Source organism: Macrotis lagotis, chromosome 1 (genome assembly GCF_037893015.1).
Source record: "Macrotis lagotis isolate mMagLag1 chromosome 1, bilby.v1.9.chrom.fasta, whole genome shotgun sequence".
In the NCBI taxonomy this organism is placed as follows: domain Eukaryota; kingdom Metazoa; phylum Chordata; class Mammalia; order Peramelemorphia; family Peramelidae; genus Macrotis; species Macrotis lagotis.
In genome coordinates, this window is record NC_133658.1 from 298,312,795 (window position 1) to 298,434,690 (window position 121,896).

The window sequence follows — 121,896 nt, forward strand, 5'->3', positions numbered from 1 at the left end:
GAGTCAGAAAATTAACTCAGAGAGAGAAAGGAAAAAAAGAATGACTAAGAAAGATGGAATTGATAGATAATGTCAATGAATATCTGGATCAGGTGATAAATTTGGATAATATAAACCTTAAATTATGAATAATTAAATCACTAGGGTATTATTCTGTGCTTATGGCTAGGCCATGATATATAATACTACTGAAGCTAATTTGCAGATTTAGTATTATACCAAATTACCAAAAGCACACTTCAAAAGAACTAGACAAAATTATATCATTTCATTGGAGGAACAAAAAAATCTAGACTATCAAGAGAATGAAAAGGGTGGGAATTAGGAAGGAATAATTCTTCCAGGCTTCAATCTATATTATATAATACTAATCATCAAAACTATTTGGTAATAGTTTTAAAATAGAAAAACAAGTAAATGGATTCCTCAGAAATAATTGACTTTAGTACAGTAGATAAGAGAATTAGCTCTGGAGTCAGGAGGACCTGAATTCAAATTTGACCTTAGACCTTTGATACTTACTAGTTTTATGACTCTGTGCCAGTCAATTAACCCTCAAACCTTACAAAATAAACAAAAAAAGAAATAATTTACTTTAATAGCCCAGAGTATGAAAAATCTCAAAATATAAATCATCCAAGAAAGAACTCTGTTTGACAAAAACTTCTGAGAAAATTAGAAAGAAATATGGCAGAAATTAGTTGTAGACCAAAAAATTTATAATGTATATCACAATAAATTTAAAATAAATACATCTTAAATATTAAAGATTGTTTAAAAAATAGAATTGAAAGGGATAATTTATGCCTATCATCTGGGTCAGTTATGCCTTTCATAGAAGTGGATTCTTAAGCAAGGAATAGTCAACTTATATGAAATTGAAACGTTTTATATAAACAAAATTAATGCAACTAAGACAAGAAAGGAAATGGTTGGCTAGGGAAAAAAAAATCTCTGTATAAGACATCTCAGGTAAGGATTTAACATCCAAGATATGTAGACAACTAAAGGGAATAAATAAGATCAAAAGTCATTTTCCATTAGATAAGTGGAAAAGATATGGAGAGATTTTAAAAGAAGACTTTCAAATTATTAGCAACCATGTGAAAGAATTCTCCAAATCATTAATAAGAAAAATACATATTCAAAACAACCCTGAGATTATTTTACCTCACATCCAACAAATTGGGAAAGATGACATAAAGTGGAAATAGTTCATATTAAAGGGGTGGTGAAAAGATGGTAATGCATTATTGCTGGGATGGTAAACTGTTCTTGTAATTTATGGCAGCTGGTTCTCTGTCCTAGAGTCAGGTTAACTCTATCTCCCCCAAACAGAGCTCCAGGGGATTAGGCTGATTCTTCTCTAGGGTCATTGGCTTATTTCCCCCCCTGCTTGGGGCCCAGTTACCCAGTGCCCCAGTGTCCCGGTTCCATTTAATTATTTAATATCAATTAAATTTTTACAAAGGTTTATTTATCTCAAGATGGGGTGGCTAGGTGGTTGAATGGATAGAGCATGGCCCTGGAGTCAGAACTACCTGAGTTCAAATCCCTCAGACACTTAATAATTACCTAGCTGTGTGGCCTTGGGCAAGCCACTTAACCCCATTTGCCTTGCAAAACCAAAAAAAAAATATATGGGGCAGCTAGGTAGCACAATAGATAGAGCACCAGCCCTGGAATCAGGAGGACTTGAGTTCATACACTTCATACTTATTAGCTGTGTGACCCAGGACAAGTCCCATTAACCCCATTGCCTCACCCCCCCAAAAAAATAAAAAATATATAGCAAGAACAAACATACTTTCCCCCCATGCATCTGAGATATACTCTCCCTTATATCACTATAGGTCTCTAGGAGACTAGAGTCATATTTAGTTCAGGTTCAACATAATATTAATCCCACCAAGTTCATGTCCATATGTAGCATGGCTTCTGGGTAAGCTTTCTACTAGACTAGGATCTCAAAAGTCACTGCCAAAGTTCATTCTTTGCTCCTCAGAGCATCAATGCTGACTCTAGGACCCAGACTTTGGAACACAGGGATGCCAGGGTGCCCTCCTGATTAACTTTTAAACTCACTATGTCTTGAGACTCTACTCCTTTCACTTAGAAAAAGAACTGAACAAATAAAAAGGCCAAAGATTAAGGTCAGTTTCTTGGGGCCATATAACCTCAGAGGGGAGGCCATAAGGCCCTTCCCCCTTCCACATGGTGTCTCACTGTACACTATGACCAAACAGTCACCCAAGCTCCTAGACTTGAATGAAGCAAAAAAAAGTGGCCAAATCTGAGTTGAGCCTTTGTGAAAGTGTTGTCAGTTCTGGCTTTTGTAGCCTTATGTAGTTGGCCAACTAGCACTAATTAAAGAAAATCTGTATCTACTCCACACTCTTTCCAAGGTGCTGACTGCTTTTACATATTAATAACAATGATAATGATAATAATAATAATAATAGCATTTATTTACTGTTTTAAAATGTGCAAAGTACTTTACAAATATTATCTCATTTGAGTCCTGCAACAACTTTGGGAGGAAGTTGATACAATGATCCCTATTTTATAGATGAGGAAATGAAAATAACTAGAAGTTATATGACTTTTCTAAGGTTACACAGCTAACAAGTATCTGTGACTAGATTTGAACTTAGGTCTTCCTGTCTCCAGGTGCTTATCTCTATCCACTGTGCTATCTAGCTGCATCATTTTCATGATCCTCCCAAGAGTTAATTCCATAGTAGCCTCCACATGGAGTCACTGCATCAGCTCAGCAAGTTGAAGGAGTCTGTGCATGCATCAGGTTCATTCTATATATTTTTAACCAGTCTGGAAAGCAATTTGGAATTCTGTAAATAAAATGAGATTCCACTGCTAGATATATGCCCAAGGAGATCAATGACAAAAAGAAAGGACCCACAAATTTAAAGAATTTACAACAGAATCTTTTTGTTGAAGCAAAGAACTAGAAACAAAGTTGGAGCCTTTCAATTAGGACATGACTAAATTGTCACACAGGAATATATTTGGATATTGCACTATAAATCACAATGGTGGTGATAACTATAGAGAAACATGCAAAGACTTCAGCAATGAGGATCTGGTACATGCCCATAATGCCTCAGATGTCTCACATGGAGGATACTAGGGAGAAGATGGCATCTCTCTACATGGAGATATATATCTAGGGAGTTGCTTCTTGGAGAATCATGATGATGTTGTGAGGGAAGAGACTTGGAGAGTAAAGCATGCTTAGAATTTCATAATCAGTTGCATTTTACTAATGACAAAAAGAAGAGAAGACTCTTTGGCATTTGAGAAAGTCCAGTCAGTTTTAATTACATCCTCTTGACTATAACTTCTCCTGGACATATGCAAAGACCTATTATGATAATTAAATGAGGTAAGATATATAAAGTGCTTTCTTTACTCATCTTAAACCTTGACATAGATGCTAATTTTCATATGTTAATTAGTTGTGTTAAACTTTTTTTCTTTATTAAAAATGAATCCCCTCTAGAGGGGATGTGGGAAAGGAATATATTGGAAGATATAGGTGAAGTAAAAAATAAAAGATGTCTACTAGTCTATTTCCAAAGATGATTAGAGAAAAAGGAAAAGAACTTAAATTTCTAAAATGTTTATAGCAGCTTTCTTTGTGGTGGCGAAGAAATAAAAATTACAGAGGTGCCTATCAATTGGGAATGGACAAACAAGTTGTGGTATATAATTACAATGAAATACTACTCTTTTATTGGAAATGCTGAGTTCAGTGGTCTTAGAAACTTGCAAGGAAAAACTTGCACAAATTAATGAACAAAATGAGAACTAAGAGAACATTAAATATAGTAAGAACAATATTGTTTTGAGAATGACATTAAGCAAATGTCATTTTGACTATTATAAATATCCAAATTAATTCTAAATAACATATGAAGATACTAACTGCATACAGAGAAAGAACTGATAAATATATTTGTACAGAATAATTTTACATACCTACATATGTAATACATATATACATACATATGTATGTATGTATATGTGTGTGTATGTATATACCCCTATTTGTGTCTTATGGCAGTCATCTCTAGACCAGGGGAGAGGGAAAGAAAAAATGAAATTTACATAATAACTTTATTATACATTTAAAAGAAATAGCAAGATGTACATAACAGATTTGTATGTTTCATATGTAATCATATTTATATTAAACTATTTTATGAAAATGTTTTATTCTATAAATTAGAAACAAAATAAATATATTTTAAAAATTAGGTGCTGAAAGACAGTTCTAAAAAAGAAAAGATGTCAAAAAGTTTTGCTTAATAAAGTCTGCATTATATGAAAGAATTACTTCCATGGGTAGTTATTGACTTTAGTCAGCATTATGAACAAAGTTCCTGGACCAGACTCACCAAAACTGGATTTCACCAATGAGTTGAGCTGTAATGGTACCTGGGACTGTGGCAAATCATCAACAAGCATTTATTAGGTGACTCCTATGTGCCAGACTTTGCTAAGTGCTGGGTATATTAAAAGGGGGGGGGGGGGCAGGGGACAGAGTGGGAGTAGGGTGGGGATAGGGTGGAGGTAAGGTGGGGATAGGGTGGGGGTAGGGTAGAAGTAGGGTGAGGGATGATATCTGCCCTTACAATATAAAGTGTGTATGTGGGGGGAGGTGTGAAAGGGGGAAAAGAAACAACATAAATGACTATATACAAACAAGATATATACAGGATAAACTAAAGGAGAGTACTAACATTAAGGAGGCCCAAAAGAGGCTGCAAGGGGATAATGTAGATAGAGGAATCAGAAACACCTGAGTTCAAACACTACCTCAGACACTTATTGGCTATATAAACCTGGATAAGTAATGCAATTTCTGTCTGCCTTGGTTTTCTCCACACTTACTCCAGAGTTACTGTAAAAATCAAATAAGATTCTAAAATATTAAAGATAGTAATGATGAGATAGTGGAATTTAAAAGACGGAAAGGTTTCTTTCAGGAGGTGAAATTTTAACTGAGAATTGAAGGAAGCCAGGGAAGTAAGAGACTGGGGAAGGAGAACATTCCAGACATGAGGAACCACCAGTAAAAATGCTAAGAGTTGGGAAATGGAATGTTGTGTGCAAGATTCAGCAAGGATCTGCAAGGAGGTCAGTGTTATTGGATTGTAGAATATGTAAGGAATAAGGTGAAAAATGTTGGAAAGGTAAGAAGGGACCAGATTATGAAGGGTTTTAAATGTCAAATAAAGGAATTTCTATTTGGTCCAGGGAACATTTGGGAATAACTGAAATTTATTGAATAAAAGGAGTGATATGGTCAGACAAAAACTTTAGGAAAACCATTTTGATAGCTGGGTGGACAATAGACTGGAGTGGATAGAGACTTGAAGCAGGAAGCCTACCAGCAATTTATTGTAATAATTCATATATGTGATAATGAGGTCCTGCACCAGAAAGATGGCAATGTCAGAGGAAAGAAGGAGCCATGGACCAGACATGTATCCAAAGGTAGACTCAATAGGGTCTGGCAATATTTTGAATATGAGTGGTAAGAGTAAAAAGACCTAGATGATAGATGATACTTGCATGACTGGGAAGATGATAGTATACCCAAAAGAACTAAGGAAATTCATAAGACTGTATGGTTTAAAGGAAAGATAAAGAGTTCAGTTTTAGATAATGTGAATTTAAAATGTCTTTGAGATGTTCAGGTCAAGAAGTCTAAAAAGAAAATAAGAGATACAAGCCTGAAAAGCAGGAGAGATGCTGACTGGGCAAGCTGATATGAGAATCACCTTCATAAAGATGATAGTTGAATCCATAGGAACTAAGAGAAATGATAGAGGGAGAATAGAAGAGATCCCAGGTTGGCAAGCACAGACTAGATGAAGTTCTAGCAAAAATGACTGAGGTATTGTCAGACAGATAGTAGGAGAACAAGAAGAAATCAATGTCACTGAGAGACAGAAAAGAAAAGAGGATGATCAACATTGTCAAAGATGGCAAAGATGTCAAGAAGGATGAAGACTGAAAAGATCATTCCATCAGTTGATTAAGAAATCACTGGTAGGGGCAGCTAGGTGGCACAGTGGATAGAACATGGGCCCTGGAGTCAGGAGTACCTGAAAAAAATCCAGCCTCAGACATTTAATAATTACCTAGCTGTGTGGCCTTGGGCAAGCCACTTTACCCCATTGCCTTGCAAAAAAAAAAAAAGAAAAAAAAAAAAGAAATCATTGGTAGCCCTGGAAAGAGCAATTCAAGTTGAATGATGAGGTCAGAAGCCAGACTGTTGAGACTTAAGGAAAAATTAAAAGGAAAGGAAGTAGAGAAAGTATTGTAGACATCCTTCTCCAATATTTTAGTCACAAAAGAGTGAAGAGATATGAAATGATATCTGAAGGCTAGATCAAGTGAGGGTTTTTTAAGGATGGGGATGTTTGTAGGCAGTATGAAGCTGACAGTAATCAGAGAGAGAAGATAAGTGAAAGAACCAGAATGTTAGAGCACTCTGCTAGACTTATCAGGATAGAATAGGATCCCTTGTTCATGTAGAGTTTTCTTTGGCAAAAAGGGTCATTTTATCAAGTGAGAGAGGTGTAAAGGAGAACTGTATCACAAAAGACATCAGAATGTGATGTAAGATGAAGAGAAGGGAAGAAAAGGGAACTCTTTGTAAATGACCTCATTTTTTTTTAAAGTAGGGGTGAGGGGGAGTCATAGGAGATTTTAGAAGGATAAAAAGGTTTAGAGAAATCACTATGGTGAGTGGGATAGTTAAATTGATTGAGAAAGTATAAAAGATTGCCCTGCCTTGATGACGTCTCAGTTGAAATTAGGTTAACACAAATTTGTTATCGATTCAGCAGAGTTTCAAGCTGTTATCTAATGTCATTCAACAGCATGCAAATAAGAGCAAAATCGGTGAGTGTTGGGAGTGCTCCAAGATTAGAGCTCAGCATGGCAATATAAGGGGGCAAGGGACTCAAAAGAAGAGTATAAAGTTGAAATGGTTCTCCAAGAGATCAAATTGAAGAAAAAAGGAGAGTATATCCTTTGCAAGGATAATGGTCAAGGAAAGAACTAAAGATTGAAGGGATTTGGAGATCACAATAAGGACAAAGACCAAAGTTAAGGGTTATAAGGCAAAGGGAATGGCAGAATGATAAGACATGGTGATAAGATAAAGGAATTTCAGAATTCATGAACATAAAAATGGAATGCATGTGGGTAATGGAAAGATCGAGAACATAACCATCTCTGAGTGTAACTGAGCTAAGATGGAGGAATAGGTCATGTGAAATGAGTAAGTTTTAGGAACTAGAAAATTAGAGTATTTGAAAATATGTTGGCATGCATGTTGAAGTTTACCAGTTTGAGGACAGAATCTGGGGAGGAAAGCCATTGAAGAATGGAAAACTACTAGAGGTTGCTAGATAGTAAAAGAATGTTGATTGGATGATAAATAAATGCAACAAATATGAATTTCAAGGGAACAGAAGTTACTAAATATAGAGATAAAGAGAAAGCCTGGAAGTGGCGATGGGGATCCACGAGTATTTTGACTCTACCTCTTGACCTATGAGTCATAGGTATGAGTGAGTGTGACTAGTATAAAAGAGGTGGATAGGGATGCTCGGTTATGACAAAGGAGACAGGTTTAAGTGAGTTTAAGAAGTGAGAAAAGAAAAAGAAATTGGTTTGAAATAAAAGTCAATTTGTAATTTATGGAGCAGGTATTCCAGAGAGCCCAGGTGAAGAGATAATGTGTGCAACATGATGGCAGGGAGGGCCAAACTAAGGATAGGAATAGAAAGTAAGCAGTGGGGGGGATGAGGAATGGGATTCAGAATCACTGGATGGAGAAGCTATGCTGGGGTGGGAGTATGCTAATCATTGAGGAATAAATTCAGGCAAGGCATGCTTGTCCATAGGGGAGCAGGCAGCCTATGTGAATACTGAGCAAGTTGGAAGATGAGATGTTAGTAGAGAGCAAGCCCCTAGGCTGGATCTTCTTGTAATATGTTTATAGGTAGGGACTCATCCACCGTTGCATTGACCTCAGAGCAGAGTTGTGTCAGAGCTCAGGTAGTGATATATAGATTGAGAAAGAATGAAATGGGAGAAGGGGAATCAGGGTTAGAGTTAACTACAGTAGGAATGGAGCAGTATGCCAGAGGACAGATAATATGTCTGGTCTGAGACAAGCAAATAGCTTGAAATTGGAGTTCTTCCTTCACTGTTGATACCCCCTTCCTCCCACTCTTTGCCCTTGCTCTTTCACCTCCCTTTCTCCCCCACACTTTTCCTCACTTTGGTCTTTGACTTGTTTCTCCTCTTCAGAGGTCTTTTTCTACCCTGGTCCTATAGCTGTCTTTTGCCCATGAAACTTTATCAGTATAGTTAGCAGAAAAATGTGCACTGAGGCCTCAGAGGGGTCCATTAAGGAGAAGGGAGGGAATATAAAGGTCTGGAATAGGTGTCCTGAAAAGGAATATGGTTAATGCCTTAAAAAGTGTCTAAAGGGTGCTGAATGAAAATTGCTTGTATCCTAATTTTGTTTCTGAGGTTATCATAGATAATCTCATAGTTTATCAGAATTAGAAGAGCTAGTCTAATCCCCACAGTTTTAGAAATCAAGACCCAGAAAAACTTGTCAAAGGTCACATAGTAAAATAGTCTTTGGTTATTGGGTACTTATTACCAATGATGGGGTAGCACAATCTCCCCAAAGTAACCTCTCCCCTGCCTGTTTTTGTTTGTCATTTTTAAAAATAAATCACATATGGTACATAAGGAGATGAGGGAAATTGTTATATTGCATATATATTGTTCTATTGTATATGTGTAGCTGCTGATTTGTTTCTTGGATTCAGTTCTGTCCCATGGAGAATTGTGACTCAGACTTGGGAATGCAGGTTTTGGAAAGAAAACAGAAATTTATTAAAGGAAATTACAGCAGATTAAGAAAAGGATAGAAAGTTAGAAAGAATTTAAAGAGAAGACCATGTGGATTGCTGATTGAATTGGCCAGGCCAGCTGGCCAGACTGATCAGGATCCAGCAGGAGACTGAAAGGTCAAAAAGGGACCCAGCTCCCCCTCAGATCTCCTTAAATTCTCTCCCATAGTCCATGGGAGGAGGCAGTGACCTGGGAATGACCCAAGTCCCTCATTGGAGATTTTTCCTCTTGGAGAGGGGGTCTCTTTTGGGTGGTCTTCCAGGTCCTGTGCTCTCTGTCTGCCCCACCAAAAGAGAATGTAATCCAAATCAGGTTGAAGGTCAGGCCCTCAGGTATGGCCTAAATTAGATGATAAAGGAAAATTCTCTTTACAATGTAAACAAAAGATTTACAAAATTTGTCTCCAACTGATCTCAACACTCCCATGCCCAGTTTTCTCTGCATCATATTCAAATATAGGTGTACCAGAGGCAAACCATGCCACTCTAATTTAAGGACCCTAACTCTTTCCCTCATAGGCCTCAATATCCTCTTAAACCTGAGATAAGAGAGGGATTACAGCCTTTAATTAACAGATTTCTGCAATATGACCTTCTGGTGCCCTGTCATTCTCTTTATAATATTGGAATTAATTCTAACATTTGGAATTAACAAGTCTAATGGAGAATCTTGCTTAATACAAGATTTGAGTTATAAATGAAGCAGTAATCCCAATATACCCCATTGTTGCAAATCCTTACACAATTTTCACTAAAATACCAGGCAATATTCAGTGGTTTTCTACCTTAGATCTTAAAGATGCTTTCTTTTGTATCCCCCTTCACAAAGATTCCCAAAATATGTTTGCTTTTGAGTGAACATCTCCTGGGAGATTACTTCCACAATAACTGATGTGAACTGTACTACCACAAGGATTCAGGGACAGTCCCATCTTTTTGGTCAAGCATTAGGAAAAGATCTAAGAAACTTAAAGATAGATGACAGCACCATAATCCAGTATGTTGATATTTTGATCTGTAGTCCAACTTGAGAATCTGCTTTGAAAGCTGCTTCCACAGACTAAATTCTCTAGGATCAAGAAGATAAAGTCTCCATGAACAAAGTTCAAATAGCCTCTCAAACTGTTAAATATCTGGGCCATGAGTTCATCCCAAACTCTCCTTCTCTCACCACAGAGAGAAAACAAACCATTCTATCCCCCAGTCACTAAGAAGCAAATGTTTGCTTCTGTGGGTATCTGTGGGTTTTGTAGAATCTGGATGCCAAATTTTGGGGGAATAGCTAAGCCTCTTTATAATGCAATAGAGAGCCCTGACAATCTGCCCTTAGATTGGGATCCAGCTCAAGTAAAAGCTTTTGAGACCTTAAAATGTAAACTGACCTCTTCTCTAGCATTAGCATTGCCAAACATAGATGAGAAGAGAGGTGAGGTCCTAGGAATCCTCACTCAGACAATGGGCCCAGATTTGAGACCTGTGGCTTATTTCTCAAAGCAGATTGATCAGGTAGCTCTGGAATGGCCAGCATGTTTTCAAACAATTGCAGCCACAGGCCTTCTGATAGAAGAGGCTACCAGATTCAGTCTAGGCCAACCTCTGGAGGTCTTTACAACCCACAGAGTACAGTGTATCTTTGAGGCAAAAGGCCATCAATGGCTCTCAGGTGGTAGGCTCACTAAATACCAGCCCCTTCTATTACACACAGCTGATCTAACTCTCAGGGTCTACCACAGCCTCAATCCGGCAACTCTGCTCCCTGAAACTCTATCAACTGGTGGTGTGAGGAGACCTTAGACTCGGTATATTCCAGTCAACCTGATTTAAAGGACATCCCCCTTACTAACCCAGAAATAGAATGGTACACAGATGAGTCAAGTTTTATTTTAAAGGGAGAGAAAATCAGGATATGCTGTTGTCAGACTTCATGATATTATAGAAGCTAAACCTCTCCCACCTGGGTCTTTTGCTCAGAAAGCTGAGTTGATTGCACTCACTAGAGCTCTAGAATTAGGGAAATACAAAAGGGTAAAAACATTTTACTGATTCAAAATATGCCTTTCCAATATTACATGCACATGCAGCTTTTTGGAAAGAAAGGGGTTATCTCACAACAAAAAACTCCCCTATTAAGAACAGTCAGGAAATCCTAAATCTTCTACAAGCTGTTCAAAAACTCCAAGAGGTAGCAGTCATATTTTGCAAAGGTCTTCAGAAAGATGACTCAGATATCATTGTGGGGAATAAGCTGGCTGATGCAGTGGCCGAGTGAGTAACCTGTCAGTCTATGACATTGGCTCCTTTAATTCCACAGTTACCTGAATCCTTCTCCCTTCCTATAGCCCTCAGGAACAAGCTTTAGCCAAGGACAGGGGTTATACCCCCCCCATAGTAACAAGCACCCTCAGAAGGGAGTCAGTGGAAACTCCTCTTTGGATTACACCAGGCCACTCACTTGGGAAGAGATGCCCTTTATTCTCTAATAATATCTGTTTTTACAGGCCACAAGTTAAGGGAGACTGTCAGCCAAGTCTGCAGAGCCTGCTCCATTTGTGCTCAAGTGAACCCCAAGGGTGGGATTAAGCCTACACTTTTAAAACCTGTACAAAGGAGAGGTACCTATCCTGGGGAAGACTGGCTAATCGACATCATCCATATGCCCCCCCCCCTTGTTGAGGCATTAAGTTCCTCCTTGTCTTGGTAGACACCTTCACGTCCTGGGTGGAGGCATGGCCTTGTAGAACTGAGAGAGCTCACAAAGTCTCCAAAGTCCTTTTGAAGGAGATAATTCCATGCTTCAGCCTGTCCTGCTCTTTGCAGTGAAAATGGCTCTGCTTTTGTCTCTGATGACACAGGGAGTAGCTAGAGCCTCAACCATCACATACTTTCTTCATTCAGCTTGGTGTCCTCAAGAATCAGGAAAGGTAGAAAAGATGAATGGCATTCTTAAATGCACCTTAGCTAAACTGTGCCAAGAGACCAAGGGAGACTGGGTAACTCTTCTTCTAATAGGATTGTTGAGAGTTCGTATTGCTCCGCAGGAATACTAAGTTTAGCCCTTTTGAGCTGTTATATGGCAGACCATTCCTGACACCAGATATTCTTGTGGACCCAGAGCAACACCTAGTTACACAGTTTGCCACACAGCTAGGTACTGTTAGAACAGCTCTGAGTATGCTAATAAGCATCTGCCCAAAGCTGAAGATAATGGCTCTAAGGAAGTCTCTTCTGTAAGTCCAGGGGATATAGTATATTTAAAGTCCTGGAAGGATCAGGGAACAGATCCACTAGGGGATGAAATGGAAGGGACCATATCGAGTTATTTTCACTACCCCAACAGCAGTGAAATTGGAAGGTCTACCCTAGCTGGACTCACCTTTCTAGGATTAAACCTGTCCCTCCCCCAGCTTCTCCTCCAGGTGACACCACAAACTCTTTTGAGTCACTGGAAGACTTGAAGTACCTGTTTAAGAAGATATCCTAAAGAACCTTGGAGATAAGTGTCTATGGATACTTTGCATTCCGTATAACTGAGCATATTTATTCTCATCCTCACTGTCCTTAAATCAAACACATTATGTTATCACTAATTATCTTTTGTCTTTTTGCTCCCATCTCTCTGGGCTTAGGGTTAAGTCAGATTCTTTGTAACTGGAACTCAAATGCTCTGATTAAAATTGGAAACTCTATAGGACAGGGAGATTGCTGGGTATGTGACCATCATCCACAACAAACACACTCAGTAACTCCTTTTGCTCTCCCCTTATCCTCAGAAAAACCTGCATGGCAGTTCATTTATCAGAGATCAGCTCCAGATCTCCCTGGTATAATTAATGCCCATCTTCTCTTAAATCTAACAGCCCAAGACCCTTGTTTCTGGGCTGGAGAAGAAATGGGAGATTCTATCTCTTCTTCAAGGGAAATGCTCGGTCTCCTAAATGGAACTTGCATTAGAAAGACCTTTATCCTTCCCCAGCATTCACTAAAACACCCTCTAGGCCGTACACTTCCTATCCCTTGACTTTATAATGCTACTGAGCATATGCCTGTACCACTCCCAGGTGCCTGTAACACAACCCTCCCATAATCAGTCAGGATAAGGGTTCTGCTGAATCAGACAACAGGTTCTCTTTGTGCCCCTGCAGGAACTATCTGCCTTTGTGGCTGGATTGATCTTAAGACTTTACATCCCTTGCAGATTGTGCTCAGCTCTCACCTCCTCTCCCCTTACTGGCCTCTGGGTCAGTGTACACTTGGTGGTATTTACAACAACACTAGAAATATACATCCCGGTGCCAAATGTACTGTCCAAGGGAACTGAGTATCTGCTCCCCTGGTATGGCCATTTAAAACATGAGGCCATACTTTCTAATCTAACACGTACTATCTCACAAATTGCTAATGAGACACCCCAGGCCCTCTCTGATAGTCTCAACTCTTTAGCCAATGAGGTTCTAGATAATCATATTGCTCTTGATTATCTCCTTGCAACTTCAGTTGGTGTTTGTGCTATAGCCAACACATCTTGCTGCATGTATGCTAACAATTCCTATAACGTGGAACTCCATACCAAGAAAATACTGCAAGAGGCATCTTGGATGCAAGATCTCCATTCCACCTTGAGCTCCCCTTCCTCCAGATCTTCTTGAGGCTCCTGGTTACTCTCCTTGCTGAGTCCCTTGATTGTTCTACTGCTTCTTTTTGGCCCTTGCCTACTTAAACTCCTTGTCAAATTTGTCTCCTCTAGGATTCAAGCAACAGGCCTACATCTAGTGACCTCCGTTGAACATCAGCCTCTATCTGATCCTGATTGCCCATACCCCTTGGATGCCACTTCAATCAAGTTTCATCTGCAGAATATTCCTCTCCAAATGGGCCCCTAATAGGTTAGGATAGGTTAGGTAGGGAGACTGCTACTCCTTCTCAGCTTTGAAGAAGTTCTAGAAGATGAACCTTCATCCCAATTCCCCAGAAGAATCTGGGTCCTTAAGAATTTGATGGGGGAATATGATGCAAAGAAAACTGGGCATGGGAGTGTTGAGATCAGTTGGAGACAAATTTTGTAAATCTTTTGTTCACAATAGTAAAGAGAATCTTCCTTTATCATCTAATTTAGGCCACACCTGAGGGCCTGACCTTCAACCTGATTTGGGTTGCATTCTCTTTTGGTGGGGCAGACAGAGAGCACAGGACCTGGAAGACCACCCAAAAGAGACCCCTCCCCAAGAGGAAAAAATCTCCAGTGAGGGACTTGGGTCATTCCCAGGTCACCACCCCCTCCTATGGACTCTGGGAGAGAATTTAAGGTGATCCGAGGGGCAGGTGGGTCCCTTTTTGACCTTTCAATCTCCTGCTGGATCCTGTTCAGTCTGGCCATCTGGACTGGCCAATTCAATCAGCCCACATGGTCTTCTCTTTAAACTCTTTCTAACTTTCTATCCTTTCTTAATTTGCTGTAACTTCCTTTAATAAATCTCTTTTCTTTTTTCTTTTTTAGGTTTTTTCAAGGCAAATGGGGTTAAGTGGCTTGCCCAAGGCCACACAGCTAGGTAATTATTAAGTGTCTGAGGTCGGATTTGAACCCAGGTACTCCTGACTCCAGGGCCGGTGCTCTATCCACTGCCACCTAGCTGCCCCTCATAAATCTCTATTTTCTTTCCAAAAGCTGCATTCCTGAATCTGAGTCACAATTCTTCATGGGGCAGAACTGAACCCAAGAAACGAATCAGTGGCTACATGTTATTCTATATAGTTACATTATTCTATTGTATATCTGGTTAATATAATGACAGAAATTGTTAATGTCAATTTTTATATTACCTGTCAATCCTCTTAAAAGATGCTAGTGGGGCGGCTAGGTAGCGCAGTGGATAGAGCACCGGCCCTGGAGTCAGGAGTACCTGGGTTCAAATCCAGTCTCAGACACTTAATAATTACCTAGCTGTGTGGCCTTGGGCAAGCCACTTAACCCCATTTGCCTTGCAAAAAAAAACAAAAACCTAAAAAAAAGATGCTAATAATGTCAGAATTCCAGTAACTTCCTTGCATTCCTACTTTTAAGATGTTTTCAATTAGGTTATTCCTACTTTTAAGATGTTTTCAATTAGGTTGAATTGAACTACACATTAAATCCTACCCTGGGATCTTTCCTTGTAATCAAAACCAGCTTGAGTTAGTCCAGTTTCCAAAGTAATTCCTAATGACCTTGCCCCACCTTCCATTGGGATTCATGGTATTCTGGGCAAAATCATCAGAATGGAGTGGCTCTTGTTTGTATTGTCTAGGGTGGCTGGCATTGCATAACCAGGTCTTACTACCTAATGTGATTCCTTCCCCCTTTGTCCTAAAAGCATAAACCTGGTAGTTAGGTAGCAAGGAGTACCTGAGTTCAAATCTAACCGGACATACGATTCTTTAGTTACTTGTCCATGAGCAAGTCACTTAATCTTGTTGCCTTGCCAAAAAAATAAAAGTATAACAACCTTTTCTGTGAGTCTGCTGGTGGGACATCCCATAGGATGGCATGTTTGCTACCCTATTATCTCTTAAAATTTACTCTTCCACTCATGCCTTTGATTTATGTCATGACTTGACAGAGGCTACAAGCCAGATTTGGTCCTTGGGTTGTATTTTGTTGACCCCCCTGGGCTATCTCTAAATTCTCTTAATCCCATTTTTACAGAGAAAGACATCAAGGTCAAGGATTTACAAAGACATAGATCATTTCAGGGTATTATTTTACTGTTCTAACCTAGGACCCAAAGTCCATTTGGTATGATATAATCTCTTCACTGGTTTTCTCCTAATGTGTAGCACCCAGAATTGGTACCACATTATTGGATGTGTGGTCTGGAAAGATCAGAAGACAGCAAGACTATCTATCTCTCCTCTCATTCTCTGGAAACTACCTCTCTTAATACAATGGGAAAGGGCAGTTAGGTGACGAAGTGGATAGAGTACCAGCCTTGGAGTTAGAAGGACCTGAGTTCAAATGTGACCACAGACACTTAGCAATTGCCTAGCTGTGTGACCTTGAGTAAGTCACTCTTAACCTCATTGTCTTAAATAAATAAAAGTTTTCAAAAATACAATATAAAAATAACCAGAACCTTTTTGGCCACATATCCCATTATTGACTCATGTCAAAATAAATTCAATATGCATTACTAAACAGTTATGAAGTGTTAGGCACTGTATTAATTAAGCCTGCAATCTATTGAATTTTCATTTTTTATAAAATTATTTTTAAACCCAAAATAAAGGGGGCAACTAGGTGGTACAGTAAACAGAGAACCAGCCCTGGAATCAGAAAGACCTGAGTTCAAATCCAACCTTAGACTTTTGATATTTTGATACTTACCAGCTTATGTAACCCTGGGCAAGTCACTTGGCCTCACAAAATCAAAACAAACATGAAGAATTTGAATCTACTCCTTTTAAATTTCATCTTATGAGATTTGGTACTTTACTCTATTAAGATCTGTTTGGATCTAGATAATATTTTCTAACAAATACCATCCCTCCCAGCTTCTTGTGATCTGCAAAGATGACAAGTGCCCTCTCTGCTTTTATCCAAGTCACAAACAAGAACAGCATAGGGCCTTGATATTACACTAATTTCTTCCCAGTATTTCCCCCTGAACTCTTCTCCCTGAAACTCTTACCCATTACTGGTTCTCATATCTTATTTTTGTGTTGCCGTCTCTCACTGACCAACGTATTGTTGACACTCAGTGTGTGACATCTTTTTGCCTTTCCTTGGATTTTTCTTTAGAGGTATGTCTATTTTCTAGGAGTTTATTGGCATTTACAGTCTTGTGGTTTTTTTTAAAGATTTCTCCCTGATCTTAGATTAGACCAACACCTATACCAAGGTAAGATCCAAAAGGATACAAGATTTAGACATAAAAAACAATATTATAGCAAACTAGAAGATCAAGGAGTATTTTACCTGTCAGATCTATGGAAAGGGAAACAGGTTATGACCAAGGAAGCGACAGAGAACATCATTCACTAGATAATTCTCTAGATAATTTTGATTATATTAAATTAAAAAGGGTTTACACAGATAAAACCACTGGAACAAAAATCAAAACAAATGTAAATTGGGAAACAATTTTGGCAACTAGTATTTCTGGCAAAGGACTCATTTCTAAAATATACAGAGAACTGAGTCAAATTTTCAAAAATACAAGCCATTCCCCAATTGACAAATGGTCAAAGGATATGCAAAGGCAATTTACAGCTGAGGAAATCAAAGCAATCCATAGTCTTATGAAAAATTGCTCCAAATCATTACTTATTAGAGAAATGCAAATTAAAGCATCTCTGAGATACCACCTCATACCTCTCAGACTGGCCAATATGACCAGAAAGGACAATGATCAATGTTGGAAGGGATGTGGAAAATCTGGGACACTCTTTAGTTACTACATTGTTGGTGGAGCTGTGAACTCATCCAACCTTTCTAGAGAACAATTTGGGATTATGCCCAAAGGGCAACAAAAAATGTGCATACCCTTTGACCCAGCAATACCACTACTAGGTCTATACCCTGAAGAGATCATGGAAAAAGGTAAAAATATCACTTGTACAAAAATATTTATAGCAGCTCTGTGATGGAAAAGAATTGGAAATTAAGTGAATGTCCTTCAATTGGAGAATGGCTTAACAAACTGTGGTATATGTATGTCATGGAACACAATTATTCTATTAGAAACCAGGAGGGATGGGAATTCAGGAAAGCCTGGAAGGATTTACATGATGCTGAGTGAGATGAGCAGAACCAGAAAAACATTGTGTACCCTAACAGCAACATGGGGGTGATGATCAACTTTGATGGACTTGCTCATTCCATCAGTGCAACAATCAGACACAATTTTGGGCTATCTGCAATGGAGGATACCATCTGTATCCAGAGAAAGAATTATGGACTTTGAACAAAGACCAAAGACTATTACTGTCAAATTAGAAAAAAAAAATGTATTATTACTTTATTTTTCTTCCTTAAGGATATAATTTCTCTTTCATCACATTCAACTGAGATCAATGTATAACATGAAACCAATGTAAAGACTAACAGAATGCCTTCTGTGGGGGGATGGGAGGAGGGAAGCAAGAATGGGGGGAAAATTGTAAAACTCAAAATAAATAAAATCTTTCTTAAAAGAAAATTTAAAAAAAAAGATTTCTCCCTGCTTCCTTTTACTCCCTGATACCTTTTCATTATGTAAGATTCTTTTTTCTCATTTCTTCTTTTCTTCCCTGTTAATTTTCCTAGGAGGATTTCCTTTTTCTTTCTAAATTTTTCTTCCTTCCTTCCTCTTTTCTTTCTTATTTCCTTTTTTTCTTCTCTTTCTGTCTTAACATTCTCTTTTAATATTGAGACTAAGAGAGATAAACTGACTAGTTCAACACTGGGACCCTGATATTCTGTCTCCAGTATTCTTTCAACTACATTTGAATGTCTCTCAAATCTATCAGTGGTACAATATAGGCCACTGAGCCTGGAGTCAGGAAGACCTGAATTCAAATATGGCTTCATACATTTCCTAATTGTGTCATTTAACCTCTGTCTATCTCAGTTTCCTCATCTGTGAAATAGGAGGTAATAATAGCAGTTACCTCCCAAGATAGTTATTATTGTGAGAATCAAATGACAATACTTATAAAACCTTTAGGGGGTGGCTAGGTGACACAGTAGATTGAGCACCTGCCCTGGAGTACCTGAATTCAAATATGACCTCAGACACTTAATAATTATCTAGCTGTGTGACCTTGGGCAAGCCACTTGACTCCATTGCCTTGCAAAAAAACACCAAAACCTAAAACCTTTAGCACAGTGCCTGGAAACCTATTAGGTACTCAATATATTTTTCTTCCCTTCTCTTCTTCTATGTATCTGTCTGTCTGAGATAGCTATATCTTCCTTCCTTCATATATACATATATGTATATATGGAGAGAAAGAGAGCTGTAAATAAAGAACACCAATGGTTGTCCTTTGTAATCAAAGACAACCATGTCATCATATACATGACATGATGACATGACTCGCACAGTTTTGTTTATTAGAGTGAGGGAGTGTTGCAAAGACATCCTTCTCACTTGTCTTTTCCAGAACCATTCCACCCCATGACCTGATTTAATAGGACTATTGAAGATGGTCTGGCTGCTGTGAGAATCTCTTAACTTTTGAATTCTCTTCCTCCCAGATCAGCTAGGCACAATGGCATACCATCAACACCAGGCAAGCACCACCATGTGGTTTCTGGTGATGGAATGTGACATCCTGGTATATCTAAGTCTGTCTCTTGATGGACAATTGTCAATTATGGTCTTTCCTCACAGACCTCAAAACAGTAGGGTAATGCCATCTTGCTCCTTCTGGATCTATGCTGCTCTGCTCTGTTTATTCATTCCCCAGAGTCAAGCTCAGTGAAGCTCAATGCCATGCTTTCCAAAGCATGAACTTCACTCTCCAGATAAATCTGGTGAGGCAGAGCCTCACCTCACCTCACCTCACCTCTGATTGCAAAGAGTGGGATGCATACACCTACTGCCCCTCACAGAGCAGACCTATTCCAGGATGGTCTCATCTTTCATAAAATAAAGAGAACTATTTTCCAGACTTCCACTGATTCTCTGGGAACCAGTATCATTAGGGCACTGGTCTTTGTCACTTTCATGTGTTCTCTCTTCACTAAGCCAGACTAGAGTCAAGCTCAATAGGGAGTTCTTTCTCTGCTGATTCTGCCAAGTATTCCACCCCATAATCCAATCAAAGTCTTTCTTAACTCTTTCCCTCACACATAAAAGCTCTTGAATAGAATCAAAGGAGTTGAGGATCTTAAAGATCACCAGATCCAAAGTGCTTTCCCTAGCTTTCTTTTAAGCCCTGGGAATACAAATACAAAGGGAAAAATAGTCAATTCCTACCCTCAAGGAGCTTACATTCTAATGAGGAAGACAACACATAAAAGAAAACTGAAAAGGAAGAGTGGAGGAAAGAAATTACTTGCCACAGGATGTCCAGAGACATGTAGTCTGTTAGAAATGAAAAGATGGCTGGTCTGGAAGCCCTCCTAAAATGGAAGTTCTGGGAGGAGCTGTCCTTCATATCAGAGATTTAGAATAGTATAATGACATTGACATCTTTCCTGTATTTCATTCATTTTTTAAAAAAATGAGGTTTTCAAGGTTAGTAAACTAAAGCAGAAGTCTCCAAGGTGGGAGTCCCTGCTTCCCAAGGGCTATGTAATCAAAAAAAAGATTGGAGGATTAGAAGATGGATTGCATCTCATTCTCCTCAGTATAGCTAATCATGAAGCTTGTCCCCAACTAAGTGTTACCAACCTTTCACCAATTATCAGCCTATTCTTCTCACTGGATTATGACAGGTGCCCCACCATTGGTTCTATCATAATTATGGCAGCTAGGAAGGCATAGTGAATAGAATACCAGTCCTGAGGTCAGAAGGACTTGAGTTCAAATTTGGCCTCAGACATTTGACATTTACTAGCTGTGTGATCTTGGGCAAGTCACTTAACCCTGATTGTCTCACATCCAGGGCCATCTTCAGTTGTCCTGACTCATATCTAGCCCCTAGACCCAAATGACTCTGGAGGAGAAAGTGAGGCTATTGACTAAACCCAGCATCCTCAAACCACTTGCTAGACATGGCATTACCTCCCTGATCTCATAATCTTCTTCAAGAACAAAGGACAAACATCATCATCATCATTTTGAATCCCCAACCCTTCCCTCATCCCTTTTGTTTGTGGGTAGCACAGGGGTAATTATGCAGGATGAGAAGGTACAGATGGGTTGCTATTTCCATTGTAGATCTCATCATGTTATCTTTCTGCCAACTCACCCCTCTTCTGAATTTTCCTTTTCCTGATGAAGGAATCATAATTTCTCCGCTCACCTAGATTCATAATCTAGTGTAATCCTTATCTCCTCACTTTCACTTAATCAATAAATCCAAGCAGTTACATTCAACAACATTCTTCACATCATCTATTTTCTCCCCCCCTTTTTAAATTTGTATATCCACAACTACTCTAATCACCTCTTACCTGGACTATTACAATAACCTAAATGATTTCTTTGCCTGCCTCCATTGCAGTGCACACCCAACCACATAATACATACACACACACACACACACACACACACACACACACACACACACACATACACACACACTCACAAAGCACATCCCTTCCAGATCAACTCAATAAACTCCAATAGCTTGTCAATGGTTCATCAAAGATAAACTTTTGACATTTAAAATCCTTCACAATCTAGCCCTCCAGCTTTATGGTACATTAGATCCCTTCCACTGATCCAGAAAATTGGGATTCTTGCTGTTTCTCCCACTCAAACAAAAATACAGCTAAAAGATCCAGACATGAATAGGAAATTAAGATATAATACCATCACTTAGTCATACCAAAAGATATGGATTCATATTCATAATTTTCTACTGATTTGGAATCAGAGGCATTTCAACTTTGTGTGTTGTTTTTGCATTGTCTGGTGAATAAATACACACAGAAAAAAACATGACTATATGCTATCGATTGATTCTTGCACTATGAATCTTTACTTTAAAATGGTTTATTCTTAGGGGCAGCTAGGTGGTGTGGTGGGTAGAACACCAGCCCTAGAATCAGGAGGATCTGAGTTCAAATTTGACCCCAGATGCTTAACTAATACCTATCTGTGTGACCAAAAATAGTTTATTCTTATTTTGAATTAACATTTATTTTATTCATCTGTCCAATCTACTAGACCCATCCATTATGCAAATAAAACAATTAGAAAGCCATGATTGCTTTATTTAAAGACTTTATTTTGAATAAATGCATAGCTGTATACTTCAGCAAAATAAATTCTCACATTAGCCATGTTCAAAAAATATATGACACTGTATTTAAATTCATTGTCTATCAGGAAGTGAGTGACAAATTTCATCTTCCTTCTTTTGGACTTAGGATCAACATTCTAAAAACTTTCTAAGTTGATTTTCTCTATAATGTTTTATCATTGTATAAATTGTTCTCTTTCTGCTCATTCAGTTCTATATTGTTTCATACAATTCTTCTCAGTTTTCTCTCGAATTATCCACTCCATCACTTTTTTTTTAGAGGCATTTAATGACTTGCCCAGGGTCTTATAGCTAGTAAATAGCTGAGACTAGATTTGAACCCAGATCCTCCTGACTCCAGGACTTGTGCTCTATCCACTGCATTTTAACTGTCATAACTTCTTATGACATAATAATATTCCCTTACAGTCATATAACACATCTTATTTAGACAAAGATACAGGTTTCAAAACTCTTTTGAATTACTGGGTGGGACTTCCCTTGTTTCCTGTGACAAATAAGAGGGAATGTCCAGGGGAGTATTTCCTCTACTGAAGAAAATATTCAAGAGCTTTTTTAAAAAGTATTATTTATTTCTTTTTAACATTCTTTTCTTTTTTTATCAAATGCTTTCCCAAATCCCTTATCTGCTCAAGAGAGAGAGAATAGACTAAATTTAGATTGTAGGAGGAGGGGGAAAGACATCAGGAAATATCAGGGCTATCAGAAAAACCTACCAATCAGTGATCAGAGATAAGCAAATAAATAACAATAACAAGGAAAGTTATTTGAATGTGATCTAACATAGGGTCGAAAGGAAAAGGATCAAAAAGGGAAAGGATGAATATTTTGAGTTGAAATTCAAATCATAGGTAGCTTAGAAATCTAGTCTAAGGAACATCTTACTGGGACCTTTTAGAACCCAAGCTTCCTGATGGTGTCCAGGCTTGCTTCCACTCTAACACCCTTTTTATGTGGAACTGAAAGTCAGTTTTAGAAACTAGTTTCCCTTTTATGGATGTGATCACTGTATTCTTAAATGCCTGAGTAACATCCCCTTCCCCTATTCCTTTTATGGAACTCAGTTTGGACTTAAGAAGTTGTCAGAGAACTGAAGAATAAAGTCAAGAGGAAAAGAAACCGGTTAACTGTAATAATAATAATCCTTGTGTACTATAAATACAAGTAAGCCCCATCCCCTTCATTCATAGGGACATAAGACCAAGAAGAGATGTGCTTCACTATACAAGTGTAGCACCCTCCTCTGGGCTCACTCTCTCAACTCACAAAATTGTTAACATATTAGGTTTCCAGAAGAGGTAGACTACTGCTAGTCTCAGAGTTCTAGGGGTGTAATCTGTGGGCTTGGCCAACAAGTGAGCACTTACTTGTGCACGCCTCTTAACAGTTAACTAGTATACATCTGTAAGGATGATCACACTTAAAAATAATTTCCTTTATCTGGTAAAAAAATTCTTGCATAAATCAAGCAATCAAAACCCAGGATAAACAGGCCCAATGTGAATATATAGATATATTTCCTTGAATAAATCAAATCCATTGTGTCATACCTCAGGAAATTAGCTTAAAAAAGAAAAAAAATCTGTGATTGATAAATATAGAAGAACTGATAAATAAAAGTATATATAGAATAATTTTACATATGTATACCTACTTATGTCTAATGATAGCCATCTCTAGTGAGGAGAGGGAAGGAAGGGAAAAAAGAAAAATTTATGTGATAACTTCACTATATATTTAGATTTGCAGTTTTCAAGTGTGATAATCTTTTTTATTATACTATGTTGTAGAATTGCTTGTTTTATTCCATAAATTAAATATATAAAATTTTTGAAAAGAAAAAGAGTCTATTTCAAAGACAGAGATTCTGAGGCTCTGGAGTCAAGGTAGTAGAGCTAGACCTATCTAGTTTCTGAGGATCAAAGTTTGAAAACCTAAGGGAGGGCAGGGAAGAGAGTTATTTGCTCTATTGATCTGATTAAAAGATATGAGCTAAGGGAGATTTTGTGAGAAGTCTGGCTCTTTCCCCAGCTTCCCTTCTGGTGTCTATCTATCCACAGACACTAATACATAGTCTGTTGCTACATTATTGGAACATTTCCAAAAAAGTGAATTTTGATTTGACCACAAGGAAATCAGAGTTTAACTGGAGACAAAAATAAAAATAAAGTTAGGCAGATAGCAATTGTGACTGACTGAGTTTATAAAATATACTCCCTATAGCTGAAGAGGAGGGAAGCATATGAATCTTAGGGATCATTATATCATCCCCTAGGCTTGAAACAAATTAAATGTTGAAACAGGATGTCACAAATTGATGACTCATCTAGGATAACTTTTTTAATTCTCTCTGGGAGTTTAAACATTGTGCTAGTTTTAAATTTTCTTTTAGATTCCTTCTGGGCAGGATTTCTTGCACTGTTGTTCAAGCATTATTTTTAAACATTTTTTATTATAAAAATCTTAATGTAAATCTATGAATACCAGTTGATTTGTAAATATCTTAATTGTGGTTGAAACTGTTATTACTGTTTCTAATTTGTTAGAGTTAGTAAAATTGTTGAGTCAATTGTGGTATCACTTGGTGGCCTACTTCTATACCAATACATACACACACACACACACACACACACACACACACACCACACACACACATATATATATACATGTATATATGTCTGTATTTATCTATGTATATACATATATATAATTAGTTTTCTCTTATGAATATCAAAATCTATAGGTTAATGGCATTTTAAAACATCATTCTTAAATTCTCACAATGTTTTCCATAATGCTAAGATTACTTAACCATCACCAAGTGATTCTACATTAACTAGATGATGTAATTCCATATATCTGAATGCATGTATATATGCCTGTATAGGTATATGTTGAGACAGAAAAATGGAGAGAATACAACTAGTGTTTAATGAGGAAAGGAGCTAGAGGCTTCATAAAGATCAGAATCCAAAAAATGAGAGGACTGTAGAAAAGCATATCTGGAAGGAAAGTATGGAACATCAAGAACCAAAATTATGCTCTCTGAATCATATGAATATGTAAAGATTTTTAGATAGGATACAATATCTGGAAATTGATACATGTCCTTCATTAAAGGGGAGGAATTATGTAGTATACATGAAATATTAATAAATGAAAATTATGACTCAGCATAGCAATAGAGATTTGGGTTGAAAATAGGTTTAAAGTTTCATCTATACAAAATATTACAGGACACCAAAGCATCTTAGAACACTTGGTTAATCTGGAGTTAGTATGATATAATTTCAAATCCAACCTGAGACACTAGTTATGTAATTCTGGCTAAATCACTTAACTCTGTCTACCTCAGTTTCTTTAACTGTAAAATGATAATATTAGCACCTACCTTGCAAGATTATTATGGAGATCAAATGATATAACATAAAATGCTCCTCTTAATAATAGACATTTGTTCATTTCTCCTTCCTTTACAAAAAGACCCTCTCTGGCAGAAATATTGAGTCTTTATTTTATACCAAGGACATTTCCCTTAGAAAAGAAGATAACTTTCTCCAAATCAAATAGCCGCTTGACTTTGAAAAGAACACCCAAAACTAAGTCCATCATGGTTAATGGAGTCACCTCACCAGGTGAGGTTTATGGTTGAAATGATTACTACTGTTTCTAATTTATATTGTTAGAATTAATCAAATTATTTGGCCAATTGTGATACTGATTGGTGGTGAGCAGAGAACCTAGCATTTCCCCTGGAGATAGATTGCAAACTATATACATTGTTATAGACAACAAAAACGATCCAAATCTAGGAACATTCCAGTAAAATCTCTACCAACATTTACCCCCACTAAAGATTCTGTAGAAAACTGAACTTGATAAGCAACAGAATTGTTACAGAGATTGGGAAGATGGACCTCTGGCAATGACAAGATGAGAAGCCTTAAAGAACCTGCTTTTGAGATTCTTGGAAATTTAAAGAAGCAATGCCCTGGCTTCATAGCTTTAGAATGCATTTGTTGTTGTGCTTGTGCCATTTTCAGCTGTGTTTGACTCTTCATGATTCCTTTTGAAATTTTCTTGGCAAAGGTATTGGAGTGGTTTGTCATTTCCTTCTCTAGCTCATTTTATAGATGAGAAAACTGGGGCAAACAGGGTTAAGTGACTTGTCCAGGGTCAACAGCTAGTGTCTAAAGCCATATTTGAACTAAGGAAGATGAGTCTTCCTTATTCCAAGACCAGCTCTCTATCCACTGTGCTACCTAACTTCCCTACGCCTAATCTTGAGTTCTCTAAGCTTTTCAACTACAAAAGCAATCAACAGCATTCAGCTGCCTCAATTCCCATCTTTTTCAAATACTGTTCCATGTATGCTCACATTAATACAAAAATATTAATGTAAATAACAATATGCAGTATGAAAGTCACATGGATTATTATATTTTGCTTTTGCAATACAATAGCATAGCAACAGATATGAATTCAAATAATGAAAATAGTATCAATGACTTTTAATGTATATAATATAAATACCTTAATCATTCATTTAGTAGCAAACTTTTAAGAGATATAACATATCATTAAGTTCAGCAACTGTATAACAATATTTTCATCTTAACATTGCTAGGAATAAAACCAAGCTAGTTTGGATAAATTTATTACACCTCCAGAAAATGAAAATATAGTTAAAATTTAAATTTAAGAAAAATGCCAGGATATAATCAGGAAGAAACAAAATTATCTATACCTCAAAAAAAGTCTGCTCATCATGAAAAGGGAGGAAATGTGTTTTCCAGAATGGAAAGCCAAAAATCTCCTGAGAAACAGACTGAGAAAAAATTTTCCTCAGAGAGGGGATCCTTGCTTGAATTATCTCTATCCCACCTTATACACACACACCTAAATATTGCTCATATTAAGGAAATGATTTTGTCCTTAGATTCAAGATACTTCCCTGGTACATATTATACCTTAAAGAAGAAAAATTCCAAGCTTATATCCAAACTCTTGACCTCTTCTTACCAAATGTCAGTCATATAAAAGATCATGACAAATAATGAATAGTAAATAAATCCATTTATTCAATCAGATAACACAAAAAATTCCATTTAACATAGATTAGAATATACCAGGTACAATACCAAGTGTAAATGACCTCTCCTGTGATGAGAGATGAGAGAGACAGAGACAGATATAGACTCAGAAAGAAAAACAGAATGTCCCTGATCTCACTCAAAGGGAAATACCCTTAAGTCCCTAGGTAGACAAGCTAGAAATCAAGGGTAAATCTGTGTTTTTGGCTTTTCCCCACATGTCTATGTTCTCTTTCTATACCAATTTATCCCAGCAGTCAGTTTGAAACCAATGTCCTTTCTTTTTTTTTTTCTTTTTCTTTTTGCAAGGCAAATAGGATAAAGTGGCTTGCCCAAGGCCACACAGCTAGGTAATTATTAAGTATCTGAGACTGGATTTGAACCCAGGTACTCCTGACTCCAAGGCCGGTGCTTTATCCACAGCACCACTTAGCTGCCCTGCCCAATGTCCTTAAAGAAGGAAGTATAAAGGTTTCTCCCTTCACCAATATTTCATGCCAATTCTAACCATTCTGGCAGGCATTCTCCCCACCAATTCAGAAAGACTTGTGAAAATAATTCAACATTTAATTGCAGATTACACAGAAAAGTATAAAAAAATTTTTTACCTAAATAATGTACAAAGTTAAATAAGCAGAGCCAAGAAAAAGATATTATGCAATGATGACAATGAAAATAGAAATACAAAATAATTTTTAAGTATTCCAACAAGGGATATTAGAAGAATCTTCCCCAAGCTCCTTCACAGAGATTGAAAGTCCACAGGTGTGAAACATTTAACATATTTTCAGATTACTTTTTCAATGTACTGGTTGGTTTGCTGATTTTATTTTATTTTCTTCCCCTGCTTTTTTCTTTAAAAAAGATTCTGGAATGGCTCTCAGAAAGGGGTGGGGGTAGGGGTAGGGAAGGACACTAGAAGAAATTTAGGTCACATAAAAACAAAAAATATAAAAATTTATTTTTTCGAAAAGGGAATAAAGCTAGGTTACTATTTCCAAGCAACTAAATGACCTCACACAAACATATATGATTTTGTTCATGCAGAAGCAGAGAGACGAAACACAAAATAGTCTTAAAATCAATAACATTTTTCATAAGAGTGTAGTCAGAGACATGTAAGCAAGTTCTCAGACTTGGTCAACTGCCTTACATAGATTTTAGCTGCCTTTTGATTGGAAACATGTCAGTTTGAAGGGCTCATAAGTATCCAAGAAAATGATAAGCATAAGCAAAGGCCTGAATGAAAAGCTAAGTTCTTCAAATTTAAGTTAATAATCACTGAGAAAGTCAAATCCTATGTGTAAGAAACAATTCACTGAGATATTTTGATCTTTGCTAAGTTGGATACTATTTACCAAAGATGGGTGACAGATAGTATTTACTTCTAATTCAGAATCCCTTATTGTTTAAGGAAAACCAGTGGATGCAGATTTCCTGACCAGAAGGTCATGCAACCCTGAAGTAATGATAATATCTAAGCAAGGAATAAAAACAGGAGTGTGTCAAATTTTTCAGTGTGAATATCTACACCTCAATAATCAGCAAATACTACAAAGCAGGGCTTAATATATTTTGTTGATCCTCTAAACTGTAGAAAATGATGGAGAGATTTTTGTAATGCAGATTAAATTAACTTTTAATTAATTATTTATTTTTCTCAATTACATGTAAACAAAAATTTTTAACATTTTTAAAAATTAAAAATTTATAAATTTAACATCTTTAACAATTTAAAAAATTTAAAAATTCTAAATTCTATCCCTCCTTTTCCCCCTCCTTGAAAAAAGCAAGCCCTTTGATATGTGTATAATCATGCAAAACTTTTCCATATTTATTAGAACATAAATGTTTAATAAACTGCTCCTTGGAAAAAAAAAAAGCCAACCAGTATGCATGACATTACTTTTAAATTTCATTTGCATGGTAGAAGCATACTCTTTTTAAAGCTTTCTTTAATATTCTTGGGGTTTTTTTGGTCTGTGATTCCTTTTGCAATCTGGCAAATACATTCAAAGAGCTCCAAGATGAATGATGGCATTGGCTTCATATCCCAGCTAGTGATATTTAGGCATGAGCGTTGCCTACCTATGAATCTGTGGAGTCTGTGAAGATAGAGAGGCTGCAGAATTCTATAAACAATACTTCTCTGTATAAGAGAGAAGCAATAGGAAGTGTATCCCCTGTATCCCCCTCCCCACAAAATCAGCTCAAAAGAGTGCTGTCAAAAATAACAGTTTGAGACTAATTTATTATCAAACAATCTCCAGTATGAAGGCTGAGTATTGCTGAGAGATATCTTGGTATTTATGGGACACATAAGTTAACAGATGGGTTTTCTTTTTAATCTTTAAAAGGAGAAGACTAGGCAACTTGACTGTTTGCAAAATAGTCCTGGAAATGAGGTGACTGTAGTTTGGGAGGATCTAGGAAGATGTACCTCTGGGCTGACTGTCCCTCTTCTCTCTTGAGATAGAGATTCATTTTCCCAAAAAGTAGACAAAGCTATCAAGTGACCTGATTGAGCCCTGCTTTCAAGATACAGTTCCTTGGTCACCTAGAGCATAAAAAGTCCCATTCACATGTAATCAGAGTCTCTTAGATTTAGTGGGTTTCTGAAGACTTCACAAGTCATCATGCCCCTTCACCATATCCTATCCTAATGACCACATTCATTTCCATATGGGAAGATGTGGGCCTCAAGCAGAGAAGCTAAATGCCATTATGTCCATGTTGCTAAATTAGGGCAAAGTAAAGCTTTTGTTAATTATGCAGACTTGCAGTTGCCTCATTTCATCCATACATGGAACATGAACAGAGAACACAAGTATTAGCACCATCTTCAACATTATAGTAGACAGACATAAGACAAGATGGCTTTATGGTTTATATCATGACTGATATCAAGAAAAAGTTTGCAAATATCTAGAATAATGTGATTGAAAGTGGGGTACTGAATAACTCCAGGTTACAAGAATCATCCTGATTACATTTGGCAAAATATATTCTATGGTACAGGGAGCAGTCTTGTTCAGTGGGTCCTGGAAAAAGTTGCTTGGGAGAGTAATGCTCAAGTTGAACTTCTAGGATCAGTAACATTTATCAGCTAGAAACAGAGCCCTTGGTTTTCAGGGACTCTATAATGAAAGCTGAGGGGCAACCAAAAGGGCGAGTGACTGTGGAAGTCGGAGTGGAGAACACTGCTCAATTGTCTCCCACCAGAAATTTGGGTTCCTGATGAATGGAGCAATAAGACAGAAGAAGAGGTTTAGAAACTTCCATCAATGGTAAGAAAGAGCTAGTCTGGACTATCACTGCTTCCTGAGATGCATGACTCCCTACCCAGAGAGAGAGCCAGTAGTAGATAGAAATTATCCACCAAGGAGTTGGGATGATTGGTTGTAGAAGGTCAAATGCAAACCCAATGAGTTACTGGAACAATGGGTACCAAGGGCACAATCTACTGAAGGCAATGCTGAACTGTTCTCTGCTAGGAAAACTCTGAATTCTTTAATCGCATTTTAGAGTCAACCAAACATGTTAGCACCTCCAGCCTGAGTTTTTGTTTTATTTAATTCTTTTCATTTCCATTTAATTATTATTTTATTTATAAATATTTATTTATTTCTTTTTAGGTGGCTTGAGTTGGGAAATTATTTGTATCTAGCCTTGTTAAAATAAATTCTTGTTGTAGTCCTTTTTACTACCTGCAAGAAACAGAATAACCTTCCTAAAAGGAAATGGGCAATTTGGATTTATGTGCCCCAGCTCTCCAGATAGAACTTTCTTATCTTATAGCCAACCTGTCTCAAGCAATTAGAGTCTGCCTCCTGGGTGGAGTACGACTTAAATAACTTCAAATTTTATGGGTCCCCTCTGCCATACAATCATATAGGTGTGTGCTGAGTGATTATTGTCTTTGAACAAGAGATTGGGAGAGTAAATTGACTTGAGTAAATATTGCTATAAGTACAAAAAGGAACTCTAAAAATAGGAGTCACTCACAGAGCCAAACTCCCAGCTCCATGGGCAGAGGGCAATAACAACATCTACTAGAGGGAATTTGGGGTGTGGTCCCTGAAACATGAGACTGATAAAACATGTGATAGCCAGTCCATAGGACCTGTTAGTAAATAATATAGGAAAAGTCCGTGCCAAGGTACTAGAGGCCCTTCAGCCCCACTTAAGCCTGAGGTATTTAGATGGATGACTATCTGGTGGGGGGGTAGGGCTGATGGGGTGGGGGTTACCAAGAGCAAAACTTGGAGGTAAGGAAGATAATGGGCTTAGTGTCTATATGCATGGGTCCTGCCAAGGCACTAACTGGGCTCCACTCAGCTTTCATCATTAGCCCCACTAACCTGGGAAAGTCAAGACCTCCTCCCAATAAAATGAAACTGTATGACCTTGGGCTAATCACAGAATCCCAACTCTCAGAGCAGAAATGGACATCCAAGGTCATTCAGGACAACCTTAAACTATGCAGGATGTATTCCCCCATGAATGCCCCATTCAGGGACTAGTCTGCCCTGGTTCCACTTTTCCTTCCCCTGACTCATAGCAACAGGGTAGTGCAATGAAGAGAGGACTGGACTAAGGCAGACTCAAATTCAAATCCAACATCAGACACTTGCTAAGAGACTTGTAGACAATTCACTTAATTTCTGTCTGCCTCAGTTTCCTCAAATGTAGAATGGGGGTAATACTAACACCTACCTCCCAGGATAGTTGTGAGAATAAAATGGAATAATATTTGTAAATCACTAAGCACAGTGCCTGGCCTATAACAGGTGCTTCCATCTTTCCTTCCCCCTTCCCTCCCTTCCTTTCTTACTTCCTCCTTTTTCCTTCCTTCCTTCCTTTCTTCCTTTCTCTTTTCTGCCTTCTTTCCTTCCTTCCTTCCTTCCTCAAAGTATCCAAAAATTCCTGATAACAGGAGTCAGAACAGAAGGCCTATGAAGGGCCATAGCTTTTCCCTCATCTAAACAGAAGCCTGTAGCAGTTCCAATCTGGGTACCACCCATCTGGATCCCCATTCCTCCCCAGCCCCCACTTTGCTCAGAAAAGGGAGAGATCAGTATGAGCTACAAGTAGATGAAGAATATTTCCTAGGGGAGGTCAGATACCTTAAAAATCCCTTGACAGACTTTTCTTGGGTGTCCTTTCCCCTCCTCATCTCACTTCAAAGAACCCCTCCTTCCTCCGCCACCTACTCCTCCAACTTGACTCAACTTAAAAAGCACCCAGCACCTGCCTCCAGCATCCACCCCCGAGTTTCCCCTCACAACGGATTCCCATGGAAACCAAAGGAAGGGAAAGATAATTTCCTCCAAAGCTCAGCTTAAATGCCACCTCCTACAGGAGGCCTTTCATGATCCACCCTCCCCCAGCTGCTAGTGCCTTCCCTTTTCCACCCCCACCAATCATCCAGCATTTATTTTAGATTTCTTTTAATGCACTTATATAGGTACAGGTCATTCTCCCTTTATAGAATGTAGCCTCTTTGAGAGAAAGGATCAGTCATTATTGTCAGGGTCCCAGATACCCAGCCTGGCAAATTGCTTAAGAGCTGGAACTAAGTTTTTGCCTTTCTGATTTCAGGAGAGCTTAACCCAGTCTGGACCAAGATAAGCTGCATAGTAATGGCTTACTAAATATTTATTAATTAACCAGATGACTGATTGATTGTTAAGTTCTCTAGGTCTCTTCCTCTGCCTCTCACCATATAAACAGGGCTCTACATCCTATAGGTGGGGCTTATCCTCAGGCAGGGTATTTGTTCTCCAGGGGCAAAGGTTGTTGTTCCTTATTCAGTTCCTTATCCTGAACCCAAGTACAAAAATCAGAACTATTTTCCCTCTGAGCACTGAGGATCATCTCTTTGGACTGAATAGCTCGCTGTCTTGGGTCACCCAAGGGAAGGGATGGACCCTCACTGGAGACCCAATCCCAGGAAGCTAGCTCAGAAGCAGAGGGCCAAGGGCTCAGGTCAAGCAGTGGAAGGGGTGCTGAATTTGGAATGGAGGACCTGAGTCTCAGTCCTGGACCAGTTACTTACCACTTGGATGACCTTGGACACAACTGCTCAGAGTCAAATTCCTCATCTGTAAAATGGGATTGTTTGACTAGAACAGGAGTTCTAAATTTTATTTATGTCATGGACCCTTTTGTCTGGTTAAGCCTATGGACCCCTTTTCAGAAAGATGTTATAAAATGCATAAAATAAAATTTGTATAATTATAAAGGAAACAAATTTTACTGAAATATAATTATCTAACTTTTTTTTAAAGACAAGTTCTGAGAATTTAGGTGAAGAAGCCCTGGACTGTATGACCTATAAATTTCCTTCTAATCTATGATCCTAACTCCTAGAGAGGGCCATAGGAAGGGATCACCTACCAGCTAATCCCAGGCCTCCTGTTTCAGAAATCTACCCTTTATATTAGACTTTTCTCTTACTACTTCTTTCTTAAAATCATAGAAATCACACTCCCTATAGAAGAATAGTCTCTGTCTCTGGTATTATCCATATCTCCTCTCACAACCAAACATACTGGGCCTGGAGGAGGAGCCAATATACCCCTTTCTCATTGTTACTTCCAGTCCTTTATCATTCACCCAACAACTTCTCTCTATTCCTTTGAGGCTCTTTCCAAATGGATCATAGGACATTCATAAACTACTCAAAGGATTTAGAGCTAACAAGGATCTTAGGAATCATGTAGTCCAACTCTAATCATTTATAGATAAAAAAAATTAAAACCCAAAGGGGTAGAAGTTTGGCCCAAGGTCTTACAACGAGTAGCCAAACAAGGTCTTCTAAATCCAGGAATCTTTGTTTTATACTGAGATGTCTCTCTAAGTCACAGGACAGGTTTAAAGCAGGACTTTTGACATCTTTGTGCTAGGGAGCAAGGATGTCATTTTGTCAACATCTTTGACCATTAAGCACAATGGGGTAGCAAACTTTACTTCCCTGATTATGTATTATAATCTAGCAAGTTTCTTCCCTTACACTTTCCCTCTGTAGTTGAGAGCATACAAAAGACACAAAAAGGGCCATTCCCAGGGATTTTCCCAATATTACTCAAGGAACATTGTAGGCTGTCAGGGGAATTTTTCTCTCTGATCTCAATAAACTTCCTAAGCTTTGTTTTGAACCTGGCACTGATTCCTGACCATGTTATTCTACATTCTGTAGATTCAATACTGCATTTCCCCAGCACTTTCACTTTGGCTCCCAATTTAATCTCATTCTGAATTCTGTCTTTTACAAGGGCTTGATTCCTTTAATACTTTCTCCATACACGGAACCCCCTTGAGAGTCTTAAAAAAGGAGAAAAGACAGCCCATTCTCACGCCTCTGAAAAAGGTCATCTGTTGAGAGCTGACAGAATCTCTCTACCTTTTCCTTACCAAATTATTTTTTCAGAGTGGGGTCAAAAGAGGGACTGGACCTTAAAAGCAAAACCCTCCCACAATAAAATTGAGAACGAGATTTAATATGCCATGGTTTCCCCTTACCTTTTCATTCACCATACTATCCAAAGTGACCCCATGACCAGTGCACTCCTGCTGTCCCAGACTCCTGTATTCTAGAGGGAAACTTCTGACTGTGACAGTAAAGTCTTCCTTATTTTCTGAAAGTAAGGGAGAAGGAATGAGGAGAATAATACATTTTTTTAAAAAGACAGAGAGGTGGCAGCTAGGTGGCACAGTGAATAGAGCACTAGCCCTGGAGTCAGGAGTATCCAAGTTCAAATCTGATCTCAGACACTTGATCATTACCTAGCTGTGTGGCCTTGGGCAAGCCACTTAACCCCATTGACTTGCAAAAAAAACTGATAGAGAGGTAGTCTGCTTAACCCAAAGGTATGGATGAGTTATGGTGGTGGAATTTCAGATCCTGGATGAAGGAGACACTTCTTTCTTCAATAAAGTCCTTTCACAATCCTCTCTTGCCTACATGGGTTGGTAGTAAGAATAGTTTTCCCAACCTTAAAGTAGGCTGAATAGTTGCAAGTCAGTGGGACAGTGTCCAGGAACATTGACATGCTATGTGGAGAGGGGTCAGAAATGCAAGTGTTCAGGTGGACAGTGGGAGTTATTTGTAAGTGGAGGATGTTCCTACTCTAGACTTACCATAAACTGGAGACTTGCCTTGCTTATTGATTTGTTTAGGAACTAATCTGATTAGGGGAGCTGGAGATTGAGAGGATATCTGGCAATTGGGAAATGGCTGAACAAATTGTGGTATGTGTGCTTCAATTGAAATGCTGTTCTGTTCAGATATTCAGAAATAATGAACATGATACTCTCAGTAAAAAACTTACACGAGCAAATGCAATGAGAAATGTACCTTATACAAAGTAACAGCAGCAATATTGCAGAATGATGACCTGTTAATGACCTACCTTTTCCTCAGCAAGCTGATTTCCAATGGAACTCCAAAGGACTTTGTATAGACTTAAGCATACTCTTTTTTTTGGGGGGGGGGGGATTAGATTATAGCTGCACATCTTTAACCTATACCAAGTAACTTGCTTTGTCAATGAGGAGGAGTGGGGTGAGAGGAAGGGAGAGAATTTGGTTTTGGAAGTGAATGTCGAAAACTTGTTTTTGCATGTAGCTGGGGGGGAGTTTTAAAATTAAAATAAATAGATGAGAAATTGATCTGATTGAACAGAACTTGCCCAACTGTGCCTCTAAGTGCCTTAAGGCACTGCTGGTACACCTGGTGAATTCATCTTCTCTCTTCTGTTTTTTTCTTTCCCTTGTTTCATTATTACTGCCTGACAAACTGTCATTGCTTGCTCTGGGGGGAATTTCTGTTTAAGAGTTGTTTCCCAAAAAGCCATTCCCCAATTGACAAATGGTCAAAGGATATGCAAAGGCAATTTACAGATGAGGAAATCAAAGCAATCCATAGCCATATGAAAAATTGCTCTAAATCACTAATTATTAGAGAAATGCAAATTAAAGCTTCTCTGAGGTACCACCTCACACCTCTCAGACTGGCGAATATGACCAGAAAGGAAAATGATCATTGTTGGAAGGGTTGTGGGAAATCTGGGACACTATTATGTTGTTGGTGGAGCTGTGAACTCATCCAACCTTTCTGGAGAGAAATTTGGAACTACGCCCAAAGGGCAACAAAAATGAGCATACCTTACTGGGTCTTTACCCTGAAGAGATGATGAAAAAGGGTAAAAACATCACTTGTACAAAAATATTCATAGCAGCCCTGTTTGTGGTGGCAAAGAATTGGAAATCAAGTAAATGTCCTTCAATTGGGGAATGGCTTAGCAAACTGTGGTATATGTATGTCATGGAACATTATTGTTCTGTTAGAAACCAGGAGGGATGAGAATTCAGGGAAACCTGGAGGCATTTGCATGAACTGATGATGAAAGAGATGAGCAGAACCAGAAAAACAGCAACATGGGGGAGATGATCAACCTTGAAGGACTTGCTCATTCCATTAGTGCAACAATTGGGGACAGTTTGGGGCTGTCTGCAATGGAGAATACCATCTCTATCCAGATAAAGAGCTGTGGAGTTTGAAGTTCAAGGACTATTCCCTTTAATTTAGGGGAAAAAACCCCAGATATCTTATGGTCTGATCTTGTTATCTCTTAGACTTTTTGTCTCTTCCTCAAGGATATGATTTCTCTCTCATCACATTCAATTTGGATCAAGGTACAACATGGAAACAAAGTAAAGACTGACAGATTGCTTTCTGGGGGGGGTAAGGGAGGGAAGTAAGATGGGGAAAAATTGTAAAACTCAAATAATATCTTTAATTAAAAAAAAGAGAGAAAAAAAGAGTTGTTTCCTTGGTGTTTCAATGATGAATTTTGTCTTTAGATAAAGCTAATTTTATCTGTTTCCGAGTATGTATTTGTTAGTACATACAGAGAAGAGGGTGAAATGCAGTAACTGGATGGAATTCTATAGAACTACTAACAGGTGAATTTATGCCCAGTGATTAGAAAAGTTTTATCTTTCATCAGTAATCATAATTAATAAGCTCCCTGAAATAGCAGGAGGATATTTATGTAACCCTCAAAGTACCCTTATTAGTCTAGACTAGGAAAAAAGAAAAATGAATTTTTGTTGAAGTTTCTAGCGACTCCTAGGGGCTACAATTGGGAGTTTCAACCTAAGGGGGCAGAAATCAGAACCTTTTCCCTGATGGGAAGGTACACATTCAGTTTAATTTTTGTTTTATATTTTTTCCAAACTTTGTTTTCAAATTGAATTGACCAATTCCATTCCTTCATTCCTTATGACTATTAATGTTTGCTAAATGATCATATTAAAGCAAAAATATTAGCTGCTATGTAAGTGCTTCACATGATGTAACTATATTTGGATGTTGCCTGGTTGAACTGAATTGTTTGACTGGTTTAGGATCTGTTCTTTATTAACTAAATTATTATTATTAACTAAATACTGGCATTAGAAATTGAAATCATGAATTTATGAACATATTCTTGGAGCAAACTATCACCTTGCTAATGTTAACATTCATAATGGATTAATAATAGTCAGAATAAGGGGGCAGCTAGGTGGTACAGTAGATAGCACTCCAGCCCTGGAGCCAGTAGGAGCTAAGCTCAAACCCAGTCTCAGTTGTGTGACTCAAACCCCTTTGTCTTAAATTTTTTTTAAAATAGTTGGAATAGACCTCAAGTATAAGACTTTTTAAAATAATAAGTGTTTGGGTTTTTTAATTATCTATTTTGCAATCAGTAAAATCCACCTCTTATGCTTTTCCCTATCTTCCCTGCTCCCAAATTTGAGAACTACAGAAAAAAGAAAAGCCATTACAAATATATTTGACGAATACAAATTTCCACATTGTCCATAAACAAAAATATGTCTCCTCCTGTACTGTGAGTCCTTCACTTCTCTATCAATCTTCCAGAATAATGGTTATCAACAGAGAGGGATATCAGTTCACTGCAATGTGTTTATGTATTACTAGACCCAGCTGAACAGCAGACAAAGCATGAATAGGAAATAAAGTCTGAGGGGAAGCTAGGTGGCATAGTGGATAAAGCACCAACCCTGGAGTCAGGAGTACCTGGGTTCAAATCCGGTCTCAGACACTTAATAATTACCTAGCTGTGTGGCCTTGGGCAAGCCACTCAACCCCGTTTGCCTTGCAAAGACCTAAGAAAAAAATAAATTAAAAAAAAAGTCTGGATATTAGTTTATGATCCAAATAATGGAATGAATTTGTAACATAATAAAGGAAGATGATGACATAGTACAAAGTGTGAGGTCCAAGCTTGCCACTACATTTGGGTTGACATCTATATAAGTAATTGAAGCCAAGATGTTTGCCATCAGAAGAAGACCAGACACAGAAGTGATACCAAATCTATATGCTCTCTATCATTGGTGAAAGCTCTATCTATGCTGAATAAAAACAACTGTTATCTCCCCTCAAAGAGACAGCATTGTGGCTGCGGGGACAAAATCCAAAGCTAGTTCTGCTTAGTCAGAGAGAGAATTCAACAAAATTTCAAGAGGGGGTCTTTTTATGGAACTCCAAACCTGCCCCAAGTCCAGTTACTGGGGCAGAGATGGAAAAAAAGATACCCAACATAATCTCTAATAGAATTCAGAACTAAGGAGGCAAGAGAAGAGATAAAGAGCTGAAGATAGATAAATTAGATAGAGATAGATTAGAAGACAAAGTGATGGAGTCAAAAAAAAAAGTTCCAAAGATTCCACACCAGAACATTTGAGGGATCTAAAGTAGAGAAACTTTCTCATATCTAGAACATTTAAATTATTTGGTTTTATGGCACCCAAATAATCAGCAAAGATAGTACTTCGAGAGACTGGCAGCATCCAGCAATGGGCCATCATCCCAATTTGGGGGACACAAATTTAGTAAGTGAGAATGTATAGCATGGGAAAGGATAATTTCTCCAGCTACCAAAAAATATAAGTAGGTTGAACCAAGTGGCCAAAAGTCTGATCACCAAACAATTTGATGGAATAATAGAAAAGACCAGAGGAAAAGGCTTCAATTCAAGAATATCTATTTGTACATGCGCCAAGGAAACCAAAGAAAGGGTGAGGGGAGTAGGGAGAAATAGCCAAGAAGATATTTGTTCACATGTGTGTCCATCAGCTTTGTTGCTTTTAAGATGATTTTATGCTTCCTGTCTTTTTGGTTCTGTGCCATCAGATGAACAATGTAACTTTAAGGATCAGTTTTGGGAAAAGGAAATCTGACCAGGGCAGGAAGTCACAAGTTCCATTCCTGATGAGGATGACCTTATCTGCAATACCTCACGAGCCTTTTCTATCTGATGGCACAGAAACACAATGACAGGAAACAAAGTCATCTTAGAAAGCATCAGAGGGCAGCTAGGTGGTGCAGTGGATAGAGCACCAGTCCTGGAGTCAGGAGGACCTGAGTTCAAATCCAACCTCAAACATATAATAATTACCTAGCTGTGTGGCCTTAGGCCAGTTAACCCCATAGGGCTAAATGACTTCATTGGCATATTGTCTATTTTATCATATCTGATGTCAGGCAGATCAATGTTATAATATAGCAATTACCTAGAACTAGAGCTTTAGATGGCTTGAGCACTAAGGAGAACCAAGAGCGTGCCAGGCTGTAATTTGGTATAAGAGATGGGGGGGGGGATCACAATTCAGGTGTTGTTCATGTAGCTAAGGACAGTGTTGAACAGATTTTGAGATAACATATATACATATATACATATATATATATATATACACACACACACAATATATATATATTATTTTAATAAAATCAACTTTTTGCAATGGAATCCATTTAGTTATTCATTGTTTAAAATAACTGAATATCTCATTCTAGCTAGGAGGTTGCCCATCATCTCCATACTTCTCACATAACAACTGGCTAGAGATTGCCACAGAGAATCTTCCTAATGTTACATTACATAGGTGCTTTTCCTTCAAAGCAAATAAGTAGTTTAGTCCCAGTTTACATATATAGCTAGACATTTCTATACATAAACTTAACTACTAGCCATTTTCAAAAGTACAAATTATTACTTTCAGAATTCTTAAAAAACCATTAGAACATCTTAGATAACCTTAAATTTCTAACATGTGTTATTGATTCCAATGCAATTAAACAATAGTAAAACCAGCCAGGCACTCGAGTCAATTAACTTTTTTTTTCTTACAAAATAATATTTCCATTATGTTATGCAGGAATTCACAGATGTATCCCAGAAGGGGGCCATAATTTGTAGTTGAATACATTACAGTATTCAACTAGTTTACATGTTCACAAGAGAACCAAACACTGTTCATATTTCTTTGAAGTTATAAGAGAATGGTCACATAACTGATAAATACATGTATACATATATTCCATTCCATAAACATGTGATGATAGATGAGACAAAGATTACAAATTTTCTTCCTTTACCAAAAGACAATTATCAATATTGATTTAACATTAAAACAGATCAGATTACAAAATTTAGTACAATATTTCTCTTTCCCAAAAGAAATCAGTAATTGGATGATTCAATATTCCCAAATTCCTTCCCTGTTTGCAAAGCCTCTTGGAGGCAGGGAGTCTGCATTTACTAAACTTTAAAGTCTCCATTAACCTAAGTTGAATACAGCCTTCAGTCAGAGTTAGGTTATCAAAAACTTAGCTCACATCGGAAATCATTTCAAACTTTCAAATGGTGTAAACAGATAGGCTCAGATCCCAACTTCATTAATTATTTAAAATTAGACTCTTTCAAGCAATTCAAACCCAAACTAAAAGGAGTAACATTTAACTCGGGTAACTGTAACTATTTTAGATCTGAATTACACACACACACACACACACACACACACACACACACACACACACAGGCACAAAAAACAGAAACAACTCTTTTGTATAAAGATTTCAAATTTACCAAAGTGAGATGATACCCTGGCCAGTACCAATTCTCAGAATATAAACATTTTCCCACCTTCCAGGCCAGTAGAGATGTGAAAAAGTCCCCCTGATGTTTAAAAACGCACATACACACATATATTTATACATATTTTTTGAATTTAGCAATTAGGACCAGTCAAAAAAATAACTTTTAGAATCACATCAGAATTTCTTCAAGAACCTCTTATATATTAAGATTTTGAAAATAGCCAACCAATAGTTAAAATTGAATGCATTCTTAAGTTGTTAAGTTGTCCAAGAGTTGTTAGCACAGGCTTAATTTAAAAATGAAATCTGAATTTCTTAGTGCCAGAATTGACCCCAAGCTTCCCAATAAATCTGCTCATTTTCTCCTTCCCGCTCCCAAGGGTGGGGCTTTTTCAGCCCCCCTAAATGGGGCTTGGAATTGATAAACACGTGTAGCCTAAGTAAAAACGTGGTCATTGCCCAACCCCCCCCCCCAAACCAAGAAGAAGACATGGGAATACCCCATTTTAAACAATGGGACCAAAACAAGTTTTTTTTTTGGGGGGGGGGGTCTTACCCTTCCTGCAGTGAAATATGCATTCCAGCCACATTCCAGCTGAGACATAGGTTTGAATTTCGAAATTCTAAAAAGGAAGATCTCCCTTCTCCCTCCCCCATCCCTCTACAGAGGGTGGGGGTGATGGAGAACGAGAGACAACATTTTAGGTTTTTGCAAGGCAATGGGGTTAAGTGACTTGCCCAAGGCCACACAGCTAGGTCATTATTAAGTGTCTGAGGCCGGTGCTTTATCCACTATGCCACCTAGCTGCCCCTTGAGAGAACATTTTAAAGAGAGATAAAGAGAGTACTACCCCAGGGTAATTTCTAGGAGCTCTAGTGTTTTGTCTTTGTCAAATCTAATTCCTTCCAAAGAGCAACCACACAACTGGGGGAGGAATATTGGTACTGGATTTTCACCATATTTTAATCCTCATCAATTTATAGGTAGACAAACATGTCAATTGGACATCCTTAACAACCCTCACTTACAGTGGAGTATAAACCAAACTTGGGCTCAGCTTAGCTGACAACCCACAAACTCAGTTTTTTTCTGGAAAATGGAAGGCTAGAGGTTCAATAATTTTCCTACTTTTCTAAAAATATAGGACCTAAAAAAAGGGGGGAGTGCTCACCTATGTAGCTCCATCCAATTTCCCAGTTTGGGCAGAATCTCCTAGCTGGCTTGCTATATATGTAGCTGATGGCTAGTTGGGTTCAGTTCTGCCTATGAAGAATCATTATTCAGACTTGGAAAAGCATGGCTGAAATAAAACAAAAATTTATTTAAAAGGTTACAAGACATAGGAAGGGCTAGAGAGAGAGAGAGAGATAGGAGAGAGATAAAAGAACAGCCAAGCAGTGTTGGCTGGGCCATGGTCAGAGAAGACTGTGGCCTTGAACCAGGGTCCAACACCCAGGTTTTTATGTCTTGCCTCTCATCCAGAGGGCAAAAGGTGAACTCCCTTTCCCTATACTGGACTGGAATTAGGTGGAGGGTAAAGCCTAAGGAGATTGGGATACAAATCAAGAATAGGTGGGGATTTCCACCCAAAGCAGCTCTTTAAGATTCCAGTTATTTCTGTTACAATAATTCTCTACTTCAAATCAATTTACATCTCCACCCAAATTCTTTCTCTTACATTCACAATTCTCCTCATCCAACATCAATATCACCTAGAATTTAGACTTGTACTCCTTATAAATAAAGCAAAGCACTACCAACTTACATGACCTATTTGGAAATTCTAATTATTAACAAATGTTGACCTCTACAAAGGTCGCTGTGTGTGCTAATATCCAGAAGGGAAGATTCACACTTTCCCGAGGTCCTGCCATAACTGGTAAGGCACGGATCCTGGGTTTAGGAAGAGCCTTCCCTCTAGAAGGAGTCACCCCTCCGGGCATGTTCTCCTGGACATACCTCCTAGTGGGTGTGTCTAACATACAGTCCCCATCCTAGGGGACTGTATTAAAACACCCTTTTCAAAACTGTGTTTTTGAGAGCCTGGTTCTCTAGTTAGACTAATTACACATGCCTGTGTAATCTGGGAATTTAGAGAAACATTAATAAATCTTTATCTTAGCCTAATTGTTTTTCTCTTTCTTAATTATTAGCACAAACTCTGAGGGTTAACAGATTTAATCTAGTAACTATTTTTAAGGTCAAAACTCAGGATCTTTCCTTATTTTTGGAGGAACCCTTCCTCACAAACTTGTTGTTTGTCTGCATTGACTTCCTAACCCTGGAAGGAAAGAGCAATAACATGATCTTATGTGAGATATTCCTCAGGATATGGACCTCCCATCAGTATTCATTTGGATCAGTGTAAAAACTTTGAAAGTATTCTGCTTAGGAAGATGGTTTGGGTCAGCATTAGGAAGTCTAGAACCACACCCTAATATCCTTAAGGGGGATCCACAACCTGAATGTTTCAACTGCCCAGAAATCATGCCAGAGACAGTGAGATCAGAACAAAAAACTGAGTGGAGTCAGCTTGTGACTTTATTTTTAAATATTGTACACTTCCTCCAGGAATGACTCCCTAGTTTTTCTACCCTACCTGTAAAGGCTTAGGTATATCAAGCTCAGTTCATGGAATCTGTCTTTGTTCCCATTCCCAGAGCCATGAATTGCCTGAGTCTGACAGGACACTTTCATTCCCAGCCTCTGACTATTTTGTGAAAGACCTAAATTCTCCCCTCTAAGATTCCTAAGTTTTCTTTATGGACTTTCCATAGTTATGTAAAACAACCTATTTAATGAAACCAAAGAATGTCCCAACCCCCTAGCACCTGCAAGCCCCTTTCCCTCCACCTAACTTCTCCCACCTAGCTTGGCCACACCTTCTGCCTTAGGATCTATATAAACCCTGTTCCCAGCAGCTCCTGAGGTATCCAAGTGCAGTTTACCTTCCATGATTAAAGTCCTCAATTTTGCTATTTTTCTCTTGAATTGAAGCTGACAGGTATAAACCAAGCCTGCCTATCAACTTGGGTTTGGGAGTGTGAAAATGAAGAGATTGTTGTATACCCACAACAGTTTTTCAGCTGAGAACTTACTCCCTCCCATCCAGGGCCATCTCCAGTCATCCCAATCTCTATCTGGGCTACTGGATCCAGATGTCTCTGGAGAAGAAAATGAGACTGGTGACTCAGTACAGCAATTCCATCACTCAAACCCAATTTACTTGCTTGCCAAGGCATCCCCTCCCTAAAGTCATGGCCTTCTCTTAAGGACAACACAAAAGAATGACAAAAGAAATAGGCATCAGTGCAATGGCCTTGTTCATTTTCAAGACTGAACAAGATGAGAGTCCTGCTGAAAAGCCTTAATGTTATTGGACATACAAATCAGCAAAACAAATGAAAACTTCCTTATCTTGTTATGGAGAGGCTGGACAACCAGATATTGGGTAGGGGGAGGGAGAATGGAATTGTAGTCACTGGCTACTTGAGTTTGGCTCTGCCTGTGAAGGCAAGAGTGGAAAGAAAATTAAAATTTATTAAAAGAAAGTATTAACACATAAGAAAATGGTAGGTAAAGAGAGACAGAGACAAAAGAGGAGTCAAGCAGAGTTGACTGGGCCAGAAAATCAAAGGTGGATTCCCTTCTCCTTTACTGGGCAGGGAATTAGATAAAGGGTTGAAACCTAAGGAGGTCCGGATACAAATACTACTTTAAATAATGAATCCCTGGTAATTGATTTACATAAGTCTTTAAGATTACAAATTTTGTTTCTGTTAACATTCATAGTTCTCTACATCTTGTCAACTGACATCTCAAGAGTAGGAAACCTCCACCCAATTTAACAAGATTTTGCTTCTGCCACATTTGCAATTCTCTACATCTTTTCCCTACATCAGAATCATATAAAGACAATTCTCCAAAATTATTTTTTGTCTACTGGTGAATTAATTTGAGTTTTTGATTGAGGCTAATGGCACTGCCTTAGTGAAAGAGACTTCAAGGTCAATGCTTCTTTCTCTAAACCTATATCCTCTCTCCACGTTGATAATCAAAGTCTATACTTTGTTCCTAAGGTTGCCTCCAGCACCATGGGGAGATAGGTGAAAGAAATTTGTGTGCTTTTCTGTCCTTGGGGGGCGAGGACAAGTGCTGTCTTAACATATGAAATGATTAGGAGATAGTATGCAGACAGAACAGGGTAGAGCACTGGTCTCAGAGTCTTATAAAACCTAGATGTTTTTAATCTTGGATGCACAAACTCCAAGTGGTCTGTGGATAAAATTCATTGGGTCATAAAACTAGATGAGGAAAGAAATGCATCTTTATTTCAAGAAAATCAGTTTCATTTGTAATCCCATGTATTTTATTTTGTTAAATGAAATGCTCCAGAGACTTCACCAGACTGCAAAAGGTGCAGAGACACAAAAAAAGGTGAAACACTCCTTTTGTAAGAAGGCATTATTAAAGATTTGTTTTAGGGAGCAGTTAGGTGGTCCAGTGGATAGAGCACCAGCCCTAGAGTCAGGAGGACCTGAGTTCAAATCCAACCTCAGACACTGAATAGTTTCCTGGCTGTGTGGCCTTGGGCAAGCCACTTATAACCCCATAAATAAATTTTAAAAAAAATTTCACTTTGGAGTTTCTGAAGCTGATGAAAGAGCCTCCTCCCGGAACCAGCCCGAGCCTGAAATTGCTGAACTCTCCAGCTTTCCCACCCGGGAACGCCGCAAATCCGGACGTGGACTGTTTGCTTTGTGGACTGCCAGAGGTGATGCAGGATTCAACTTTAGGGGTGTCGTGGCAGCGTTTCCCCTCACAGAGCCTGCCAGCGGCATGGTGTGCAACAGCAAAGTAAGCGTCAAAAGAAACTCAGGGTGCTGCCTAGCTCTTCATCAAATGTCACAACACTTCCCACCTGCGGTCCTGAGCAAGGTGCGTCCGCTCTCTAGGTCTCAGGGCCTCCCTGAGTGAGCTTTTCGATCATTTGTACTGTTTACAGCTGCGGGTCCGGGGGCGCAGACTTTCACTGTGGCCCAGGCTGCAGGAGCTACGCAGTCTCGTCCCCTGCCCTTGCCCTTGGCCTTGGCCTTGGCCCCCGAGTCGGCCGAGGCCTCAGACCCGCTTTCCCGGCTCCGCCGGTTGGCAAAGCTCTCCGCCCGGCGGATGCCCCCCGAGCCGGACCCGCCGGCCACCCAGGCTCCGGCCGCAGCTTCCCAAGGCGCTTGGCAAAGCGTGCTCCTGCGGCAGTCAGGATGGCCGAGCGGTCTAAGGCGCTGCGTTCAGGTCGCAGTCTCCCCTGGAGGCGTGGGTTCGAATCCCACTTCTGACAGTATCGCCACTTTTGGTTTTTGTCCCAACGGGGAAGTTGTTCTTGACCTAGTCTACGCCACACGCGAGTCTATCCACGTCCCCCGAATACGGAGCTCTTCTCACACCTTGACCTAGTCTACGCCACACGCGAGTCTATCCACGTCCCCCGAATACGGAGCTCTTCTCACACCCCCGGGAAGAGACCCGTTCTTCCCAAGTTTTAAAATGAAACCTCAAGAAAAAATGGGAGTTGTCAGAAGTGGGATTCGAACCCACGCCTCCAGGGGAGACTGCGACCTGAACGCAGCGCCTTAGACCGCTCGGCCATCCTGACTTCCTGCGCAACGCCTCTTCTGCCTGCCGTGTTGTAGGGAGCGAAGCGGGCCGCCGCCCCGAGCGTGAGTGGCCCCTGCTGGAATCCCCGGGTACGCGCAGGCGTCCCGACGCGGCGGCCGGAGCCGGCCCCGCCCAGACTCCGCCCACACGCGGAACCGCGGCCCCCGCGCCCGGCCCGGCCTGCGGGAGGCGCCCGGCCCCGCGGCCGCTCAGACACGCGGCGCGGCCCGGCCCGGCCCGGCCTGCGGGAGGCGCCCGGCCCCGCGGCCGCTCAGACACGCGGCGCGGCCCGGCCTGCGGGAGGCGCCCGGCCCCGCGGCCGCTCAGACACGCGGCCCGGCCTGCGGGAGGCGCCCGGCCCCGCGGCCGCTCAGACACGCGGCGCGGCCCGGCCCGGCCCGGCCTGCGGGAGGCGCCCGGCCCCGCGGCCGCTCAGACACGCGGCGCGGCCCGGCCCGGCCCGGCCTGCGGGAGGCGCCCGGCCCCGCGGCCGCTCAGACACGCGGCGCGGCCCGGCCCGGCCCGGCCTGCGGGAGGCGCCCGGCCCCGCGGCCGCTCAGACACGCGGCGCGGCCCGGCCCGGCCCGGCCTGCGGGAGGCGCCCGGCCCCGCGGCCGCTCAGACACGCGGCGCGGCCCGGCCCGGCCCGGCCTGCGGGAGGCGCCCGGCCCCGCGGCCGCTCAGACACGCGGCGCGGCCCGGCCCGGCCCGGCCTGCGGGAGGCGCCCGGCCCCGCGGCCGCTCAGACACGCGGCGCGGCCCGGCCCGGCCCGGCCTGCGGGAGGCGCCCGGCCCCGCGGCCGCTCAGACACGCGGCGCGGCCCGGCCCGGCCCGGCCTGCGGGAGGCGCCCGGCCCCGCGGCCGCTCAGACACGCGGCGCGGCCCGGCCCGGCCCGGCCTGCGGGAGGCGCCCGGCCCCGCGGCCGCTCAGACACGCGGCGCGGCCCGGCCCGGCCCGGCCTGCGGGAGGCGCCCGGCCCCGCGGCCGCTCAGACACGCGGCGCGGCCCGGCCCGGCCCGGCCTGCGGGAGGCGCCCGGCCCCGCGGCCGCTCAGACACGCGGCGCGGCCCGGCCCGGCCCGGCCTGCGGGAGGCGCCCGGCCCCGCGGCCGCTCAGACACGCGGCCCGGGCCGGCCTGCGGGAGGCGTCTGGCCGCGCGCAGGCTCCACGGGCTTCTTTTTTCCCACCTCTAAAACCCCACGACACGTGGCAGTTCTCGGACTAAGTATTTCCGAGACCCCTTCCGACCAGCAAATAATAATGAATGAGACGCGGGGGCTGCCCTTAGGGAGCGCGGGAGGAGATGGCAACGCCAATGTCCATGCCAAGCCCCGGTGGGATTGTGGGTACCAGAGATGCGCAGAGAACCGCGAAGGCTGCGTGACTGGGCGCGGGGGGAGAGAGAGGTAGATCCGATGGGGCGCGGCGGCGTGGGGTGAGGCCCCCCGGCGCCAGGGGCGCTGACTTTACCCCAGAAGGAGGCGAGGTCGTATCATGGTCTAGAGGCAAGCTCTCCGGCTTTGGCGCGGGGGGAACCGAGGGTTCGAATCCCACCCCTGATGGGCGACAATCCCCTGACCTTTGGAGGCCTTCGACCCGACTGATGATGGAGCCACGAGTTTGGAGGAGCCCTCCAGAGGCATTGTAGAGACAGATGCCGGTCCTAAAGATGCGGCTGACCAAGGGCTTTGTAGTTAAGCATCGGACAGAAGAAGTCACTGAAAATGTTTGAGCACAAGAGTGACGTGATCAGAGCTGTTCTTTCAGAAGATAGTTTTGGCAGCAGTTAGGGACAGATTCCAAAGAAGAAAGAAGGGGCCAATTAGAAAACCAAATAGAGAGGTGTTGCACTCCCAACTAGAGCAATGGTCATAGGAGTGCAGAGAGGAGGGGAAAAGAGCTTCACAAGATCTAGCAACTGAGTGGAGAGAGAAAGAGATGGAGAGGCAGAGATGGAGAGGGAGGGAGAAAGAGAGGGAGAGGCAGAGATGGAGAGGGAGAGACAGAGATGGAGAGGGAGGGAGAGATGGAGAGGGAGAGACAGAGATGGAGGGAGAAAAAGAAAGGAAGAGAGGGAGGAGAGGAAAGGGAAGGGAGGGAGGGGGAGAGAGAGAGAAAGTCAACAACTCAACGTATTGTCCCTACATACCTGGGAAGAGAAGGGTGCCCTTAATAAAAAATAGGAAAATTTGGAGAAAGCATGGATTTAGGGGAGTTGAAAAATGAGTTCTCTTTTGGAACTACTGCATTTGAGATGTCTTTGCAGTAAAGGACTGAAGCTTTGGTAAAAGATTATTATTGTAATGATGGATCCTGAATCACTTCTATAGAAATGATCATTGAACCTGTAATATTAGGAGGAAGAATGTGAAGAAAGGTGTTTCAAATGAAGTGAAAAAGTTGAGCTGTCCTGATTAAGCCCAATTCCTGATTAAGCTATTCAAAAAACAGTGGGAAGTATGGGGAGAAAAAGAAAGAAAGATAGAAAGAGGATGAGAAGGGAAAAAAAGGAAATCCTCACAAGAAAATTATCAAGGAAGGAAAGAAGCAATGAGTAATCAAAAAGAGATCCCATATATGAATAAGTACTAGTGAGTAAAAGAAAGCAGGGAAAATCTCTAAAGTACAAGACTGCAAATTGCCAATAAACCCCAACAAGAGAGAACAGATGTATCACTAGAACTATCAGAGTGGTTTAGAACCTTAATGACAACTATGAAGGAAAAATATAACATTTATAAGATTGGAGATAAGAACGCTTAAAGAAAAATACAAAAGGGCAACAAAATTTCCAAATAGAAAAGATAATAGCAGATAGTCAAGGTAGGGCAATGAGGAACAGGATGGCTCAGGCCCCAATGTAAAAAGCAGAATTGGAAGAACAACTGATAAAATATAATTTAAAAGAAATTACAAGAAACCCTCCAGGCTCTAAAAACCCAGAAGCAACCTGATACTGTGGGTAGCTGTCAAGTCTCTAAATTCAAGGCCTGCCTCTCACACCACTTACCTAGGGACTGCTGGACAAGTCATTACCTTTAAATGACACCCAACACTTTCCAAGATGGTAAGTGGCAGAACAGTTGGTGATCTGCATTGGTAAAGTGAGTGTCCTTAGCAGAGATCTTTGTCTCTGAGAAAAATAAATTATTGGCCTATGACCCCAACAACCTGCTTCCCCTTCTGGCAGAAAGAAAAGTCTTCTTTGGAGGGATGGGGCGAGTGGAAAAGAATCTCAACATGTCTATTCTACATCCCTTTGAGCCACACAATGATATCCGGATACTACATATGGGGAACAGTTCTCACTACAATACTATGCTATCACAGGTGAATGTGAAAAACCATAATTTGTTAGGTCAACTTATGGGCACCCCACTCAGTTTCCAATTCTTTGTTACTACAAAGAAGAGCTATACATATTTTGTTCTTTTCTTCTTTCTTTAATACCTTTGGGGAATACACCACTAGTGGTAATGATAGGTCAAAGACCTTACAGTTTAAAATTTTTTTAGTCTTAATTCAAAATTGCCCTGCAGAATGACTAGACGAGTTGACAGTTCCACCTCATGCATTAATATACTGTTTTCCCACAGACCCTCCAGCATTTTTCACTTTCCTTTTTTTGTCAATGTTGTCAATCTAAGGGTTGTGATGGAACCTCAAACTTAATTTGCATTTTTCTAATTAGTGATTTAGAGCAGAGGTAGCCTAGTGCAGTATTTTTGGTTTGTTTGTTTTTTGGCCAGGGTCATATAGCAGTTAAGTTTCAAGTTTCTAAGGCCATCTTTGATCTCAGGTCTTTCTGACTCCAGGCCTCTGTACTCTATCCACTGTGTCACCTAGCTGCCCCTAAAGTAGAGGTACAAACACACTCAATTACATGAGACTAGGACCTATTGAACCAGATTAAAATGAAATTGAGAAATATTTCACTAAATAAAAAACAAAATAATATGCTTCCACAGTGATCCCTGTGAAGGGATAAAATATAGATGTTGCAATATAGATGACCTTCAAGATTCCTTCCACCTCTGTATTTTTGATATTGTGACCTTTTGCTTTATTTAGATACTAGAGGCCTTTCATAGGAAGAGATTTTCCCTCCCCTAGTCTACACCTCAAAACATTTCTATATCACTGCCCATTCTTTTCTCCACTTGTTCCTTTGATCTCAGTCCTTCCCATCCTCTATGGGAGATTGCTCCTTTAAACATGCCCTTTCTCATTCAATTTCAATGTCTAAGTCATTCAGTCTGAAGAAGACCATGACGGCAAGGAAATGATGTCATGACGTGCATATAATTTGGATTAAAGCGAGGGGATGCAAAGATGCCATTTTCATTCTCTCTTCCAGGACCATCTAAACCCTGATATAGTAGGAACAGGATGACTGGTATAGGACTGGATACAATGGGAGACCTTGACCTTTTAGATGTGGGTCTTTCCCAGATCGCTGAGACACCTTGATGCTGCCATATTACCAGATTTAGGGGGGGGTTGACTTAGCAAAATTCTGTCAAAATTCCATGTATAGTAGCTGCACCCTTTGATTCCTCAGCCAAGCAGATACACCTGTTTCCCACAGCCCCTCCAACAGTTGTCACTTTCCTCTTTTGTTAACTTTGCCAATCAGAGGAATGTGATAGAATTTCAGACAAATTACGTGGAATTTTTCTAATTATTAGTGATTTAAAACAAATGTATCCTAGTGTAGTTTCCTCTAAACTTTACAGTCTGCTTCCAACTCCACAATTTGACTAAACTAGCTTTTTTGCAAAGTTGCAAAGAAACTGAATTTACTAAATTTGATAGACTTTTTCTCAGTCCTCATCTTTCTTGAACTCTTTGTAGTTTTTTATACTATTCACCATCCTTCCCCTTACTCTTGAATATTTCCTTTCCTCATTTGACAATGTCCAAAACTTTCTTTCTTCAGTCATTCTGGCTCTCACAACTTCAGGAGTAGTTACTGAAGTCCTCCTTTCCAGAATAACGACTAGGGGCAACCTACTGGAGGCTCTGCTATCCCAAAAGATGTTTTTATGAAAGGACTCTCTTACAGTTTTCCGTCTGTCTAACTAAGTCTTCCTTAGTCTCCCTTGCTGTATCATCTATGCTCTATCCCTTATTTATATGTTCCCCAAGGCTCTCTTTGGGGCCCTTTTCTCTCTCCAAGCTTTTTCTCCTTGATGTCTCCATGAGCCTAGAATGAACTCCCTTATTACCTTCACCTTTAGAATCCAGCATCCTTCAAAACTCAGATGAAATACCTCCTCCACACAAAACATTTACCATTCCCCATTCTTTCCTCCCTTCCTACCCCAATACCCACCTGCTAGTGCTTCCCTTTCTTGAAAAAAAATAATTGGATTTTCTTCAAGAATATAATGAATTGGCCTCAGTGGCCAACTAGTTAAATTCAAAGAATGAAAGGGATCTCCATGATTACATATCTGATAAATGGTTATCCAGCCTTTGCTAAAAGACTTCCTAGAAGGAACTTATCATTTCTGAGGGTAGCCTATGCTGCATTTGGAATGTTTTAGTTGTTAAGGAAATTTTTATTGACATTAAGATTGTTCCTCTTTGGAACTTCCACCCACTACTCCTTATCAACCACTCTAGAAAACAATTTATAATTGTGCAGAGAAAATTGCTAAAATATAGCCCACTGCTAGGGATATGCCACAAGGAGTGAAAGATAGAAAGAAAGGTTCCATATATACCAAAATAGTCATAGAAGCACTTTGGATGTGTGTGTGTGTGTAACAGCAGAGAACTAGAAACAAAATATACGCCAATTTATTACAGAATGGCTAAACAAAGTATATTACATGAATTTAATGGAATGCTACTACTATACTTTAAGAAAAATAAAGAATTTTAAGGATATATATATATGTATATATATATATATATATATATATATGAATTGATGCAATGAAGAGAAACCAAAAAAAAAATATATACAATGGCTACAACAATGTAAATGGAAAGAATAAAAATGCAAAATGAAATGCTGAGTAATTGTAATGGCCAATGGCCTCTGAAGAAAAGATGAGAAATTGTACTTCCTTCTTTACAAAGGTAGGGATTTTAGGTATAGAATATTTCATATATTTCGGACTCAACTGATGTATGGTTAATTTTACTGAACTGCTTTTTGACTTTTTTATTCTTACTTTAAAGGGAGTGACTCTCTAGGTAGGAGAGGGGAGAAGGATATATTTGGAAATGAAAATGATGTAAAAACAAAAAATATCAATATAAATTTTTAGAAAAAGAAAAAATATCCCCACTTAAAAAAAAACTTACAAAATCAAACAGTGTAATATTAAAGACCAAGCTTGGTTTTAGGGAAGGGTTGAGAAAATGTACCTCCCAGGTTTTATTTTAGAGATGAGGAGATTAAAGTGTAGAATAATAAATATTTGTTAATTAATCAATCAATTGATTATATACTCACAAATGCAATTGTGTATTCATTTTGCTGAATTAAAAAAACTTCATTTTTATAGTTTTATTTCAAGAAAAAGCTTAATGGGGAGGAAAGAGATCTATTTAGAATGAAGGGATAAATAAAATTATTAAACTATGTAATGATACTTCTTCTTTAATGTCATAGCACTCATAAAATCACATAAATTTCTGATGTTGAACCATTTGACAATGTCCAGAACTTTCTTTCTTCAGTCATTCTGGCTATCACAACTTCAGGAGCAGTTACTGAGGTGCTTCCCAGAATAATGACTTGGGGCACTTTACTGGAGGCTCTGCTATTCCAAAAGATGTGCCTATTAGGGAAAAAGGTGGTCAAGGTGGTGTTTTGTTTTTTTAAATAAAATAAATGCCTACTGAATTGAACTAATTCAAGTGAGTAATGGTGAATATAATTCAAGTATTCTTGAGGGAGGGGTGGAGAATAATAGAAAAAGGTTGTGGAGATCAGAGAAAATCATATCATGCTCCTGATTATGCCAAACTATTTAGAATAGGATTTTTTTTAATAAGAGTTCAGTTTTCACATAGAAGAAACATCCCAAAGTGGTCATAGGAAGCATACTCATGGGGTTATACATATTCAATCATTGGTGAAACTTCAGAAAAGTTTCTTGAAATGGCACAGGCAGGAAACCAGTCCAGTTTTTTGTGCAAGATGTGAGTAGTTATATCAAACAAAGGCAAGAAAGACTGGGAAGGAGTATGCAAGGACTGGGGGAGAATACTTGACAGATGGTAGAAGAGGGTTGTGAGGGGTGGCTAGGTGGCACAGTGGATAAAGCACTGGCCCTGGAGTCAGGAGTACATGGGTTCAAATCTGGTCTCAGACATTTAATAATTACCTAGCTGTGTGGGCTTGGGCAAGCCACCTAACCCCATTTGCCTTGCAAAAAAAAAGAAGAGGGTTGTAGGAGGATGAAATTGTCTTAGTGACTTTCACAATTATATATTCAAATCAATCTACAAACATTTATTAAGGGCTTCGGAATAGTGATGTCAAAGTCAACTAGTAATGAAAGCCACTGAAGTGTAGACAAGGATCTATGCAGACTGCACACTGATTTAGAAAACAAAATGTTAACATTTTGTTTTATTATATTTTTACTTATTTTGTTAAAAATTCCCCAATTTTAATCTTGTTCTGGTGCAGTAGGGAGTGTTGTGGGTCAGTAATATATCTGATGTTTGGAAAGCATTCAGGTTCCTCAGTGAAGACACTATGTGTAACCTCTAGGTTGATCACTCGAGGCTGAATCATCTAATTCAATCCAGAGCTCATAAATCCTGTTTCCACTTAATCTCCACTGGATCAAGCCAGAATAAATCTTATGGCATTAAGAGTAAAGCCAAGGAGATTTAATTAAAGCAGAATGCAAGGTAAATAATGAGCAATTAATTCAATGCACATTCTCAATCCCCCTTTGCCAAAGTTCCCACCACCCCACACATGTTTTCCCATGGACCTCTGGCCTCATCTGCTGTTTAGGTCCCTCTGGACAGATTCTGCTCCCTCCTCAACTCAGCAGGAACTGCATAGAACAAATTGTTCATAGCAGAATATTAGGTTGGTGTTCACAGCAGCAGTATTGGGTGTCCTGGCTATTTCTTTCAGCACAGAAGATGTTGAGCTTTCATGACAGGATGTTGGTATGGGAGCCAGAGAATGTTGCAGAGACCATTGTGACTTCCTCTGAGCATGAGAAACTAGGTTAACATGAAACCTTGGGCTCTTTTGAAAGAACTGATGTGGGGGCAGCTAGGTGGCGCAGTGGATAAAGCATCGGCCTTGGAGTCAGGAGTACCTGAGTTCAAATTTGATCTCAGACACTTAATAATTACCTAGCTGTGTGGCCTTGGGCAAGCCACTTAACCCCATTTGCCTTGCAAAAAAACTAAAAAAAAAAAAAGAAGAACTGAAGTGTTCTGGATAGCAATAAGAAGACAGGGAAACTGTAGAACATTCTGAGTATCCCTCTCCTTGGCACACCAACTAGAAACAAGATGTCAGGTTGTGGTTGTGACTTTTTCCCTCTCTTCTCATTTTGTCCAGGGCTTTTTCAAACCTTGGTTCATCCCAGAACAAGATTTCTGTCTTCCTTTTTAAACTGATCACAATAAAAGCTAGCCAGTTCTACACATGCTTCTAAGAGATATAGTTCCCAAAGAGAATGTCAGCAGATATCATCATACATATAGATGAGACAGGGTCCCTGCCCTAATAGGACTTAGTCTAGTAAGAGGATAAAAGTAATGCTGAATGAAGTGAGCAGAACCAGTACACACTAACAGCAACATTGTGTGATGATTAACTATGATGGACTTAGCTCCTCTCAGCAGTTTAGTGATCAAGGATAATTTTAAAAGACTTATGATGTAAATGCTTTCCATACCCAAAGGGAAAAACTATGAAATTTGAATGCAGACTAAAGCACATTATTTTCACTTTTTAAAACATGTTTTATGTTTTTTCTTTAATTCTGATTCTTCTTTCATATTCTTCTTTCATATGGAAATATGTTAAATATGATTATACATATAGGTATAACCTATGTCAGATAACTCACTGTCACTTGGGGTGGGGAGGAAGGAAGAGTGGTACTCAAAAATCTTACAAAAAGATGAATGTTGAAAACTATCTTTGCAAGTAATTGAAAAAGATAAAATAAACTAATATTAAAAAAGAAAAGATATTTTATTCAAGACTAATAAATTTCATTGTGTTATCCAAAGGAAAAAAGAAAAAAGAGGATGAGTAAGGTTTAAATGCAAACTTACCTAGTCTACTCTATGTAGCTAGCCTTAGACCAGAACATGTTTCACATCGCATCCAGCCATCCTCCCTGGCCTTCTTGTCATCTTCACCACACCCCTCTTTCTCCTTATCAGAAGGAGCACTCTCCATACCAGATCCCAAGAGTCCCTGACTCCAGTCTCTAAATTATTTACTCATGTTTGAAATTTCCATCATGGTAGAGAATTCTCAGGTCCTTAATTTCCATAGCTATAAAACAGGGTCAAATAATATTAATGACCCATTTGGTTCATAGGGATTGTGAATATAAGCAAAGGAATAATATTGGTGCTGGTATGAATTCAGGACAAAGTCTGCCAATTCCATTTTTGTTAAGAGAAGAGCCCTTGCAATTTGCTTGACCCTGATACCTGTACCTAAGTACAGTATGAGAGCTGAAAGGAATTTTCTCACCAGGATTCAAATTGTTGATAGGCCTAAGGAAGTAGTTGATGGAATCCTGGCGAAATCTAACCAGAAACTAGATTTTACTTTTAAAAGTTTGTTTTTTGTTTGTTTGTTTTTTATTCCAGCTGGCTGAATGAGATTGTGAAAGAACTGGAACTGCATTTGGGCTATTTGATAAAAAAAAAAAAAAATGTGTAGGACTTACTCTCCTGCATGAAAGAGGATGCAACATAATTAACAAGAGAACCAGAAGATGGCAGCAGCTCAGTAGAGTATGACAAGCAGTAAGTGGAAATAGGACAGACAAAATAACCCAACAGATGGTACCTGTGGCTCACAGAGCAGTGGGTAAATCAGTTCACAAGTTAGCAAGGAAAGCAGCCCTGTAGATGATATCACCAAGCGGGTAATTGAGCTATCAATTGTGACAGCTTCTAAGACTGAACATAGCTCAGAAATACAGCCAGAGAAGCATGAGTCTCTCACGCTGTGAATGATCTCTGCATGTTTCCTTTCTCCCATGGATGTTCTGTCATTATACATATTCCCTATGGATGTTCCTTCTTCCAACAATACTGGGGGAATCTGTGATAAAGTAATCATCTGTATGCATGAGGCGATTTTCCTTATTATTTACCTTGATATTCTGTTTAATTATTTATGTTTTGCTTTAGATTAATGTGTCATTTCAACAAACAATTATTCAACTTAATTCAATAAGTATTTATTGAATACCTATCGTGCTTCAGACACAAAGGAAAGGAAGACAGTTCTGTGCTGGGATGAACCAAGGTTTGGAGAGAAAGGAGAAAAAAAATCACAAGTGTTAGAAGCTTAGAGGTATGGCATATATACTACTTGGGGGATACAACATGTATATACTAATATAGTACTAATTCAATTTTATTTTTTCAATTATCAATAATATTTATTTTTCACCCCCCAAGAAAAAAAGCAATAAATAAGAAAAATTTGCATACAGATATTAAGGAGGGAGTCTGGAACATGTACAGATCTCACCAGTTTTCTTAGATGTCATCTCCATGTGTGGGAAGATAGGGAGCCTCTTCTGGGAGAATTATAAGGTCTGGAGCATGCATGGACGTTTTATAACTGGTTCTGGTTGGCCCACTACATGGTTGGAAGAAGCCTTTTTCTCTGTAAGTTCTTTAACTGCATTTTTTGTGACCTTCAAAAAGGCCTAAGTCAGCACCAGCCTTGGTTTTTGCTGTATTTGCATCTGAGATAACAAGATGACTCCTTCACTTACAGCCTCTGGAAAGAGAACTCTGCTATAAGGGGAAGGACCACTAGGTCCTCACCCCTGGACTACTATCTTCCTTTCCTTTGGCCCCCCAAAAGGTCATGAGTTCTCCAACCTGAAATAGCCCTGGGGACCCCAGAGTCCAGGAGTTTGGGGCAGGTATTAGCTAGCCCAATACAAGTATAGGATTTCAGCTCAGCAAAAGTTTTAAGGTAGCCACCTTTGAACATGAATTTGATGGCACTTGGTCTATGAAAGAACCTAGTTAAATTGTGAGCCTAATCCCTCTCCATGCCATTCCTCCCTCCCAGACTGATGTGAAATAGGGAGGTTTATTTCCCTAAGGTGTTGATGGAATATGTTTATATATTTGTTCTTGCTATAGCTGTAAAGCAAATATTCCTGTTTAAAAATGCAACTGATGTTAAGTGGCTAAATGAAACTAGACCCCTGAAATTATGGGGAATATAGATAATGGGGCTCAAGACAATAGCAAAGAAGAAAGCTACTTCAATTCTTTCAAGGTAACTGAGAACCCTAGGGGTGGGGTAATGAGGGGAAAAGTAGACCCAGACCTTAGACAGTGGGGTTGGAATTAACCATGTTACAAAAATGTGCAGTCAAGCAAATCAAATTCCCATATTGGCATATATATATATATATATATATATATATATATATATATATATATATATATCCAGAAATATGTGTCTCATTCTAGACTATTGGTCTATCCACTCTCATTCAGGGGGTGGGCAGCATTCATCATCAGTCTCTGAAATCATGGTTGGTCATTGTGTTCTCAAAGTTCTTAAATTCTTAAGATCAGAGTCAAATTTTTTCATTTTTTATAATATTACTATAAAGTATATAGTTATTCCCTTCCACATCATAGGGATTAGGAATGCAGTGTCCCACAATTTGGAAAATCTGCATAAAAATTTTTGACCTTCCCTTCAGAAAAAGTCTTCTATAAACTCCTCAAAATTACCATTTAATTTCTTATACCAATTTCTTATATCAGCCTTGCTATATTGAAACCATAATGGAGAAACTCATGATGTGGAAGGGAGAACTGTAAAATATTCTCTTACTTTTTCTCGCTTCACTCTTTATCAGTACATAGTCTTCCCAAATTCTGTTTCTCTGAAACTATCTTTTTCATCATTTCTTGTAACATAATAGCATTTCATTACATTTATATGTTATAGTTTGTGTAGCTGTTCCTAAATCAGTGAATACCCCCTTAGTTTCCAGTTCTTTGGCACTACAAAAAGATATTTTGAATTTATCCTTTTGTTGGAAAGAGGTCATGGTCTAAAGAGCCATCATTCATAGAAATGAATACCTATAATATTCACAGTAAAGCATACAGTACATACCTAATATATTCAAGATGATTTTAAAAATCATTTCAAGAGAAAAAGCACAAACAATGGAGTGAATCAGAGAACAACTCTCGGAGAAAGTGGTATGCTTTGAAGGCAGTTAGGTATTCTATTAGGTAGACAAGAATGAATTACAAACATGAGAGATCAACTGTGCCATGGAATGGAAGTTAAAGACTGAATGTTACATAAACAAAACAGTTAGCAAGCAAGTTTGATTAGAACAGAAATTGCATAAAGCAGAATAATATGAAATAAGATGAGAAGGGTAAGTGAGGACCAGATTGTGGAGGGTCATATATATCTATATATCTATATCTATAGATATAGATATATAGATATATATAAAATAGCAATATTATAAAAAGTGAAAAAAATTTAACTCTGATCTTAAGAATTTAAGAACTTTGAGAACACAATGACCAACCATGATTTCAGAGATCGATGATGAATGCTGTCCACCTCCTGAATAAAAGCAGATAGACTAAGGATTTTGTGTTTTATCCTAGAAGGAGAGGAAACCATTGAAAGTTATTGAGTAGGAAGACAATATGGTTATTCTGTGTTTTAGGTAGCTATATGAAGCATGAATTAAAAAGGAAAGAGATTGGAAGAAAGATATACTAAAAACTTTTTTAAATTAAACTCTGAAAGAGGTGATGAAATTCTTAAGTAAGATAGAATTGTATAAGTAGAAAGGATATGAGATACCATGGAATTAGAAACAAGACTTGCCAATTAATTGTAAATATGGGAAGGAGTATAAGGGAGAAGGATGAGTTAAGGATATCTCCCAGGTCGTGAATCATGGCGCCTTGAAGGATGCTGATTCCTTTGACAAAAACAAAAAAGTTTGGAGGATGAAGTTTAGGAGAAAATAAAATGTTTTTGTTTTGGATGTGTTGAGTTTAAGTTGCTGATGGAACACTGAAGTGGACATATTTAGCAAGCAAAAGATAATGAGGGATTGGAGTTCAGGGGAGAGTTTTGGAGGTTTTATATACTTAGAGAAGATCAATAAGAGCTAATGAGATCACAAAAGAAAAGAGGGAAGAAAAAAAGAGAAAGTCAAGAGCAGAATCTTGAGGGATATCTATACTTAGTGGACAGAAGGAGAAGGAAGATCCTACAAAGGAGACTGAAAAAGGAGCAGTCAGATAATTTAAAAGAGAAAGAAGGGGCACAGGATCCAAGGGAAGAGACTGCATAGTATGGGGCAAAAGGAGTTGAAAGGTCAAGTGAAATGAGACCTGAGGAAGGGGAATTGAATTTAGCAATTAAGAGATTACTGGCAACCTGAGACAGAGAGAAGTTTAAATATTTGGGTGTAAAGTCAGATTGCAAAGAGTTGAGAAGTTCATAGGAGTTGAGAAAATGTAGTTAATGAATGAAGACACATCTTTCTAGGCATTTAGCTGTGAAGGGGAGAAAGATAGTGTGAGGATGGTGGGTTAAATGAAGGGTTTTTTTAAGTCTGGGGGAGACCTGACCAGGTTTGTAGGTAGCAAGGAAGAAGCCAATCCATCCAATATATCAAGAGGGAATTATCGAGGAACCACAGTGCCAGAAGAAAAGGGAAAAGTGTTCTAGAGAATAGGTAGCAGGATTAGCTTTGAGAAGAAAAAGGGCTACTTCTTCATCAGATACCAGAGCAAAGGGGGAAAGAATAAGGGAAGTCGAAGAAGGGATTTGATATGTGAAATAGGGCAGAAGTGGGAGTCCTGTGATTTGATCTGATAAAAGAAAATATTGAAAGGGGTTCCTGACTATGATTTTGTGATGTGCTGCTTCCAGGTCTCCACAGTTGAGAGAAGCCAAAGATAAGCAAAAAGAGTGAATAATTGGAGAGATATTATTAATACTCAGTAGTAAAGTATAATAAAACTAATTAGAGATAAGCAGAAGCATAGAGAAGAAAGGGAAAAGATTGTTCCACCTTGCCTTCCCTCTCACATAAAGAGATAGAAATTTTGCTAATCTCTTGTGGGTGTGAAGAACTATACTATGAGGGTTTACAGCAATTCTTCAATCGTTTTATTTTTCATGTTTCTTTTGTCAGTCTGTGATATATACAAGGTTCTAGAGGCATAATTTCTGGGCAATTAATCATTTTGATATGACTATACCTGTGTGGTCAAGCAAAACATGTTTCCTTATTAGCTATATTTTGGAAGAAACCAAATAACAAAACAAAACAAAACAAAAACAAGAAAAGTAAAGAAAATGTAGAAAATATGCCTCAGTCTACATTCGGACTATTTCAATTCTTTCTCTGAAGATGGAAAGCATTTTTCTTCAAGTTTTTGTCTTGGATATTGCTGAGAATAGTTGTCATTCACAGTTGATTATATTGTTCAATGTTGCTCTTACTGTGTATAATGTTCCCTTAGTTCTACTCACTTTGTTTTGTATCAGTTAATGTAAGTATTTCCAAGTTTTTCTAAAATTCTCCTACTCATCCTTTCTTATAACACAATAATATTCCATCATAATCATAAACCACAATTTGTTCAATTAATGGCCATCCTCTCAACTTCCAGTTCTTTTTCACTGTAAAAAATGAGCCATAAGCAAATATGGAAATGTACCAACTTGTGCATTTTCCCTGAGAGGAGGATTACATACAAGAATTTTGTATTAATGAGACCCCATTAGTTATTAATTATTAAATATATTTGTAGACTGTATAAAAATACAAATGGTTGACATGGGAGTAATAAGCTGGATTCCAGATAGGTCCTGAGAAATGCCCTGAAGTTTCTTGAGAGTGTTTGAAACTCTGACTCAAAGGTATCAAAAATAGAAAATATATTAGGTGCTCTCTCAGGGAAAATGGACCTTATGTGTCATGAAACTTGCCCTGCAAGTCCCTGGGATTCTATGAATGTCAAATATACTAGGGACATTGCCCAATAACTGACCTTGTGGAGACTGACCTTGATGACTAAGAGTATGATCAGAGATTGATATGAAATAGGGTAGGTCCTCTGTAGCTTTGTAGATTCAGTGAGCTAGGGATCAGTGGAACTGGGGGGAAATTCCATCAAAGGTGAAGGATGTGGTGACCTGGAAAAAAATCCAGCCAGGCCACTGAAAAAGACTTGGACTCCAGTAGCCATTTGGGATCCTCCACTGGGGAAGGGACAATGATTAAACTGGGAACTTGACCTTTGTCCAGCCCTAGGGAAAATTAGTAACCAGGGGTATTGGAGCAGAAATAACTATACACCCTGAGAAATAGATCCCACAATCCCTTTGCTCTCCAGCCCTAACCAAAAAAGCAACCCTGTGCTATGAACAGCTTCTTATCCAAATCCTGGATCTGTATTGTTAAATAGATCTTTTAGTTATTACTCTTAACAGATTCCTGGGGTTAGGCATTCTATTAAAGGGTAGAGAATTAGCGAGAGAATTACAGGAAGTAAGGAATTTGAGGAAGATTCCTTTGCCAATTTTTGCCTAGGGTTTCTAGGACTTAAAACCAACTCCTAGAGATGGATTCCCTGGCTCTAGTAATTATCTTTTATGTCAGTATGGTTATTTTAAACTTTTCCAAAGTCCTTCATACTGAATATTATTTGATCTTCTGACTCACTGCTTTGTAAATTTGAAGATGTTACATCAATATGAGTTTTTCTTATTACTGCCTAAGCTGACTTCAGTGCTATAAACAATAATTATAGGAGTCAGGGGACCTGGGTTTTAGATCCACCTGTACCACTAAATAGCTTTGTGAGCTTGGACAAATTACTTCTGCTCTAAATTTTCCCTTCTGTAAAAACCGGGAAATGAAACCAGGCAATCTTGTAGTTCCCTTCTAAATTCAGAATCTGTGATCAATAATCTAAGTATTCCCTACTAAATGAGGAAATATTTTCCTCAATAATAAATAATAAAGAAAATCTGGGTCTCAGGGCAGGGCAATGGTAACTACCATCTGTGTTCCCCTCAGCAAATTAATCTGCTTCTCACAAACTGAGGTTTAAGGGAACCAGGTTTGGAGTTGGAAGCCCTGGCCCCCATATATACCCACACCCACTCTAAACTCTCTTCAGAACTCCTCTGGTCCCTAGAAAAAAATAAGAAGAAAGCATATAGAAAGAGTCACTAGTTCTTGGGTTGGGGTAAATTTTCTTCATAAGTTATTTCAGCTGGGATAAACTGCAGGGAAAGAGGTCTAGTGAACAAAAGCCACTCAATATCTCTAGCTACTCCCTTCCCTGCCCAACTATCCCCAGTATTTTTGAAATAGCATCCCAATTAATTAACTCTCTCTGGTTTGACTTCCTGTGGAGTATCCAATTTGGTTTTAAAAACAAAACAACCCAAGCCAGATCACATGAATATAATAATAACCGAGAATTTTATAGCATTTTGAGGTTTGCAAAACCCTTTGCATTATCTCGTTTGATGTTTAAAACAACTCTGGGAGTAGCTTATCCATTGTATGACAGAGGAAACAGATTCAGAGAAGTTAAACTAAGAAGTATCAGAGATGTTATTTGAACTTAAATGTCTCAACTACAAGCACAACACTCTTTCTACTACTCCTACTCTGCCCAGTATATAAAATATACATCCCCTTATCTTTTCTGCTCTGAGTCCTTTTGTCTTTATAACTCATCTCACACAATGAACTCTTTCTTACAAAATTGTCTTGCTCTCCAGTTGCCCATACTGTACAATTTAGCACTTCATTCTGTACTGTCTTATTTTCTTATTGTTCCCTGTGTTTCTTGCCTCTAGTAACTATATATTCCTTGAAAAAGAAATGAGATTGGAAGAGGAACACAAAGGGGAAAAAAATGTTATTTTGATTCTTTTAAATATACTTTATTGATATATTCTTGTTTTTGTATCCTTACATATTTTTACCTGTATACTGCCCATTTTTCCTCATAGAGAATCATTCCTTAATAATAGACCTTTTTAAAATAACTTTTTAAAAGATGAAAAAATTCAAACTAATCAACATATTAAAAATCAAATCTCATTACATTTCCCCCAAGAGGCAGCTAGTAGAACAGTAGTGTGCTAGATCTGGAGTCAGGAAGAACTGAGTTCAAAAGTGACCTCAGATACTTTCTAGCTGTGTGATCCTGGACTAACTACTTAGTCTGTCTATCTCAGTTTTCTCAACAGTAAAATGGGGATAAAAGCACCTACCTCACGGGGTGGTATAAGGATCAAATGAGATAATATTGTAAAAAGTGTCCCTCTCCTCTTCCTATATTCCCTATGACTGTTCAGGACCCTCATCTTCCCAGTCATTCATGCTTACAACATAAACATCATCCTTGACTCCTCACTTTCCCTTAATGCCCACATTCAATCCATTGCAAGTTCTGTCAATTTTACCTATCATCTCTGATAGACTCTCCCTTCTCTTGTGACACTACCACCACCCTGGTGCAGACCAGTATCACCTACACTGTGACAGTATCCTCCTAATTGGTCTCCCTGTCTTGAGTCTTTCCCCATTCTCACCTTGATGCAGGGAAAAGACATAGAGAATTAAGAATGTAGCAGAAGCAGAATTTGTCTGATAAATCTTGTTAAATTGGGTGGAAGTTCCCTACTCTTGAGATGTAAATCGACTACCATTGTTTCATTGTTAATTTGTAAAATGTGTATCCTCATCTCTTGAGGCTTCACCCCTCTACCTAATTCCTGGTCCAGTAAGGGGGGAAAGGGAATTGACCTTTTGCCTTCTAGAATAAGGGATAAGCCTATAAAAATCTGGGTTGGACCTCTGCTCAGGGCCAGAGTCTGACTCTCTGGCCCAGTCAATTCTGTTTGACTGTTCTTTTATCTCTGTCTCTCTCTACCTATCATTTTCTTTTGCATTGTAAGTTCTTTTTAAAAAATCTTTATTTTTCTTTCCACACCTGAATTCCTGGGTCTGAGCCATAATTCATTGCATGGCAGTAATCTAACCGAAGTAGCCAGCAGCTACAACCTCAGTCATCAAATTGCCTAAAGTGGAACCTGACTTTAACATGCTGCCTCCTCCTCCCCACTCCTTTCAATAAACTCCAGTGACTCCCTATCACCTCTAGCATCAAATATAAAATCCTTTCAGGCATTCAAAGCCCTTCATAACTTGGCCCTTTCCTGTGTATTCAGTCTTCTTTCACCTTCCTCCCCTCCATTTCCTCTCAAATACAGTGACACTGGCCTCCTTACTATTCCTCCAATAAGACCCCCCAAATCTCAACTCCAGGGGTATCCATAGGCTGCTTCTCAAACCCAGAACTCTTGATCCTCAACCTCACCTCCTAGCTTGCCTGGCTTCCTTCAAGGATCAGATAAAGTCCCACCTTCTGCAAGAAGCCTTTCTCAGGTCTCCTTAATCTTAGGACCTTCCTATTTCCAATTCCTAGATGCAAATGGTGTCTGGCACATTAGAATGGTGTGGCCTGACACTCTAGGTAAGTGCTTAATAAATCCTTTTAGGTGACTGTTTAGTTCACAGAAATATCTAAACATCTGGAACAGAAAATAGCAGCAAGTGGTTATGGGAAAAGAGCAGAGTCCAGCAGGCAGATTAGAGACATCCCATCAGTTAAGCCTCTGAACCTCCTTGGATATGGGCTCAGAAGGCACCCAACTCACCAGTTAGATGCTCTAAGGATCTGAGCAGGGATCAGAAAACAGTACTAGTTCAGAAGACATGATTTCTAGGTCACTGCTATATACCTCAGTAACTCCATGACCTTATCTGTGTGCAGACTTGCTGCCTTGGTACAATAAAACAATATAGATAACAGAGCTTTCCAGTTCTGTGTACAATCCTCTTTTGCTACTCTATTTTGTATATAGAACAGTTCATTGTATTTATTGGGTTTTATACAGAATGAAAGTAAAATAAAATTAGGAACCCCTTTAATTTGTCTCACATCCTTTGCTCTTCTTATCCATTTCTTTCCAACCATAACTCTTCCTTAGAGAATCTACTTGAAAGACTTTTTTTGCTGTTCATGCATGGCATGTCCTTGATTGTGTCTTTGCTATCACTTCTTACCAGAAAATCCTACAAGTAGGTTAATTAAAAAGCACATTGATTTGCTAAACACTGTGTCATAACCCAAAGGGAAAAACTGACCCACTTGCCAGAAATTAGAAGACAAGTTCTCCCTCTACCCCACCCCACAACCGAGTTTAGAGATAACTCAATTCCAGGGCATAAACAATGATTTTGAAAAAAAAATTCAATGTACTGAATTTAGAACAATAAGGTTTTTTTTAAAGTTTACCCTACCTTTTTTACCTTAATGAAAGTTTGTTGTAATATTCTTTAAAAATCATTATCATCAAAATAATTAAAAGTTTTAAAAAAGCACTATAGAAATGCTTACTCTCTTCCTTTCCCCTCCACGATGTCCCAGACAACAGTGTAAGACTCTAAGATGCAAAGCAATTGTCAGTTTGCATTGGTACAGATTGCTCACAAGTTTCCTACAACAATGAAATCATAGGTCCTGAAAAAAGAGAGGAGAGATAGAGACAGAGAGAGAGAGAGAGAGAGAGAGAGAGAGAGAGAGAGAGAGAGAGAGAGAGAGAGAGAGATGGATATACAATCTAGTTGGGGAGACAGGACAGGTACATAAAAGCCATCAATGAAGATAAATATCGTTAAGTTTTTCATACTGCTAGTGATTGATTCATATAACCAGGAGTTAAATAAATTGATGGTATATAAGAAGGAATTGAGAGACCTCAGGACAAAGATTCTAAGTTACCATGTGTGACAAGGAGAGCTAAAGAAGGTGATCAGAGCAAATATTTTTCTTAATGCTGAGCATTTTTATTTGATTAAAAGAATTATCTCTGAAGTCTTTGCTTAGAAGTAGGAGACAACAATAAATGTTAAATTAGTTATAGCTTTTGAATCAAAGATTTTAGAGTTTTAATAGAGGAAATTCAAACACTGAGTCAAGTAGTTTTCCAATTTCTGTCAAAATTTTCAAATAAAAAAGAAGTCCCCATAAGCATCAAAATATTTATATTTATATACATAGCAAAGAATTAGAAACACAGTAGATGCCAAAATTGGGAAGTGGCTAAACAAATTGTGGTATAGAAATAAAATGGAATACTATTGTATTATAAGAAATGACAAATGTAAATAATACAGAGAAGCATGGAAAGATCTATATGCATTGATGCAGTGAAATAAGCAGGGCCACAGTGGCTACAATAATGTAAATGGAAAGAACAATGACACACTAAAATATCAAAAATAAATGTAGGGGGTGGCTAGGTGGTACAGTGGATAGAGCACCTGCCCTGGAGTCAGGAGTACCTGAGTTCAAATCTGACCTCAGACACTTAATAATTACCTAGTTTGTGTGGTCTTGGGCAAGTCACTTAACCCCATTGCCTTGCAAAAACTAAAAAAATAAAGTAAATGTAACCCAATTGTAAAGATCAAACAAAACTAAAATGAAGAGAAATGAAAGGACACCTCCAACTTCCTCTTCTTGAAAGTCAATTGTTCACAGGTGTTAAATATTGCATAGGATTTTGAACTTTTTCAATGATCAGCTGTGATGATTTTTTTTCTCTCAAAATGCTATTTGTTATATGGGATGGTTCTTTGAGATGGGAAGGGGGAAGATATTTAGAATAATTATGATGAAGTAAGAAAAGGAAATTATCAAATGAAAATTTATTTTAAAAAAGAACTGAAAAGTTTTTTCAAGTCAGTAATCAACAAGTTATTACTAGTCTTCTGTACAATGCTTATATTGTCTGACTTGAGAGACACATACACACCTAAATAATTATATTGCAAACAGGAATAACTATCATTTCTTAACTCATTCAACAATTACTTATTAAGGACCTACTATGTGCAGGATCATGTGTTGTTCTCTAAAGGAGATCAGATACAAAAATCAAATAAGACAATGTTTGTTACTTTATGGAGTTTGCATACTATCAAGAAATACATATATATATATATATATATATATACACACCACATACACATAAATGAGTATATGTATGTGTGTGTATATATTTTTGTGTTTAGGTAATAAGTATGCTCTGGCTCATGCTCCCAGGCTTACTCAGCAATTTTCCTCAAGGTTCTAGGACACACTGTCTTGTTAGACTGCATCTCTTTTCTCTGCCATTGAACCACCAGCAGCCTTGTTCCCTCCATTTGGTAGGGTCCTATGATTAACATTTCTGATCCATTTGATCACTTAATATCAATAAGCTTTTTAAATGGAATATTTAATTATAGATATAGCAAGAACAAATATAAATATCTCTCACAATAACTCTAGGGCATAATCTCCCCTAGATCATCTTGGTCTCTGGGAAGTAGTTTCATAAGTTACTTCAATTTATATATAAACTGGTTCCCCCAAGTTTACCTGATGGTGATGAGTCTGAGGATTAGTTTTTGTTGGCACAGGCCTCTCTACTACTAGCAATTCAGTATCAATTGCAGGACTGGTAGCAACACCTGTCTTGGATTTCAGCGACTACATTCCTGTGGCGCTCCCTTCAATGATCCTATGCCTAGAGGTGAGAAGAATGAACAAAAAGACCAAGGGGTTTCCATTTCTTGGAGACCATATTACCTCAAAAGAAGACAGTCCTTCTTCTATGGCATAGTCTTTCACTAGATGCTATTACAACACCAGAACAATTGAAGACAAAGAGACAAAGAGATAGCAGCATTTGGCTGTGACCCTATTGAAGATTATGATAATTTCATCTATACAATCAAAGAGGTGCCTTTCAAATATATAGTTGGTCAACTCAAACATGCATGTAGTCTTTTCAATAAACTTCTCTCACATATTAACCCTGATTGTCTTTGTATCCAGGGCCATCTCCAGTCATCCTGATTCATATCTAGTCATTGGACCCAGATGACTCTGGAGGAGAAAATGAGGCTGGTGATTTAGTTCAACTCCCCTCATTCAAATTCAATTCATGTGTTTATCATGGCATCACCTCCCCTGATGTCAGTCTTCTTCAAAAATGAAGGACAAAAAAAAAAAAATGAAGGACAAACATTATGATTCTCCCAGATGCAACTCCCTAGCACTCTCTGAGTGGAGACATTCCCTCTGTGCCCTAGTGTCTCCTACTTTAGGCATCATTATCATCTGAGGCACTCTGCATTTGTGCCAGATCTTTATTACACACAAACTATTCATAGGACCCAGTTAGTCCAATCCCCTAACTTTTCAGATGAGATTACTGAAATTTTACGCCAAGTTACACAACTGGAATTTCAACCCATGTTTTCTGTCTACAAATCAATTTATCTACTACATGGTAATGGAAAGCAAAAGAAGTTTAAAATTGTTTTTGTATAGTCTCAAGAAGGAAAGATCTTTATCAGTTGCTGTGGGATATGTAGTAGTATGGGAATGTGTGTTGGGAGAAGCAGTGGGTATCAGGGAAGGTTCCTGGAGGAGGGAATATTTTGAATTGGGACTTGGATTTCAAAAGGCAGAGATGAAGTTATAATTTGCAACTGGGAGAGTATTTCAGGTATAAAGATCAAACCTGTACCAAGATATGGAGTGAAAAAGCAATGAATGTCTATGACCAAGTGCTAACAGTATAGTTTGGATAATGTTCACTTTCAAAAAAAAAAAGAAAAGAAAAACCCTTGGCTTGTAATTTCATCCAGGTAGGAAATTCTGAATGTGGAAACTGCCTCCACCAATGCAAATGGGGAAATCATCATTATTTATATAATCTAGCTCCATCAAGGTTCAGTTGAGGAGGGACAGCCTTGAACTACACATGCAAAGGAAGATATGGTTCCTGATTGGCATAAAGAATGCTGAGCATATTATTAGGTTTACTGAGTTTGAGACAGTTTCAGAGATATAAGGGGAAGAGAACCTGCAAGCTGATGGTAGAGAAAGACTCTGGAATGATGGACCTATGTGGGAAGCCATTCCCTTCATGCCCCAGACTTGCTTCAAGTTCTGGAAACTTTTGAGAATGGACTTCCTTTAAGTGAGATCATTCCCTCTCTCCTTGGTTGAACTGAGACCTTACCTCCTATCCAGCTTAAAAAAAAACAAACCTCATTCATTCTTGTTATTTTGGGTATTTTCAAATCTGTATAACTTCCCCAAATTCTGTTCCCTGTTTTGCATGGATAAATGGTGGTTACTTGCTGTCAGCCATTAGTGGTGGTCTTTTGTGTAGCTAACACTTGATGGGGAAGGGTTAAGAGGGTGAACATTAGCCAATGGCTACCCACTCACTTAAGAGTAAACAAGGAAAAAACTTTCCTTTGGTCCCCAAACTCTTAGCATTAGGCTAGAGATATTTGAGGGCAGCAGAGAAATATAATTTTAGCTTATTAACTTGGTAGAGAAATTATCCAGCTTTGGCTATCTCAGATCAGCCCCTCCACATAAGATATTACTCAGCTGTAAAATTATATGCATAGATTGTCTAACTATATAAATGTAGCTTAAAGGTAGAATAGATAGTTTTGATCTTAGGTCTATCCAATCCTCTGGGGAATTAGAGAAAAGTAATCACACTAACTGGGGAGGAGTGAGGGGCAGGTAAGATTTTGATGAACTAAAGGTGGGTGATATCCTCTTGTCTCCCAGAGGGCATGGGACTAGAATTATACCTATCTACCACCTTTCAAATAATTCTGGTTTAGGGGTATGAGTCGAGAAGGAAACCTTTCTAGATCACTCTTAAGTAGGAAGGTAGCCATTAACTGAACTATTTCCCCATCAAGGACTAGTTACATAAAAGATCATCACAGAGAGCTAACAGCAAGTAAACCAGTTTATCCCAAGCAAAACAGAGAACAGAATTTGGGAAAATATAAAAGAGATACAAGAGTAAATGAGTTCTTTAATATTTTTAATAATATTTTAAAATTTTCTTCCTGATAGCATGTCAAAACAATTTTTATTGTTCACTTTTACAAGATTTTGAATTCTTGGTTTTTCTCCCTCTCTCCCTAAAATGATAGGCAATTTGATATAGGTTATATATGTGCAATTATATAAAGCATATTTCCATATTGGTTACAGTTGTAAAGGAAGAAACATCAAAAGGGAAAAAATACACACATAAATAAACTAAGTGAAAAAAGTATGCTTTGATCTGCATCCAATTCTTTATCTGAATGTGGATAGTATTTTCCATCATGGATTCTTTATATTTGTCATTGGGTTGTTGAGAAGAGCTAAGTAATTCACAGTTGATCACATAGTGTTGCTGATACTGTGTATAATATTTTCCTGGTTCTGCTAATTTCACTTTACATCAGTTCTAAATGAGCTCTTTAGTTGGACCAGGGGTAGGATCTCAGATCAATCAAGGAGAGAGGTAATGATCCCACTTAGAAGAGATTTATTCTCAACAATTTCTAGAACCTGAAGTGAGTCCAGGGGTATGAAGGCTATAACTTCCCACGCATGTTCACCATTCCAAAATCTTTCTCTCTCAATCACCTCCTTGGAGGTTCTCTTTTGCCATGTATCTTTGAAGTCTGTCTCAAACAAATCCAGCAACCCTCATACAAGTTCATTTTGTCATGCTCTATGCTAATCAGGAGCCCTATCTCCTTTTGCATGTATAATTCAAGGTTGTTCCTCCTCAACCCCACGTCTTATGAGTTACATAAATAACAGAAGATTTCCCCATCTGCATTGGTGGAGGCAGTTTTTCACATTCAAAACTTTCCACTTGGTTGAATTACAACCCCCCCCCCAATTTTTTTTAAGGGGATATTACCCAAGCTATACTGTTCGAATTTGGTCATAGACATTCAGTGCTTGAAATAGGAAGTGGGTTATTTCAGGACTGTCCTAAAACTGGCCCTTCAGATTGAGGAGTATTAGACATATATGTTCCAGGACTGCTCTTAATAAAAATTTAATAATTGTTCTGAAGCTGTGCAGAGGCCTGAGACACAAAATAAAGTCTGGAGGTTATTTGTGGGCTCATTTAACAGATTTCATACTGTAAAGTCGATGTCCTTGTCCTCCAATAAATTCCCTATGTAGAATCTCCCCAAGGTGCCCAGTCTTTCCCCAAGTTTTCTAACTTCGTTATTTCTCTCTGACTGACTACAAGACTTGTTCTCTTGGTAGGTGCATGTGAATGGAGGACGTGTAACAGGTGAAATGTCTGTCTCTGGACACTGAAGAGAGGGGGTACCATCACATTCCCTTCAACATTTCTTGATTCCCTCCTGTGGAAGATACTTTGTTGGGTGTAGGCGGTACTAAACGATGAATAAGTAGCAAGGGGTCCGCATGCGAGAAGTTTGCGTGCTCAACGGATTTGCAGCTTAATCTTTCACCTCCGGTGGACTCCCTAGTCCAGGTAACGCCCCGTCCTCTGGCCTCAGCTCTCCCCATCTGATTTTCTCCTTGGCCGGAGTTTCCACGAAGAAATCCTGACTCAGAGACTCCCCACCGGAGATCTCCAAGAGCAAAAAAAAAAACAACCTAGGAAAGAGTTAAGGGGGAAGGCGGTGCCAGGGAACTCCAAGCATCAGCGGGCACCTGTACATCTCTCCCTCCCCTCCCGTCCCCTCCCCTGGCGCCTCCCAGATCCGCCAGCGGAGCGTGGGGCGGCGCCGTCGGAGCTCCGTGCGCCCCGGGGGACGAGCGCGGAGCGGGCCAGTCCCTCCGGGAGAGCCCTGCCTCAGCGCGCTGCCTGGCCGGGACGCGCAGCCCGGGGCGCAGGCCGAGCCTCGCTCCCCGCATTCTCCGCCCCGGGCTTGGGGGCTGCAGGGCAGCCGGACCCATGGCCGACTTTCCATCCAAAGTCAGCACCCAGACCAGCACCCCGGCGCAGGCCGGCGTCCGCTCCTCGCTGCCGCCGCTGGGCACTCTGCGGCCGGACCTCGGCTTCCTCCGCTCTCTCGTGGGCGCCCTGATGGTGCTGGAGATCGTGAGTTCCAGCCTCGGCGCCCGGAGGGGCCCGCTGGCTGGGGGGGGGGGGGCGTCCCAAGAATATGGGATCCCTTCCCCGGTGGTGGGGGGTTTGCACCTCGGAGACGGCGACTGCAGTCCCGGGGAGGGGGCTAAAGGGGGCCATTCCTGTTCACCTGGCACACTCACACCCTCTGTCTCTCTATCTCTGTCTTTGTCTGTCTCTCTGTCTCTGTCTCTTTCTCTCTCTGTCTCTGTTTCTCTCTCTCTGTCTCTCTTAATCTCTCTCTCTCTGTCTCTGTTTCTCTCTGTCTGTCTCTGTTTCTCTCTCTGTCTCTGTCTGTCTCTCTGTCTCTGTTTTTCTGTCTCTCTTTCTCTCTGTCTGTTTCTCTCTCTGTCTCCCTGTCTCTGTCTTTGTCTGTCTGTTTCTGTCCTTCTGTCTCTCTGTCTGTCTCTGCCTCTCTGTTTCTGTCTCTTTCTCTTTCTCTGTCTCTGTTTCTCTCGCTCTCTCTGTCTGTTTCTCTCTCTCTCTCTTTCTCTCTGTCTCTGTTTCTCTGTCTCTGTCTCTCTTTCTCTCTGTCTCTGTTTCTCTCTCTCTCTGTCTCTCTCTCTCTCTCTGTCAAGGATCTTGTATGGCTTGCATATAGCAGATTCTACACTTCCCCTACCTTTTACAGGACTCTAGTGCATCACTGCCCACCTTTAATAAAGCTTACTCCTTTTGCTTTCTTCTTGGCCACACCTTGGTCTTACCCCAGCCCCCCCAAAAGAGGAGTATGTTCTATTTCCTCCAACCACACACCTCAAATTGTTCCTTGCCCAAGAGATGTTTTTGCCTAAGGGAGAGGCAACCTAGGGTTTTTTTTTTTTCCTTGTGAATCTATGGTGCTGGGTTCTTCCTGGTTGAAAAGTTAGGCTTGGCTGGTCCCTAGAGCCCCAGGTTGGTGTGATCCAAGGCTTCAGCAGAGGACCTGAAGTTGACCTTCAATTTGTCTCACTTGTTTACAGTTAGGGGGCTTTTGTGTCTTTAAGAGAGATGGTCCATGTTATAGTCTGGGGAGTGCTTATATAACTTTAATACACACTCACCCTTAAACCCTTTCCACATATTTCCAGAGTGTGTGTGCAAGTTAGATAACCACCCTCAAAGGATCTTTAGAGAGGATATCAGCATTGGGTGGAATGTTGAACTAGATGACCTGGGAAAGACCTCATAAGACCCATTCCAGCTCTAAGACTGTGTGTGGTCCTACATTGAAGCATAGAAAGGCCTGCTCTTGGAAATTAGTAGCTTTCAGATGTGGACTTTACCTCTTCTGTTTTACAAGCCAATGAACATTAGAGGTTCTTACTGACAAAATATAGAACAATTTAGGGATTTGCTTCAAATATAATCCACCCCACCCTCTCTGCAAACTAGCCCTTAATGATGAATTGAAAGAGTGTTATTGAGGACCAGAGAGCTGCCTAAGAACCAAGAAGACCTGGGGTTCAAGTTCTCTTTGTGTGACTAGTCACTAGGATACTTCTTAGAACTCTTAGCAAGTCTCAGACTTATCTCAGTTAAGGTGACAACTTGCAATGGGAGAAAAAGTTTTCTCAATACCAAGCTCCATAGATCAGTAAAATCAGAGGTCCAGTTCTTCTCCATAGGATGGACTAACTTCCTTCATTAATATAAGAGGATTTATTGCTGCTCTGTGGTGATGGGTGAAAACACAGATGCAGTCTCTCTCCTTGTCAATGCCTTGATAATAAAGATAACTAATCCCCTGGCTCCTTTGCCAGTGTGTGCTTTCTGAGCATTCTGGTTACAAGGGAGCAAGTGATAGAGGAATGAATGAATGTGTTCTAACTTGTATTCTAGCACTAGCATGATATTCTTAGGTATGCTTTAGAACTATAATTCTCTGGGTCTCTGAATAAAATGTTCTGCCGATGAAGTGATAAGCATGAACTCTGTTCATTACTTTCTCTTCACCAGCCAGGGAGGTTGAGTTTTGCTGATATAAAGGGGCTCAAGAATATAGCTTTAAGAAAATTTTGACCAAACCATCAATAAGGTATGGACACAGAGCATTGAACAGGATGGAGCAGAGGGAGATAACAATACCTTGTACCTGTGTAGAGTTTTAAAACTTTCTAAGGTAAATCATGTGATATAGCAGTCTTGTGAGGTAACCAGGGCAGATACCAGTTTCTCCTTTTCCAGATGAAAAAGTCAGAGAACTGAAATAACTTATCCTAGGGCTCATAACTAATTTGGTTGCAGTCTAGAATTTAAATTTAGTGGAAAGACTGGATTTGGAGTTAGATGATCTAAGTTCCAATCTTTGTTTTCCTACTTACTGCCTCAGAGGTCAGTTCTCTCCTCTGTAAAATGAGTGGGATGGACTCAGTAGTCTCTAAATTCTATGATCTTATCTCAAATTTTAATCTGGAGAAGAAAAAAATTTTATGGAGGAAATAATCACTGTTTTCCAGTATTTGTAAAACTATCATCAAAAAAGAAGATTAGACCTGTTCAGAAAAGTCAGAGCAGAAAAGGGGGGTTGCAAAAGGGTTGGTTTCAGCTCCACTAAGCAAAGACTTTCTAAAAATTAGAGCTGAATAAAAGAGAAATGGGTGGTCAAATGGGTTCCCATACTCCAAAGTTTTCAAGTAGAGGTCTGGATTCCCCTTGTAGGGGACATCCCTTCAGGTATGAATTGGACCAAATGGTCCCTAAGATCCCTTTGGATTTCAAGATTCTGTAATTCTGTCTCCTGGTTATCTATTGCAACCCTTTTAACAAGACTATGTTGTTGCCTATTCTTATAGACATGGAGCTTCCTGATCTCTAATTCCTCTGTGGGTAGTAGGGTGGGTGTTATGAGGAATTCTGTCTTTGAGCCTTCTCTCTTAGAAAAGGGGAGGGGAAGAGTAGATAGGAGATGGGTAGAACCACAATTTTCTAGGTAGGCTTACCATGGGAGGGAGACAGGGAGGCAGGTATGGGAAGCAGGAGATGACACATGAAACTATCTGATACCTGAAGTTACTGATGATAAGTGGCTCATTATTCTGTTCTGACTTATTTTCAATAGGGGCAGACATAGCAGGAGTAGTCTAGTTGATGCTTCCAAAGAAGACAAATCTGCATCAGTGTTGAAGTGGCACCTCTTGCTTCTCAGGTCTTTTCTTTTTTTCATTATTTCCTGAGGTTGGTGGTAGTGTAGTCATACAAATTGTCCAGGTTGAAAAATCAAGGCAAAAACTCTGGCTGACATCCAAGAGTATCCTAGTTCAGTGTTGGTACCTCCAACTTTCTTGATCATCCCATCAATGGGAAGCAGAGAATAGGTTCTTCTTGGAGAGGTGACAGTTCATTCTGGAGGAGTCAGGAAGGACTATCCTACAACTCTGGGATTTTCTCTATCCTTCTTCCAATCCAGGGTCTGATAGTGATGATGGTGGTGATGATCTGAGTACTTAAGCTTTATTCCAAAAGCTAATTATTAATGATTTTTGGCCAATACATAATTTTGAATGATCAAGGTTTCTATTCATGTTAGCTGTCCAAATTCCTCAATCTGGCATTAGAGGACCTTCACAATATAGATCAAATCTGCATCTCTCCAGCTAAATGAACTCTTCACCAATCAAGTAGGACTGTTTGCTGTCCACCACACATTCATTGTGCATTTCTGCCATTGTCCACTGTTCCCTACTGACCTTAACCTTAACCTTTAAGTTGCCCCAATTAGGCCTAATTCCTCTCTGAAGTCTACCCTGATCTTCCTGCCTCTTTTCATCTTCTGCCCTATTTTTAGCAATGATCACTACTGCCTTGTGTTGTCATTAACTTCTGTATGGATGTCTCTACAGTTAACGAACTGTAAGGTATAGCCATAAAGCAATAAGACTGCCTTAATTTTTTAGTCAACAGACCAGGACTTTGAATGGATTTCACCTTGGGAACTATCTGTATTCTGGAGAGTCATTGAGTCTTGGACCAGGGGTTGAGGAACCTAGGTCCTAGTTTTATTTTGCTGGGTTTTTTGATTTTGTTTTGGTTTTTGGTTTTTGCAAGGCAATGTGTTAAGTGACTTGCCCATGGTCACACAGCTAGTGTCTGTGTGTCTGAGGCTGGATTTGAACTCAGGTCCTCTTGACTCCAGGGCCTGTGCTCTATCCACTGCACCATCTAGCTGCCCCAATTTTGCTATTTATTAAACTTAGATCCTTGGAAAAATCATTTCAGGTCTGCAGCCTTTTTCTTCTTTGATCAGACACTGTAGGAATAACAATCTCTGCTCTGGATTGTGTTGGTGCTTGACTGAAAGACCCATGGAAGAGGAAACTTCTATTTCTAGGACTCTTCTTTGTGAATTGCCTAAAACAGATGATTTTTAACCTCCTAGGGAGCTGAGGAAGGGTTATGTGTGGGGGGGCACAAAATTTTGGGGGTAGATTTTTGGAAATAGTCAAAAGCATGGAGAAAATAGTTGAATTAAATATCTCAACTGGGTACTAGCCTCTTCATTCAAAAAATGAGGTGACTGAAGAAATCAGATGGATTCTCCTATTGGGCTCCTAAAATAGCCTTTCCCAAAGAGGAATTAGTTGGAAAGTGTTTTGGACCATGGGAGCAGTTTAGAAATAAGTGTATAGCCTCCCAAGGTGACTAACTACCTTGAAGGATATCTTATTCTCTTGAAAGTAAGAATTTCTGGTCTGTTGACTAAAACATCAGTCTTATGACTCTATTGTGATAAGGTAGGGTGGGTCTTTCTCCCTGGGATCTGGACAAGAAATTTGACCCAAGCCCCAGGCAAGATTTGAAAATTGTGCCTTCCACATGTGACCTTCCACAGGAAGCTTTGAATATTCCAGGTCACATTTTATTTTATTTGTCTCAAAATAAATTGCTATATGCCATGAAGAATGGGATTATCTGTTATCTAAAAATATAAAAGTGACTTAGTTTTTAAAAATCATGCAAAAAAAAAAAAGACTGTGCCCTAGCCTCTGTGTACTGTTCTATGGGCAGCCAAAACTCTGAGGGTTCCCTTCATCTAGTCTTGACGTCTACTTTGAATACTTCACAGTATTGCCTGACTGGGTGGATGACTAATCCTACCTGCAGTCTGCAGCATGGGCATGTGCTAGGCTGATCTGTACTCCGGTTGTCACTGGCTCCCACTGATTGTGCAGGGTAATACCTGTATGAATCTGGTATCATGTTTAAATCTTACCCAGCCCAGGTATGGCATGGAAGGCAGGGCCAACATTCATTCCACTTAGAGCCAGAAGTTCAAGTTTTTTCTTGGTCTTGCTGCATCTTTTGAAAGGCTCAGGGAGAAAAACTTTTGCTATCACTTGGAATGTGAGCCTGTGTTCCTTCTGAAAGAGAAAAAAATCTCACTGTCAAGGAGTACCATGATTCTCCATGGCCTAATAAAATAGGTTTATTGTTCAGTGTCTTTGTTACAATTTTGTGTTCAAAGAAGTCCCATTTTTAATAATCCATGAAGAATATTGTGAATGAAGATTTCTAAATGTGAGCTGGACTTCCCCAGCTCTGGAATCACCACATTTGCTGCCCCTGATTTTTATGAGGTTAGAGATGAGATAGGAAAAGCTTAGCAACTACCCTAGGGCTGATAACCTAAGAAAGGTTGCAGGAGGAAAGCCCTTGCCTAAGGTCAATTGCTATTTACTGCTTGTGAAATTTCTGAGAAATCGTTTCCTTTCTCTGGACCTCAGTTTCCTCCTTTGTAAAAGAATGGGGTTGAATTGATCTGTAAGGTCTTTCCTATCTCTGGCATTCTGGGATTTGGCTAAAGGAATTCCAAATCTGTGCCCCCGCCCCCATCCAGTAGGCAGTTGTCCCCTAGAGAAGGTATGTCCCCTTAAGTGTTTATGGAGACTCCCTGGAGAATAGAAGAGGACAATTTATCTCTCCTTGATTAAGAGAGAAGCCAGACCTGGAGTTTGGTGTGTGCATGTGCATATTTGTATGTATGTGTGCATCTAAGGCATCTTGCCCCACTGCCATCGCCACTGGTAAAGGGACCAATAGATTCAAACCTCAGGTCTAGTAATTCAAGACCTAAACTAATCTGTATCAGTCCTATGGTCAGAAATGAGATGCTGAGGCCTGGTTCTGAAAAACAAAAGACTGGTTTATTGAGTGCTAATATTGAATTGCATAGAGGGTCAATGTTAAGAGTCAAAAAATCTGCTTCAACTTTCTCTTGACACTCAGGGTTGTGAGACTAAGAGGAAGGTACTAAACTGTCAGAATTCCAGACAATGGAGGGATGCAATAGAGCATATTAGAAAGAGTGTTGGACTTTAAATGAGAGGATCTGAATTTGAACAATAGCTCTGCCACTTACTGGTGTGACTTTGGGCAAAGTCACTTTATTTTCCCTGGACCTCAGTTTCATCTACAAAATGAAGGGATTGGATTAGAAGGACCTAGTCCCTATATCTATGACCATGGGATACTTTAAGTAGACTTAAAGTCTACTCTTTAAGACTAGAAATTACAAGATTTGCTGGTCTCTATCAAAAGATTTTGGGGGCACCCAAATGCAGGTACAAATTAGGTTGGAAACAAAATCTTCAGTTCTTTACATCTTCTGCCTCTTTTCCTGTACTGTGCCATGATGATCTAAGGAAGCAGAAGAAGATATTTGGTAATGAGGACCATTATGTATTTTCACAAGTCAGGCCAAAGAGCTAGTAAGGATCCTTTTTCTTAGCTAGGCTGGCCCTGGGACAGCAGGTACAGGTCTATGTCACTGGTCTATGTAGAAGCCTCTTTGGCTGATAGAGCTCATTAAGGCTTTCCCTTTAATGCTGCAGTTAACTCCAGACCATGAACCTGGATCTTGATAGCTTTGGAGTCACATGATCTCTTTCTTTCAAACAAAAGAACACAAAGCATGTTTGACATGAAGTGGGTAGACTAAGTTGAATTTATGGGCAAATAAATGTTTGTCCTGAACCCCAGGTTTCACAGGAAGGAGAACTCAGTTATCCCAAGTCCCAGATTAGCAGAGTAAGGACCCAACCCAGGTCTACTGGCTTTGAAACTTGACTTGGAAGAGTATGAGGGTTCCATCTCATAGTTCTGTTTTCCTTGGTTACTCTCCAGGCAAATCAAGCCTTGAGGAGTTGTCAGGACAGCTCATTGGAACCAACCTCCAATCGGAAATGTCAAGGAAGGCAAAAAAAAAAAACCCCACACTCATTTTTTTTGTTTGTTTATTGAAAGGAGACCATTTGAGATCCAGGAATGGGGAAGTCAGTAATGCCTTCTCATCATTGAGCAGTGCCATGTGTTTGCAGGTATCTGTCTCATTAGTTAGGGGGATGGGCTTGGGAAGGAGAGCAGGTTGCAGGGTGATAACAGCTCTGTATAGAACAGCTCCCACACTGCACAGTTTTCTTGTTTATTTATTTATTTTTAATTTTACAATTTTCCCCCCAACCTTGCTTTCCTCCCCCTACCTCTCACAGAAGGAAGTCTGATAGTCTTTATGTTTCCATGCTACACATTAATCTGATAGTCTTTATGTTTCCATGCTATACATTAATCAAAATTGAAATGTGTTGAGAGAAAAATCATATTCTTAAGGAAAAAATAAAATAAAGGATATCAAAATTCCATAATACATAAGATAACTTTTTTTAAATTGAAGGTAGTAGTCTTTGTAGTGGTCTTTGTTTAAATTCCACAGTTCTTTCTCTATTCTTCATTGCAGTTATCCTAAAATTGTCCCTGATTATTGCACTGATGAAATGAGCAAGTCCATCAAGGTTGATCATCATCCCCATATAGCTGTTAGGGTGTACAATGTTCTTCTGGTTCTATTCATGTCACTCAGCATCAGTTCAAGCAAATCCTTCCATGCTTCCCTGAATTCCCATCCCTCCTGGTTTTTAATAGAACAGCAGTGTTCTATAACATTACATATACCACAATTTGTTCAGCCATTCCCCAATTGATGGACAGTCACTCAATTTCCAGTTCTTTGGCACCACAAACAGGGCTGCTATGAATATTTTCATACAAGTAATGTTTTAACCCTTTTTCATCATCTCTTCAGGGTATAGACCTAGTAGTGGTATTGCTGGATCAAAGGGTATGCACATTTTTGTTGCCCTTTGGGCGTAATTCCAAATTGCTCTCCAGAAAGGTTGGATGAGTTCACAGCTCCACCAACAATGTGTTAATGTCTCAGATTTCCCACATCCCTTCCAACATTGATCATTGTCCTTTCTGGTCATATTGGCCAATCTGAGAGGTATGAGGTGGTATCTCAGAGATGCTTTAATTTGCATTTCTCTAATCAGTAATGATTTAGAGCAATTTTTCATATGACTATGGATGGCTTTGATTTCCTCATCTGCAAATTACCTCTGCATATCCTTTGACGACTTGTCAATTGGGGAATGACTTGTTTTTTTTTAAATTGTTTCCCAATTTACTACATTTCTTTTGATCTTGGTTACAGTGGTTTTGTTTACTGCACAGTACTCTTTACTTGGAGTGTACAGCAGGGGAAATTCCAACTACAGTGCAGACAGTAGAAAAAAAATATGATCTTTTATGTCTGTATTAAAGATTGAATCTATTTGATGATAACAGCTTAAGGCTCTATTGGCTTGCAAAGTCCTTTCCAGACAAGGACCCTCTTAGCACCATGGAATTCAAAGGTGGACTTAGAGATAATCTTGTCCCAAACTCTCATTTTATAGATAAGTTATAAATTGAAGCTGTCCAGGGAGAGGAAGCAGTGTATTAATCTTCTCTATTTTACAGGTGAGGGAACTGAAGTTTAGACACATTATGTGACTTGTCTAGGGACCCAGAATTAAGTGTGAGATTCACATCTGGATTTTCTGACTCTAGGTCTAATCCTTTATCTAATGACAACAGGCTTCCCCTCCAACTCTCGGCAGGAAGGAAATAAGTCACATTTGACCCTGGAGGAAACTGAGACTCAAAGAGATGAAACTATTTGTTAAAAGACACACAGCAAGATCAATAGTGAAGCTATAACTAGAACTCTGGTCTCAGTGGATTTTTTTCCCAGAAGCCACCTTACTCTTGGTTCCCTCTTGCTTTGCTTATTATAAGATGGTTCTTGTTGTCCAAACCCACTCCTACCTAGACCCTACCCCAAGTTCAGCCTGAGACTTTACCACCATTTCCCAGCTTCTTCCTCTCTAAACTTGACTTGTCAGTGAAAAGGGGCTGTTGTTTTTCTAAGGCTGAGGCAGTTAAAGACCGCCTCTGTGTCCCCTGCCCCTTTGTAATCCTCCAAACAATGTCTTTTCTTTTCCATAAAGGCCCTTTCACCACCCCCAAGAAGTGAAAGGCAGAGGTGGAGGCTGGACTTGGCAAGACCACATTCTGGTATTACCACAGACAAACACTGAGGGCACAGCTGTGGGTCCTAGTTCCCAATGTGCCTCATGCTTCAAATTGTAGAGGGATAGATGAGGGAAGAATTTCTTTTGATCGCTGGGAATGAAAGGAAAGGGCAAAGTAGCCTCAAGGAGGAAAGAGTTGTTCATCATTTTAAGCTTTGGTTTCCTTATATATGGAGTAGAGAGAAGAAACCTGGCATCCTAGAGCAGAATCTGATCCGAAGTGGGGGCTTGGGGGTGGGGGAAGAGATTTTCTTCTCCATCAAGCTCAAGTCTAAGTAACCATCTCTTTCTGAAAACTTTCAGACACAAAGATTGCTATTTCTAATCTGGGTGACCTTAAGCAAGTCATCTTTCTGAGCATCAGTTTTATCCTATATAAAAAAGGGGATTAAATAGTTTTGAGAATCTTTTGGGGTCCATATGATCTCTCATGGTGCAATCCTACTAGTATTTCCACAATGAGGAAGTTAATAACTTATGCATGTAAAGCACCTAATTTTTATCAAAAGACCTACCTTAGCAGCCTTATCCCATACCACTCCCTTTCATATCTGTGTGATCCAATGACATGTTCTTGATCTCCTGTTGTCTTCTTACTTTCTCACTCTGTTGCCTCAACCAGACATCCCCACCAATCATCATCTGTTGACATTTTTAATTTCCTTCAAGACTGAAACTAGGTACTTATTCTTCTCTAAAGCTAGCTGAACGTGATTTTTCTTGAACCTAATCACTGTGTAAATATAATGAGGAAACTTTTCCCTAGGGAAAAGAGAAAATGTACCTGCCTGACCTCTTTGCAGAGGTGTGAAACATTGCCTATAAATGTCATACTTGACTGATGAGTTAACCAGATTTGCTGAATGGATTTCCCCCCCTCTCTTTCTTTTTTGTCTTTCATTACAAGGTATTTTCATTATATTGGGCAGGAGAGGAGAAGACATCTGGAAATGAAGATGATACAAAAGCAAAAGAGATCAATTAAAAGTTTGCTTTTTTGAAGAAAGAGATCCTTTCCCCCCCCCTTTCTGAAATTTCTCCTCTATTCATCTTTTCACTTATTTCATTCTCCCATGGATTTTAATTATTTGTTATAATAATAATAGGGTTAACATTATATAACATCTACTATGTTCCAGGTACTTTGATAATCATTTTCCTATTGTTACCTCATTTGATCCTAACCACACCTGTATTATTTTCATTTTACACGTAAGGAACCTGAGACAGACAGAAGTTAGGCAACTAGCTCAGGGTCACACCACTCAAAAGTTCCTGAGGCTGGATTTGGACTTAGGTTTTCCTGATTGGAGCAGAGTGCTCTAATTACTATACCACCTAGCTGATCCATATATACCCATATATGTCTTGTGTGTACCTCATAGCCCATTAGATTATAAACTCTTAAAAATGGCATCTGTTTTATTTCATCTCTGTATTCCAAGTGCCTTCTATAGTACTTTAAAAATATTTGTTAAATTGAATTCAGTGGTTGATTTGATCCTCACAATCAAGATTGCTGTGCAGTAAAGACGTTGCCCAATTGGCAGACAGGTAGGGAGCCTGGAACTCAGGCAGTCAGATGACTTACCCAGTATAGCATGGTTAGCTTCACAAGGGACAGGTAAGATAGTGTGGCATGGTGGCAAGGCCCCATTTGAGAGAATGAAGAAACATTACTTTTCCAGCTGGCTCCACTACTGATTCACTTGATGACTTTGAGGAGGTCCCTTTTTATCTTTGGGCTTCAGCATTCTCCTCTTTAAAATGAGGATGTCGAACTAGATGTTATCCTTGCCTGGCATTCTGTGATTCCTTGAATACTGTGACTCACACCTGACTTGCCTGAATCTCACACATAGCTACCTGATTACTTATCTCTATTTAAGTGCAATGAAAACAAAGATTTGATAGCAGAGGTCAAAGTATCTTCTTAGATGTGTAGGATTATCACTACATTGCCCTGATGATGGTTGGGAAGATGATGGAGAGAAAGTAGTGTTGCTTGACTCTTGTCTTACTTTTCTGTTTTCTCTGTCTAGGAGGATAATCTTTGACCCAAAAAGGACAGAACAAAAATGGCTAATAAAGTATTTGAAACCCCAAATAAGAAGGAAGAGTAAGATGAATTGAAATCTTTTGGCCCAGATGAATGATAACTAAACTGCTGTAAATGATTTTTGAAAGGCTTGTGGAAAACAAAAGGTGTGTTGTAGATTTAGAGGAAAGAAAACATTGACTCAATTCCCCCCCACAAAAAAAAGAGGTGGGGAGGAAGAAACTGTAGGTCAGTGAGTTTGATTCCAGGAAAAAGTCTAGGACTTATATTAGTAAATATCTAGAAAAAGAAGCAGTGGCTACAGAGAGCCAACAAGGCTTCATCAAGAACAAATTATACCCAAATGTGAACAATACAAGGAGACATGGAAAGATTACAAGAACTGATACAAAATGAAAAATGCAGGAAAACAATTTATATAGTGACTATAAAAATAAATGGAAAATAAACAAATGAATGCTATGAACTTTTAGTGATGAAGCTTGGCCCTGGAAAAGAGTTTAGAAAATGCACATTTTCCCTCTCTTTGCAGAGATGGTGGATTCTGTGGAAGTGGAATGTTGACTCTAGCATTGGCATGGTTGTTGGATTATTAATTTTGCTGAATTGTTTCTCCTTTCTTTTTAAATTTTGTTACAAAGGATTGCTTGTTGGCTTGTTACAAAGGATCTAGTTGGAAATATATGATGCAAAAATAAAGCACATTAATTAAAAATAAAGTAGTTTAAGGCAATTCCACAGTAATTTCCTTTTCTTTTTTTTTAACAGACTTATATAGACAAAGGGAATGCTGTAGTTATAGTTAGATTTTGGCAAAGTATCTGATAAAGCTTTTCACGCTATTCTTGGGGACAAAAAAGAAAAGATGTAACAAGGTCGTAGATGGGGTTAGATGGATTTAGGACAATTTGACTGGATCAAAGTAATTTCTAGTGGAGTGTTTCAGTGATTTCTGCTTGAACATTTTTATTAATGTCTTGAATAATGACATACATGGCATGCTTAGTAGATTTGCAGATGACATAATTGCCTGGATGTCAAAAATCAAGAGCCAAAAAGATTTTGACAGATTTTGCAGAGCTGGGTTTTGCTGTTATTTAAGGAAAGCTTTATGGAGTAGTGAAGTTGTTTTTAGCATATGTCAAAGAAATATCATTTCACAGGACTTTGGTTCCCAGATATTATACTGCTCAGGTTAATTAACTGCAAAAGGATCACCATAAAGATAATTTTAGCTTATCTCAAACTCTTGTTCAAATATATTAAACTTGATAGGACCCTTCAAATTAGAATTTCAATGTAAAAGTGAGCATAGGTAAGGAGAGCAAAAAAAACCATATTGGTTAGGAGAAAGAACTCAGGGAGATTAAAGAAGGGTATACTTCTTGGAAGCCTCACAGGACACATGATGAATGCTTTCTTTAAGAAAAGAATTGGAAAGTGCTGCATTTAGGAAGTACTGAATAATATCACAAAAATGAAATTAATTATATTTTGATGGACAGGAAATAGAAATATCTCTTTATTGATATAGCAATCATTCTGAATCAGTTGCCTAGATCTGGTTAAATCAAAGTTTAAAATGAATATAAAATGATTTGTATGCAAGCACCCTTGGGGCCACTAGAGGCTGCTGGGATACTCTCTGGGGCGGATCTGACTTAACATCCCCAGGGATATCATAGCATGAATGAGTCAACCTCAGATACCTTCTGCTTTTCAAAAGATCGAAAATTATGTCTGGTAAAAGTTGAAGAAGCTGAAGCCAGTGATACAGAAACTAGCAGGATAAATGAGCAAACTTCAACCTTGATATGACCATGGGAAAGACAGTCTATTCATGAAAAAAAAAAGAGATCTTTAAAAAGATTTTTAGAGGAATAAAAAAGATCAGAATCATAAGGAACAGCTAACCATAGTTTGGGACAAGATTGCTGAGTTTGATAACAACTTAAAATTGTATAAGAAAATACTTGAAGTCAGTATACTGGGAATTTATATTTACTTGAACACCCTAAGGCAGAAGGAGCAATTCTAAAAGAAGGGTCTATAGGAAAATTTGAAGTTTTCAATTCTTCCATTTCAGTGTAGCTGACTGCTAATAGAAGATAATATGAGCTCTGGAGTGGGAGAACTACATGAGGAAAATGCTAGCTGCTAGTAGACTTTATAAATCCTACTTACTGTAGGAGAGAACTGCTAGAATAAGCTGCTGGCTAGATGACAACTAGCACACCTTAAAGGAAAAATTATTCTTGGAGATAGTGACTCTTCCACAATAATCTGGATTTCTGGATCTTGTCACATGAAAAAGATTGATAATTAAAGTTGTAGTTTTTCCTGACTAGGATTAGCACATGCTTATAAAATAATAATAATAGCACCTGCCTTGATTTATATTTGGTTAACTATGCCTTCTCTGAAAGTTTTTACTGACCTATGGAGGAGATGAATATGACCTTAAACTTACAGTATCAGCTAGACAAAATAGAAAAAAGTTGGAAAGATAGGATTTACTATTTGTAGAAAGTGAGGGGGAACATAAATTATTTAGTATATTTTAATGGTAACTAATTTTATATGAAAATTAATATAAAATTATAAAAATTATACTGCACAAATTAAAACTCCAGCATGACCTATTTAAACAAGTTATAGATGCCCCTCCCAAAATGGGAAACTGGTAGAGAAAAGGATGTTGGAACAAGTTACAACAATTTTGCCAAAACAAGGAGACCAAAAGAATCTACAAACCATCTCAGTCATCAGATTTGAAATGACAGTCAAGGAAAATACTGATTTAGAAAAATAATCTTGTTGGTAAAGTTTTATGCAAAAGGATGGTGGAAAATTATAAGCTATATCACCTCATTTAAAAGAAGAAAAGTGAAAGGAAAAACAAATTTAAAGATTTGCGAATAGTCAAAGTCATCCCATGGGCTTGAACGAAGGATGAAACTAGAAGGGAAAGAGCAAACAAATGAAAAATGGAAAAGATATGTGAGAATTTTTTGTTGAATAGCAAACTCCTTCCACCATTCAGAACAGTAAATATACCACATTTTGACTCTAATATTATACTTCCAGATATAGAAGAAGTGGAAATACTGTTGCAAAAAATATATATAGTTTTACTATAAAAAAGCATTTAATTTGGGAGAGCAAAAGGCTACCCTAAAAATTCTTCTCCATTAAGGCATTTCCTATGTGTATGTCAAAAATTATAAAAGATTCTCTGAAATATTTGATAAAAAGAATGATTATTAATATCAAATGAGGCATATAAACATACATATGCATGTCAAAGGAGTTTCCCATCATTTTAGATGTGATGCAATGATAAGTTCAAGTCAAAGAGAGATTCCCTAAAGATGCTCAGGTCTTTCCAGTCATTCTCACTTTCAGATAATATGTGCTGATTGCATCAAACCCTGAAATGTTGCAGAATTGCCTAAGTGAGATACATAGTTACTTAAAAGGGTTTGACCTAACTACCCACACATAAAAAAAGCAGCAAGAGTGAAATTTCCTATTGTTTAGAGTAGACTATGAAATGCAATTTAAACAGTTTACAAAATTTGTATGGGTATATTTTGAACAGAATATGCAAATGTACAATGAATTGGATACAGAATTGAACAAAAGGGAGCAGATAGATTACCCCTGGGAAGTGGTAAAGTTTTTTTTAATTATCTCAATTTTCTTCCTAATACAAAGATCCACTATTTTAACATCAATATTCTTCTAATAATAGTATATGACTGAGTCATAGTGAATTCAAAGTTTACTCCAAGGGCAATGGTATTGGGTATGGTGGGTATGATTAAGCTGTACTATGTTACAGATGAGAACTTACATGAGAGAAACAATATAAGAACTGTTGTCAAAGAAATATAAGATAGTGATTGTACATTTATAATCTATATCAGATTACTCAATATCATAGGGAAGGGGAGAGAAAGGGAGGTAGAAAAATGTGGGACTCAAAATCTTACAGAAAATGAATGTTGAGGGGCAGAGCCAAGATGGTGGCTTCAAGGTAGGAATTCCTGGAAACTCATTCCCCAAAACTCCAAAAGCCATCAAATTATGACTCTAGCCAAAATTTAGAGGGGCAGAACCCATAGAAAAACTGAGTGATACAATTTCCCAGTCCAAGACAACTCAAAAGTTCTGCAGGAAAAGATCTGTTTCACCAAGACTGGGGGGTAGAAAAAGCCACAATACAGCACAGCAGGCCAAGTGCCTAGAACCCTGGGGGGCCCTGGGTCGGTGGCAGAGGAGGCAGTTTCCAGACCTACTGGCCCCAGGATCACAGAGAACAGCTTGAAGGGGTAGTGAGAGAACTCTGCCACATCAGAGTTAGTGTGGAGTGAGTGCCAGACTCAGAGCAGTCCTGAAGTGAGAACCTGTACAGGAATTGGGGAAGCCAGCCTGCAACTCCAGAGCTCAGCCTACAGATGGTAAAGGGGGTCTGGGGAGACTGCAGAAATCTCTCCGCTCTCCCTGGGGCAGAACTCTGCTGTTTGCCCACACTCAGATCCAGGTCACAGTTTGGACTCCTATACCACCATAGCCAAGCAGGGACCATTCTCACAGCTCCAGGGCAGAGGGGAGGGCCTGTGGTCATACACATATCTAAGCACAGGCAAGAGAGCAGTCGGAGCCTCTCATAAGACCTTGGAGAAATTAAGGTCCCTGTAGGTTGTCCCAAAAACTCCCCAAAGTCTTGAAGGTATGGTAAATCAGTTATAGGCTGAGGAAATGAGCAAACAAAAGAAAAAAGAAGAATCTGACCATAGAAAATTACTTCAGTCCTGTGGAAGATTCAGAAGATGACAAAATAGAAGCTTGTATACCCAAAACCTCCAAGAGAAATAGAAAATGGGCTCAGGCTATGGGTGAATTCAAAAAAAGACTTTGAAAAGCAATTGAGGGAGGTAGAGGAAAAATTAGGAGGAGAAATGAGAGTGATGGCAGATAAAGTCATGAAAACCAAATCAGCAACTTGGTGAAAGAAATACAAAAAATATTGGAGAAAATAATATGTTAAAAACCAGTTTAGGCCAAATGGAAAAAGTATCACAAAAGGAAAATAATAAGAATGCCTTAAAAAGCAGAGTTGGCCAGCTGGAAAAGGAGATAAAAAAGCCCTCTGAAGAAAACAATTCCTTCAAGTGCAGAATGGAACTAAAGGAAGCCATTGACTTTGTGAGATCTCAGAAAGACATAAAACTATTCCCCAAAAAAAGCCAAAAATAGAAGAAAATATGAAATATTTCATTAGAAAAACAACTGACCTTGAAAACAGATCTAGAAGAGATAATTTAAAAATTATTGGGCTACCTGGAAGATATATAACCAAGAGGGGGCAGCTAGGTAGCACAGTGTAAAATTATTAAAACAGATTAATTTTCTTTTTCTTTTATTTCTATACCTACAAGTAACAGAGTGGACCTCTGTTCTGGATCTATGAAGAGAATTGGAAAGCATGTGGGAGTTGTATGTCTTTATAAGTGGCTGAGACTTGAATTTCTGAGAACTGACTTTCCCAGACCAAGAGATAGTAACAACTAAAGACTGATATTTTCTTTTTTCTTTTTCTTTTTAGGTTTTTGCAAGGCAGTGGGGTTAAGTAGCTTGCCCAATGCCACCCAGCTATGTAATTTTTAAGTGTCTGAGGCCAGATTTGAACTCAGGTACTCCTGACTCCAGGGCTGGTACTCTGTCCACTGCACCATCTAGCCACCCCCTAGGACTGATATTTTCACAAAAATAGACATGGATCTTGGGTGGAGAATTCCTAATTTTTAGTAGTGGGCAGCTAGGTGGAGGTGCCAGGTCTGGAGTCAGGAAAAACCTGAGTTCAAATCCAGCTTTAGATGCTTATTAGCTGTGTGAGACCCTAGGCAAGTTATTTAACCCTATTTGTCACATTTTTCTTATCTGTAAAATGAACTAGAGAAGGAAATGGAAAATGAATTCATTTTCTTTTTGTTGTTGTTGAGGCAATTGGGGTTAAATAACTTGCTCAGGTCACATAGCTAGTAAGTGCAAATGTTTGAAGATGGATTTGAACTCAGGTCCTCCTGATTCCAGAGTCAGAGCTCTAGTCAGCCCCTAGCTGCCCCTCCAATTCAATATCTTTCCCAAGAAAATTCTAAATGGAGCTACAGAGAGTGGGACACAACTGAACAATAACAACTTTAGTAGTTCAGAAAGAGGAGGGCATTTTTCTGATGTATTTTCTTCGCATAAAGAGAGTGATGATCCATGTGGTTCCTAAGCAATATCCTATTTGGAAAGCAGTACTAAAGAGGAAGGGGTTGTTTGTTTAGCAGCTTTGAGGAAGTCTAAGCCACAGGGTGGTTTTATGAATCTTGGTAATGGTGGAGGGTATTTAAGATTCTTTGGGAAAGAGGAGCAGAATAGAATGTCATAGGGTGGCTCTTAGAGCATCTTCAAATTCAGTCTTTTCCTGGGGACAGAGAAGAGGACGGTAGAGTTGATGGACTATTTTGAGTGCTCTGAATGTTTCCTTGTTTATAAATTCCTGTAAGTCCCTTCTGTTTTCTGCACTTTCCATTGAGTGGAAAAATGAAGGTCACTATGGATCTACTCTGCATTCCTTTGAAATCATGAGGATACTATCAGAGCAACTGGGCTGCCCATAGATTATATTCCTCACTATCACTATGTGACCAGTTCGTCTTTTTTCTATTGTATATTTCTTTGACAAGTTTTATATTGTTTCTCTTATATAATTCCTCATTTGTAACACAGTATAGCTTGCTCATACCCACCGTGCATATTGCCATTGCCCTTGAAGTGATCTTTAACTTTACTGGGACTCAAAGTCATAAAATATTAGAGAAGGAATATTGATGTTAAAATAGTGGATCTTTGTCTTGGGAAGAAAATTAAAGTTTTTAATAGCTGTTCCCTACTCTATTTGTATGTTCTACCTCGAATGTTTGAATAAGTACTGGGATCCTCTTTTATCCACTTTTGGAGAAATCCATGCACAAACTATAGTATAAATTTTCCTGGAGTAATTGCAAGTAGAATGAGTGATTTTTAGCTGAAATTGGCCATCACAGATCCCTCTCAGGCCAGAGTACTGGGGCCCTCTGGGTCACAGGTTACATTTGCAAAGGCTGAATGAATTTTTATAAAGGCAGCCAGTCTCAAGGAGATCACAATTAGGAGACACAACCAGCAAACAAATATTTATAAACATGTTATATACAGAGAAAATTATAAATAATTTAAAAGATGGAAGGTACTAGAATTAAAAAGGGCTGAGAAAGACTTCCTGTAATAGAATTTTTACTGGCATTTGAAGGAATCCAGAGAACCCAGGTAGCAGAGATAAGGAAGGAGAGCATTCTAAGCTTGGGGGACAGTCAGAAAAAAAATGCCCCAAACATCAGGGAGAGGCTGGTGTCGTTGGATGAAAGAGTATATTGGAGTTGTTTGTCCTTTATTCTTTTTTTTAAGACAATGGGATTAAGTGACTTGCCCAAGATCACACACACACAACTAGATAATTATTAAGTGTCTGAGGTCAGATTTGAACTCAGGTCCTCCTGACTCCAGCATTGGTGCTCTATTCACTGCACCTAACTGCCCCTAGCCTTCATTCTTGAAGAGGACCATGACAGCAGGGAGGTGACATTCGAGTGCATTAGTTTTAATTCTAATTAACGATGGTCTGTGTAAAGTCAACAGCCTCTCTTTGTCCTCCAAAGCCATCTAGATTCAGTGGTAAAATATAGATCGGGATGACTAGAGATGGCCCTGGAAGAAATGGGGAGAACTTGGTCTTTTTTACACTAAGGTCTTCAATGCCTCTCAGTTTGACTGACAAATGGGCATTCATTGATTTAGGCTAGGTTAGAAAAGAAGGGAAGAATGACCTCTTTTATCTAGTAAAAAAAATCAATTTGGAAGGAAAAGACCCTCAAGGGTTTAAAGAAGATTGTAAAACTAGGGTTGGGGTAGAACTCTGTTGTAAAGGGCTTTGAGTGACAAATAGAGGATTCTGAATTGATCCTTGAGCCACAGAAGTTCATTTCATGGGGAGGGATTTGAGGATGGGAGGAGAGGTTGACATGGTCAGGCCTATGATTTAGGAAAATCATTTTGAGAGGTGAATGGAAGGTGGATTGGAGTGGAGAGAGGACTTGAGGGACACTAACCAGCAGGCTATTATAATAGTTCAAACACAGGTGAAGAAATGAGGGTCTGCATCAGAGTGGTTGCAATATTAAGAAAGAAGGGAACACATCTGAGAGATATTGCAAAGGGGAAATTTGGACGAACCTTAGTGACATATTGGATATAGGAAGTGAGAGACAAATAGTGGAAGTTAACACCTAGGCTGTAGGCCTGAGAGACTAATAAAATAATGGTGCTGTCATGGGTGAAGCTGAAATGAGGAAACAGAAGTTCAAGTTTCTGAACACACTGATTTATTAAACAATGCATGCCAATTGCTTAACAGACTAGGGCCAGGCCTTCTCAGGTTGGCACTGGACATGCATTAAAAACAATCAAATAGGGGCAGCTGGGTGGTACAATGGATAGCACACTGGTCCAGGAGCCAGGAGTATCTGAGTTCAAATCCAGTCTCGGACACTTGATCCTATCTTGTGACCTAGGGCAAGTCATTCAAGTCTATTGCTCCACAAAATCAAATAAACAAAAAAAGACCAATTAATTAAAAGAAAAGAATTAACCAGAATATGAAATTGAGTAATCTAATTTCTAACTGAAGTAAAGATTAGGGACTTTCCACTTTGGGAGAGGGAGAGAGAATAGATGAAATTCTCTGAAATAAAAAAAAGAGATGTCCCATTCTCCCAAGTGTCTGTATTCAGTCAAAGGAAGATGGAAACAAGTAATTGGTATAGGGGCTAATCTGGATAGCTTGAGATTAAAACTGAAAAAAATCCTTGAATCAGTCTTCAGATCTGACTGGGTATGACCTAGGTTCTTAATTAAAGCAGCAGGTAGAAGTGGTTCAGCTTCTCAACCACACAGGATTAGGTTCAAACAATGCAATAAGGTTTTCTTGCCATTGCCATAATTGAATACATTTTTCTCACAAGACTGAAATTGGACTAGATCATAATTGAATAGAAAGGAAACTGAGCTAGCTCCATAATTGAGTCACAAGATGGAGTCAGTGTCAGAGTCAGAGTCATTCAATTCCTACCACCATTTACTGTTCTAATCCCTTCAGTGCCCTGGATAGGAATAAGGAAGACAGGAGAGTAGGACTTGGGGGGGGGGGGGATAATGAGTTCTTTGGATCTGTTTGGAAGATCCTGTTGAGGTATGAGTTGGACCAAATGGACTGAGGTCTCTTCAAAGTCTGAAATCTCATTTGAACACTCATATTCTCTCTCTCTCTCTCTCTCTCTCTCTCTCTCTCTCTCTCTCTCTCTCTCTCTCTCTTTCTCTCTCTCTGTTGGATTAAATGCTTCACCCTAGGGTATGTGATGTGTTCACTAGAAGCCTGGGGAAGGAGTTGAGAAATAAGAGTTATAATCTCAATTCTTGACCTGACTCATGAAAGGATGTTCCTTTTCTGGACCTTTTCCTCTTATAAAATTCCTCCCAATTCTGACATTTTATGATTGTGACTTCCATTGTACAGGGGAATAATTCACCCCTTGCTGTCCTTGTGATAATCTAGTAGCCATGGCTCTTCCTCACCAGCTACTTATTAAGTTCAAGGAAAAGTTGAATCATGAAGGCAGCTCTTGGATAAATCCTGAGTCCTTTCTAGGACATATGAGCCTATCAATCTTTCAGAAGATAAGGGCCCTTACCTGCCTTTTTGCTGATGGTTACAGCTTTTACCCTCCAGATTTATGAAGGATCTCTGATTGCAAGATGTGACAACCTCTTAGTAAATGGTTGTGCTGATGGATAAGGGAGAGATAGAAGGGATCTTAGAACATAAAGTGTCAGCTTAAAAAGGGTCTTACAATGTTCAAATGTTAACACTGGCTGTCAGAACAGGTGGGAACCTTGGCAGTTATCTCAACTAACTTTGGTTTACAGTTGGGGAAACTGGGGTCCAGAGAGGGGAAGTATTACCTGTCACATTCCTGAAAATTTGCAGAGTGTAGCATGGATCCAGACTTGGGCATGGGCATGAGCAATTTCAGAACTGGGTCCTTTGGGAGTAGTCTAAGATAACATCCATTCAAAAGTATGGAATTATTTTGATTGATTAAGTAAGCATAATCAACCAGTCAGTGTAGGCTCTGGAGAGAAAAATATGTGATTTCCCTCTTTCTGTCACTGGCAATGAATTATAGAATCTCAGGAATACAAGACATCTGAGGAGATCATTCAGTTTAATGTTCTCCTGAGTATAGGAATCAATTAATTTTTTTGGTGCCTGGAATTAGGCCAGAGGAAATCAGATAAGCCTGGTAAGCTGCTGATGTTAGGTGGGTCCTTTGGGATCTATGGCTTTTTCCTGGGCCAAGTACTTAATTCTCCCCCCCATCCCTAAGCAGTCCCAACCTAAGCAAAAACTATTACAAGAGGCTTTCAATTATGTGATGGAAGGTTCTTGTACCTACCTATATGCAGGCCATTTCAGTAACTATATAAAAGTTGAATATGGCCTATAATTGATGTCAATCTTAGTGTATATAAGGGTTTGCTTGTTTTTTTTTCACTTTTCAGAGATCTTTTGGAGAGAAAGAAATTTTGTTAATACAAAAATGTTTATACTAGCACTTTTTGTAGTAAGAAAAAACTGGAAGGAAAATGGATACCATTTTACTGGAGATTGGCTAAAAATGTAGCATATGAATGTAATGGAATATTACTGTACCATAACAAATTACAAAATCAGGGAAAACTAGGAATATTTGAATGAACTGATAGAGTGCAAAGTAAACAAAACCAAGAGAACAATATATAACATAAAGAACAATTAAATACTTTATGATAACTTCAAAGGATCCATCTTCTGAAGCTTGCTCCCAACTCTTCTTAGAGAGGTGGTGGACTGTACATTTTCAGACATGGTCAATGGTTTTATTTGCTTTGATTGCACTAATTTATTATAGAGAACAGGTCTATGGTGGGGATTTGGGAGGGAATTACTAGAAAGTGTTCTTGTAAAACAAGAAACAGCAACAATAAAACATTTAAAAGAAAAAAATCTTTAACAGCAAGGCTTATATTTGGAGGAATATGGAATTTAAGTTAATCTAACGTGTATTGTGCTACTCATTTTAATCCTTTCCCTTCCAAAGAGGAGAAAAGACAAAACTACAAACAAGCATATTTTATTCTTAGAGCTTGACAGGATTTTTTATTTTTATATTCAGTTTCAAATACTTTCCCTTGACCCCCATCCCTCTCCCATAGAGAAGACAAGAAATATGATAGCCATTACACTTAAGGGGCAGCTCAATGGCTCAGTGGATAAAGAGCCAGGAGTCAGGTGCTCATAGAGGACCTGGAGGTCAGGAATACTTGAGTTCCATTCAAGCCTCAGACGCTTGCTGTGTAACTGTGGGCAATTCACTTCACCTGGTTTGCCAATGTTTCCTCCTCTCTAAAAGGAGCTGAAAAAGGCAAACTGTTCCAGAAAATCCTAAATGGGGTCATGTAGAGTCAGACACAGATCACATTTCTTAACAACATATTTATGAAGTCTTGCAACATATATATCCATATTAACTAGGTTGTATTTTTTTTTAAAAGCAGGAAAAATAAAGTGAAAAACTGTTGCAATCTATACTTAGAATTTATCACTTATTTCTCTGGAGATGGTTGGCATTTTCTATCATGAGTTTTTTTAGAACTGTCATTGATATTGATCAGAATAGCCAGTCTCACAATTGATTATCACTACAACATTACTCTTCGGATTCTGCTCATTTGACTTTACATTAGTTCATAGTTTTTCTGAAACCATTCTCATTGTCATTTCTTACAGCACAATAGTATTCCATCACAATTATATATGATAACTAAATCAACATATTTTAAGGAATCTATTGTAAACAATGAAAACAAAAGGAATCATTTCATTGAGCTTTAAAAATAAGATTAAAAAAATTTTTTTTAAGAAATCTGTACTTGTAGTTTTAAAAAAGTGCCCCAGCCTAGGTGCTCATCCCATGTTTCATTTGAGTCACTGTAGTGACCTCATCAGCCAAACCCTCACTGTGGTCTCAGGATGGGCAAGGGATGGGGGAGTGGGAGGGAAGGGGTGTGTGTGGAGAGGATAGGAGATAAGGAAAAGCAGGAATCACCCTCCCCCTACTGAAACTTGCCTATAACTTTTGGACCCAGAATCAGAAGACTTGGAGGTTGGTTTCTGACACCACTATTTACTATGTAGGTGACAGTAAGTTGCTTAAGCTCTGATCCTCATTTTCCTTTTTTTTTTTTTTTTTTGGTTTTTGCAAGGCAAACAAGGTTAAGTGGCTTGCCCAAGGCCACACAGCTAGGTGATTATTAAGTGTCTGAGGCCGGATTTGAACTCAGGTACTCCTGACTCCAGGGCCAGTGCTTTATCCACTATGCCACCTAGCCCCCCCCAGCCTCATTTTTCCTAATTAAAAAAATGGAGATAATAGAGATCTTGCCTGTTTTACAACACTATCAAGAGGAAATATTGGTAAACTATATAGTCCCATGGGAATGTAAGCTATTATTTTTCTTCCTCTAAGGCCTTGTCTACTTAATCTCTTTTCTGAGCTGTGTTGCTATCAAAAGTTTTTTTTTTGCTTTTTTCCCCTCTAGAAATGGAAGTGCCACTACAGGCCAGGCTTTGGCTCCTATCTTGGATCCTCATTGTTTGGGAATTGTAATGATCTGATTCCAGAGATCTTGAAATGGCAAGATTTCCAAAAATATCATTTTGGGAATGAAGGAGCCTGAGTAATACCACTTTATTTGGAGAGTGATTTGCCATTTCTTTCATTAGTTCATTTGACAAGCAGGGTTAAGTGACTTCCCCAGTGTCACACAGTTATTGTCTGAGGCCGGATTTGAACTCAGGTACTCCTGACTCCAGGGCCAGTGCTTTATCCACTATGCCACCTAGCCCCCCCCCCAGCCTCATTTTTCCTAATTAAAAAAATGGAGATAATAGAGATCTTGCCTGTTTTACAACACTATCAAGAGGAAATATTGGTAAACTATATAGTCCCATGGGAATGTAAGCTATTATTTTTCTTCCTCTAAGGCCTTGTCTACTTAATCTCTTTTCTGAGCTGTGTTGCTATCAAAAGTTTTTTTTTTGCTTTTTTCCCCTCTAGAAATGGAAGTGCCACTACAGGCCAGGCTTTGGCTCCTATCTTGGATCCTCATTGTTTGGGAATTGTAATGATCTGATTCCAGAGATCTTGAAATGGCAAGATTTCCAAAAATATCATTTTGGGAATGGAGGAGCCTGAGTAATACCACTTTATTTGGAGAGTGATTTGCCATTTCTTTCATTAGTTCATTTGACAAGCAGGGTTAAGTGACTTCCCCAGTGTCACACAGTTATTGTCTGAGGCCAGATTTGAACTTCGGAAGATGAGTTATCCTGACTTCATTCTATTCCCTGCATCACCTGGCTGCCCCACACTAATGTGAATTCCTTATCTAAACATTTTATTCAGTAATCTAAAATACATTTCAGAATTAAGAATTTCTTTCAGATTAAACAAGGAAAACATCCCAACCTTTCTGAATTTCCTCCCCACCAGACAGACCACCTTTCTCCCTCTGCTTCTCCTCTCCATCCCACTTCTCCATCATTAGGCTTCCCTAATTGGGAATCCCCTAAATTGGGAAGACTTAAGGAATTAAATCTCTAGTGGTATTAGGAGAAGGCTAGTGCTCTAGTGACTTTAGTAGGCCCAAAGCCAGCAATTTTAGAGGAAAGACTCAGAGAGGGAGAAAATTCTCCTTCTACTTTCCCTATAGAGTCTGAGACCTGAGGTTGGGGTAGGGGATCATAGGAATATAACCTTAGAGCTAGCTGGAAGGGACTCCAAGGGTCATCTAATCCATTCTTCTAATTTTATAGATAAGGGAAATGAGGTATAAGAAGGTTACATGACTTTGCACAAAGTCACATAGGTGACCTCAGAGTCAGGAGTTGAACTCAGCTCCCATGTTATTTCCCTGTTATCACCCTCCCTTTCAGAAACCATATCCCCTGGAGTGAAGCCCATTTGAAGGTTTGCCCCAGCAATCTAATTGAGGAATCTGATCCCAGAGTGGTATGTCCTAAGGGGATGAGCCTATAGTGTGTCCTGAGGGGAGTGAATGGTGTGTGCAGGGGGGGATTTACTCTGAGGGGGAAATCCCTTTTGTTTGAGTGGATATTTGGGGATTCATGAATTCTAGGGTAGGGAGTAAGTAGAAAAGCTGGTCTGCCCTGTTAAATCATTAAAAGAGATCTTCTGCTTTGAGGCAGAAATCTCAGGCAGCTAACACACCTGGATCAGGTGTTAGGAAGGGAAGAGGTAGAAGCACAAGCTCTGGAACCTATAGCCTGGCACTGTGAGTCAAAGGACTGAAGATAAAATACAAATTCCTCAGCCTAGCATTTAAAGCACTTCACAGTCTGGCTCCAATTATGTCAAGAGACTTATTTCTCATTAATCCTCTTCTGGTAGCCCACATTCTAGCCACACTGGCCTTAAATTTAGCATTTGTCTCCTTCCTGTTTTTTGGAGCAAGGTTACTTTTCTCTCTGTCCCAATTTTTCTCACCTGTAAAATGGGGATACCAATATAATCACCCTTGCTTAGCTAGTCTCTATTATTCTTATTTATTTTATTTTATTTCTTGTCTCCTACTATTATTAAGCAATTGAATGTTGAAGTGGATAGAATGAAGGATTTGGCATCAGGGAGACCCGAGTTCAAATCCAGCCTCAGATTACTTCCTAGTAGGTTGACCCTGAGCAAGTCACTTATCCCTCTTTATTTCAGCTTCCTTATCTGTAAAATGAACGGTAGAAGGAAATGGCAAACCACTCCAGTAAGTAGAGAAATGGGGTCATAAAGAATTGGACATAATTGGAAAAACTGACTTAACGAGTCAGTAAATCCTATTCAAAACCATGTTGATTTCATTGGTGTCTCATAACACTCTTAATAATGGAGGTAATACAGATGTGATTGTTCCTCTTTTCTAGGTGAAGTCAACCAGTCATTTATTAAACATCTACTATGTCCTAGGCACTGTGCTACAAAAGAAGGCAAAAGAAAATCCTTGTTCTCAATAAAGAAACTGGACCAGAATGGACCCAAGATATATGATCTATAAAGAAACATATAGATATGTCTTTGTGCTCTTCAGCTGGGGAAGAAAAGACTGTCACTGCCTAGGTACCATCATTTGCTCTTCACTCCTGGATCTGATCTGTTGCCAAGTTCTGCCCTTTTTTACCTTCCTAACCTCTCTTGTTAACTCTGACACCATGACACAAGTCCTCCTCACCTCATACCTGGACTGTTGCAATAGCCTGCTGATGAGCCTCACATGTAGGTCTCCTTCCCCCTCTTTCAGGTTATCCTCCATTCAGCTGTCAAGTAGATCTTTCTAATGTACAGTTTGACTGTTATATTCTTCCCTTCCCCAATTAATAAGCTCCAGTGACTCCCTATCTCTGAGATCAATATAAAACCCTCTCTTTGGCTTTCAAAGCCCTTCACAATCTGAGCTCCTCTGACTTTTCTAGTCTTCTTTCACTTTGCTTCTACCTATTCCCCATGACGTTGGTCTTCTTGCTGTTCTTCAAGACAGTCCATTTCTACACTGAGCATTTTTTTTAGGTTTTTGCAAGGCAAACGGGGTTAAGTGGCTTGCCCAAGGCCACACAGCTAGGTAATTATTAAGTGTCTCAGACCAGATTTGAACCCAGGTACTCCTGACTCCAGGGCTGGTGCTTCATCCATTACACCACCTAGCCGCCCCTATACACTGAGCATTTTCACTGCTAGTTCCCATCCCTGAAATGTATTCTTCGTATTCCAGCTAAAATCCTACCTCCTACAAGAAACCTTTCCCAATCCCCTTTCATGCTAGTGCCTTTCCTCTGGATTCTTTTTGGATATTTTATTTGTGTGTACTTTTCATGATATCCCTCTCTTTGGTAGTCAAAGTCCTTCACAGAAGGCTTGAGAAGAGGGAGGAGCAGTTGAGATTGACATTGAACCTGAGTGACTGAGAGGATGATGGTACCCAGGCAGTGATGGTCTTCTCTTCCCCAGCTGAAGAGCTGCAAAGACTTATTTATATATTTCTTTTAAGGTCATATTTCTTGAGTCCATTTTATGACAACCTAGCTTCTCTCCTGAGAGCAGGGACTTTCTTTTGCCTTCCTTTATTTCCCCAAGACTTAACACAGTGCCTAGGACATAGTAGATGCTTAATTACTGACTTCCCCTATAAAAGAGACATACTCACCTCTGTCTTGCCTCCCTAACCAAGGGCATTACATCAATGAAAACATGGTTGTGAATAGTACAGGGACGCTCTTTTGCCTTTGCATCCCCAGTACCTATTAGCACAGTTGTTTGTTCTTCGTTCTTAAAGAGGACCATATCATCAGGGAGGTGATGCCATGACATGCAAGTGCAGTACCCAGCGTATATATGCATGTTTAATCATTTACTCACGTCCTATTCTTTGTGACCTCATTTGACATTTTCTTGGCAAAGATATTGGAGTGGTTTGCTATTTCCTTCTCCAAGTTTGGTGCCATAGTAGGTTTGACTAATTCTACTACCTTCTCCTACCATATTATTCCCAAAGGAAGGAAGCTGATATCTTCCTCACATATTTCAATGAAGTACATCTGGAGATAGATTGCCAATCCTTAACCCTTTGAGTGTCTCAATTCTTGAGAGTGTCTTATATTTAATATAAATTCATGTTATCTAGTCTCAACTCTAGTCCTTGATCTTGTACCACAATCCTTTTATTCTCTGAATTATTTTATTACTCTCTCCTAAGACTGTTGCTTATCTTTTTTGCTGAACAAGATTTCCCTCTACAATATATTTACAGACAAGTGGTCATTCAGTTCTCATTCAGGAACCTCTAGTGAGGGAATACTACCTCTCCTCATCCTATTCCATTTTGAGGGAGTTCTAATTGTTAAAGTCTTCTTAATTAGGCCCAAGATCTGCCTCTTTGCAGTTTCTACCCATTGCTGCCAGTTATCTCATTCTTTTCCCACATATTGGCCCTTCAAATTCTTTAAGTTAGCTATCATGTTCCTTCTAAGTTTTCTGTTCTTCAGGCTAAACACCCCAATTCCTCACATGGCATGATCTAGAGGGCCTTCTCATCCTCATCATTTTCTCTGGATGTTCTTCAGTTTATCAATATCCTTCCTAAAATGTGGCACCCAGAAATGAATGCAATTCTCCAAATGTGGACCTGTTTGTTATGGGTTTGGATCTGAGGGTCTCTGAATTCCCTTCCAACTTGGAGATTTGGGGAGCCATCATGGGCTGTACTAAGGGTAGGAGGAAGAATGAGAGTGGTAGCAGACTTCCTTTTAGACCCTATCCCTGTGGAAAAGGGAAGATGAGAATGGTGATATTAAGAATTACAACTGGTAGTTGTTAAAACATTGGTTCTCAAACTTCTTGGTCTTACAACCCCCTCTTAAAAATTGAGTGCCCCATCCCTGGCCAAAAAAAAAAAAGGTGTTTTCTAGGTTATAACTATATTTACTGCATTAGAAGTTAAAACATTTTAGTATTATTTTGAAAAGTTCTGACTTTGTGGATCCCCTCAAAACTTGCTTTAAGCCCTGTTTGTGGTGGCAAAGAATTGGAAATCAAGTAAATGTCCTTCATTTGGGGAATGGCTTAGCAAACTGTGGTATATGTATGTCATGGAACGCTATTGTTCTATTAGAAACCAGGAGGGATGGGAATGCAGGGAAGCCTGGAGGGATTTGCATGAACTGATGCTGAGATGAGCAGAACCAGAAAAACACTGTATACCCAAACAGCAGCATGAGGGCAATGATCAACCTTGATGGACTCACTCATTCCATCAGTGCAACAATCAGGGACAATTTGGGGCTGTCTGCAATGGAGAATACCATCTGTATCCAGAGAAAGAACTGTGGATTTTGAACAAAGACCAAGGACTATTACCTTTAATTTAGGGGGAAAAAAAGCTGATATCTTATTTTGATCTTGCTATCTCTTATACTTTGTTTCTTCCTTAAGGATATTATTTCTCTCTTATCACACTCAGTTTGAATCAATGTATACCATGGAAACAATGTAAAGACTGGCAAATTGCCTTCTGTGGGGGGTGGGGGGGAGGGAAGTAAGATTAAGGGGAAAAAAATTGTAAAACTCAAAATAAATAAAATCTTTAAAAAATAGTAAAAAAACCTGTTGCTTTAAAGCATTAGGAGAAAGGAAGAGGAGTTTGACAATGATATTTAGGCTCTACTTCCCAGAGTTGAAACATAGGGACATAATATGCTATGGCTGAGGGCTGATGAGAATTCTCTGACATGGGTCAAGGAGGATACCTGCTTTTAGGCAAAACACAGCCAACTGAGTTTTCTAGGCAGGACATAGATCTTGCTTTAGAAGAAAAAGTATGGAAGGCAAGGAAATGGATTTTCTCCACTGGCATCCATTGTTAGGATGTGAACTTGAGAGGAGTACAGTAATGGCTTAATGCTTTTTTTAATTCTTTTTTTTTCTTTTACTTAACCTTCTGAGTTGTAGTGAAAGCAGATTTTGATTTGGCAAAATAGCTATCTCAAAAACAACAAAACAATCCACAAATCTCTCTACATATTCCACCCATTCCCAATCACTAACTTATCAATTGTGAATAGAAAAGGATGTATCCTTTTTTTTTTTGACAGTATGGCACTGATTGTATTTGAGCAATTTTCTTGCTTCTGGCTAGCTTTATTTACAGGGTAGTCATTATGTATGGTTCCTGTGTCACTGCTTTCTTCCCTCTATCACTTCTTAGGTATTTTCCCCATATTCCTCTGAATCTCCACAATCATCATTCCTATATTCCTGGACATTTTGCCATAATTTGTTCAGTCAATTTATTCCCCAATCAGTGGGTTCCTATGCTGTGGTCTATTTTTTTCTGTTAATTTTAGAGTGTTAAAAGTCAATTTCAAGCTCTCTTTTCATCAGAGTTCAGACACCACGGAATTAGTTGATTTGGGCTCTTCAGACTTCAAGAACCAAATTAACTGCCAAGCTCACTGTGGATCATTTTACCAAAAGCAAACAATGTTGGCATAATCACTTCATGTGGGACCTACTAGTGTCTATGTAACTTGGTCATAAATTCACTCAAGTTGAACTTATAGACTCAAAGAATGTCAGAGTTGGAAGAGACCATAAAGAGAGGCTCCAAGAAGAGCATTTTTGCCTTAGGCCACATGAATCCACGAGGGTAAAGCTAGAGAAAATGTTTCTTTGTCTAAGGAGGACTTTGTAATAGTGAAAACATATCCTTTAGGTTTTTTTTAATATGTAACATTGATAAGTGTTCCTAATCAATCACTAGTAGTGAAGTCAGGTTTCCAGGTATGACATTAGGGGAAGCCCTTCTGAGGTGTGACCGTGAGTGAGTACCTTTAACTTCTCTAAGATCTCTGGTTCTCTATTCATAAAAGTGAATAACACTACTTGAAGTCTTCCTGTAGTCCAGTGAGTCAGTGGGAATAAAGGATAATGACCCTAGAATGGAGGCTTAAACATCTCTACAATATGTAAACAACCCTGCCATGATCCATCTAGATGGGGAACCTGACTCCTGATGGTGTGTTTTTGTTCTGCCTTTCCAGGTGGTGGGTTTGCTGACCTGGGCCCTGATTGCAGACACACCTTATCACTACTACTCAATCTATGGTTGGGTGATGTTTGTAGCAGTCTTTGCCTGGCTGGTGACAATCATCTTCTTCATCATCTACCTGTGGCAACTACATTTGAAACTCTATATGGTACCCTGGCCTTTGGTGGTGAGTGCTGAGTGTGATCTGTGGAGTCCCTAGAGGGCAGGCATTTCTGAGATTAACTGTTATATGTTTTTCTGTCTCTTGATTGTCAAATAATTGGACAGACACCAACCGAAACTAGGTTAGAACTTTGAATTCATAAAACAAGCTTGTGTACAGAGCATTGGATTAATGCTATTGGTTGCAAACATTTTATCTAAGACAGTATCTCTATAGAACAGTCTGATAGGGGAACGGCTAAAGGATCATAGGTTCTTAAACTATATAAGATCATAGTTTATAGTCTGATAGATTTATAGTGACCTAAAAAAAATCATCTAGTCCATGAGTCAAACTGATGCTACTGCTAGGCCTTTGGTGATTAAGATGACATTAATAATGGTTTGAATGTGAGTCAAGACACAGTTTTGCCATCTGTGGGACTTTGGCAGTCATATTTCATTTGTAGTAGAGAAATGATGAACCTGCTGTGGAGACCTGAGATAGAGTAAAAGGGTTGGTAGGTATTCTAATTATTATCTATTAGGTACTTATTTAATATTTAATAATAACTAATTATATAATTATTTAAAATATTTATATTTTTATATTTATATATTTATATATAATCCTATGATTTATATGTAATTGGTGTCATCCTGATCCATTCCTACCCTCCCCCCAAGGGACCATAAGGAAAACATCAGAAGTATAGCTTTCCTTTTGAGGAGGTTCTGCTTAGAAGGGTTCGCCCATGATTGACACACAAATGTACAGGTCCCGTTAATCTTCCTTATCCTAAATCAGTTCTGCAAAAAAATGTGCTCTCATTATTGTGCTTCCTCCATGGCCTCCTTATTTGTATTTGTGAACTTAAGAATCCATGCAGCTGGGATCTGGAGCTTTCAAAGGCAAAAAGGCACATGATCTTAAGATAAGCAAAGCTTGGAACAGGCAGCATTGTTCTAAATTCAATGACTTTTTAAAATTAGGAAATGTGAGTCATCCCCAGAGACAGAACTGTTTTGTTAGATCTTTACATCACTGACTAGAAGCCTGTCTTCCTTCTACTGCTAGGGCAGGACTAGGAGGGAAAATCCTAGAACTATGAAAAAATTTAAAGTCATCAAATCCCAGGGCTTATAGTCCATCCCCATGCCAGGGAGTTTCTACTGACCCATTTAATTACCCATTTTAATATTCAGTGATACTTATAACCAGGAAGTTCTTGCATTCTAATAGTAACTTAGTACCTGGCAGTCTTTTAGTTATCATTGGCTTCAGGTATTCTTTAAACTCATCTTCTTAGCCAGAGATAGCCAACTTTTTCATTCTCTGTTCCTCTTAAGCTTTCATTAATCTTTCCTATATTCCCATATTCAATAGGAAAGGACAAGAGAAATGTTATCATGGATAGGCACAATGAGGAATACTAATTTTAATCTCTACCTCTTGACAAATTTCTCCATCTCCCATGGTTGCATATACCCCATATTGAAGATCTCCACCCAGCTGGGGACACATTAAGATACAGTCGTGCTCAGGAGAAGGCATGTTACCGGCAGAGGTGGAATAAGATTTTGTAGCCCCCAATTTTCTAAGTTTTTGGTTGTCTAATATGCAGCAATGTCCTTACCTAGCTAAACAGGATAATGGGGATATATGGGTAGAGAACTCATTTCTGTCCTAAAATAGTCATTTGTTAAAATCACATAAGATATTTTATTTTCTACCACTGTCCTCAGGCTCAAGTGCCTCCCCAGTTTTCAAGAGCAAAGTTCACTGTCTTTGGCTCTTATTGTTTCAGGATTATATGGGTTTTTGTACTAGTCTACTGTGAAATCCTAGTTTCACCATCCATGGGGCACTCAGCCTGTGGCTTGTATAGCATGCCTGCTGTAGGCAAAAACTGGACACTCCATTGTCTTCCCAGTACCATGGCTTCTACTTGAAAGCACCTGCCAGAGACTCTTGGAACCTTCCTGAAAACAGAGAGCCCCTGAGGGACAGCAGACAAATGAGACTCACTCTGTAGCCAGAGGAAAGTGAGGGCATGTGTGTACTTTGTACATCTAAGTGGGCTTTTACCTACCATCTAATGAACTACAAATGATAATTGCTGATATTCAGAAATAATTTACCAGGGAGATGGAATGCTGAGTGGGTTTTTAAGTCAGTCTAGTCCCCCACAAGTATGCTCCTGGATCATGTGCTTTAGTTTAGCAAACATTTTTACATACCTCCTTCTCATTTTTACATCTAGTCCAGGAAGCTGGTAGAACAAGTTTTGTCATTTCTATTTTACAAATGAGAAAACTCAAGACTTAAGATTCTGTGACTTGTCCCAGGCACTCTTAGCTTACTATGTAATAAAATCATTTTATGATGACAGGACATATTTGTTCTTTACATGTGATTTCCATATCCAACAAATCATGGTAAGATTTGTTCATTAAAGTTTTCAGTTGAGTGGCCTAAGAGTGACAAAAGGTTGATACACATGTTCTTTTGGTTTCTTCTGAGACCTCAACAGCATATTCTGATTTGTAAGGAAGTGGGAAGAGGTGTGCAGGTGATCTATCCTACCACTCTTTTCCCCCCACCCTCCCCTACCACTCTGGGCTAAGGGTAGTGAAAATTTTTTCTTGTAGAAAAAGCTGTTCCTCTTAAGATTTTAAATGCATAGGTAATGCATTCCTAGACAAATAAAAAAAATAAAATTTGCCAAGCACTGTAAATGCTCCTGATTTATCCTCATAGTTCTACTGAAAGGAAGTATTACAGGAATTATCCTCATTTTCAGATGAAGAAAATTAAATAACAGTTGTGATTTGCCTTTGTCACATAGCTAGCTAATGTCAGAGGTGGGAAGAGAGGTTTCCTTTTGGGAAGAAAATAAATCATTTAGATTATTGGAACTAGAGCCTCTTAAGTTTTTTTCATCTTTTTCCCCCTAGCTAATGATATTTAATGTAAGTGCTACAGTTCTCTACATTACTGGATTCATCACCTCCGCAGTTGCAGTTCAAAAAACATCAATAGCTGGTTCCTATATATTCGACAAAAGGGCTGCTGCTTCTGTAAGTTCCTGGTTCCCCTTTGGTCTGGTCCTTTACAAACACACAGGATGAGCACTGGGTGGGAGGAGGTGGGGAGGGAGAAGGCTGGATATGTGTCCAGGACTCAAACCACAAATTTGATCAAGGGGAACATACAACAGCAGGACTATTTTCCATTCCAGTCAAACCCATTTTATTTTGTAGTTATCAGTTCCTTTTTCTTAACAATGTAATGGGAATGAGCTATGATTTCTCACTTGTGATATTTAAGGAGGTTATTTGCAGTGAAACTTCAATTAACCAGAATGCTAAGGAATGGGTAGCTCCAACTAAATCAATCTCTGTTTTCTTGAAAATGTTTCTAGTCTTCTTTCCTAATGTAAGAAACCCTTTTTTTAAAGCAATTCACAGCACTACCAGAAATATTAATTTTTCCTTCACTGGGGTGAAATCTAGATTGATCCCAGGACATCCACCTGGAAGTTTTTTCCCCTTCTTTTGACTAAATGGAGTTCATGGGTCCTTAGACATCACTTTGCCTAATTCCCTTACTTTACAGAGGAGGAAAGGAGATTCAGGAGAAATAATGACTAATATCACAAAAAATTAGTGGCACAACCAGGACAGCATCCACATGTCCTGATTCTTGCCACTATACCAGCTCCCTGACTTCAGTTCATCTGGTTATTTGATATTTCAAAACTCTGGCCAACTGCCTGTTCCAGTACACCAAAGGTTTACTGCATTTGCTAGTCAAATCAAGCAGGTTTGATTCTCCCTATGACATCCACAAAACTGATTCATCCAACACCAGTCCATTCACATAGTCCATTTCTCTTCTCAGTTCTTTGCATGCGTAGTGATGATCGCCTATGGGGTGAGTGCTTTCTTCACCTTCCGAGCCTGGAAAGGAATGGGCAGCAATGCAGCTACTAGTCAGATGGCTGGTGGCTATTCCTAAATCCAGCAATGTCCATGGACCACCTTGGTGCTGAAGTCTACATGCCATCGTGTACAGGGGCTGGATGCCACTGGTCATCACAAGTTGGTTCTAACCAGCAGAAAACCAGCCCTGCTGTGACCAAATTTGCTATCCTCTGCTGATGGGATTTGTGCTCGAACTCCACTCCTAACAGAACACAATCCACCACCCTGGATTGGCATAAATTAGCATTTGTGATGAGGCAGGGAACAATCCAAAGAATGAAAGGGTCAAAGATGTTAAATGACCTCACCATCCCTTTAAAGTTAGAATTATTCCTGCCTCTCAGGAAGTAAGGTTGTGGCCATCCCTGCTTTGAATTTATAAGGCTTCAGTTTCTAGGGCCAGGAATTCAACCTGTTTTACCACCATTAAATCAGCTAACAAATAACACCTCAAACCTTGTGATCCTATCATGTATATACTGTAAATGTAACCATGGTAATGGGTATTAGTCTTATAGTTTTGTGAAGAGTCTTCAGCTACTCAAGGTGGCTATTGGAATTTCTCAAATTGGGACCCAAAAACTGGTCTCACCTCAAACAAAAAGCCAATGTTCAGTTATACAAAGTATCTAGCAATGTAAATTCTCCTCTCCTATTTCAATGGGAAAAGGAATAAATTGTTATCTTCATTTTCATAACATCCATAGCTAGTTATGGAACAAGGGCAAGGGCCTATATGATATTAAAAATAAATTCTATTAATAGGCTACTAAAAATAAGATAGCGCTTAAGTATTAGTTTAAGGTCTCATTAATATATAATGGGCATCTTCATAAAGATTTTCATATTTTAGAAGCTTGTATTTAATGGAAACCCTTGTTTTTACGTGCTTCTCAAAGACACTTGTTCAGTTCTTTCCCTATGTTTTAAAATATCATTTTCACCTATATATCCCTTCCTGTCAATGCTAAATACCAAGACTGATTTTTCTTCCTGACACCACTGGCTGAGTCCAAAGGCTATGGATTTGGGGGGTAGGTGGCTCACAAGCTTGCCTGATTGTTGGGTAGTAATGGTTTTGTTCTATGTATATAAATAAAGACTATGGAAACATGTTTGGAAGAGATGTCGATGAAAATTTTTGTAAATGGCTCCAAGATACTGTTGCCTTTTGACTAATTTGATTCCTAGCTTTTGAGGCTGGGTGATCCCACTGGTCTCACTATCTTTACTCTCCCTGTTCACTAGTAGATGCTGTAGTTAAATGTGTTATTTTCTCAATGCAAATTCTAAAATTTGATGTGATTCCTGGTGTGATTCCCTTCCTGGGATATCCCAGTCCGCGGCCTTGTACTTATATCCTTGAAAAGTACCCTGTTGTTTTATCTCCTTTAAGAATTCTAGAACCCTATTCCTAATTAAGGTCCTTGCTTGGATGGTGTCCTTTTCTTCTGTGAGACCAGGTAAAGGTTTTCTCAAACTGCTGACCTACTTAAAAAGGTCTTCAAAAAACAAACCCCAGTGAGTGTGGTAGTAGTAATTATGAAGTAGCTGTGTCTCAATTGAGCTCCACTAGTAAGATAAGACTAAGACCAGAGGAACAAAGAACTAAGAAGGCAGACAACCTGGCCCAAAACTTTGTAAGATTAATCAATCTAAACTAATTTTCCAAGCCAAAAGAATGATGGCTGTCTAGTGGTACAGATTAATAGTTTGCAGAACTATAAACAAGATCCAGTCCAAACTTGGATACTAAGCAAAAACTATAAAGTTACATGGGTTAAAAAGTCAAAATAAAAAGAAGCCAAAATCTTGTAAGTAAATATCCTAAGTCCTGGGAGAGGCTCCAGTTCAGCCTGACCATTTTGTTGGATTTGTTCATTGTTCTTATGGATAATTATAATTTTTTCAATCTTATTACAGATTTTGTATAAAATAGATTTTTCATAAAATGGGAACATAATGTGTACTGACTAAATGTAAATTACCTATAAATTTACCTAGATAAAACTCCTTCAAAAAGCCATTAATATGGGAGCAGCTAGGTGGCAAGTGGATAGAGCACTGGCCCTGGAATCAAGAGTACCTGAGTTCAAATTTGGCCTCAGACAGACACTTAATAATTACCTGGCTGTGTGGCCTTGGGCAAGCCACTTAACCCCCCATTGCCTTGCAAAAAAAAAAAAGCCATTAATAAGAGAAAGCCAGAACTGGAAGTAACTGACCCTTACTTAGAACACTTGTCTTTTGTTACACATACCCAAGTTTTGAAAACTAGCCAAGGTTAAAATTTGACAGCACATCCTAAGAGTTCTTTAAATAAAATTTCACCTATTTTCACTTGTTCTTCCCCCACTTCTGAGATATTAAAAATATATACTTGGTCATGCATGATGAAGTTGGAAGATGGATTTTTCATTACTAACAGGGAAAGTGAGATGGAAAAAGTCCTGCTAAAATGTTCCCCAAGCAGCACATAAGCTTCTTTTCAGGGCTGAAAAAAATCAATAGTAGAGTGATTTCATATTCCTGAATCTCTCTCTTCACTGCTCTAGAAGTTGACCTGTGCCAGGACACTAAGAGACACTTTTTAGTCAGCATCCTACCTAATGTCTTGAGGCCATTTACTGAAAAGGGCATTTGCTTACTTTTTTTTTTTTACAAAATGGGAGCAAATGTGTTTTTTCAGCATCACCATCACCTTATCTGCAACCTCAATGAAGGTGCTTCCTTTTATACATTCCCAAAGAGAGGCATGTGCCTTCTGGAGACTGGCCATTCTCTCCCATGCAATCTCTAAACTAGCATGAGCACTATTCTTCCCTGAAAAGTGACAAAAACAGAACAATTAAGTCTTTTTTACTGTTTCTTGGGGTACAGTTAAACTTTTACATTTGTCTTTATATCCCTGGTGTCTAGCACAGTGCTAGACCCATTGGAACTTAAATATGTGTTGGCTGATTCCTATTCAAGTCAGCACCAGACTTTTTTTAGCTACAATTTCTAAACCTGTAAAAACAGAAGGTACTTTTTGAAGACTCGGATACTCCCACTGGTAACGAGACCCATTCCAACAAGGTTCAAGGGAAAGTTGCTGGCTGGACTAAATAATAACTTTCAAAATTGGATTATTCAGCTTACTTCTAAACCCCAAAGAGAGTCACCTGAGGACAGAGTTAAAGAAAGAATGATCTTTAATATTTCAGTATATGATGTTCTGGCCAAGGATGTCAGATTACATTTACAGTAAAAAACAAAAACCCAACCCATGTTTCTCAATACATGACATATATGTATATATACATATTTTTAAAAAGATACAATCTTTAGTCCATGCCTTAAAACTGGAACAGTAAAATTAATATTCAATAGTTTTGTTTTCAATTGAAAGAAAGTCAGATAGCCAATTATGTCTTGTCTTTTCTTCAAAGTGTTTTGACATACACATTTTCTTATTAGTATACCTTGACAGTTTTAGACAAACTGAACATTTTCCTAAACTGAAAAAAACAGAGATGATAATTCAAGTTTTTGCCCATGTGGAACACCATCTTGAGAGAAGAGTTTTGAAGAGTTAAGAGAATATTAACAAATTTATATACTCTTTCTGCAGGAAAAAATAGTTTCTGATGGTATAGGATTTTAAGAAATTTACATTAACCATGGGAGCATTATGAAAAAAGCATGTTTCAGATCCTCCTTTCCAAAATAAATCAGACATCTATATGTAACCTGTAGGTTTTCTGACAAAATGGAATAACAATGTAGGATAATTTTTCACCCAAGAATACTTTAAACCTAAAAAGCTTTATAATATAATACTTAGCCTTCCTCTTAACTGGACATTCATGGAAGATCCCAAACCAAATTCACAGGATTTCAGAATTTTCTGCTAAAATGTACTGTAAGTAGATTCTTAAAGGGTGCTTCGAAAGACAAACATGAGATTGCTGCTAGAAGATCAACATCAGGTCATGCTGAAGTCACTAGATTTCTACAAACCTAAGACTATGAGTTGACTATATACATATACTATATATATATATATATATATATATATATATATATATATATATATATATATATATATATATATATATATTATACTTATAGGTAAACAACAGTTTAAACAACATTTTAGGTTGGGGAAAGACTCCCAGTTAAACTGTTCCCCAATGTTCCTAATACAGGGGAGAGGAAGTTAAAACAACTTCATAAATACCTATGAAAATTAGCTGGGTTTGAATAATCTGTCCCTAGATGATCACATACAATCCAAAAAGACACCATAACATAGGAGTTAAGATTTCTTGGGTTGAAATGTGTACCAGGCAAAGACAACCTTATATCACAAACATGTGTGTGGAAAACCTGTGCATGTTTGGGATGGAAAAGTAGCAATATTGTGATAACAGAAACATGTACTGCTAATACATTCATCCTGGGTTCCTCCCCTACCCCCTTACCCCAGCTATTGAAAGAGAGCAATAACTGAAAAACACACACACACACACATACGGAGCAGTACTCTTTCCCTAACTGTCATAAGCACCTGGGAGTTGAGGCCACTTTGACTGGTGTACCAGAGCTAATGGAGATATTTCATGAAAAGTCAATACTCCAGCAGGGTTCTTTGTGATCACTCTACACTTAACATTAAATAAAAGCACCAGAACAAGGTCAGTCTTTTCCAGCTGTATTCCCCAATCACTGAGAATGCTGTTCATCATGCTGTGGTCACTCACCATCTTTGAGGTTTGGAATATCCAAGATGAAAAACTTATCCAGAGAATATGAACTAATGTCGTAAATTGTTCTGGGAAGCAGGTATGGAAGATGACTTGCATAATGATGTTACCACTAACCCACTGCTTAGATCCAGACTCCGGCCTTCTTTCTCCTTTAGGAGCAAAGAAACAAACCCTTAAAGTGACAAAAGAGTCAAAACTCTTGAAAAACATCAACAGTTAAGTCCTTCCTAACTCTAGATTCTAAATTCCCTAGGAAAGTTAAGCTATTTCTCTTCTTAACAGTTTAATGTAAATGAGATTAGATACTGCCTTTGTCCAGAGGAAAGAAGACTTGGCATCTGAAATCTGCATTCTTAAGGATGTAGGGTGAAAGTCTCAAAAGAAAGGAAAAATTTTGCCCTGGTTAAGATTCCTCCAAACTAAAAAAAAAAAAACAGGAAAATTCAGCCCAAGTGAGAGATGTGATCTTTTTTTCTAGGTTTGCTACTCATGTATCATCCCTGAAATAAAATGTCATCTAGCAACAGATAGCTTGGGGGGGGGGGGGTCCACTAACTACTAATAGCCAGACCAGATCAGCATGAGAGGATGGAAGGGGGTAAGGCACAGTGCTTCTATATGACAAATCCACAGTCATGACCTTATTTAGGGTTTACTGTGAGTGATTTCCATTTCCTCTTCAAATTATCTTGCATTCATCCAGTTTAAAATCCCCTAGGAGAAGGCTAGTTTCCTAAAGGTAGGGACAATTTTTCATCTGTTTATCTCCAGAGCCCAGCAGAGTATCTTACACAAAGTAACTGCTTAATGTATTAAACAGAATTAAATTCCTACAGCTGCTGAAGAGTTGCTTAAGAGGATGGAAGTTACTTACAGCTCTGTAGTCCAAAAACATTTCTTTGAAGGCCAGGAAATCCGTAAATGTGAGCAGCATGTCAAATATATCACCTGCTACTTCATCTTTATGCTGTCTATTAATGGAAAAGTTAGCAATTTTAGAACTGCAAATGCAATAGACATTAAATTTTAAAGTCTTTCTCTGGCTTTTTCAGCATCCTAAAAGACATCTCTACCATCCCAAAGACAGTGCCCAAGCAGTACTATTAAGGCACGTGAAGTAGAAGAGGAGAGCACCACCTCTCAAACTTCACTTACTGTAATGTTGTAGTGAAAGTGGCCATGTTAAATCCAGGAATCCTCTCAAGCAGCTGTTCTTCAATGTATTTTTCGACCAAAGAGATCTAAAAGAGGAAAATTTTCTGGTTAGTCATTCTTAGAAAAGTAAATTTCTTTGTGCAGCAAAAGCTGATACATAATGCAAAGGGTAAGCACAATTCTCCTACGGCCTTTGTAATTATGTATCCTGTTTTCTCAGGGTAGAGTTAACACAAATGTCTTAGATTAATGCATCTAAATTGATTGTTTAATTGACTATTTAGTTTCTAGTGTCTTTGTTGAGAAAATTAAGGCCCTGAGGCTAAAATGTATTCTAAATTAGGCTAACTAATCCTACTGAAATTATGGGAAGTATCAGTGGTTAGCAGGAGCAGCTCAGGAGTAGTTGAGAAATTTGGAGTAGGGAAGCTAGGTGGCGCAGTGAATAGAGTTCAAATTCGGTCTCAGACACATAATTACCTAGCTGTGTGACCTTGGGCAAGGTTCCTTAACTACACTGACTTATTTTGAAAAAAAAAAAAAAAAAAGAGAGAGAAGTTTGAAGTAAAGTTGCCAGACCTACCAACCAACTTTCTGGATGACCTTAGGCAAAGCTTAAAAATGTTTATTATGTACTTAATTTTCAAATTGGTAAAAAGGGACTTTAATAACTACCCTACCACCTAGGATATTGTATAATTATACCAATGTACTGTAATTTTAGTAAAATTAAAGCTGTGAAAGAGCTGGAAAAAGTAAAAAATACCATTATTATTCTCAATTGGACCTGTGTGCAGGACCCTAGGATAGGATCATGGTGGGAAGATATTCAATTGTTTTTGAACATTGTTTTATAAAATAAGAAACTGATGAACTCTCCCAGACATTTTGATGAAAGGTCTTTGAAAAAAAAGAAATGGGAGTTAAGGCAAAATCTGAGGCCAGATTTGAACTCAGGTACTCCTGACTCCAGGGTTGGTATTCTATCCACTGCGCCACCTAGCCCCCCCAAGTCTGATAATCTTTACATTGTTTCCATGCTATATACATTGACTGAAATTGAATGTGTTGAAGGGAAATCATATCCTTGAGAAGAAAATAAAATACTAGAGATAGCAAAATTTTGTTGTACATAAGATAGTTTTAAAAAATATTGAATGGGGTGGCTAGGTGGCGCAGTGGATAGAATACCAACCCTGGAGTCAGGAGTACCTGAGTTCAAATCCCAGTCTCAGACACTTAATTACCTAGCTGTGTGGCCTTGGGCAAGCCACTTAACCCCATTGCCTTGCAAAAAAAAAAATATTTAAGTTAATTGACTTTGGTCTTTGTTTAAACTCCACAATTCTTTCTCTGAATACAGGTAGTATTCTCCATCACAGGTACTCTAAAAATGTCCCTTATTATTGCACTGATGGAATGAGCAAGTCCATTAAGGTTGATCATCACCCCATGTTACTGTTAGGATGTACAATGTTCTTCTGGTTCTGCTCATCTCACTCAACATCAGTTCATGCAAATATTTCCAGGTTTCTCTGAAATCTCATCCTTCTTGGTTTCTAATAGAACAATAGTGTTCTGTAACATACATATACCACAGTTTGTCCAACCATTCCCCAACTGATGGGCATTCACTCAATTTCCAATTCTTTGCTACCACAAACAGGGATAAGGCAGCCTTTTTTTTAATATGGTGCGTAATTTTGCAGAACTTTTCTTTTTTTCCTTTCTAAATACTTTATTATAAGGAAAGGTTCTCTGGAAGAATGTCCAGAGGAGGAAAATACAGTAGACTAGGTAATGTAAAAACAAAGGACCAATACAAATTTATTAAAAAAAAAAGACATGGAGGGGCGACTAGGTGGCACAGTGGATAGAGCACTGGCCCTGGAGTCAGGAGTACCTGAGTTCAAATCCGGCCTCAGACACTTAATAATTACCTAGCTGTGTGGCCTTGGGTAAGCCATTTAATCCCACTGCCTTGTAAAAAAAAAAACTAAACTAAAAAAAAGACATGGAATACTGTTGACATTTTTGGTTCTAAGTCTAAATTCAAAGAACCTCTAAATCAATCGTTGGAAAGAAAAAAGAAAACTAACTTACATATTCATTAAAAATAGGTGTATAGATGAGTTTGTTTTCTTCAGTATCTTCAAACTCTTGGTAGTACTTTTCCATGAAGTTTCTCTGTAATAACTGAAACTCCCCATCTGAATTGAAGTCATTAAAAAATTAAATGAAATAAATTTAGTTAAAGGTGTCAATGACCCAAACAATTTTACCAATTATAATTCACTCTAAAATTTATGTTTACTTTAAACCTTATAAGCAGTGAATTCACTCAGGGAATAAAAAAAAGATTAACAGACATCAAAAGGCACTTTGGTAGAAAGCAAGGTTAGCATGTGTAAAATTAGAACAAAATAAAAGAAAAATTCAACTTGAAATGGTTAAGTCCTTGCAACTAGTGGTTTCTGTGTTTACAAACTACTTCCTTAATAGCAAATCCCGAGAGAAAAAGAAAGCTGATGGCTATTTAAAATAGGCAATATGATTAAGTTTAATAGTGCATTAGTATCTTAATGGGAAAATACAGTACAGTTTAAAAAGATAGAGGAGTTACAGGAAGGCCTAGGAAATCCTCTTAAGTCTTCATTTCTCTTTGAGGGAACTCATTGGCACACATTCCCCAGTTTTGTCACTAAGTACAAAGATCTGTTAGAAAATTTTAAGAGGAAATTTACAGTTTTGCCAATTAATTCAAATTCCATTTTTAAAAATAAAAGGCAAGATGCTATTTCAGGAGCCCCAAAGTCTGCGGTAAATAGTCAAAACTCATCATTAATAACACTTCCTTAGAACACTGAATATAGATGGGTTTTAAGGGGGAAAATAATCTATTAAAGCAAGAGTACCACTGTGCTATTTTCATCTGAGAAAAAAGTTACTGACATCTGAAGCTCAGTTTTGAATCCTCCCTGTCCTTATCTGAAAAAAAAATTCATCAAGGTAACCAATTATTTAATATCACAGAATTATAGATTTAGTGTTGGAAGGTATCTCAGTGGCTATCAAGTCCAATTTTCTTATTTAAAAATAAAGAAACTGAGGCACAGGTGTCAGGCGATTTAATCCATGTTACATACTAAGTGTCTGAGGCAACATTTAGATTCAGGTCTGACTCTTTTCTACACTCTTAATCACTGTGCCATGTAACTGTTTCCAATGAAATTTTTGATTGTAGATATGTTCCCAAGATTTCCAATTTTTTTTTTTTTTGTCAAGGCAATGGGGTTAAGTGATTTGCCCAAGGCCGCACAGCTAGGTAATTATTAAGTGTCTGAGGTCAAATTTGAACTCAGGTCCTCCTGACTCCAGGGCCAGTGCTTTATCCACTGCGCCACCTAGATGCCCCTAAGATTTACAATTTTTTTATTTTACTTTTTATTTATACTTTTAATTTTGTCTAGGTTCAATCTAATTTCTCTCAAGGCTAAGGTCATTAAATCCATGAAACTTTGAATAGCTGATACAAATCAGGGCTTCTCTACTCAAGATAAAAATGGAAACCTAAGATAATTACTGATCATTTAAGCCAATGGGGATTTTGAATGGAACTATTCAGGTAATCAGTGCAGTTTCATACTAAACTTTGAATGAATGAATGTTGCCACTCTTTGGAAAGAGGTAATTTAAATGAACATCAACTAAAATGTAAAGTTCAGTCCTGAGCAAGCAACACCTTACAACCATGGAAGCATTAATTCACCTCAAAATCAGGTAGTTATCACACTAAAAATGAATTATTTTGTAGTCTTAATTTATCAGAAAACAGTATCATGATATATTCACTCAAAAGAAAAAAGATCATCATGAAGGAATAACAACTCTATGCCAAAAAGTTATTTCTAAGAACAGATATTCTCCAACCTGAGCATGGATGCACAGGAAGAGCATTTAAGTGAAAACAAAATGAATACTGTGGGAGTATGCTACAAATATCAGGACAGTTTCAGGATAATTTCAATAATACTAGCACATTTATATAGAACTGTAAGATTTATAAAGCACTTCCCTCACAACTTTGTGAGGTAGAGTATTATTTTTGAGACAAGTATTTTTCCTTTTACACATGAGGCTCTGAGACTTTTTACCTGAAGTCCTCTGGCTCAGAAGCCAAAGAGTCAGGATTTGAAACTACGCTTTATTATTTCAAGTACAGTGTTTCTTCCACTATGTATCACCTCAATGCAGAGATGATCACAAAATTGCTCCAGAGACAAGCAAAGACTTTTAACTGTCTAGTGTTCCATGACTTCCTTTCTTAACATGGGGATCCCTGGACCTCTTGGGGGCTAATTAGATTGCTAATCTATCCCACTGAGAGAAGCAGATTTCAGGGAATGTATGAATGTAGAATTTTTAATGTTTTGCCAAATGAATTTCAATATAATTGGTTTCTTTTGAAATCAAGTATTTTTAATGCATTTAAATTATTACTCTGAAGAGGGATCTACAAGTTTCATCAGAAGGTCAGAGAGGCTCTGATCCCAAAAAAGTTAAGAATCCCTATTCTCAACTTTATCTTGACTAACATGGAACTCCTTTGTGTAGCAAAAGCAATGGAAACTCTGGGCAAAAATTATATCACCTCAGAGTTCATGGAATTCAAGGAAGGCAATGCTAAACGTGGTTATAGTCCAAAGCCCTAATTAAAAATAGAAACTTAAAAGTTTTAATACACCTTAGAAATCATCAAATGCAGCCTTTTTTTACAGAAAGGAATTAAAATCCACAAAATTAGGTCAAAGTAGTAAAAAGTTAGGTTAAAATATGTCTTATTACTCTCAGAATAAAGCTCTTTTCATTAAACTACAGTGATGTCAATTTTCCAAAATGCTGAGAAAAAATAGATTTGGAAGGATCGGTCTTGTAAGGTACTGAGTTTTCTGTTATTGGAAGTGAACAAGAATAGAAGAGAAAGCTGTCTATCCTAAGGTATGCAACAGAGAAGAGTACTGTAGAAAGTGGCAATGTGGGCTAAAATCTTTTTCAATTCTGGAATTCCAATTAGAATAAAAAGCTCTTTACAAGGATGTATTATCTTCTTTTTAACACTGGGAGGAGTTTGTATTTTTTATGTGTAGATTTTAATTTTTTTGATTGAGGTATCTATTTTTCTTTTTTTATAAATGAAACTTACCCATGATAATGTCCTCTATACATCCAACTACAGTATCAAATTCTGCATCAGAAGGGGAAGAACTGAAAATTAATATCAGGATTATAGGTCAGGCCATTTATCAAATAATTAGTTTAATTCTAATATGAAATATTCAAAGAAAAATTACCTCTATTTACAAGTTTGCCTAGTATAAGTACTTCCTGCCTATATTGGAACAAATTGTTTTACATTAAGGATTTCTGAAACAATAAGTAATAAGGAGTCACTACAGAGTTCCCTTAAATACAGATGAGTCATAACTTTTTTTTTTGGTGACATAACTATTTAATTAAGCAAGGAATCCCTGCTTTCTGTTCTACTTACCGCATCTTTGAAGCTGACCCCAAACTAGTACAAACTATCTGCTTAAGGTCACCACAGTCTGGAGCATTAAAACTTTGTACCACAGATGAAGTTGGTCATCTGTTTAGGAGTATAATTCAAAAAGTTGACTTGCAAGTGTCCCAAACTCTGTATGATTTTGGTTACCTTAGGGGACCTGTTCTTCCTAAGTTGCTATCAAGGCAACTTGTAAGCAGTTAGATTCATGACAAGGTTTGAATATCACTGGTTTGAGACAGGCTGGTCCCCATTGTGATGGTGGAATATATAATTCCATGACAGCATACACTACTGTACTAGACAAATCACTGGTTGGCCGGAGGTAGGGTCTTGAGGGTTCAAGCACAGAGTAAACTGGAGAAAACCTATTGAGTTTCAATAGGGAAGAGAAATATATTTTATTCTCTGGATGTCTTCTTCCAAGATAGCTTTCTTTTCAAATTCTTTTACCCCTTTTTTTTTTTTTTTTTTTTTTTTAGTTTTTGCAAGGCCATGAGGTTAAGTGGCTTGCCCAGGGCCACACAGCTAGGTCATTATTAAGTGTGTGAGGCCGGATTTGAATTCAGGTACTCCTGACTCCAGGGCTGGTGCTCTATCCCACTGTGCCACCTAGCTGCCCCTCCTTGACCCAATTTAAATAGAAGATACAAATTGTAGGAACAGAAGCTGGAAGGAATCTTTGATGATTATGTAGTCCAGGGATCAATAAACTATGACTGCTGCCTGCTAACTAAGCATAGCTTTTACATTTAAAAAAAAAAGTTTTGCTCTATTTAAAAATATGAAAATTATTCTTAGCTCCCAGCTGTACAAAAACAGGCCGGGAGTTCAACAGATAAGAAAACTACGCCCCGGAGAGGAGAGAGGTGAGTCGCTGGCGATCCGACAGGCACTACACGGCAGACTCGGGATTCAAGCCTGGCCCGCTGATCCCACAAACGGGGCGAAAGCTCAAAGCCCCCCTCGCACCTGGTGCGGTCTGCTGGCCTCTCTGGCCCTCCCTCTCCCACCACGTAAACGAGCAGGTTGCAAGAAATGCCAGTGGGGTCCCTTTCAGATGCAGATCCAGATCCGGGGTGCTGCGACTGCGGGCCCCTCGGGGTCCCTGAACTCGGGCTCAGCACTGGCCGCGCTCAGCGCCCGCTTCTGCCACCGAGAACGGGCCGCAGGCTCCCTTCAACAAGCGCGGCGCGGCCCGGCCCGGCCCGCCCGCCCACTCTGCGAGAGGCGTTAAGGGCCCGGGGCCCGCAGCGCCCGCCGAGCCGGGCCCGCCGGGGGGCGGGCGCGCTGCAACTTTGCCAGTCAGCCTCCCCTCCCCCTCCCCAAGTTGGGGCTCCGGGGCGAGGCGGCGGCGGGCACTCACATGGCCAGCGCGAAGTTCTCTTCTTCCAGAGTGTCCATCATAGCTGCCCGGACGCTTCCGGCCCCTCGGGCGCCGGGGCCCGCGGCTCGGGCAGGCCGGGGACGCGGCCTGAGGCCGGGACGGAGACTCCCGGAGCCTCGGGCCCCTCCTCCCCCCGCCCCCTTCCTCCCCGTCCTGGGCAGGCCGGGCCTCGCGGAGCAGGGCGCGCCTGCGCCCTGCAGGGACCGCCCCGCCCCCCGCTGGGAGCTCCCGGGGCGGCCCCCGACGCGCGGCGCGGGGAGGTCGGGGGCGGGAAGCCGGCCTTTCACCCCCGCCCGGGCGGCCCCATGGGATCCGTTACGGTGGGGCTCCCCCGCCCCCCGCGTCGCCAGGACGTGGGCTTCGGCCCTCCCCGCTGCCCCCCCCGGCCGCGCCTCCCGTTACCACGGCGACGGCCCTTTCCGCCCGCCGGCCCAATCCTGTCCAGCGCCCGCCCTAGCGACGCGGGAAAGGGCGGGGTCCCAGCCTATCAGAGCAAGCGCCGCCTGCGTCCGCCCGCCCTGCGCGAGGGAGCGTGCGCCTGAGGGGGAGGGGCATCATCCGCCCTGTTGGTTGTTCTCCGGAGACGTTTCAGTCGTTGTGAGCCCCTTCGTGGCGATCGCACCGCGGGCTTTCTTAGTGTGCCGCTTCCCTCTCCGGCCCGTTTCACCCATGAGGAAACTGAGGCAAGCAGGGTGAAGGGGCCCTGGGCCACGCAGCCCGGGGGATGCAGGAGCCCGCATTTG

At 39.2% G+C, this 121,896-nt stretch overlaps 2 protein-coding genes and 2 non-coding genes across 5 annotated transcripts; 2 read left to right on the forward strand and 2 right to left on the reverse strand.

Moving 5' to 3' along the window:
- The first annotated feature begins 46,163 nt into the window (after positions 1 to 46,163).
- On the forward strand, positions 46,164 to 46,246 carry TRNAL-CAG (transfer RNA leucine (anticodon CAG)). The gene has a single exon. It is a non-coding gene; the product is annotated as a tRNA-Leu (tRNA).
- A 232-nt stretch (positions 46,247 to 46,478) lies between these two features.
- TRNAL-CAG (transfer RNA leucine (anticodon CAG)) lies at positions 46,479 to 46,561 on the reverse strand. The gene has a single exon. It is a non-coding gene; the product is annotated as a tRNA-Leu (tRNA).
- A 26,089-nt stretch (positions 46,562 to 72,650) lies between these two features.
- Positions 72,651 to 109,412, forward strand: PLLP (plasmolipin). The gene is made up of 4 exons (XM_074211252.1): positions 72,651 to 72,840; positions 104,162 to 104,335; positions 107,269 to 107,391; positions 108,215 to 109,412. The coding sequence occupies exons 1-4, from the start codon at positions 72,694 to 72,696 to the stop codon at positions 108,329 to 108,331; spliced, it is 561 nt and encodes a 186-aa protein (XP_074067353.1). The 5' UTR covers positions 72,651 to 72,693; the 3' UTR covers positions 108,332 to 109,412.
- Positions 109,413 to 112,980: 3,568 nt separating this feature from the next.
- Positions 112,981 to 121,478, reverse strand: ARL2BP (ARF like GTPase 2 binding protein). Of its 2 annotated transcripts, none has more exons than XM_074211253.1 (6): positions 121,133 to 121,478; positions 119,407 to 119,468; positions 116,307 to 116,413; positions 114,204 to 114,289; positions 113,923 to 114,019; positions 112,981 to 113,197 (listed from the first exon to the last, which is right to left on the reverse strand). In XM_074211253.1, exons 1-6 carry the CDS (start codon positions 121,171 to 121,173, stop codon positions 113,096 to 113,098), a joined length of 495 nt encoding a protein of 164 aa, XP_074067354.1. In that variant the 5' UTR covers positions 121,174 to 121,478; the 3' UTR covers positions 112,981 to 113,095. The 2 variants fall into 2 exon arrangements, with proteins under 2 accessions (XP_074067354.1, XP_074067355.1); XM_074211254.1 differs by lacking the exon at positions 121,133 to 121,478 and adding an exon at positions 119,752 to 119,983.
- Between the last annotated feature and the right edge of the window lie 418 nt (positions 121,479 to 121,896).

What these genes read in the sequence shown, in the direction of transcription:
- PLLP (XM_074211252.1), top strand. Translation starts at nt 72,694, where the DNA reads ATGGCCGACTTTCCATCCAAAGTCAGCACCCAGACCAGCACCCCGGCG. An exon ending in CCCTGATGGTGCTGGAGATC is followed by an intron (nt 72,841 to 104,161) that starts GTGAGTTCCAGC and finishes CTGCCTTTCCAG; the next exon opens with GTGGTGGGTTTGCTGACCTG. An exon ending in ACAAAAGGGCTGCTGCTTCT is followed by an intron (nt 107,392 to 108,214) that starts GTAAGTTCCTGG and finishes TTCTCTTCTCAG; the next exon opens with TTCTTTGCATGCGTAGTGAT.
- ARL2BP (XM_074211253.1), bottom strand. Translation starts at nt 121,173, where the DNA reads ATGATGGACACTCTGGAAGAAGAGAACTTCGCGCTGGCCAT. An exon ending in TATAGAGGACATTATCATGG is followed by an intron (nt 116,414 to 119,406) that starts GTAAGTTTCATT and finishes ACTTCAATTCAG; the next exon opens with ATGGGGAGTTTCAGTTATTA. An exon ending in CACCTATTTTTAATGAATAT is followed by an intron (nt 114,290 to 116,306) that starts GTAAGTTAGTTT and finishes TTCCTCTTTTAG; the next exon opens with ATCTCTTTGGTCGAAAAATA.